This window comes from Stegostoma tigrinum, chromosome 34, assembly GCF_030684315.1.
Source record: "Stegostoma tigrinum isolate sSteTig4 chromosome 34, sSteTig4.hap1, whole genome shotgun sequence".
Lineage (NCBI taxonomy): Eukaryota > Metazoa > Chordata > Chondrichthyes > Orectolobiformes > Stegostomatidae > Stegostoma > Stegostoma tigrinum.
In genome coordinates, this window is record NC_081387.1 from 28,499,938 (window position 1) to 28,644,116 (window position 144,179).

Below are 144,179 nucleotides of genomic sequence, written 5' to 3' on the forward strand. Positions count from 1 at the left end.
AGCTGTTCACCTTATATATTAATGATCTGGATGAAGGGACTGGGGGCATTCTGGCGAAGTTTGCCGATGATACAAAGATAGGTGGACAGGCAGGTAGTACTGAGGAGGTGGGGAAGCTGCAGAAAGATTTAGACAGTTTAGGAGAGTGGTCCAGGAAATGGCTGATGAAATTCAATGTGAGTAAATGTGAGGTTTTGCACTTTGGAAAAAAGAATACAGGCATGGACTATTTTCTAAACGGTGAGAAAATTCGTAAAGCAGAAGTACAAAGGGATCTGGGAGTGTTGGTCCAGGATTCTCTAAAGGTTAACTTGCAGGTAGAGTCCGTAATTAAGAAAGCGAATGTAATGTTGTCGTTTATCTCAAGAGGGTTGGAATATAAAAGCAGCGATGTGTTTCTAAGGCTTTATAAAGCTCGAGTTAGGCCCCATTTAGAATACAGTGTCCAATTTTGGGCCCCACACCTCAGGAAGGACATACTGGCGCTGGAGCGTGTTCAGCGGAGATTCACATGGATGATCCCTGGAATGGTAGGTTTAACGTATGATGAATGGCTAAGGATCCTGAGATTGTACTCATTAGAGTTTAGAAGGTTGAGGGGAGATCTAATAGAAACTTACAAGATAATGTATGGCTTAGAAGGGGTGGACTCTGGGAGGTTGTTTCCATTAGGCGGGGAGACTAGGACCCGTCGGCACAGCCTTAAAATTAGAGGGGGTAAATTTAAAACTGAAATGAGACGACATTTCTTCAGCCAGAGAGTGGTGGGCTTGTGGAATTCATTGCCACGGGGTGCAGTGGAGGCCGGGACGTTAGATGTCTTCAAGGCAGAGATCGACAAATTCTTGATTTCACAAGGAATCAAGGGCTACGGGGAGAGTGCAGGGAAATGGAGTTGAAATGCCCATTAGCCATGATTTAAATGGCGGAGTGGACCCGATGGGCCGAATGGCCTTACTTCCACTCCTATGCCTTATGGACTGATAGAGGAGGCTGCTGAGTAAGATAAGGGCCCATGGTGTTAGAGACAAGGTGCCAGCATGGATAGATAATTGGCTGTCTGGCAGAAAGCAGAGAGTGGGGATAAAAGGGTCTTTCTCATGATGGAAGCCAGTGACCAGTGCTGTTCCACAAGGGTCTGTGTTGGGACCACAACTTTTCACTTTATACGTTAATGATCTAGATAAAGGAACTGAGAGTGTTCTTGCTAAGTTTGCAGATGATACAAAAATATTTGCAGGGACAAAGGGTATTGAGGAGGCAGAGAAACTGCAGAAAAATTTGGACAGGTTAGGAGACCAGGCAAAAATATGGCAGATGGAATACAACATGGGAAAGTGTGATGTCATGCATATTGGTAGGAAGAGCAGAAGCATGGACTATTTTCTAAATGGGAAGAAAATGCAGAAATCTGAAGTGAAAAGGGGCTTGCAAGTCCTATTCCAGGTTTCTCTTAAGGTAAACTTGCAGATTGAGTCAGCATTTAGGAAGGCAAATATAATGTTAGCATTTATTTTGCGAGGTCTATAATATAAAGACAGGGACGTACTTCTGAGGCTTTATAAAGCTTTGGTCAGACTACATTTAGAGTATTATGAGCAATTTCAGGAAGGATATTCTGGCCCTGGAGCAGGTCTAGAGGAGGTTCACAAGAATGATCCCAGTTATGAAAGACAGATGTTTGAGGACTCTGGGTCGAGACTTGGAGTTTAGAAGGATGGTGGGACCTAACTGAAACTTGCAGAATACTGAATGACCTGGACAGAGTGAATATTGTTTCCTTTGGTAGGAGAGACTAGGACCAGAGAGCATGGTCTTAAAGTAAATGGATGACCCTTTAGAATGGAGATAAGAAGAAACTTCTTCAACCAGAGAGTAGTGAATCTATGGAATTCATTGTTATAGGAAGCGGCGGAGGCCAGGTCACTGAGTATATTTAAGACAGAGATAGATAGATTCTTGATTGTCAAGAGGATCAAAGGTTAATGGAAGAAAGCGGGAGAATGGTATTGAAAAATGTATCAGCCATGATTGAATGGCAGAGCAGATTCAATGGGCTGAAAGGCCTGATTTCTCCTCCTATGTCTTATAGTCTTATGGTTTTGTGTTTCCCCCTAACCCTGCCCCCTATTTCTATCCAAATACCCATCCAATGTCTCTCTGGAATGCCTCCATTGAACCTGCCTCCCCCACATTTCCAGGCAGTACATCCCACACCATCACTACCCACTGGGTGAGAAAGTCTTCACCTTCACTTTGTTTGAACCTCACTTTAAATTTACGCCTCTCTTGTTCTTGTTCCTTTTCTGAGTGGAACAGCTTCTGCTTCTATACATTGTTCAGCCTCTGCTCAGGATTTTGAAAATGTCTATCAGATCTCCCTCTCAGCTTTCTTCTCACATTGGAGAGATCGCAGATGCGATTTACAAGAATGGTTCCAAAGATGAGAAATTTTAGAGATGGGGATAGATTGAAGAAGTTAGGATTGTTCTCTTAGGGATGACTTTACAGGGGAGCTGTGGAGATGTGGTTTCCCCTGTGCAGAAGAGACTAGGCACCATCTTAGAATAAGGGGTCACTCATTTAACCAGAGACGAGGAGGAATTTCTTCTGAGATAGCAAGAACTGCAGATACTGGATTCAGAGTCAATACATGTGGAGCTGGAGGAATACAGCAGGTAAGGCAGCATCAGAGGAGCTGGAAAGTTGATGTTTCGGGTTGGGATCCTTCTTCTCTCTGATGGGACTGAGTCTGTGGAATTCTTTATTGCAGAGGGCTATCGAGACTGGGTTATTAGGCACATTTAAGGCTGAGACAAACAGAATTTCAATCAGTCAGGGTTAATCAGTTGATGGTAAAGATTGTAGATGTTGGAAATCTGAAGCAAAAACAGAAATTGCTGGAGAAACTCAGCAGGTCTAGCAGCACCTGTGGGGAGAGAAACAGAATTTATGTTTTGAATCCAGTGGCCCTTCTTCAAACAGTCATACTGGACTTGAAAAATTAACTCTGCTTCTCTCCTCACAGACACTGCCAGACTTCCTGAGTTTCTCCAGCTTTTGTTTGGTACCAAAGTGTTACGGTGAAAAGGCAGGACAGTGACGGTTACAAAGGTCAGATCAGCCATGATCTCATTAAATAGCAGAGCAGAGTTGATGGGCTGAATAGTCTACTTCTGCTGTTACATCTCATTGTTTCATGGTTAAACACAGGCTGAACCAAAAACACAGCAAATCTAGTCCCTAATCTTTTTGACGACAACTGCTCCTACTGCTGAGAATGAGAAGAAGAACTTTTTACTGGAATCTTTCATGTTGGGATCTCATCAAATTGCCTCTAGGATACACTCTATTCCTAGTCTGGAGTTCATGGAATCACACAATGCCCCTCACTTTCTTTTGGGGTATGTCACTTTGATGGTAATGAAGATTTAATGTTTTCAGACAAGGTCCATGTGATTTGGTAAGTTGACTATGTGTTCTCTTCAGCTGAGGTCCATCACCTGTAACATTGCAGCAAGCTTCCTGGGTGACATTGTCATGCTTGTGTGTTTTGAACAAAACCTTAGAAAAGCCCCTGACACTGTCCATTGCATGAGTCTTGTGGAGGGTCCTGTCACACTCAGGATTTCCCGGTGATTCTTGGTTTTGTGTCTTGTGGAAGTCTCTGCAAGGATGGTATTGTTATGGATGTATCTGCAGCCAGCTGATTAGTGAGGATGAGGTCAACTATGTTTTCCCCCCATCACTTGCCACAGACTCAGTCTGGCAGGTATGTCCTTTAGGATCTGACCAGCTTGATCTGTGGTGCTGCTGCTGAGCCTCTCTTTCGGGTAGACATTGAAATTCCCCAGCCAGAGTATATTTTGAACCCTTGCCAACCTCACTGCTTCCTCAAAGTGTTGTGCAACATGGAGGAGTATTGATTCATTAGCTGAGGGAGGATGGTAATCAGGAGGAGGTATCCTTGCCCATGTTTAACCTGATGCCATGTGACTTCATGGGGTCTGGAGTCAATGTTTAGGATTCGCAAGACTCCTCACCCCCTGACTGGTAGCAGTGTCTAGGAGTTTTTGTGAAAGCTGTGATTCTGTGAATATGACTAGGGCAGAGTTGTGGCTTGACAGTCTGTGGAATAGCTCTACCAATTTTAACATAAACCCCAAATTATTATTCAGCAAGATTTTACAGGGTTGTACAGGGTTAACTGCTGTATTTGATGCAGGCTTTTCTGGTGCTTAGGCTGATGTCATGTGCCCATTTTGCTTTCATTCTGTTTCTGAGACTGTGTTGTGATTTCGTACAACTGAGTGGGTAGAAAAGTGAATGTCTCCATTTCTGGTTCACGAGACAGGAGATTACGAAAGAAAGAGAGGTGTCTCTAGCCCTGGTGACAATACAGTGTGGGCCTTGTAAACAGCTAGACATTTCTACTGGCAGTGCATGGCTGTCATGAGCCAGATTGCTCATGTATCCAGAATTTCCAGGTGTTCAAATATCCCACATTCATGCTCAATAACGTTGGAATCGGACATGAATATCCAAAATGGATTCAAGCACTTGTAGATGGGGACACTGCTGGCAGATGGTTTTAATACAGATAAATACATGGTTTTATAGATAACACTGGAACAACATGCTTCCTTTAATCATACTGACACCTGTGTCTTCACTATAACGGGAGAAACTCCCCAGTTTCGAAGGATTCTTCAGCTCCTCTTCATATTTCCACCTCGTAGCCAATGTGTGACTGCCACAGTCTAACAGAAGCTGCCCGACAATCCTCATTTTAGCAGTTCATCCACCCTATGAATTCCTCTGGCAGCTAATACAGGGCAGTGAGCCTCCTGATGTGGTGCTACATTCTCAGCAATACAGTTATATCATAATCAGCAGTTTGCATGATCGTGAGATCGGGGACAGACGGTAACAGCCTTGTTGGTTTAACTCCTGGTTCCTCACCTTGTTTAGTTCAATTAGCATCCTCCGTCAATGTTAATGTTGACTGCGAGAGATTGCGGGGGGCATACGACAGCGATACCTGTAGTAACAAGAACAAAAGCAGAATATATTACTGATAAATGGAGACACTCAGCTGGCTGGGATTATAGTGTAAATGGGATTGGCTGAGGACACCAGTATTAATTCCCAATAACTCCACACTCTCAAACACACACACACACACACACACACACACACAGACATATGTACACACTTACTGATACACACGCTGACACACACATACACACAGAGGCATATAAATGCAGACAGACACACAACTTACTGATACACACGCTGCTACAAACACATACACAGACACAGACATGTACACAGACACAGAAACAGGCACACTGACACATACACATGCACTCATGTACAGAAGCACACACATACATTCGCACACACATGTACATATAAAAAAATGGATGAACATGTACAGACACAGGTATAATCACTGTGATTATTTTTGTTTTTGAAACAGAATTTCAAATGTAGAGAAATGAAAATGTTTATTAACACTGAAGAAAGTGCAATTTAAACACACCTTGATAATTACTGTTTAAAGATTTCGAATTGTTGCTGGGATGGTGCTATAGAATTTAAATATAGGGATTTTTTTTTAAAACTAGACAAAACACGAGTCCCACCACGGTTGGGATACTGTGAACAGTTTTAGGTCCTCTATCTAAGGAAAGATAAACTGGCGTTGGAAGTACGACAGAAAAGTTTCACAAGACTGATCCTGGGGATGGAGGAACCATTGTACGAGGACAGATTGAGTAGGTTGGGCTTGCACTCATTGGAATTAAGAAACAAAAACAAAAATTGCTGGAAAAACTCAGCAAGTCTACCGGTAGCATCTGTGAAGAAAAATCAGAGTTAACAGTTTTGAGGAAATGTCACAGAACCTGGCACGTTAACTCTGATTTCTCTTCACAGATGCTGCCAGACCTGTTGAGCTTTTACTGCAATTTCTGTTTTTATTTCTGATTTACAACATCTGCAGGGTTGCAGTAAACCATTCTTTCAGTTTTTAAGAAGAATGAAAGGTGATCTTATTGAAACATACAAGATTCTTAGGGGTCTTGTAGGGGAGATGTGGAGAGCTTTTTGTCCTTGTGGGAGGGTCTCGGACCAGAGGGGTATCATCTCAAAATATAGGGTCAACCATTTAAGGCAGAGATGAGGAGGAATTTCTTCACTGTCTGGGGAGTGATTCTGTAGAATTCTTTACTGCAGAGGGCTGTCAATGCTAGGTCACTCAGGATATTCAAGGCTGAGACAGAGAGATGTTTAATCAGGAAGGGAATTGAGAGTTATGGGGAAAAGGCAGTAAAATGGAGTTCAGGATGATTCTATTAGCCATGATCACATTGAATGGCACAGCAAACTTGATGGGCTTAATGGCCATGTCTTGCTCGGACATTATTGTCTCATGGTAAAGACTATTCACTTCTAGGATTAAAATGGCTACTTAGTTTCTGTCAAGGAGTTTCCAGTTTGTCTCAAGACATTTCATAAATACTTCAAAGTTCAAGCATAAGCTGGGGAGATTTCAATTATTCATGTTTGTTTCCTAGGTCCAAATTGCTAAAGCATGTTGTAACAAGAACATAAATAAATCAGATCTGGGATAGTCCATCTGGCCTCTCGAGCCTGCTCCACCGGTCAATAAGATCATGGTTGATCTTTTCATGGATTCAGCTCCACTTACCCACCTACTCACCATAACCCTTAATTCCTTAATTGTTCAGAAATCTTTTTCTGTCTTTGCCTTAAAGAACATTCAACGAGGAAGCCTCAACTGCTTCCCTGGGCAGGGAATTCCCAGTGAAGCAGTTGAGGCTTCCTCGTTGAATGCTCTTTAAGATTCACATTCCTTTGGGTGAAGAAGTCCCTCCTCAACTCAAATCTGCTCCCCCTTATTCAAGGCTATGCTCCATTAGTTCTAGTTTCACCCATCAGTGGAAACAACCTCCTTGCTTCTATCTTATCCATTCCTTTCATAATTTTATATGTCTATTAGATCTTACCTCATTCTTCTCGATTCCAATGAGTACAGTCCCAGTCTACTCAATCTCTCCTCATAAGCCAATCTTCTCAATTCTAGAATCAACCTAGTGAACCTTCCTCTGCACTCCCTCCAGTGCCAGTACATCCCTTGTCAAGGAGACCACAACTGTACACAATACTCCAGGTGTGTCCTTACCCACACCCTATTCAGCTGCAGCATAACCTCCCTGTTTTTAAATTCCTTAATTGTTCAGAAATCTTTCTGTCTTTGCCTTAACGAACATTCAACGAGGATCCGTCTAGCAATGAAAGACAATATTCCATTTGTCTCTTAATTACGTGCTGCACCTGCAAACTAAAATTTTGTGAATCATGCAGAAGGACACCCCAGTTCCACCCACAATGCTGCAATTTTTCACTATTTAAATAATAGTTCATTTTGCCGTAATTCTTACGAAAATGGAATACCTCTCAAATACCAATATTCTACTTCATCTGTTAGACCCTTGCTCACTCACTTAACCTAACTACATCCTTCAGCAGATATAATGGGAACTGCAGATACTGGAGAATCCAAGTGTGGGGCTGGATGAACACAATAGGCCAAGCAGCATCTTAGGAGCACAAAAGCTGACATTTCAGGCCTAGACCATTTTCTGATGAAGGATCTAGGCCCGAAACGTCAGCTTTTGTGCTCCTAAGATGCTGCTTGGCCTGCTGTGTTCATCCAGCCCCACACTTTGTTATCTTAAATCCTTCAGCAGGCTTTCACTGACCTCTATACACTTTGCTCTACCACTCATCTTAGTGTCATCTGCCAACTTTGACACACAACAAATGGTCCACAATTCCAAATCGTCTCCGTAAGTTGCAAATAATTTTGATCCCCATGCTGATCCCTGGGCACTCCACTAGCCACTGATCGCGCCAACAAGAAAAACACCCATTTATCCTCAATCTTTGCTTTCTGTTGGCGAAGATATCTGTACTGGTGATGAAGACTTCCCCATGGTGCTATGAATTATGATAACTGAGGCTCACAATTTCTTTGCATTGCACAGCTGACCAGGAATCTCTCCATTTCTTACTGTCTGGCATCAGTGTACATTGGCAGGATAAAAGACTTGACATTAACTTGTTTCCCAATCTTTAGGTGGAGGGAATTGACATAAAAAGCTGGGAAACTTCAGGGAGACAGGTAGGAGAAGATTTTTGAGTGAAGTCAGAACAGAAATTTGGTAAGAAAATGGTGCTGTGACATTCAATTAAAGCTGGTGAGTATTTCCTATTTACTGAAGCAACTTGCAGATCAAATCAACAAAATAGGAAACCGTGATAATGAGTAACAAGTGAACAACTGTTGAGTATCATTTGTAACCTTTTATTTTAAGTTGGGCTTATTACTGACATGAAGGTGTTCTCAGTATAAGTGAGATTTACCAGTATTAGGAAGGTTTATACATAGAAGGAAGGTTTATCTCTAGTAGAAAGTTTAACTAATAAATAAAGAATTGGAAGGGCTACTCCAGCCTCGAGTGTGTACATCTTATATTTGGATGGAACTCCAGGTCTTTCCCTGTTTCCAGAATACGTTGCTGGTTACAGCTTCTGGACCTCTGGGTTTCAGAACGTGAATCCCTGCACATCGTGAGGCTGATGCCATTATGACAGCACCTTTACTGGTGTACTCATGGATTTCTGAAAGGCAAAACATGTTTGACAAACCTGCTGGAGATTTTTTTTGAGGGCTATAGTTTTGGTTTAGATAAAGGTGAAGCAATTGATGTGGTGTACTTGAATTTTCACAAAGCTTTCAATAAGGTCCTACAGACAAAGTTAAGAAACAAATTTAGAGCCCATGGGACTGGGTGTAATATATTAGCACATATTGAGGAATGGTTAACAGAGTTGGAATAAATGGATCATTCTCCGGAGGGCAGGCTTTCATTTGTGGTGTACTTGTGAGTCGTGACTAGGGTGCAAGCAAACTTCAAATGGCTGAGTAAGCACATGGCAGATGAACACACTGTGAATACGTGTACTATTATTCAAATTGCTTAACAAAATGGACGGTGGAATCTTTGTTAAATGGGAAGAGGTTGAGGTGCTGATGTCCAAAGGGACCTGGTGATCTTATCCATGAGCCAATAAAAGCTAGCATGCAGGGACAGCAAGCAGTAAGGAAGGTTAATGATATGCTGGCCGCCATCACAAGGAGATTTCAGTCCAAGAATAAAGGGGTGTTGCAGCAGTTACATAGAGTCTTGATGAGTCCTTACCTGGTGTATTGTATTTCATTTTGTCCTGTGTATTGGAGGAATTAGAGAATCACAGGAGTGTTACATAGAAACACAGAATTTAGGAGGTGGAGCAATATTTAGGCCTTCAAGCCTATTCCACCATTCAGCATGATCGCGGATCCCAATTTCTTTCAAAATGCTTTGATCCCTTTAGTTTTAAGAACAATATCTTTTTCTTGTAAGTCTTCAATGTTTGTCCTCAATAGTTTCCCGTGGTAGAGAATTCCACAGGCTCAGCATGGTCCTAAAAGGTCTACCCTGTAATGTTTAAACGATAATCCCTGGTTCTGGACTCTCCAATTATTGGGAACATGCCTCTACCTTATCAAAGTCTGTTGAAACTTTAAAGGTTTCTGTGAGGTCCCCTCCTTGTTCTTTTAATGCTAGTGAATATAGAACATAGAACATAGAACATAGAACAGTACAGCACAGAACAGGCCCTTCAGCCCACAATGTTGTGCCGACCATTGATCCTCATGAATGCACCCTCAAATTTCTGTGACCATATGCATGTCCAGCAGTCTCTTAAATGACCCCAATGACCTTGCTTCCACAACTGCTGCTGGCAACGCATTCCATGCTCTCACAACTCTCTGCGTAAAATATAGCCCTAACCAATCCAGTCTCTCTTCATACCTCAGTCCTGTCAACCCAGGAATCAGTCTGAGAAACCTTCACTGCACTCCTCCCAGAGCCAGAACATCCTTCCTCAGATAAAGGAACCAAAACTGCACACAATGCTCCATGGGTGGTCTCGCCAAGGCCCTGTACATTTGCAGCAAGGCATCCGTGCACCTGGACTCAAATCCTCTTGCTATGAAGAACAACATACCATTCGCGTTCTTCGCTGCCTGCTGCACCTGCATACCTATGGGATTCTGTCTCTATGAGAGGCTGAATGGCCTTGTCCTGTTCCACTGTCCAAAGAGACCTGGGTAACCTAGTCATTAAGTCACTGAAGGCTGAAATACAGGAGGAGCAGCTATTAGAAGAGGACTTAAGTACAGTAGTGAAGTCTTGCTTTAATCGTATACAAACATGGTTAGTCTGTAACTGAAATATTGTTTACAATTTTGGTCTCCTTATCTCTTGAAAGATATTATTGCCATACAGAGTGTGTAGAAAGACTTGCTCACCAGGATGGTGAGACTTTCCTCTGAAGACAGATTGGGTAAACAGGAGAGATGCCACTGAAGTCTAACATTAGAAGAAATAATCTTACTCAGAGGTTTGTGATTCTTAGAGGTCGATAAATTTCTGATTATCAATATGAAGGGTTATGGGGATAGTCTGGCTAAAAGGCACTGGATAGTTTGAGTAGGCATGATCATATTAAATGACAGAGCAGTTTGATAGGCTGAATGGCCTACTCCTGTTCTTATTTTCCTGTGTTCTATGTTCCTACGAAACTAGGTAGGAAATAAGGAAGCAGGGCACCAAAATCATAATCGCCATATTATCCGAGTGTCACACAGAAACAGGGTGTTAAAGCAGATGAATGTATGGTGACTTGGTAGGTGGTACAGGAGACAGGACGTCAGCTTCTCTGGTAATGATGGGACCTTACAGGCCAGAAAGATTGTACTAAATGCAGATAGCATTGAGTTCCTGTGGAGTGCTTTGCCAGTGTTACCGGGCATGGCTTAAACTAACTTGGCAGGAATGTGGCAACTCAGAGAGAATATAAGAGAGGAATGGGAATATGCACACAGCATTGGGAGGGAATAGGTGTCACTGGAGTAAGGAGCAGTAACTTAACAGGTCATTCAGAGTAAGGAAGGAGGAAGAAAGTAATAAAGTTTAAATCAGAGTACTGTGCATGTATGTGAATTCATGGTGTATGGTAAATAAGATTAGCAAGTTACAGGTACAGTTTGCTAGGTGGAAAAATAATCTTGTGGCTGTAACAAGGGACCATGCTCACAGGAGTGCAGTGTGAGGTGTTAAATAATGCTTGATGCAAGATGATCAGAAAAGGTAGGAAAAAGGAGAAATAAGGCGGTAATATTGATTAAGAGAATATTGCAGAGGTGGACAAAGAAGATTATTTTTTCTTTATTTGTTTACAGGATGAGCGTGTTGCTGGCTAGGCCAGCATTTATTGCCGATACCTAATTGCCCAGAGGGTAGTTAAGAGTTGTTAACACATTGTTGTGGGTTTGGAGTCACATGTAGGCCAGACCAGGGAAGGATGGCAGCTTCCCTCCCTAAAGGGCATTAGTGAACCAGATGGACTTTTCTGACAATTGACAATGGATTCACGGTCATCATTCGATTCTTAATTCCATATATTTTATTGAATCAAATTCCACCATCTGCCATGGTGGGATTCAAATTCAGGTCCCCAGAACATTACCTGGGTCTCTGGATTAACAGTCCAGCAATAATACCATGAGGCAAATACCTCCCCATGTGCCAGCAGGGTCAAGGACAGAGTGGATTCGGTGCAGGTTGAGGAACAAAAGAGATGCAATTCCATTGATTGGTGTAGACTATAGGCCACCAACTACTGGGCAGGTCAAAGAGGAACAGTTTGCAAGCAAAAATTACAGGGTGGTTCTATTGGGGGCTTTATTAATCTGAATTTAGACCAGGACAGTAGGAGCATTAAAGGGCAGAGAGGGGAAAGAATTCCCAGGAGAATTTTTGACAGCACTCCTGTTTAGTTCAACAAGGAAGGAAACATTGACAGACCCAGGGCTTGTAAGAGGTAGACTAAGTAGGCCAAGTGTTAAAAGGAGGATGTTCCACACAAGACTAGGTGATGGCCTAATGGTATTCTCACAAGACTATCAACCCAGAGGCCTGGGTATTGATGTGGGGATGTGCGTTCAAATTCCAAGCATGGCAGATAGAGGAATTTAAATCAGTAATAGTATGGAAATAAATAAATAATGACAACTGCAAAAGTATTGCAATTGGCAAGAAAAGCTGATATGTTTCACTAAAGTCCTTAAGAGAAGGAAACCTGCTGTTCTGTGTGGTTGACTTTTAATTGCCCGCTGGTCAGTTAGCCAGTGATGGCCTAATCTCATGAAAGAAATTTAAAAAGTAAGATTTAGATTGATTACAGAAAAGAACAAAGAACAGTGCAGAGTTATAATAATGCTTGATGAAGCTACCTTCACTGTGATAAGACATAATCAGTGTTAAGGAAATTCAAGGCTCAGGTTGACGAGAAAACAACAGTTGTGGAACAATAGGCTTCCTTCAGAGAGGAGGCAGTTCGGATCTGATATATTCCCTGAAAAGGGAAAGGCGGAAAATGGCAGTAAAGGTTGATCAGGTCAATGCTGTCGATATGATGTACATTATCTTTCAAATAGTGTAACATATCACAACAGGGTGGTGATAAAAATGCCTCATGTAGAAAAAGGACAGGAGCAACAACAGTATGGAATTGGCTGAGTGACAGGAAGTGATGAATGAAATGATGGACAGTTGCTGATAAGTTGGAAGGAAGGTTGTAGTGGACTGGACAAACTGGGGTTCCCCAGGTGTCAAGATTGGGACCTTTGCTCTTCCTGACACATATTCGTGACCTGGGTCTTGGTAGACAGGGGACAACTTCAAAATTTGCAAATAACACAGAACTGGAGACAATTATAAAATGTGAGTAGGAACAGTGCAGAACTCCAAAAAGATAAACACAAATTGGTGTGCCATACAGGAGGCAGACAAAGCTGTCTGCTCTTATAAAGGTCTGATAGAGGCTCTGATAAAAGGCTCTTTTTCAGAATGGCAACCGGTGACAAGTGGTGTCCCGCAGGGTTCAGTGTTGAAGGCCGCAGCTGTTCACTTTTATACATTAAGGATCTGGATGAAGGGACCGGGGGCATTCTGGCGAAGTTTGCCGATGATACAAAGATAGGTGGACAGGCAGGTAGTACTGAGGAGGTGGGGAGGCTGCAGAAAGATTTAGACAGTTTAGGAGAGTGGTCCAGGAAATGGCTGATGAAATTCAATGTGAGTAAATGTGAGGTTTTGCACTTTGGAAAAAAGAATACAGGCATGGACTATTTTCTAAACGGTGAGAAAATTCGTAAAGCAGAAGTACAAAGGGATCTGGGAGTGTTGGTCCAGGATTCTCTAAAGGCTAACTTGCAGGTAGAGTCCGTGATTAAGAAAGCGAATGTAATGTTGTCGTTTATCTCAAGAGGGTTGGAATATAAAAGCAGTGATGTGCTTCTGAGACTTTATAAAACTCTAGTTAGGCCCCATTTAGAATACAGTGTCCAATTTTGGGCCCCACACCTCAGGAAGGACATACTGCTGCTGGAGCGTGTCCAGCGGAGGTTCACATGGATGATCCCTGGAATTCTAGGTTTAACGTACGAAAAATGGCTAAGGATCCTGGGATTGTATTCATTGGAGTTTCGAAGGTTATGGGGAGATCTAATAGAAACTAACAAGATAATGTATGGCTTAGAAAGGGTGGACGCTAGGAAGTTGTTTCCGTTAGGTGGGAAGACTAGGACCCGCGGTCACAGCCTTAAAATTAGAGGGGGTAAATTTAAAACTGAAATGCGGAGACATTTCTTTAGCCAGAGAGTGATGGGTTTATGGAATTCATTGCCACGGAGTGCAGTGGAGGCCGGGACGTTTAATGCCTTCAAGGCTGAGATCGACAAATTCTTGATTTCACAAGGAATCAAGGGCTACGGGGAGAGTGCAGGGAAATGGAGTTGAAATGCCCATCAGCCATGATTTAAATGGCAGAGTGGACTTGATGGGCCGAATGGCCTTACTTCCACTCCTATGTCTTATGGTCTCATGGTAAAGCTTAATGCAGAGAAGTGTAAGTCATAGAGTCATAGAGCATGGAAACTGAGCACTTCAGTCCAACTTGACCATACCAACCAGATTTCCTAAACTGACCTGCTCCCATTTGTGGCCGGACCATATCCATATAAACATTTCCTCTCCATGTACCTGTCCAAAAGTCTTTTAACTGTTGTGGTTCTACCCTACTCTACCACTTCCTCAGGCAGCACATTCCTTCTGCACATCACCTTCTATGAGACTTGAATGTCCCTCTGTGCACTTTTGTATCTCTCACCTCTCACCTTAAACCTACGCCCTCTACTTTTAGACTCCCCTACCATGGGGAAAAGCAGTTCACTGTCTATCTTATCTATGCCTTTCATGATTTTACAGATCTCTATGACATCACCCTCAGTCTCCTACACTCCAGGGGAAAACATATCCGAAATGAACTCTCCTTAAAACTGAAATCTTCCAGTCCTGGTAGTATCCTAGCAAATATTTGCTACACTCTTTTTTACTGTGGGGCGTCCAGAAATACATGCAGTACTCCAAATGTGGCCTTAAAAACATCTTGCACAACTGCAACAAGATGTCCCAACTCCTATACTCAATGCTCTGACCAATGAAAGCAAGCATGCTGAAATCTTTCTTCATCACCCTATCTATGTGTGACTCCACTTTCAAGGAGCTGTGAACCCTGTATGCCTATATTTCTTTGTTCTCCCCAGGCCCCTACCATTAACTGTATGAGTCCTGCCATGGTTTGATCCACCAAAATGCAATACTTCATATTTATCTAAATTAAACTTCATCTGCCATTCCTCAGCCCACTGGCCAAATTGATTAAGATTTTGCTGTATTTCCAGATAATCTTCTTCACTGTCCACTCTGCCACCAATCACGGTGTCATCTGCAACTTTACTAACCATACCTTCTACATTCTCATCCAAATCATTTATATAAATGTTGAATAACGGTAGACCAACTACCTATCCCTGTGGTACAGGGCTCCAGTTTGAGAAACAATCCTCTATCACCACCATAATAATAAAATGTGAGGCTGGATGAACACAGCAGGCCAAGCAGCATCTCAGGAGCACAAAAGCTGACGTTTCGGGCCTAGACCCTTCATCAGAGAGGGGGATGGGGGGAGGGAACTGGAATAAATAGGGAGAGAGGGGGAGGCGGACCGAAGATGGAGAGCAAAGAAGATAGGTGGAGAGGGTGTAGGTGGGGAGGTAGGGAGGGGATAGGTCAGTCCAGGGAAGACGGACAGGTCAAGGAGGTGGGATGAGGTTAGTAGGTAGCTGGGGGTGCGGCTGGGGGTGGGAGGAAGGGATGGGTGAGAGGAAGAACCGGTTAGGGAGGCAGAGACAGGTTGGACTGGTTTTGGGATGCAGTGGGTGGGGGGGAAGAGCTGGGCTGGTTGTGTGGTGCAGTGGGGGGAGGGGATGAACTGGGCTGGTTTAGGGATGCAGTGGGGGAAGGGGAGATTTTGAAACTGGTGAAGTCCACATTGATACCATATGGCTGCAGGGTTCCCAGGCGGAATATGAGTTGCTGTTCCTGCAACCTTCGGGTGGCATCATTGTGGCAGTGCAGGAGGCCCATGATGGACATGTCATCAAGAGAATGGGAGGGGGAGTGGAAATGGTTTGCGACTGGGAGGTGCAGTTGTTTGTTGCGAACTGAGCGGAGGTGTTCTGCAAAGCGGTCCCCAAGCCTCCGCTTGGTTTCCCCAATGTAGAGAAAGCCGCACCGGGTACAGTGGATGCAGTATACCACATTGGCAGATGTGCAGGTGAACCTCTGCTTAATGTGGAATGTCATCTTGGGGCCTGGGATGGGGGTGAGGGAGGAGGTGTGGGGACAAGTGTAGCATTTCCTGCGGTTGCAGGGGAAGGTGCCGGGTGTGGTGGGGTTGGAGGGCAGTGTGGAGCGAACAAGGGAGTCACGGAGAGAGTGGTCTCTCCGGAAAGCAGACAGGGGTGGGGATGGAAAAATGTCTTGGGTGGTGGGGTCGGATTGTAAATGGCGGAAGTGTCGGAGGATAATGCGTTGTATCCGGAGGTTGGTAGGGTGGTGTGTGAGAACGAGGGGGATCCTCTTGGGGCGGTTGTGGCGGGGGCGGGGTGTGAGGGATGTGTCGCGGGAAATGCGGGAGACGCGGTCAAGGGCGTTCTCAATCACCGTGGGGGGGAAGTTGCGGTCCTTAAAGAACTTGGACATCTGGGATGTGCGGGAGTGGAATGTCTTATCGTGGGAGCAGATGCGGCGGAGGCGGAGGAATTGGGAATAGGGGATGGAGTTTTTGCAGGAGGGTGGGTGGGAGGAGGTGTATTCTAGGTAGCTGTGGGAGTCGGTGGGCTTGAAATGGACATCAGTTACAAGCTGGTTGCCTGAGATGGAGACTGAGAGGTCCAGGAAGGTGAGGGATGTGCTGGAGATGGCCCAGGTGAACTGAAGGTTGGGGTGGAAGGTGTTGGTGAAGTGGATGAACTGTTCGAGCTCCTCTGGGGAGCAAGAGGCGGCGCCGATACAGTCATCAATGTACCGGAGGAAGAGGTGGGGTTTGGGGCCTGTGTAGGTGCGGAAGATGGACTGTTCCACGTAACCTACAAAGAGGCAGGCATAGCTGGGGCCCATGCGGGTGCCCATGGCCACCCCCTTAGTCTGTAGGAAGTGGGAGGAGTCAAAAGAGAAGTTGTTGAGTGTGAGGACGAGTTCCGCTAGGCGGATGAGAGTGTCGGTGGAGGGGGCCTGGTCGGGCCTGCGGGACAGGAAGAAGCGGAGGGCCTTGAGGCCATCTCCATGCGGAATGCAGGTGTACAGGGACTGGACGTCCATGGTGAATATGAGGTGTTGGGGGCCAGGGAATTGGAAGTCCTGGAGGAGGTGGAGGGCGTGGGTGGTGTCACGGACATAGGTGGGGAGTTTTTTCCAAGATAATAAAATGTGAGGCTGGATGAACACAGCAGGCCAAGCAGCATCTCAGGAGCACAAAAGCTGACGTTTCGGGCCTAGACCCTTCATCAGAGAGGGGGTTTTTCCAAGATAATAAAATGTGAGGCTGGATGAACACAGCAGGCCAAGCAGCATCTCAGGAGCACAAAAGCTGACGTTTCGGGCCTAGACCCTTCATCAGAGAGGGGGTTTTTCCAAGATAATAAAATGTGAGGCTGGATGAACACAGCAGGCCAAGCAGCATCTCAGGAGCACAAAAGCTGACGTTTCGGGCCTAGACCCTTCATCAGAGAGGGGGTTTTTTCCAAGATAATAAAATGTGAGGCTGGATGAACACATCAGGGAATCTCTCTCCCATTGCAGGACCAACCTCTATCACCACCATCCGTGATCTACCTTCAAGCCAATTTTGTATTAACTAGCTAGCTCTCCCTGGATCCCATGAGATTTAACTTTAATCAACATCCACCCAGTTGTACCTTGTCAAAGACCTTGCTGAATTCCACGTGGACAACATCTAATGCATTGCCCTCATCTACTTTCTTCGCTGCTGCTTCAAAAGCTCAATCAAATTCATGAGACACTATTTCCCACACACAAAGTCACGCACACTATCTCAAATGAGTCCTCGCTTCTGCAAATTCCAGTCGACCCTGTTTTTCAGAAGCCCCTCTAACAACTTACCCACTATAGATGCTAGACTCACCAGTCTGTAGTTCCTGGGCATTTCCCTGCCTTTCTTAAATAATGGTACAACATTAACCACCCTCCAATCTTCAGACACTTCACCCTTCGCTGTCAATTGTACAGATATCTCCCTCAGGGGCCTCTCAATATTCTCCCTAGCCTCCCACAAATTCCTGGGAGACACTGAGAGCATAGAGCATAGAACTGTACAGCACAGGAATGGGCCTCTCGGCCCAGGATGTTGTGCCAAATACCAAATTAAACTAATCTCTTCTGCCTGCCCTTGGTACATATCCCTCTATTCCTTGCATTTTCATGTGCTTATCTAAAAGTCCCTTAAATGCCCCTATAGTATCAGCCTCCAACACCTCCCCGGCAGTGCGTTCCAGGCACCTACCACTCTGTGTAAAAAAATTGCCCCTCACATCTCCTTTGAACTTGTCCCCTCCCACCTTAAACCATATCCTCTAGTTTTAGACATTTCAGCTCTGTGGAAAGGATTTTGATTGTCATCTGACTTAATCAGATCTGGGATTTTTCTACCTTAATGTGTTTTAAGACTTATAGCACCTCTTCCACAATATGGACACTCTTCAAGACACCACAATTTATTTCCCCAAGTTCCCTAGCATCCATGCTTTTTTGACTGCAAATACTGATGAGAAGTATTCACTTAGGAATTCACCCACCTTGTGGCTATGCCGTAGATGACGTTATTGATCTTTAACAGGCCCCATTCTCTTCCTAGTTACTTCTTTGTCCTTCACTTACTTGTAGAATTTCTTTAGAGTCTCCTTTACCTTATCTGCCAAAGCCTTCTTGTGTTCCCTTTTAGCCTTCCTGATTTCTCTCTTAAGTATATATTCTGACATCCCCTATGCTCCTCAAGGAATTCACTTGATCCCAGCTGCCTATACATGCCGTATGCATCCTTCTTTTTCTTGACCAGAGTAACTTGAGCTATCCAAGGTTCCCTACTCCTGCCAGCCTTGCCCTTCACTCTAACACTGGTGCTGAACACTCTAACTCACTTTTGAAAGCCTCCTGCTTACCAGATGTCCCTTTGCCTACAAACAGCCACCCCCAATCAACTTTTGAAAGTTATTGTCCAATACTGTCAAAATTGACCTTACCCTAATTTAGAACTTTAATTTGTGGACCAGACCGATTCCTTTCCACAGCTATTCTAAAACACATGGATTTGTGGTAAATGGTACCAAAGTGCTCCCTAACCAACACTTTCATCACTTGCCCTGCCTTATTTCCCAAGAGGTCAGGTTAACAAATTTCTCTCCATCTAAACCCTTAGGGCAATGGTAGTCCCAGTTGATTTTAGGTAAGTTAAAATTCCTATTATAACCTTTTTATTCTTGCAGCTATCTGCGGTCTCCTTGTATATTTGCTCCTCAATCTCCACTCACTATCAGGGTCTGATTAAAGTAATCACCCCCTTCCTATCTCTCAGTTCCATCCACGTAGCCCCACTGAATGATCCTTCAGGAATATCCTCTCCAAGTACTGCCATAATGTTTTCCCTTATCAAAAATGCCACTTCCCCTTCTCTGTTTCCTCCCCTTCTATCCTTCCTATAGTACCTATACCCCATAACATTGAGCTGTCAGTCCTTTCCCTCTTTCAGCCAAGTTTCTGTAATAGATGTGATATCCCAGTCCCATATACCATCCATGCCCTGAGTTCTTTTTTCCTACCTGTCAGGCCTCGAGCATTGAAATAAATGCAGTTTAATTCATCAGTCATGCCCCATTCCCTGCCGTGCTCTTGCCTGCCTTGTCTATTTAACTTGCTTTCTTTAACTTCTATACTAGCCCCAATCTCCTCTCTTGTCTCACTACTGTTTGGATATCACCTCCTTCCAGACTAATTTAAACCCTCCTGAGTAGCTCCAGCAAATCTCTCTGCCAGGATACTGGGGGTCCCTATATTTGATTTTCTATGCCATTATCCAAATCGATAATAAATAATGGGAATAATTGAGGCCCTAACATAGATCCTTGTGGGACCCCACAGGATACACCCTGACAATTTGAGTGCCTACCCATTATATCTACTTTCTATTGCCTGGAGCTCAACCAATTTCCCAGACTTGAAAGTAATTTGCCCTCAATTCCATAGGCGTCTACTTTTAGATAATTGTATTTTATGTGAGACTTTATCAAAAGCCTTTTGGAAATCCATATAAGCAACATTCCCCTGTCAACTACCTGAATCACCTCTTCAAAAAAGTCAATACAGTTTGTCAGGCATGGCCTATCTATCATAGAAGATAGGAGGAGGTAGGTGCATCCTGGGCAGCTCAGGAGTTAGCACTGCTGTCTCACAGTACCAAGGGCGTGACGTAGGTGACTATATCAGGGATAGTAACTACAAATACATGACGTGACGTAGGTGACTATATCAGGGATAGTAACTACAAATACATGACGTGACGTAGGTGACTATATCAGGGATAGTAACTACAATTTGGTTAAATGTATTATTACAAAAAATGGCAAAGATATATCAGGAGGAAAAGTTTTAAACTAGAGAAGGCAAATTTTACAAAACTGAGGTGTACTGTACTGGACTGCTAAAGGATAAATTAGGGGTAAACCAGTGGGAGGTGCTAAAAAGTGAGATTCTCATGGCATAAAGCAGACATGTCCCCTCCAAAAATAAGAATGATTTACTTCCAAATCTGGACCCCCATGGTTGTCTAGAAAAATACAAGGCCAGATTAAACAGAAAAAGAAAGCTTATGATAGTCACAAAGATCTCAACATTGCAGATAGCGTACAGTATGGAAAGTATGGGGATCAAGTAAAAATAAATAAGGAAATCAAAGTGAGGCCATTCACAAGCCACAGAAAGGAAAATCCAGTGATGTTTAGAGTATATAAACAGCAAAAGGGTAGGTAAGAAAAATGTGGGACCTATCAGAAATGAAGAAGGTAAGTTGTGTGAAGATGCAAAGAATATGAGAAGAACTTTAAATGATTTTTTCATCTCCATATTCACAAAGGTAAGGAATGATGTGGATACAGTAATCCAAGAGAAGCAGCGTGAAATAGTGGACAAAATAATCATAATGAGAGAAGAAGTGTAATAGGAGTTGGAACCTTGAAAATGGATAAGTCGAGGTTGTTGACTGGCTCGCCGAGCTGGCTTGTTTATGTTCAGACATTTCATCACCATGCTAGGTGACATCATCAACAGAGACTCTGATGAAGCGATGCTAATCTACACCACTTGGAATTTATACTGTCCAGTCTGTTATGGCGAGTACTGTCATTTCCAGTTTTGATTTGTATGGGTTTGTATATGAGGTCCACTTCTATATGTTTGTTGATTGAAGTATGGGCGGAGAACCATGCCTCTAGGAATTCCCGTGCGTGTCTATGTTTGGCTTGGACGACTATGGTTACTTTATCCCAGTTAAATTGGAGGCCTTCATTGTGTGACAATACTGATATTAAGGAGATCAATCAACAAACATGCTGAATTGGACCCCATATACAAACCCATACAGATCAAAACTGGATATGACACTATAATGGACCACACAGTATAAATTCCAAGTGGAGGCTCCACTGACGATGTCACCTAGCATGGTGACAAAACATCTGAACAAAAACAAGCCAGCTCGGCAAGCAAGTCAATAGCCTCATCTACAACCCGAGCTACAGATCTTTGCCAAAACTTTAAGTGGATAAGTCACCAGGGCCAGATGGATTGTTCCCTGGTTTTTGAAGGAGGTCAGGAAGGAAACAGCTGATGCTCTGACAATTAATTTCCAATCTTCACCAGACACAGGTGAGCTGCTGGAGGACTGGAGATATACAAATGTGGTTCCATTGTTTAGAAAGTGTACAAAGGAAATGCCAAACAATTATAGGCCAGTTAGTCTTACTTTAGTGGTGGCTTTCCTAGAATCATGGAATACCTACAGCGACAAAGCAGCCCACTTGGCCCATCAAGTCTGCATCAACCCTCTAAAGAACATCCAGAACCCCACCCTATCCCCAAAACCATGCATTTAGCATGGCTGATCTACCCACCCTTCATATCCCTAGACACTCTGAGGAAATTTGGCATGGCCAATCCACCTAACCTACACATATTTTGACTAGCGGGCAAATTATTGGAATCATTCCTGAGAGACTAGGTAAACTGTTACTTATGTCATTTTGAAAGGTATGGACTAGTTCAGTACAGTCAGTATAGCTTTGATAAGGAATGGCCACGCCTTACAAATTTGATAGAATGTTTTGAGGATATGACAAGAAGGAGTGATGAGGATAGTTCAGTGGATGTTGCCTACATTGATTTTAGTAAGGCATCTGACAAGATCTCACATGGCAGACTGGTCAAAAATATAAAAGCCCAAGGGATACAGATTAATGTGTCAAATTGGATCCAAGGTTGGCTTAGTAACAGGAAACAAAAGATAATGGTCTATGACTGCCTTTGTGAATGGAAGGCTGTTTCAACTGATGTTCTGCAGGGCTTAGTGCTGTTTGTTTTATACATTAACAATTTGGACTTGAATGTGCGGGACGCAATTGTGAAATTTGAAAATGACAGAAAAATTGGCCACATAGTAGTTTGTGTCAAGGATAGTTGTAAGCTCCACAATGATATAAATGGGTTAGTGGAGCGGACAGGCAAGTGGCAAATGAAGATCAACCCTGATACATGTGAGGTAGTGCATTTGGGTGGGGGGGGTTCAAACCGTAAGAGAATACACAATAAACAGGAATATTCTGACAAAAGGAGATAACGTGAGATATCTTGTTGTACACTGTGAAGGTCCCTAAAGGTACAGGGAGATAAGGTTGTAAAGAAGGCATATGGGATGCATTCCTTCACTGGCAGAAGTACAGAGTACAGAAATAGGGATATAAGGATGTAACTATAACGGACACTGGTGAGGCTTAACCAAATTACTTTGTGCTGTTCTGGTCACCACATTACAGGAAGGCCATTATTACTCCAGACAGAGTGCAGAGGAGATTTACTAGAATGTTGCCAGGGATGGTGAATTGTTGCTACAAGGAGAGACTGGAGAGTTTGAGGCTGTTTTTCTTGAACAGAGAAGGCTGAGGAGGAGACATGATTGAGGTATACAGAAGTGTGAGGGGTAGAGAAAGAGAGACAGGAGGAACCTGTTTCCATTGGCAGAGAATTCAAAAGCCAGGGGTCATAGATTCAAGCTGAGCAGCAGAAGAATTAGAAGAGAAGCTTTTTATTCTGAAGGTAATTGATGTCTGGAATTCACTGCCTGAGTTGCAGGTGGAGGCAGAGACCCTAAACTCTTTTAATAAGAACCTGGATCTGCACCTTAACTACAGGACTATGGGTTGTGTGCGGATTAGAAAGGGCATCTGGGTGTCCCTGGGTCAGCATGGACAAGGTGGGCCAAATGGCCTCCTTCTGTGCTTTGTCATTTTTATATGTAACATTCCATTGGTAATGCTCTGTCAATCTCTTTTACACAGACCATTTTATCTATGATTTTAGACATAGAGATGTCATGTCAACAGCACTGCCTCATGTGCTCATCACCACTTTTTGTCTCCAATGTCAACAAGCAGCCTTTTCCATTTTCTCCCTTTAAAAGACATCAAACATCCTCCTGGAAAATCCATCACCAACATTTTCATGAGAAGCTTTTCGATACATGATTAATATTACATACTGGGATCATCCAAAGCTGAAAACTTCAGCATACACTTGTCAATTTTTTAAATGTTTTATTCACATTCCAGGTGTCCTCCACTATTGAAATTTTCATGGCAGACTAAGTTCTAGCACATCAGAAAGAAGTGAAGGCCTTGTGGCATTATCGCTGGGCTAGTAATCCAGAGACCTGGCCAATATTTTGGGGAGCTGAATTTGAAGGTGCTGGAATTTGAATTCAATAAAATCTGGGATTAAGAATCTAATGGTGATCATGAAATTTTTGTGAATTGTCAGAAAAGCCCACCTACTTCACTAATGTGTTTAGTGAAGGAAACTGCTACTCTCACCCAGTCTGTCCTACTTGTGACTCCTGACAAACTGAAATGTTGTTGACTCTTATCCATCCTCTGGGCTATTAGGGACAGGCAATAAATACTGGCCCAGGCATGATGCCCTTGTCCCATAAATGAAGTAAAAAAAATCTGCTATCCTCACCAAGACTGGCCTACATGTGACTCCAGACCAATAACAATGTGATGGACTCTCAACTGCCTTTGAAATAGCCTAACAATCAGTTGTATCATTTGGCACATTCTCAAGAAAGAAATTAAACTGGGTGGATCACCAGGCATCAACCTAGGCACCAGAAAAGACAAAAGCAGAAACAGCCCTGTTGACCCAACAAGGTCCTCCTTATTAACATCTGAGTGTTAGTGCCAAAATTGGAAAAGCTGTGTCTGAGACTAGTCAACATAATCATACTCACAGAATCATACTTTACAGACAATGTTGCAGACACCATCACCATCCCTGGATACATCCCGTCTCACCAGCATGGAAGGCCCAGCAGAGGTGGTGGCACAGTGTGATACAGCTGGGATGGAGTTGCTCTGGGAGTCCTCAACATTGACTCTGAACCCTGTGAAGTCTCATGGCTTCAGGTTAAACATGGGCAAGGAAACCTCCCGCTGGTTACCATTTACCATTTTTCCTTGGCTGATTTATCAGTACTCCTCCATGCTGGACAACACTTGGAGAAAGAACTGAGAGTGGCAAGGGTGCAAGATGTGCTCTTTTCTACTACCAAGAGGGCTTTTAGAGTTATAGAGTCATACAGCACAGAAACAGATCCTTTGGTCCAACTAGTCCATGCTGACCATTTTCTTAAACCAAACAAGTCCCACTTGCCTGCATTTGGCCCAGCAGGAACATCCTCCCTTCATCTACTTTGTCTAGTCCTGTTAGAATTTTATAAGTCTCTATGAGATCCAACCGCATCCCCCAACCCCACCCCATTTGTCTGAGCTCCAGCAAAAACAATACTAAACTAGTGAATCTCTCTCATATGAAAATGTGGATTGTTACGTGTTTGAGAGGTAACACTTAACACATAGAGGAAGATACAGCAGAGACACCTAGAGTTCTATAAAACCATAATTCAAAGACTATCGTTCTGCTCCCAGGGCAGAAATGGCTAGCACGAGGGGTCATAGTTTTAAGCTGGTTGGTGGAAAGTATAGAGGGGATGTCAGAGGCAGGTTCTTTACGCAGAGAGTTGTGAGAGCATGGAATGCGTTGCCAGCAGCAGTTGTGGAAGCAAGGTCATTGGGGTAATTTAAGACACTGCTGGACATGCATATGGTCACAGAAATTTGAGGGTGCATACATGAGGGTCAATGGTCGGCACAACATTGTGGGCTGAAGGGCCTGTTCTGTGCTGTACTGTTCTATGTTCTATATCTCAGCCCACAATCCCTGGAATCAGCCCGGTCAGCCTTCATTACGCTCCCCTGAGAACAACAGTATCTTTCCTAAGAAAAGAAGAACAACACTGTACACAATATTTCACATGTGGCCTCATCAAGGCCCCATATAATTGCAATAACACATCCCTGCTCCTGTACTCAAAACCTCTCACAATGAAGGCCGACATACCATTTGCCTTCTTTACCACCTGCTGCACCTGCATGTTTACCTTTAGCGACTGGTGCACAAGGACAACCAGGTCCCACTGCACACTCCCCCTCTTTCAATTTACAGCCATTCAGATAGTAATCTGCCTTCTTGTTTTTGCTTCCAAAGTGAATAACTTCTTGTTTATCCAAATTATGCTACATCTGCCACTGATTTGCCCACTTAACCAACCTGTCCTCGGACATATTTTATTCTTGGCCAATCTGTATGCTTCTTCCTTGGTTTGGATACTTTATTATTTCCTTCGTAAGCCATGGTTTGGCCCTCTTACACATTTAGTTTTTGTACCAGACAGGAATAAACAGTTGTTGCAATTCTCCATGTGTTCCTTGAATGTTTGCCATTATCTATCCACAGTCATCCCTTTACGTAACTCTCCCCAGTACTTACACAGTACCCAGTCTAAGATGGCCTGTTCTCTAGTTGGGTCCTCCACAAATTGGTTAAGAAAAACTTTCTGTATACATTCCAGGAATTCCTCCTCTATTGTATTTTGACTAACTGGATTTGCTCAATCTATGTACAGATTAAAATCACACATGATCACCAATATTCCCTCATCACATGCATCTCTAATTCCTGTTTAGTGCCATTCCCAACATCACTGTTTCAGTTTGGTGGCCCATATATGACACCCACTAATGTTTTTTGCACTTTGGTATTTCTCAACTTTACCCATACAGACTCCATATTGTCAGAGCTAATATCCTTTCTCACTATTGTGTTAATTTTGTCTTTAAGCAGCAATGCCACTCCATGACTTTTTCCTTTTTGCCGATCCTTCCTAAATACTGGATACGCTGGGACATTCAGTTCCCATTCTGGTCACACTGCAGCCATATCTCCATAATCCCAATTATATTGTACCCTGCAGAGTCCTATTGTAATCTGCATGATTAACTTTATTGTAAACGGCTCTCACGGTAAGGCACAAAGCCTTTAAGCTTGTCGTTTTAACATTGTTTGTTTGCTCTTATTGTTCTCAATAGACCTGTTTGAATTTTGTCCTTAATTTCTCTGCCAATCACTTTTCTTATTCCCTTTTCTACCTTATGTTTTTGACTTCGCTCCCTCCTTCCCTGACTCCTTACATAGGTTCCCATCCCCTGGCATCTACCTGGCAAAGGTGAAAAATGGCCCAGGAATGTCCTGTATATAAAAAGGACAAATCCCATCGGCTAATTACCAGCCCATCAATCTACTCACGATCATCACTGAAAAAGAGTAATTTAACCCATAAATGCTTTCATACACCTTGCAGAGTTTCCCCCTCTACCTGGTGCTTCCTTTGGGATCTGTAAGAGTAATTCCTTCTTGAGCAGATTATGTTCAAGAAACACTACATTGATGTCTATAGAGTTACACTTACAAGGAGTAGTTGTTAAAATGGCTGAATATTTTTCTTAAATGCCCTTCTCTGTTGTAGAACAGTTTACCTTAAACTCTCTTTCCCTCAAATATTCCTTAAACCCTGCAGTTACCAATCAAGTCTTGGCCTTGTAGATGCAACCGGCAGGATCCTGTCTGTCCAGATCCCCCTGTGTGATGAAGATGCTATCCTCTATCTTCAACTTTTGAATATACTCCCAATTCTTTCCAATTCTGTAAGTCTTTGGCTAGCCTTCTTTATCACCCTGTGCTCCATTCTATTGTAGTCACTAACATTGATGGAACTGCTACGTTTAAATGTTGTCTGAGAAGACTCTCCACTAATCCATATTTCCCAGGCGCCTTGTCCAGGTGTGGTCTCTTTTCTCATTGAAGTAAAACAAAGAACAATAGACAGTGGGAATCTGAAATGAAAACAGAAATTGCTGGAGAAACTCAGCAGGTCTGGTAGCATCTGTAGAGAGAGAAACAGAGTCCACTGGTTGGGAATTATAAAACTAAGAGTCAAGGTCTGAGAATTAAGGTCAGACTGTTCAGGAGATATGTTAGGAAGCACTTTTAGACATAAAATGTGATAGATGCTTGGAACTTTCTTCTACAAATGACAGTGGATGCTAGATCAGTTTCATTTTAAAACTAAGACAGATACATTTTTGTTAAATGGGGTAATAAGAGGTGTGGGCCAAAGGCAAGTGTTTGGAGTTATACCACAGATAGGCCAGGATCTCACTGAATGGCAGAATGGACTCAAGGGACTGAATGAGCTACTTGTGTTCCTATGTTCTTATGGATCCAGTGATCTGAATCGTTAACTCTGCTTTCTCTCTACAGATTCTACTACACTCTCAAGTTTCTCCAGCAATTTCTGTTCTTGCCTCTTTTTGCATGTTGAGCTCTCTCTGGACTACACCTATCAGGATACCTGCTAGGATCCTTCTTTACTGTATGGAAATTTTCCTCCTTATTGCATCATCTGCTTCTCCAAAAGCTCCAACATCTCCTCCCTGCTCTTATAATCTATGCTTCAATTGATAAAGGCAAGTGTCCCCTATGTCTCTATAACTATCCTATTAACCTGTCCTGCCACCTTAAGGGATCTGTGGACAAGCACCCCAAGATCCCTCTTCTTCTCTGAGTTTCCTTATGTCTTGCCATTCAGAGTATGCCCGTGTCTTCTTCATTCTCCCAAAGTGCAACACCTCACATTTATCAGGGTTAAATTCCATCTGTCACTGACCTGCCCATCTGATCAATCATTCTATATCCTCCTGTAACTTAACACGTTCTTCCTCACTGTAAACCACCTAGCCAATCTTCATGTCATCCACGAATGTACTTTACAACCCCCACATTCTCATCAATTTTGTTTATATATATATATATAAACAATAAGGGATACAGCATTGATCCTGTGGCCTGCCACTGCTCACTGGCCTTCAATCACACAAACAGACTTCTGACACTACCTTCTGTCTCCTAGCACTAAGCCAGAGATATCTGAGGAGCTGATGCCCCTGGATCACATATTTAAGGGCTGGTTATCCTCAGGAATGGAGTTGGTTAAGAAATGGAGAGGAATTTGTTTACAAATATGAAATGCAAACCAAAAGAAAATTGACTTCTGCTTCCTTATTTGATAGATAGATGCCCAGAAATATAACTCCAATGTTACCTTGACAAAGCTTCAGATTGCACAGGAATATCAGCTGTGCATTTCCTGTCTGAGTACTGCCATATGGCTTCAGACATCATTTCTGGTGAAGTTTTATTAGTCTGGAAAACACTGGTGAAGTAAGACTGCCTGGCAACATCTGAATACTATCTCACTAATCAGTTCACCAGAACAATGACTTCTAGTTTGTTTGGAACTCCAAGTTGTAAAGCTGTTGAACTATTTCCACCACATAGGATTTACTTAGTGAGTCTAGTCTAAAGACTAACTTCTAAGAAAGGACTTTAATGAGTGCGATAAACCTTCCCCATGTTGGCCTAGCAATGAACAGTCTTCACAAAAGCTTGTTGAGTAAAGCTCAGTGGCAAAAGGCTGCTTCTTCAATGTCAGCCAGGAGCATGGGATATCACGGGCCAAATTCAAATGATATATTTCGACAAACACCACCCTAGCTCCAAGCAAAGATTTCACAAGATTGATTGTCACAATGGGTCACTGAAATTAATATTTACTAACCTCACTAAAACATAGCCAATGACCAGTGTTAATGGAAACACACAGACTATTCCAAAGACAATAGTAATGATTATGCCAGGACGAGAGAAAGCTTTCTGAGCAGGAGCTAAGAAATAAAATAAAATCATTCAGTTAATTCATCACTGTTATCAGTCTTTAAACATTACTATTATACAGAATAACTCCAATATACAGAAATACAGCATTTGCATTTCACTGAAGGCACTACATTTTATCAAAATTAACTTGTCTTCATACAGTACCTTTGTACAGTTACCTGAGTCAAATGATCTGGGCATTTCCCAGGATTTTTAAGACATAAACTGTGACACCAAACCACTTGAAAAGGCATAGGTTAGTCAAAATGTTTCTTTTTAGAGGAAGAAAATGATGCCAAGAGGTGGAGTAGCGTGGAGGCAATTTCAATAGCTGGGGCCCAGGTAACTGAAGACACAGCTACCCAAGATACAACAATTTGCATTGGCGATGCATACAAACTGATAATGAGAGGAAGGTGAACATTCTTTTTGAACTGGAGACATGTGACCAATGGTGTGTCGCAAGGATTAGTGCTGGGTCCACATTTTTTAAAATCATTTATGTAAATGGTTTCGATGTAAATATAAGAATGTTTAGAGTTAGGGTTAGTTTGCAGACAACACCAAAGTTCATTATGTAGTAGACAGTGAAGAAGGTTATCTCAGAGTACAATGGGACCCTGATCATATGGGCTGTTGAGCCAAGGAATGGCAGATGGAGTTTAGTTGACATAAATGTGAGGTATTGCATTTTGGTAAGGCAAATCAGGGAAAGACTTGTATACTTAATGGCAGGGTCCTGCAGAGTGTTCCTGAGCAAAGAGACCTTGGGATGCAAGTTCATTGTTCCTTGAACATGGAGTTGCAGGTAGACACGATAGTGAAGACGGCATTTGGTACACTTGCTTTTATTAGTCAGTGCATTGAGTATAGGAGTTGGGATGTCATGTTGCAGCTGTGCAAGATGTTGTTTAGGCGACTTTTTGAACACTGCATTCAATTTTGGTCACCCTGTTTTAGGAAATATGTTGTGAAACTTGAGAGGATTCAGAAAAAAATTTACAAGGCTGTTGCCAAGGTTGGAGGGTTTGAGCAATAGGGAGAGGATGAATAGGCGGTGGCTATTTTCCCTGAAGCATTGGAGGCTGAGCAGTGACTTTATAGAGGTTTCTAAAATCACGAGGGGCATGGATAGGTCAAATAGGTAAGGTCATTTCCCTGGGGTGGGAGAATCCAAAACAAGACAATATAGATTTAAGGTGAGAGGGGAAAGATTTAAAGGGACCTAAAGAGTCAATTTTTTCACATGGAGGGTGGGGTGTGTGTATGGAATGAGCTGCCAGCGGAAGAGGTGGAGGCTGGAATGATTACAACATTTAAAAGGCATCTAAATGAGCGCACGAATAGGAAAGATTTAGAGGGATATGGGCTAAATGCTGACAAATGGGACTAGGTTAATTTAGGATATCTAGTGGGTATGGGCAAGTTGGAGCAGAGAATCTGTTTCCATGCTCTGCATCCCTATGACTCTATCACTAAGGGTAGTGCAAAGTGATGTGATCAGGAGCAGTGACAGCATGAACAGTTTGAAACCAAGAATGAGAATTTCAGAGTTAAGTAACTTGTGGATTGTAAATGAATGTAAACCAGTGAATGCATGGGCAATGGGGGAATGGGATTTGGGGCAAGTCAGGATATAGACAGAAGTGTATTAGAGGACCTTAGGTTTATGGAGGTTAGGAGGTGAGAATCCATTCAGGTAAGCATTGGAGTAGTTGAGTCTGGAAGAAAATAAGGCCATGCCTTGGCAATACAATTGGACAGTCAACAATGATCTGGTAAAAATTTGTACATTTGACAAATTATTAAAAGCTTTTTGTGGATATGAAGGGCAAACAGTGATGTAGAACATCTATACTTTCAAAAGCTTTTTGAGACTGCGCCACACAATTGGGGTTGCAGAAGAAGATAGCTCATTTGAATCGGGGGAGGGAGGTAGTAGATTTGTAAGACATGACTAATAGTTGGGAAAGAATAAACAATATGTCAGGATAAAGAAGTTAGTTTCAGGATGGCACAATGTACCTGGCAGAGTGTTGCAATGTTTGGGTTATCTTTTGGTATCAATGAGGTGACTAAATGTGATATGTCTAAACTTGCTGCTCTAACAAAGCAAGGTTTGAAAGTAAACCATGAGACAGAGACAGATACGAATGTGGTCTGTTTCTGTGATTAGATGTGAAGGTAGCAAAATATGAGGGAGGGTGAAATTTTCAACACTGCTGGGAAGAAACTAAAAGACAATATTTTTCAACAGAAGGACTCTGATGAGTGTTGTGAAAGGTGATCAAAGATTGGAGAGAAAATGCATTTAATGTACGGGTTTGCTTTACTTGGTTGCAATCTCCTATCACCACAGCAGCCCCACCACCATCTCACTCCCACTCCTCAGTGTATTTGAAATTATTGTATGATCCTCACTGCTGAAAGTGACAGATGAAAACTGAAGAATATTTGTGCAATTTACTGGAAAGTATGAAGTTGTAGACATGTTCACTGAGCCGGTGGGTTTAGTTGCAACTGCTTCGTCATTCTGTTAGGTAACATTGTCAGTGTGCCTCCGATGAAGCTTTGTTCTTATTTATATGCCTTGGTTTGCTGGGGGGATTGGTATTACTTCCAGATTTTTTTCTCAGTAGTTTGTACTCAGGGTCTAATTCAATGTGTATGTTTATAGGGTTCTGGTTGGAATACCAGGCCTCCAGGAATTCCCTGGCATATCTCCGTTTGGTTTGTGCAATTATCAATGTGTTGTCCCAGTCAAATTCGTGACCCTTGTTGTCTGTGTGTAGTGAGACAAGTGAGAATTGGTCATGTCTCTTGGTGGCTAGCGGGTGTTTACATTTAGTCAATTTTCTTCCAGTTTGGCCTATGTCGTGTTTCTCACAGTACTTGCATAGTATTTTGTATATTAACCCAGTTTTGCTGGTTTTAGACATGGGATCCTTTACGTATGTCAATAGCTGTCGTAGGGTGGTTGCTGGTTTGTGGGCTACTCTGATACCTGGGTGTTTGAGTAGCCTTGTGGTCATCTCTGAAGTACTGTTCTGCTTTCCAAAGCAGAACAGGTACACTTATACTGAGTCTTCAAAAGAAATCGATACCCAAAAAGCACAATCCATCGTTACTTCCGAGACAGACCACAACGGGAAGACACAATACAACCAGACTCCCTAATCACCCTACCATACTTCAAACACATTTCAGCAATGACCACAAGGTTACTTAGACCCCTAGGTATCAGAGTAGTCCACGAACCACAACCACCCTACAACAACTCCTGATGAGCCGAAAGGATTCCATACCCAAAACTGACAAACCGGGGTAAAATACAAAATACCATGCAAGGACTGTGAGAAACACTACAGAGGCCAAGCCGGAAGAAAACTGACTATACGGATACATGAACACCAACCAGACACTAAGAGATATAGCTAATTCTCACATCTCGCTACACACGGACAACGAGGGGCACGAATTTGACTGGGACAACATGTCAATAATCGCACAAGTCAAACAGAGACACACCAGGGAATTCCTGGAGGCCTGGTATCTAACTGGAACGTTATGAACAAATACATTGAATTACACTCTGTGTACAAACCACTGAGAAATAAAACAGGAAATAATACCAATTACCCCAGAAAACTTAAGCATACAAATAACAAGTGGGACAGAATACCGACACTTCACCAAACATGCACTGATGGTGTTACTGGAGGAGCAGGGTGATGAAACGTTTGCAACCAAACCACTGGCTCGGCGAGCATGTCTACAACCTCATCCACAACCCGAACTACAAATATTCTCAGAAACTTTGTACTGGAAAATATCCCCCACGTTCCACTTAACCTAAAGTGCATCCAGCAATCAATGTCTTCAATCATGTGAAATGCAGAGGGGGGGATCATGGTTAGTGAAGTTTACATGAAGAAGCACTGTTTCTGTCCTGAGCCCAGCCTAGAAAATCATCTGCCATAACCAGTGCTCCATGCTAACTGTTACAAATGCTTTTGAATGTGGATGACAGAACAAGTGAAGTAAGAGCAAGAAATATGTCTAGGGAAGGCATTATTCCCCCATCAGGAAAACACATTGTGGCTAAATAGATTCAACCATTTTCAGCTGCTTCATCCATGGCCTTCCCTTCATCATAAGGTCAGCTGATGTTTGCCAATGATTGAACAATGTTCAGCATCATTTGCAACTCCTCAGATTCTGAAGCAGCCCATATTCAGATGCAGCAAGGTCTGGACAACATCCAGGCTTGGGATGACAAGTTACAAGTAATATTTGGGCTACACAAATGCCAAACAATGATCATCTCCAATAAGAGACATTCTAACCATCGCTTCTTGATATCCAAATACGCTACCATCACTGAAATCCACCCTGTGACCCATTAACATCATGGAGGTTACTACTGACCAGAAACTTGACTGGACTAGCCAAATAAATAGAGGCCACAAGAGCAGGTCAAAGGCTAGGACTCTTGCAGTGGCTAATCCACCTACTGACTCCCTAAAACCTGTCTATCACCTACGAGGTAAGACAGGAGTGTGATGGAACACTCTCCTCTTGCCTGGATGGGTGCAGCTCCAACAAAATACAAAAACGTTGAAACCATCCAAGAGAAGACAATCTGCTTGACAGGTACTGCATCAACCACCCTCAACATCTACTTCTTTCACCACTGACACACAGTGGCCAGTGGACACCATGTCTAAATACACTGCACTAATTCAAATTGGCTCCTCTGACATGTTCCAAATTTGCAATCTCTACCTTGTGAAAGAACAAGCACCGCAGGCACATGGGAATATCATGACTTGTATTGTCGCTCTTAGTCACATGCATCCACTGCACCCCCCCAACCCCACACCCCCTCCCTCCACATCTTGGAAATATCATTGCTCTTTCACTATGTTGTCAAAATGTTCAATTTCAAGTTTAATAGGTAGATACCTTTTAGGTTTAGGGCAATTAAAATTAATTGAAACTCTGGAGTTTCTAAGGTATTTACAGAACAAAGATCCTCCCATGTGTAGTAGCAATGTTGGAGGTGAAGGATTAGAATAATAAAAAAAAATGACAGGCAGATCTGTTTAGCTGAAACTTGCAAACATTAAGCCTGAGGAGAATTTCTCAGGTTTTGTTAGATTTGAGAATCTAATTCACCTAATTCCAAATCCCAAAGAAAGATTGAAAATCTGTAAATAAAGGTAAGTCTTGAAATATCTAGATACTTTATAGATCATAAGGTTTGGCAAGATGATTGGTGGATAGATGTTTGGTTTGAATCTCAACCTGAGGCATCCCAGGTCATGTTACCTCGTAATTAGATTGCAGGGGAGATCGTCTTTTAGCAACTCTGAGGAAGGGTCATGCAATCTGAAATGTTAACTCTGATTTCTCTCCATAGATGCTGCCAGGCTTGCTGAGCTTTTCCAGCAATTTCTGTTTTTGTTTCTGATTTACAGCATCTGCAGTTCTTTTGAATTTTATACAGACTTTAATTTTGGGTTTATTTGTGTGTTTTCTTGTGGAACTGTTAATTTTCACAGCATACTGTGAGAAGGCAGTTGTGTATCTGCTGGCAGCCAGAACAAGAAGCATACAAGCCAGTAGTGCTCCTGAACTGGAGACATTAATGTAGTGAAGCCTTCATATTTAACTTTTGTTAGAGTTGAGCTTTGAAGGATTGTGGGGAAATTCTTTGTTTTTTGGTGATGCTGTATATTTTTAAAAGGAGATATTGAAAAGACATGTTGGCACATTTGTTTAAAACGATTTCTGGGAAATCATATGACTTTGACTCATTGTTTCTTAGAAATGCATTCAGCATGAAATTTCATTGTTCTCATGAGTAGCACCAGGAGACTGTGCTTCTGGAGCATGTTGCATTTTCCAAGAGTCCTGAGATACCTGCATGTGCTAAGTGACCTGTGTCTCACAGAACAGCTAATCAGTGACATTCCACATCTTATGCTTTTTGTTTTCCTTCAGGAATGACCAATTATTGGCTAAAAGTTTTTTTATTATCAAAGAGAAACTCTGCAGACGCAAATACTCCTTTCCCTTTGATTTGTACATGACAATTTGCTTGTCTGCATGTGTGTTCATTTGTGTGTGTGTTTTGTTTTATTTATGGGGTAACCATAATATTTTTCATATTCCAAACTATGTATGTTAACCGGGATGCATCTGCATTGAATAAGTTTTGATCTATAATAAAAGAATCATTTGTGTATCTTTGACAAACTTTTTGGATGGACTTTTTGGTTTTAAGTAATCACAAGAAAGCATATTAATGAAGATACTGGGGACTGGGTTAATTAGTGAATTGGTGTTGTGATTCATGCAATGGTGGGAGTTCAGAGACAGAGGGGCAGTGCATACCTCCCATGTTAATTGCCACATAAAACTGAGGACAGCAATAACAGGTGATTATTTGGAAACTGGATAGTAATATTTATAGAATGAGAAAAGGAGACAGACCAGATTTCATGTGAAACAAAAATAGCTTTGGCAGTCACAGGTGGAAGATTTATTTCAGAGATTAAAAAGAAAAACATCCCCAGCTAGGCCATTATAATGGCTGGAGATTTCAGAGTCAGAAAATAAAAGAAAATAGTTGGGTAAAGCCAAATAGAACTCAGTTGCAGATGAAGCACCATTAACGAGAAAAAGAACAATTGTGAGACCGAGCACAAACCCTGCATTCACTGCAGGGAAATGATCCAGATCCAAGAGATGTTCTAGAAAAGGAAAGGTTCTTTCCTTGTTCAGCTGAAACAGATGCAGTCCATGCTTGGAATGCCCATCGGGGTAATATACTGGTGTCCGTCAGGTAAATATACCAATGATTGACAGGTGAATACACTAGGGCCTGTCAGGGAAACAGATTAGTGTCCATCAGGCAAATAGATCAGTGCCCGTCAAATAATTATAATAATGCCTGTCAAACAAAATGTTAGTGCTCATCACATTAATAAAGTAGTATCCTTCAGGTAAACAGATCAGTGCCTGCTGTGTCAATGCATTCGTGCCTGTCAGATAAACACATTATTGTCTGTCAAACGTACATATTAATGCCTGTCAAGTGAACACAGTGGTATCTGTCAGGTGAATACATTAGGTCTTGTCAGGGAAACACATTTGTGCTCAGAGACGATCAGGTAAACACACTAATGCCTGTTTACCTGCCTGCTAAGTCAATACATCAGTGCCCAACAGGAAAACACAGCAGTGCCCTTCATGTGAATAAGCTAATGCCTGTTAAGTGAACACCATAGTGCCCATCAAACTAATTTAGTAGTGCCCATCAGGTGAATAGGTGAACACATTAGTGCCCATCAGGTAAACACATTAGTTCCTGTCAGGTGAACATATTAGTGCCCATCAGGTAAATACATGATTGCATGTCAGGTAACTATTAATATTACTAACTGATGTGAATGTAGTAGTGCCGGTCAGGTGAATATGCTAGTTTCTCATCAGGTATTTGTGTCATTTAAGAAAGTACATCAGTGCCTATCGGCTGAATGCACGAGTGCCCATCAAGTGAACATCTTAGTGCCTGTCAGGTAAACATAACAGTGCCCATAAGGTTAACTAATTGGTGCCCGTCAGGTGAATACATTATTGCCCGTTAGGTAAACAGATTAGTGCCCATCAAGTGAACATTTTGTACCTGTCAGGTAAACACGTCAGTGGTAATCAGGTGAACACTTTAGTGCCCGTAAGGTGAACACATTACAGTTCATCAAGTGAAAAAATAATTGTCTGTCTCATTTACAAAGTATTGTCCGTAAGATGAACAGGTTGATGCCTGTCAGGTAAACACATTACTGCCTACCAGGTGAATACATAAATGCCCATCAGGCGAACACATAAATGCCCGTCTGGTGAACATATTACTGGCTATCAGGTGAACACATTATTGCCCGTCATGTGAACACATACCTGCCCATCAGTTGAACACATTACTTCCTGTCAGGTGAACATATTAATGACCGTCAGGTGAACACATTACTGACATCAGGTGAACACATTCGTGTCTGTCGGGTGAACGAATTGATGCCCATCAGGTGGACAAATTACTGACTGTTCAGTGAACACATTAATGCCTGTCAGGTGAACACATTAATGTCCATCAGGTCAATGCATTATTGCCCATCAGGTGAACACGTTAATGCCTGTCAGGTTAACACAACGCTGCCCATCATGTGAAAACATTAATACCCATCAGGTGGCTGCATCAGTGCCCATCAGTTGAATACATTCATATCTCTCAGGTGAACACATTATCGCTCATCAGGTGAACATATTAATGCCCATCCGCAGAACACAATGCTGCCTGTCAGGTGAACTCATTAGTATTTGTTGGGTGGAAACTTTAATGCCGCTCAGTTGAACACATTATAGCGTGCCAGGTAGACACATTAATGCCGGTCAGGTGAACATGGCAGTGCCCATTAGGTGAACATATTACAGTCCATCAGGTGAAAAAGTTATTGTCTGCCAGATTAAGAAAGTATTGTCCATAAGATGAACAAGTTGATGCCTGTCAGGTAAACACACTAGTGCACGTCATGTAAATGCATTAGCTCAAGTCAAGCGAACATATCGGTGCCCATCATGTAAACACATTCCCGTAGTCAGGTGATACAGCAGTCCCAGTTAACTAAACACATTAATGTCCATTAGATAAACACATTAGTGTCTGTCAAATGAACACATCATTGCCCATCAAGTTCACACACGACTGCCCTTCAGGTAAATATGTTTGTGACCAATCGTGAATATACAAGTGCCAGTCAGGAAAACACATTAATGCGCAGTACAAGAACATCTTAGTGTCTGTCAGGTGAACATTTAGTGCCATCAGGTGAACACATTGCTACCCATCAGTTAAACACATTAGTACCTGTCAGGTAAACACATTGATACCCATCATATAAATACATTAATACCCATCAGGTGAACACATTGATACCCAACAGATAAACACGTTAATACCCATTAGGTAAACACATTAGTGCCCATCAGGTGAACACAATACTGCCCTTTCGGTGAATATGTTACCACCTGTTGGGTGAACACATTACAGTCCATCAAGTGAAAAAATAATTGTCTGTCTCATTAACAGAGTATTGTCCGTAAGATGAACAAGTTGATGCCCATCAGATAAACATATTATTTCCCGTCATGTAAATGCATTAGTGCACGTCAAGGGAACATGTCAGTGCCCATCAGGTAAACATATTCCTGTCTGTCAGGTGATATAATAGTGCCAGTTAACTAAACACAATAATGCCCATTAGATAAACACATTAGTGCCTGTCAAATGAACACATCATTGCCTATTAAATGCACACACGACTGCACATCAAGTAAATACATTTGTGACAAAAGGTGAACATACTAGTGCCAGTCAGGAAAATGCTCAGTACAAGAACATAATGTCTGTCCGGTGAACATTTAGTGCCATCAAGTAGATATGTTAGTGCCCATCAGGTAAACACGTTAATACCCATTAGGTAAATACATTAGTGCCTGTCAGGTGAACACAACACTGCCCAGCAGGTGAATACATTAGTGCCCATCAAGTGAACATATTGCTGCTCATTAGGTGACCACATTAATGCCCATCAGGTGAATATATTAATTTGTGTCACATAAACACATCAATGCCCGTTAGGGGAACACATTACTGCCTGTCAGGTGAACACACTACTGCCTATCAGGTGCAAACATAAATGCCCATCAGGTGAATGTATTAATCCCTGTCAGGTGAACACATTACTGCCTGTCATGTTAACCTATTATTGTCTGTCAGGTGATAAATATTAATGCCCATCAGCTGAACACATTACTGCCTGTCAGGTGAACATACTACTGCCTATCGGGTGAACATATTGATGCACATCAGGTGAACACATTTGTGTCTGTCAGGTGAACCCATTAATGCCCATCAGGTGGACAAATTACTGACTGTTCAGCAAACACATTAATGCCTGTCAGGTGAACACATTAATACCCATGAAGTCAATGCATTATTGCCCATCAGGTGCACACGTTAATGCCTGTCAGGTTAACACAACGCTGCCCATCATGTGAAAACATTAATACCCAACAGGTGGCTGCATCAGTGCCCATCAGGTGAATACATTCATATCTCTCAGGTGAACACATGTTGCTCATCAGTTGAACACATTACTGCCTGTCAGATGAACATATTAATGCCCATCAGTAGAACACAATGCTGGTGAACTCATTAGTATTTGTTTGGTGAAAACTTTAATGCCTCTCATTTGAACACATTGTAGCGTGTCAGGTAGAAACATTAGTGCTGGTCAGGTGAACATGGCATGCTCGTGAGGTGAACACATTACAGTCCATCAGGTGAAAAAGTTATTGTCTGCCAGATTAACAAAGTATTGTCTGTAACATGAACAAGTTGATGCCTGTCAAGTGAACACACTAGTGCACGTCATGTAAATGCATTAGTGTATGTCAAGTGAACATATCAGTGTCCATCAGTGATATAATAGTGCCAGTCAACTAAACGCATTAATGCCCATTAGATAAACACATTAGTGTCTGTCAAATGAACACATATTTGTCCATCAAGTTCACACACGATTGCCCATCAGGTAAATATGTTTGTGATAAAAGGTGAATATACAAGTGCCAGTCAGGAAAACACATTAATGCGCAGTACAAGAACATAGTATCAGTCAGGTAAACACATTGATACCGATCAGGTAAACACATTAGTGCCCATCTGGCGAACACATTACATCCCATCAAGTGAACACATTACAGCTCATCAGGTGAACATACTGCCGCCCGTCAGGTGGATGCATTAGTGCCCATCAGGTGAACACATTAATGCCCATCAGGTGAATATATTAATGCACTTCAGGTGAGCACAATACTGCCCATCAGGTAAGCACGTAAATGTCCATCAGGTGACATAGTAATATGTGTCAGGTGAACATATTTATGCCTGTCAGGTGAATACATTACTGCCTGTCAGTTGAACCTATTACGGCACAACAGGTGAACACATTGATGAGAGTCAGGTGAACACATTGTTATCCACCAGGTAAAGACATTAGTGTCTATCAAATGAACACTTTGGTCCCTGTCAGGTGAACATATCAGTGCCAATAGTTGAACATGTTAGTGCCGGTCAGGTGAACATGGCAGGGCCCATTAGGTGAACACATTATAGTCCGTCAGGTGAAAAAGTTATTGTAAATCAGATTAACAAAGTATTGTCTGTAAGTCGATCAAATTGATGACTGTCAGGTAAACTCATTAGTGCCCGTCATGTAAATGCATTAGTGCATGTCAAATAAACATATCAGTGCCCATCAGGAAAACACACTCTTGTCTGTCAGGTGATATAAGAGTGCCAGTCAATTAAACACATCAGTGTACATTATATAAACACATTAGTGCCTGTCTAATGAACATACCATTGCCCATCAAGTGCACACACGATTGCTTGTCAGGTAAATACATTTGTCATAAAACATGAACATACTAGTGCTAGTCAGGAAAGCACATTAATGGTCAGTACAAGAACATCTTAGTGTCTGTCAGGTGAACAATTTAGAGCTGTCACGTAAACACATTAATACACTTCAGGTGAACACATTACTGCCCATCAGGTGAATATATTACTGGCTGTCAGGTGAACATATTACTGCCCGTCAGGTGAATACATCACTGCCTGTTAGGAAAACACATTAATGCCCATCTAGTGGATAAATTACTGCCCGTTTGGTGAACACATTAATACCCATCAATTGCACACATTAATGCCCGACAGGTGAACACATTAAAGCGTGTCAAGTAAACACATTGATGCCTGTTAGGTGAACACATTACAGCCCATTAGGTGAACACATTACTGCCCATCAGGGGAACACATTAATGCATGTCTGGTGAACATATTAATGCCTGTCAGATGAACACATTAATGCCTGTCGGGGGAACACATTATTGTCCATCAGACGGACAAATTACTGCCCATTTGGTGAACACATTAATTCCTGTCAGGTGATACAGCAGTCCCAGTTAACTAAACACATTAATGCCCATTAGATAAACACATTAGTGCCTGCCAAATGAACACATCATTGCTCATCAAGTTCACACACGACTGCCTGTCAGGTAAATACATTTGTGACAAAAGGCAAGCATACTAGTGCCAGTCAGGAAAACACATTAATGCGCAGTACAAGAAGATGTCAGGTGAACGTTTAGTGTCATCGGGTAGATATGTTAGTGCCCATCGGGTAAATACATTAGTGCCCATCAGGTGAACACATTACTGCCCTTTTGGTGAAAACGTTACCACCTGTCGGGTGAACACGTTACAGTCCATCAAGTGAAAAAATTATTGCCTGCCAGATTAACAAAGTATTGTCCGTAAGATGAACAAGTTGATGCCCGACAGGTAAACACATTATTGCCAGTCATGTAAATGCTTTAGTGCACGTCAAGTGAACATGTCAGTGCCCATCAAGTAAACATATTCCTGTCTGTCAATAGTTTAATGGTGCCAGTTAACTAAACTCAATGATGCCCATTAGATTAACACATTTGTGCCTGTGAAATGAACATATCATTGTCCGTCAAGTGCACACATGATTGCCTGTTAGGTAGGTACATTTGTGATAAAACATGAATATACTAGTGCCAGACAGGAAAACACATTAATGCTCAGTACAAGAGCAGCTCAGTTTCTGTCAGGTGAACATTTAGTGCCGTCAGGTAAACACATTAATACACATTAAACACACTAGTGCCCATCAGGTGAACACATTAATGCCCATCAGGTGAACACATTAATGCCCATCAAGTGGACAAATTACTGCTGTTCGGTGAACACATTAACATCCATCAGGTGAACACATTAATGCCTGTTAGGTGAACACATTACTGCCCATCTGGTTGACACATTACAGCCCATCAGGTGAACACATTACTGCCTAATAGGTGAACGTATTAATGCATGTCAGGTGAACATATTAATGCCTGTCAGATGAATATGTTAATGCCTGTCAAGTGAACACATTAATGTCCATCAGGCGAACACATTACTGCCTGCCACGTGAAAACATTACTACCTGTCAGGTGAACATATTACTGCCCTTTCGTTGAACATGTTAACGCCTGTCAGTTGGACATATTACTGCCCAGCAAGTGAAAGCATCAGTGCCCATCAGGTGAACACATTAATGCCTGTTAGGTGAACACATTACTGCCCATCTGGTTGACACATTACAGCCCATCAGGTGAACACATTACTGCCTAATAGGTGAACGTATTAATGCATGTCAGGTGAACATATTAATGCCTGTCAGGTGAATATGTTAATGCCTGTCAAGTGAACACATTAATGTCCATCAGGTGAACACATTACTGCCTGCCACGTGAAAACATTACTACCTGTCAGGTGAACATATTACTGCCCTTTCGTTGAACATGTTAACACCTGTCAGTTGGACATATTACTGCCCAGCAAGTGAAAGCATCAGTGCCCATCAGGTGAACACATTAATGCCTGTCAGGTGAACAAATTCATTCTGTCAAGTGAACACAGTACTGCCAATCAGGTGAACACATTACTGCCTGTCAGGTGAGCACATTGTTACTTGGCAGGTAAACACATTAGTACCCATCAAATGAACACTTCGGTGCCTGCCAGGTGAACACATCAGTGCCAATCAGGTGAACATGTTACTGCCAGTCAGGTGAATATGGCAGTGCCGGTCAGGTAAACATGGCAGTGCCCGTAAGGTGAACACATTACAGTCTATCAGGTGAAAAAATAATTGTCTGTCAGATTTACAAAGTATTGTCCATAAGATGAACAAATTGATGCCTGTCAGGTGAACACACTAGTGCACGTCATGTAAATGCATTAGCGTATGTCAAGTGAACATATCATTGCCCATCAAGTGCACATACAGCTGTCCATGTTTTGTGACAGATCGTGAATATACAATTGCCAGACAAGAAAACACATTAATGCTCAGTACAAGAACATCTTAGTGTCTGTCAGGTGAACATTTAGTGCCGTCAGGTAAAGGTATTAGTGCCCATTAGGTAAATATATTCATATCTAACAGGTAAACACATTAGTGCCCATCAGTTGAACACATTACTGCCCATTACGTAAACACGTTAATATCCATTATGTAAGCACATTACTGCCTGTCAGGTGAACAATTACCGCCGGTCAAACTGACACATTAATGCCTGTCAAATGCACATATTAATGCCTTTCTGGTGAAAGCATTAGTGCCCATCAGTTGAATATGCTAGTGCCTGTCAGGTAAAGACATTAGTGCCTGGCAGCTGAAAATACTAGTGCCTGCCAGGTGAACACATTAAGTGTCCTTCTGTAAAATAGTTCAGTGCCCACCAGGTAAATATACTAATGTGTTAGTACCCATCACGTTAACACATTTCTACCTGTCAGGGGAACACATTAGTCATTGTCAGGTGAATATACGAGTGCCCCTCAGGGGAAACTCAGTTCTGCTCATCACACTAATATACTCCTACCTGTCAGGTGAACATATTGGTGCCCATCAGGTGAATATATAAGTGCCCATCACGTAAGCATCTCCATGTCCATCAGGTGAATGTTTTAGTGCCTGTCTATGTTGAAAATGCACACTTTGAAGTGGATAGGGTGGTCAAAAAGTCATATGGCATGCTTGCCTTCGTTGTTTGTATTGTTGTTTGTTATCTGTTCTATGAACCATCCTCTGCGTGAAAATGTTGCTCCTCAGGTCACTTTTAAATCTTTCCCCTTCCACCTTAAAATATGCCACCTTGTTCTGAACTCCCCCATTCTAGGGAAAAGACCCTCGCTATGAACCATATTTATTATCCTCATGATTTTATAAACGTCTGTAATATCACCCCTCAACTTCCTACACTCCAGTGAAGAAAATCCCATCGTATCCTTATCAGTCAAACCCTCTAATCCTGGCAATATCTTGATAAATATTTTCTGAACACTCTCCAACTGAATAACATCCTTCCTGGAGCAGGGCAACCAGAACTGTATAGAATACTCCAAAAGTGGCCTCATAACATCCTGTATAACCTCAAAAAGTCCTGTCCTTGTGTGTTTTACCCAAAATGCAGTACCTCACACTTATCCTAACTAAACTTCATCTGCCACTGCTCAGTCCAGTGGCCCAATAGTTCAAGATCCCTTTGTGATCTTAGATAACCTTCTTCACTGTCAACTATATCACTAATTTTGGTGTGATCTGTAAATTACTAATCATGCCTCCTAAATTCTGTTCCTGATTTCCAGCATCCACAGTACTTCGACTTTTTTCCTTTAAATATTTTGTAAGTTTTAATGAAATCACCTCTCATTCTCTGAACCTCTGGAGAATACAGGCAGAAATTGTTCAAAAGCTCTTCATTGGAAAGTCCCAACACCTCCAGAACAAATCTAGTAAACCTTTGTTTTGCTCCATCTGTGACTTTCCTAAGATAAAGAATATATTTCCTGAGATAAGAAGACTAAAACTATACACTGTACTCCATGTGTAGTCGAAACAAGCTCCTTCAAATTAAAAGTAAAACCACTATTCCTGGACTCAAACCCTCTTGTGTTAAAGGCTAACATTCCGTTCACCTTCCTAATAGCTTGCTGCTCCTGCATGTTAGCCTTCAGTTATTCACAAGTACATCCAGGCCCCTTTGTACATCTACTCTTTCCAACCTCTTACCATCTAAGAAATACTCTGCACATCTGAACTGTGGGAGTGGTTAGAATTTTTTTAGATCAGTATTTTGAGGAACCAACTTTGTTATCTTCATTGGGATAGAAAATACTCATAATTTAACTTTAAACTGATGTCACAAATCAAAATAAAGGAAACTACAAAAATGTAAACTACAAAAATGTAAGGGGTGAATTGCCTGCAGTAGAATGGGTAACTTCATTAAAAAGTCATGAAAGTGAATAGGCAATGGCTAATATTTAAGGAACAAATGAATCCATTTTGCTCATGAAGATAATTACAGTAATATCCAAACTGGAGTCACATAAAGTTGCAAGGAAAAATAGCAAGCTTGAGGGTTGGGAGCCCAATGATTGTATACTGCATTCAGATTGACATTTTGTCCAGATAAAATGTGCATTGTAATTTGCATCAAGTTGTCCAAATGATCTAATTCTAATCTGTTTCTGGATTTATATTTATTTGAATTCATGAGACTAAATCAACATGGCCAGCACTTGATGTCCAAAGTGTTGCACAATTGTCGAGAACAGTAGACAGCTTTTGAAACTGGATGTTGTTTATTTTTATTTTGGTTTTATTTATTGTGATCACATGTACCTAGATAAAGTGAAATGTTTGCACACAGCACAGGCAGGTCACACCACACAAAGATCATAGGGTGATAGAACAGAGTGAGGAATACAAAGTTTTGGCCATAAGGAAGGTGCACCAAAAGCAAGATCAACATTAGGTTTGAAATTTAAGGGGTCCATTCAAACATCTGATAACAGCAGGGAAGAAGCTGTTCTTGAACCTGTTGGTATCTCCTGCCTAATGACAGAACTCGGGGTGAGGAGTCTTTGATGATGTTGACTGCCTTTCCAAGGCAATGGAAAGTGTAGATGGAGTCAATGGATGAGAGGTTGGCTTGATTGATTGCCTGTGCCATTTAGACTGGTATTTAGACCTGTCCTCCAAATCACCATCATAAATTTGAACTTGGAGTATTGATCACATATCTGTGTGGCCACATTCTCCTCTGGGTTAGTATTCGAGTAGTTATTTTGATACCAATCACAAAAAACGTCTTTTATAAATTCATAATTGTTTATCTTAGTAATTACAGCCTGATCAAATGCATGCCACTCAAGTAATTCCCCTTCTGGTAATCTGCATTCCAGGTGGTCATATAGCAGGTTGAAGGATTACTGCAGCGTCCACATTGCTGCTGAGAGTAGTCAAAGCCTTCTGACCTCTATCACTGTACTAAACATGTCATCTATATACAGAGTCCTCGGTTTACTGATCTCAGCATTCACATGCTGCACAGCTTAAATTGTTGTCAATCAGCTTCTCTGTAAAAATTTGTACAGTGCTACCAGTTGACTAAGGACTGTCAATGCAATTATGCCTTTGTGAGTATTTTCAGTGAACATTTCTTTCTTGGATTGTTGTATGTATTCACTTGCTCCGTGTAGTGTGCAATCAAAACACTACAGTTTTAATTTGTGCACTCACTGCGAAGTTTCTTTCATATCATTTTCAGGTTGAAATGTTATAATAACACACCAACACTTTGGCTAATTCATTAAATTGTCCTTTCTTCAGTTAAGCTGCTAAACATTGCAAACACTGTTCTAAGAAACATTTCAATATCTTGAATAATTGAGACCTGCTTCCATGTGTCATTAATTCCCAGATCTTCTCTGATAGCAGTGCAATGCTGTTGCGACAAATAATTGACTTCACACTGTAACACTGCTACTGCTCCATTTTTCTTTCCCAGCATAAAGGAAATACCACTTTCTGTAAGTTAAGGTCACTGTTAGCATAAAATTGCTTGATTGCTGTAATGATCGAGACACTGCCGGAAGCAGAAAGTTTCACAGCTCCTGCAAAGACATTCTTGTAAACAAGTTTAGATTTTGGTCACAACTTGATGCACAAAGTCAATATATTTGATACCAAAATATCTATACATTTGTGCAGTATTTCTGTATGATGATGCATTTCATGAACTCAAAGGCACAGTTCTTACTGCACCAATTCTTAATAATTGCCACATGGTCATGAATCTCTTGCACAGAAAGCATGATGCATTCACCTTTACAACAAATACAACATTATCAATGAGAACTTTTATTATATCAGGATTGATCGTCTTGTGTTATTTATGCTCCACTCTCATCTCATGACCTCTTGCAGTTTCAGTAAGTAATCGTAAAATCCCACCTTTGGTTTTATTTCATAGACTAATAATGGCATCCATGCGCACTTTTTCATTCAAATGCTGCCTTATTAAGTCCCATTTACAATTTTATAGAGCTGAAGTCTGGGCATCAGTCTTATAAATCTACATTTTACTCTCTCCAAAGCCAATATTTCCTTCCTCAAGTGTGGTATCCAGATCTGGTCACAGTACTCCAAGTGGGTTCTAACTAGGGTTTTATATAACTGCAGCATAACTTCTGCATCTTTATACTCCAGTCCTCTAGATAGAAAGGCCAACATTCAATTGGCTTTTTTGATTGCTTTCTGCACATATTCATGGTATTTTACAGATCTATGCACCTGAACCCCAAGACTCTTTGAACATCCACTGCATTTAACTTTGTACTATCTAAAAACTACTTTGATCAATCAGCTTTTGGTTCAAAATGGATAAACTCACGTGTCCTTACATTGAATTCCGTTTGGCATAGTTTTACCCACTCACTCAGTCTACCACTATACCACTGTAATTTTATGCTTTCATCTATATTATCTACACAATTCTGTCTAACTCTGTGTCATCAACAAGTTTGGCTATGTGACTTTCTATGCCATTAACCAAATCATTAATAAATAATAGGAGTAACTGAGGCCCTAACACAGATCCTTAACAGACTCCTAAGGTTACATCCTGACAATTTGAGTGCCCCATTCTACCTATTTTCTACTGCCTGCCACTCAATCGATTTCCTAGCCTTGTGAGTAATTTGCCCTCAATTCTATAGACTCCCAGCTGAGTTAACAGTTTCTGATGTTGACTTTATCAGAGGCCTTCCAGAAGAGTATATAAACAATATCCATGGACATTCTTATGTCCACTACTTTAGTCACCTCTATAAAAAATTCAAAAAGACAGGAAATCACAGATATGCAAAGGCAGGCTAGGAGCTGGACTATCAGCAAAACAGAGCCATGCTTGGGTAAAATACAATGTCCCTGAGAACTGTGGGAAAATAGTAGATAATACAAACAAAATCAGCCAGTGCTGGGGGAGCTCAGAAGGTCTGGCAGCATCTGTGGACAGAAAGCAGTGTAAATTTTGAGGTCAGTGATCCTTTTTCAGAACTGATAGCAGTTTGGAGGATTGTGGCATTTATGCTGATTACGTAGAGGTGAGGTTGGTTTGAGGGAAGTGGAGTCCAGAGAGAAAGAACAAACAAGGGATGACAGACAGTGGGATGTTGATTGTAGGCCAGAAAAAAAGAACTGAGATTGGTGATAGGGCCTATGATTGGGTGAAAATGCTGAAAGCAACCTACGTCACAAGGTTTGGCATGGGTAAAAGACACAGAAGGAGGAGGATTGAACTCGATATTGAGTCCCGCAAGTCCACAAGCAGAAGATGAGATGCTGTTCTTCCTGATTGTGTTGAGCCTTACTGGAGCAACGTGAAACAGAGATGTTATCCGAGGAACATGGTAGTGTGTTGAAGTAGCAGGCAACTCAGGGTCATCTTTCGACACAGAATGTAGGTGTTTTAAAAAGTGGTCATCCAGTCTGTGTTTTGTCTCCCTTACGTAAAAGGGATCACACGGTGAGTTCAATACATTTTAGATACTGTAATATATATTTGGTAATGTTTTGTATAAAGCTTGGAGGTGTTTGCCACCCATCAGTGATAGTTTTACAGTGATAAAGCTGACCCTTCTTGCACATGCATGAAATAAATTATCATTAACCTGATTTCCTGAATCCACTGGCCAACTTGTCCATTTGTATGCTAATATTTATCAATAACATAGGGGTTATGAGGATACTGTGGGTTAGAGGCATTAACGTCTTGGATGAGTCATGATCATATTAAATGGTACAGCAGGCTCGGCAGGCTGGATGGCCCATTCATATGGCTATTGTCAATGGCAGTTACTTAGGTATTAGAAAAATACAGGTTAAAATATTAAAACATTTTTATTGGCCAAGATTACAAAACAGGTGGACAATTTTTGCAAGACATGTCATTTCTAGAATCATTAAATATACCTGTGTGCCTTCTAATTCAATGCCAGCTTTTGAAGAACCATTTGGCAAGGTGTTAATAGAATATACAGGACCCCAGCCTAAAACCCAGAAATGTTTGTATGTCATTTAAAAGTTTTAGATGTTTCCTCAAGATTTTCTGAAGCAAGACCTTTCGGAAAAATTACAGGAACATGGTAGTAAAAAGGTCAGTTTAATTTCTTTTATAAAGTATGGATTACCAAAGAAATACAATCGGATCAGGACTCAACCTGTATGTCGCAAATAAGCAAACAAAAAGACGACTTTGGACCAAAGAAATTTACGCATACCACTTAAGATCCACACTCTCACATTACATTGGAAAGATGGCATTAAACTTAAAGTATCCCAATTAGAGCTTATTGTTAGAAATTTTCTACTCATTGAGACAGAGGAATTTCCCTCTGTCACTGTTTGTTATTAGGGATGCTCCTAATGAGACCACAGGATTCAGTTCTGAAATATGGGCTTGTATCATGAGAATCACTTAAATTGATTAAAGCTAATTGACAAAACAATGATCAGAGATTGGATTTTCAGCCTATATTTCAACCTTTGGGGAAAAAACTAACCAAAATATGTGAGTGGCCAAAAACATTTGAAGAGTCCTCAATAGTCATTGTAAATTACAGCAGATAACACAGCCAATGTTCAAAATTTTGTTTATGGAGACAAGAGTACAATCTTACCAGCTTTTGATTAAGATGTACAATTGCAAGTGAGTTCAGAAAATACAGTGACATTGGAAAAATTGGTTTCTTGAATGCAAGAAAATATTACCTGATTTGCCCCCAAGGTGGGAATCTCGCTAGTGAGGGACAAGAGCCAAATTTTCACATTCTTTTTACTGAACCTCTCCTAATCTGTATGCAAATAAAAACCAGACTACAAGAATTCCCATAAAAGTCAGAATAGCCATCAGCTGGCTGCTTATTCTTCTGGGTCTCTACCTTGGCCAGTCATCCCCAACATTTTCGGGTACGCTCCATGTGCAATCATCCTCTGTCCATAGACTATGGCATTGATATGTACCAAACGCTCCCCATCTTCAGGTACATCTCCAATCCACTTTCAATATGGTACTACACTTATAAGCAGTCACTCATCTCATTCAATAGTACATCTCAGGGTTCTTACCTTACTCATTTAGTACTCAGGCCCATTGTTCCTATTTGGATGGTTACGGTATCTCTGTCTTTCCTTATCTTGCCCTTTATGTTTTACTGCCTCGTTCAGAATATAGAGGGTCACAATGAAGGTTTATTCTTGGCTAGCAGTGATTGATTTGCTGCACTGCTGGTCATTAAATATGATGCCAACACCAACAATCCCAGAAGCCCCGAGCAGTGCTCAGTACTTCTGCTGCCTTAGTCAGATATGGACGTACATGGAATAGTGTAGGTTAGGTGGACTTCAGATCGGTATGACAGGTCGGCACAACATCGAGGGCCGAAGGGCCTGTACTGTGCTGTAATGTTCTTTGTAGATAATGCGTATACAATGGGGTGAATAGCTCAGAATTCTGTGAAGTAGCTCACGAGAGCATGTGTGGAGAAACCCTCCATGAAACCCTCTGAAGTTGGCACCTGGCTAATTTTTAGTCTCAATTTTCAGATTTTCTTTTTTCCCACTGCAGGTGTGGTCACATACAGCTCCATTTCCGTTGTGCAATTGTTATTTACAGCACGATGGAAGGTACAGAGGCCACGCCTCTCACAATGAGTCTCATGCTCAGTCTCTTAGTCTTGCTCAAACCCCAAATGTACACAATCCCTTCATGATAACCCACGTCATCAACTTCAATGCCTTTGAACTTCTCTAAATCCCCACCCATTCTATCTATCTCACTCTGTATTGGCCTACTTTACCAGCCGCCCAAACTCCTGGGTGACTTGCTTGCAGCTCAAGCTATGCTCATACACACTGACATGTATTGCGGGTGTAACACTGACATAACATGGGGCTGTCCAGCGATGTGGAATTGCACCTCCTGAATGATGATTGCAGACGAGCTGTCTGCTTTTGTGTCTGCGCTCAATCATATTGTGAGCGTTTATTGTCTAGCTGAGGAGTTGAAGTGCACAAAGGCAAGGCAAGGCAGGGATGCTGTGAACATCCAGGTAGATACAAAGTGAGTGCATGCTAATGGAGTGAGCAAGCAGCCTGGTCCAGTCTGTGAACTGGGCATTTCTCTAATCACCCACAGTGCCCTTGTGTTTGCGCATGGTTTGCAAGCTGGATCCCACTCTCGTCGCCAGTTGTTATGTCAGTGTTTCCTTTGGAACCAAGAATTAGATATCAGGTAGATACATAATAAATCTGAACAGGAACACCTTACTGACCTGTCCACATCTCTACAGCTGTTTGAAATTGAATTCAAACTCTGCCCAACTGAGTTACCTGACCAGCTCTCTTAAAGGGGCAGCACTTCAACTTTATACATAACATCTCCCTCCATCATTAGGTCAGAAGTGAGGATATTCGCTGATGATTGGACAATGTTCAGAACCATTTGCAATTCCTCAGATATTGAAGCAGTTCATGTTCAAATGCAATGGACTAACATGTCGCAAGTGATATTGATGCCACACTAATGCCAGGCAGTGATCATCTCCAATTAGAGACAATCTTACAAAGAACAAAGAACAGTACCGCAATAGGAACAGGCCATTCGACGCAACAATACCACGTGACACATGATGCCTTTCTAAACCAAAAGCCTTTTTGCCTCTGCGCAGTCGATATACCTCTACTTCCTGTCTAGTCATGTATTGGTGAAGATGCCTCTCAAACATTGCTGTTGTCTCCTCCTCCACCACCTCTTCTGGCAGCATATTACAGGCACTATCTACCTTCTGTGTAAAAAAAGTTTCCTTTAAACTTATCCCCTTTTACCTTCAACTGATATCTCCGAATAAATGACATTTCTACCCAGGAGAAAAGACTCTGACTATTCATTCTTTCCTTGCCTCTCATAATTTTGAAAACTTCTATCAAATTGCCTGTCATTCTTGGGTGTTCAAATGAAAACTAACCAAGTTTGTCCAATCTCACCTCACAGCTAAACCCCTCCCAAACCAGGTAATATCCTGGTAAACCATTTCTGTACCATCTCCAAAGCTTCCACATCCTTCTCTTTGGGAATTCACTATATTTAACTTCATATCATCTAGGATATACCTTGATCTATCATTTTTAGGGTCCGAAATGGATAACCTTACATGCTTACATTGAATTCCATCTGCCACTGTTTTGTCCATTCACCTAGTCTTTGTAATTTTATGTTATTATCTACACTATCTAGTGTAGTGATTGTAACAAGGTCAGCCAGGTGGACATCAGTTCCCTAATTGAGCCTGTTAATCTGGCCCAATCAGGGAGCCCTGGCTGAGAGATAAAAACAGGAGTGTCAGACATCCTGAACAAAAATAGAAGTTGCTGGAAAAGCTCAGCAGGTCTGGCAGCAACTATGAAGAAAAAAAGAAACAGAGTTAACCGTTTTGGGACCAGTGACTCTTCCTCAGAACATTGTTGTTCTTCCAGGTTGCATTGAGCTTTACTGGAACACTGCAGCAAGCCAGAGACAGAGATGTTGGCTAGGGAACAGGGTGGTGTGTTAAAGTGATAGGCAGCAGGTAGCTCAGGGTCTTTTTTGTGAGCAGAACGTAGATATTCTGTGAAGCGACCACCCAGTCTATGCTTCATTTCCCCAATGTAGAGGATACTACATTGTGAGCAGCAAATGCAGTACACTAGGTCTGGGATGTGCGGGTGAACTGTTGCTTCATCTGAAAGGTATGTTTGGGCCCTTGGATAGTCGGGAGGGAGGACGTAAATGGGCAGGTGTTGCACCTGGTTGCAGGGGAAGGTGCTGTGAGGCTATGGGGGTGTTGGGGGTGAAGGAAGAGCGGACAAGGGTGTCCTGGAGGGAACAGTCCCTGTGGAAGATGGACAAGGGTGCAGAGTGGAATATGTGATATAACAAGGTGTAGAGCTGGATGAACACAGCAGGCCAAGCAGCATCAGAGGAACAGGAAAGCTGATGTTTCGGGCCTAGGCCCTTCTTCTGCTATACCTTGTTATCTCAGATTCTCCAGCATCTGCAGTTCCTACTGTCAGTGGAATATGTGTCTGGTGATGGCATCTCGCTGGAGATGACAGAAATGGCATCTGACCTCTTCTGGATGTAGGTGTTGGTGGGATGGTAGGTAAGGACAAGGAGTACCCTATTGGCATTGAGTGAGGGAAGATAGGGAGTGAGGGCAGAAGTGTGGGTCATGGGTCAGACCCGGTTGAGGGCCAGTGCTGAGGAATCCTTGTTTGAGGAAGAAAGTGGACATATCGGATGCTCCCTTGTCAAAACTGGCCTCATCTGAACATATGCGATGAAGGTGGAGGAACTGAGAAAGGGATGGAGTCTTTATAGGAAGCAGGGTATGATGATGTATAGTCCAGGTAGCTATGGGAGTCAGTGTGTTCAGAGAGGATATTTTTGGCCAGTTTATGACTAGAAATGGAAACAGATGTTGGGGAAGGGAAGGGAGGAGTCAAAGATTGACTAGGTGAAAATGATGGCAGGAGAGAAATTGGAAGCAAAATTGATTAACTTTTTTATTTCAGGATGAGAGAGGAAAGCAGCACCAGTGATATCATTGGTATATCGGAGAAAGAGTTATGGGTGGGTGCCAGAATAGGACTAGAACAAGGAATTTTCCATGTACCCCATGAAGCGACAGAGAAGAAACTGGACCCAAGAGGGTACTCATGGCCAATCCTCTGACCTGGAGAAAATGAGAGGAGTTAAAAGAGAAGTTGTTGAGGGTGAGGACGAGCTTGGCCTAGCAGAGGAGGATGGTGGTGAGTGGCTATGGTTCAGATCTTTGCTGCAGGAAGAAGGGGAGAGCCCTAAGACCCTGCTGGTGGGGAATGGACTTGTAAAGGGATTGCACGTCCATGGTAAAGAGGAGGCAGCTGGAACCTGCAAACTGGAAGTTCTGAAACCAGTGAATAGCATGAGACATATCATGGATGTACTTGGGCAGGGATTGGACCAGAGGAGAGAAGCCTGAGCCAAGGTAGGAAGGGGTGAGTTCTATGGGGCAGGAGCAGGCTAAAACAATGGGCCTACCCGACAGTTCTGTTTGTGGTTGTGTCAGACATCCAGTTCACTTTGAGAGCTAGCTTTGAGGGAGCTGGATTACTATCTAGTACTACACATGTGTAAATAAAAGTGACTTGGTGATGGGATACCAGCCTCTGTGGAGTTATTTCAGCCTCTTTTAGCCCTCCTAATTCCTTGTTTGAGTTCTTTCTTGCTGTCTTCATATTTTTCAAGGATGCTGTCTGTCTTCAGTTTCTTAAACCTTACGTAAGCTTCCTTTCTCTTTTTGACTAAGCTCTTGATTTCTTTTGTCGCCCAATGTTCTGAACTTTGCCATCCTCATCCTTCATTTTCACTGGAATGTGCTAGTCCTGAATTCGAATCAACGGGCCTTTAAAAGATTCCCACATACCAGTTATGGGTTTACCCTCAAGCAGCTGCCCCCAGTCTACATTCTCAGTTCCTGCCTAATATTGGGGTGGCTAGCCTTCCCCCAAATTTAGAACTTTCACCAACTTTCACCTGTCCTTATCCAAAAGTAACTTGAAACCTATAGAATTATGGTCACTGTTCCCACTTGGTCCCCGACTAAAACTTCAATCACCTGGCTGGACTTGCTTGCCAATACCTGGTCTTGTATGGCCCTTTTCCCTGATTGGGCTATTTACAGATATGTATTTCTGCTAAAATGTGTATTTCATCAACATAAATTGGCTTTAATGTGATTTATGAATAGTGGATGCTGTTTGGGCAGTGCAAACTTTCTACTGTACAATATAATGATTTTCTACAGTGATTTCCCTTTAATCTGATTTTCTGTGATGATTTTCCTTAGCGTGACATTGCACAAGAATGAAACTATGGTGTTCTCAGAGAAACACCTGTACTGCTTCAAAACAATATCTTGGTCACACCAGATGAATTCTCCTCCATCCAAGTCCCTGGTATTAAATGAGTCCCAGTCAGTTTCAAGAAGTTAAAATCATCAACTATAAACAACCCTGTTATTTAACATTTTTCCAGAATTTGTCCACATATCTATTCCTCTGTCATCCACTGGCTGTTGGGAGGCCTCAAGTACAATCCCATCAAAGTGACTCCACTCTTCCTAATCCTGAGCTCTACCCATATGGTCTGGCTGGATGAGTCTTCCAAACTGTCTTCCCCCAGAACAGCTGCGATATTCTTCAATAACACAACTCCCTCACCTCTCTTACATCCCTCTCTATCTCATCTAAAGCATCTAGATCCCAGAAAGGTGTGCTGCCAGTGTTGTCTCTCTTTCAAAAAAGTCTCTGGAATAGTCACATGGTTGTATGCATTATAGTTATCTATAATAATCCAAGCTCTAAGTTCATCTGCCTGTCACACTCCTCGCATTAAAACAAATATAGCTCAGACCGCCAGTCCTACCATGTTCACTAACTTGCCCCGTTTGTTCTTCTTCTTAATCTTACTGGCCTTAGTCTCAGACTTCTTTGGCCATTTAACTTGCTGCCCTGCTGCGCTAGTTTCTGTCACATTAGTTTAAACCCTTCTGAGTAGCACTAACAAATCTACCTGCCAGGACATTGGTGCCCTCCAATTTAGGTGAAACTCATTCTTCTTTGCACAGGTCCTACCTGTCCCAGTAGAGATCTCAATGATTCACATAACTGAAGTCCTCCCTCCCACACAAGCTTTTTAGCCATGCATTTAACTGCACTATCTATTCCTAGCATTGCTGGCATGTGGCACAGAAAGTAATCCAGTGATTACAACCCTAGAAGTCTTACTTTTTGACTTCTGACCTAATTCTCTTTGCAGGGCCGCATCTCTCTTTCTGCCTGTGGTATTAGTACCAATTTGGACAACAATCTCTAGTTGTTTACTTTCCCAGTTCAGAACTCCCTGTACCTGCTCAGAGACATCCTTGACCCTGGCACCAGGGGAGCAACATACCAACTTGAATCTTACTCGTAGCTGCTGAAATGTTTATCTGTGCCCCTACCTATAGAGTCCCTTATCACTTCTGCTTGCCTACACTTTGACCTTTCTGCTATCATGGTGCCATTGACCTGGCTGCTGCTGGTTTCCTGAGAGGCCATCCCACCCTAAACAGTATACACACTATATCTGTTTGAGAAGGACAGCCACAGGGGTCTCCAGTTCTGCTTGCTCACACTTTCTCATCTTCCTGGTGGTCACCCAACTGTTCCCTGTTTGTGTAACCCTTACTGATGGCATGGCTACCTTGCTAAATATGCTATCCACAACATTCTCAGCCTCACAAATGCTCCACAGTGAGTCCATCCACAGCTTCAAGCACTCCATGTGGCAAATCAGGAGCTGCAGATAAACACACCTCCTGCATACATAGTCACTATGGAGACTGGAAGCATCTCTGATTCCCCACATATTGCAGGAGAAGTATTCCTAGGGGTTAAAATTTCTGGAACTCCCTCCCAAAGGGCATTGTGGGTCAACCCACAGCATGTGGACTGTAGAGGTTCAAGAAAGGAGTTCACCACTATTTAATCAAAGGCAACGAGGGACGGGCAACAAATGCTGACTGGTCAGTGATGTCTACATCCAACAAATTAATAGTAAACTTGGAAGTAACACTGAGACAGATTGCAAAATACTTTATAGTAGTGGAGAAACATGAAATGGCAGAGGAATTGAAGAAATACCTCGCATCAATCTACACTGCAGAAGACACTAACAACATCCAAAACTGTTAAACGATCAAGGGGTTAAAGGAGAGGAAATAAATATAACCACTGTTACAGAAAAAAGAAACAAATGGAACTAAAGACCAATAAGTCCCCAGACCTGATGTGATGCATCCTAGAATATTAGTGTTCTTTATACAAATGCACAGAGCGAGAGGAACAAATTAAATGAACTGTAGGCACAGATTCAAATTGGAAGCTACTATATAGTAGCCATTGCAGAGATATGGCTGTAGGATGGCCAGGGCTGGGAACTAAACAATACCAGGTTCTAAGGTTGACAGGATGCATAGAGAAAATAGCAGAGGAGGTGGGGTGTCACTACTGTTCGGAAACAGAATCACTTCTGTGATGGAGGAGGGTGGGTTGAGGGGAAACCACCCAGTGGAGATCATATAGGTGGAACTGAGGAACCATAAAGGAACTAAAACCATGTACAATCCTGCTCAGAAGGGCAGAATTGCATAAATGCTGAAATTAGGCAGCTATTTAAAAAAAGGCAGAGAAGTGTCAATGGGGAAATTTTAATCTTAACATAGATTAAGAGAGACAGGCAAGTGGCTGCCAGAAAGGTTGCAAATTTCTTGAGTATGTCCAGGATAGCTTCCTACAGCAATAATTCTTGGATGTGACAAGGGGACAAGCAAGTTTGGATCTAGAAATGAGCAATGAGCCTGATTTAATTAGTGATCTAGTTGTTCATGAATGTTTGTCAAATGGTGATCATAACATGATTGAGTTTTATGTAGTACTTGTAAGAAGCAAGCAAAGACCAGATGCTAGAAATTAGGATTCAAGTAAAGCAGACTTTAATGAGATGAGGCAGAGACTGTCCACTGTAAACTGGGAGGTCTGCTTACGTGTAAAACATCTGCAGAACAGTGGCGGTATTCATGGTGGTGGTATTAATGCTATTCAGAAACAGCTTGTACCCAGGAGAAGGAAAATCTCCACCTGACAAAAAAAAAGCTATGGACATGTCAGGAGATAAGGAACAGCATAAAATTTAAAAAAAAGGCTTATTAAAACACAAAGAACAGTACAGATCCCTCAGAATAGGACAAATACAAAGACCAACAAAGGGCCATAAAGTAGCTTATAAAAGAGGCTAAAAAGAATTAAGACAGGAAACTTGTATTGGATATAGAAGTCAATAAGAAGAGATTTAATGGTTATACAAAGGGAATGTGGCTGGTTAAGAGAATTATTAGCCCACTGAAAGCTGAGAGTGGGCATATTGTCAATGACCTTAGGGAAATGGCAGGCACACCGAAAGATTATTCTGTTTCACTATTCAAAGTAGAAAAAGAGGCTGTTGGAAGTCCCAAAGAAATTTACAGAGGATCAGGGACAGGATATAAATAAAATTAACAAAGTAAATCATCAATATGGGGAAATGAATGAAACTGGAGTGACAAATCTCCAGGATTTTTTTCTGATGAAGGGTCTAGGCCCGAAACATCAGCTTTCCTGCTCCTGAGATGCTGCCTGGCCTGCTGTGTTCACCCAGCTCCACACTTTGTTATCTCGGATCCTCCAGCATCTGTAGTTCCCATTAACTCTAATCCCCAGGACCTGATAGCTTCCATCCATAGGTATTGAAGGACGTAGGAGAGCACATTGCCGATGTCCAAACCATAATCTTTTTGAGTTACGTGGATTCAGGAGTTGTAACACTGGCTAGGAAATGTGGTCATGTCATTCCACTCTTTAGAAAGGGTGACAGAGGGAAACCTGGAATTTCAGACCAGTTAGCCTGACATCTGTGGTGGGGAAATTGTTGCAGTCTGTAATCAAGGATAGGATAACTGGTGACCTCAAAAAATATCAGTTTATCAGGAAGAGTCGGCATGGATTCATTCACTTTTTTCCTGGTATATCAATGATATCATTGGCTCTGCTTCCCTCTCTCATCCAGAATTGGAAAAGTTTATTAATTTTGTCTTCAATTTCTACCCTGCTCTCTACTTCACCTGGTCCATCTCTGACTATTCCCATCCTTTCCTCAACATCTTTGTTTCCATCTATGGGGAAAGGCTGACCACCAATATCCACTACAAACCAAATGACTCCCAGTTACTCTGACTGTACATCCTCACATCCTGCTTCCTGGAAAGACTCTATTCCATTCTCCCAGTTCCTCCGTTTCCACTGCATCTGTTCTGATGATACCAGCTTCGACAAGGGGGTCTTCAAAATATCTACCTTCATCCTCAACTGAGGATTGCCCAGCACCGTCAACTGGGTCTGAGCGATCTCCCACATTGCGGCGCTCACACCCTTTCTACCCTCCCATAACAGTGAATAGGGTCCCCATGATCCTCACTTACCATCCCACCAGTATCCACATCCAGAGGATCATTAGCTGCCATTTCTGCCACTTCCTGCTGGACATCACCACCAGACCCAAATTCCCGTCCCCTCCCTTGTCAGCCTTCCTTAGGGACCATTCCTTCCAAAGACACCCTGGTCTACTGCTTCTTCACTCCAAACAAACCCGCACTGCGCATGGCACCCTCGCCTACAACCGCAGAAGGTTTAACTCCTGCCCATTTACTTCCTCCTTCCTCAGTATCCACGAGGCCAAATACAATTTCCAGGTGAAGCAGCACTTTGCCTGCGCTCCAATCAAGCTAGTCTACTGCATTTGCTGCTCGCAATCTGGTCTCCTCCACAAAGGGGAAACGAAGCACAGACTGGGTGATTGTTTTGCAGAACACCTATGTTCAGTTCACAAAAAAAGAACCTGAGCTTTCAGTTGCCTGCTGCATCAAACACACCTCCTTGTTCCATGGCCATCATCTCTGTCTCAGGTTTGCTGTAGTGCTCCATTGACGCTCAGTGCAAGCTGGAAGAACAGCACCTCATTTCCTGTTTGGGAATTCTTCAGCCTTCTGCACTCAATATCAAGTTCAACAGCTTTAGGCCTTGAGCTTCCCTCCTGTCCGTAACCCAAGCCCACACTGCAGGACTTGTTATCACACAGTCTGCTATTACACATAACCAGTTGTCGGCCACTAACAGTCCCTATTAATAGATATTCACCCTCCCAGTGTGATCACTATCCACTCCTTTGTCTATCCAACCGTTCTCCTGTCTGTTTGGGCTCTACCTTCACCTATCGTTTACTGTTTAGGCCTTCCTCCCACCCTAACTTCTGCATAAAAATCAACACTTTCCTAGCTACCATCAGTTCTGGGAAGGGTCACTGGACCTGAAACATTAACCCTATTCATCTCTACAAATGTTGCCAGACTTGCTGAGATTTTCCAGAAATTTCTATTTTTGTTTCTGAATTCCAGCATCCACCATTCTTTCAGTTTTTGTATGGATTAATGAAGGGTGAATTATGCTTGATAAACCTCACCATATTTTTGAAGAGGTGGCAAAGATAGTGGACAGAGTTAAGTCAATAGATGTTGTCAATTTGGACTTCCAGAAGGTTCTGATGAAATTCCACACAACAGGCTGTTAGCTGAGGTGGGACTTATGGCTTGTGCAGTCAATGACACTTGCTGTATGTAGGATTGTTTAGGTCACAAGATCTATCCATGCTTCCTTACCTGTCTCAAAATGTGCATTACACTTGATTGACCACCCTGCCATATCTAAGCTTACATTTCTAATTTACTTTACTTCCTGAAATTATAAAACCTAGAAATTAGTTGTTAGTCTTTGTTCTTACTTACCAATTAGCTCCCTCTTCTGTGACTGTAAATTTGTTCTTTCCTGTGATATTTTAGATATTTGTGCCTTTCCAAATTCCTTGTGCTGAAACAAAGTCTTCAACAGCAGCCACTCAATAACCAATCAAATCAAGGATTTGCTGTTATGTTAGGGTTAGACTGTTTTAAGTGGTGTCTGCTCCTTCTCTTTCCCACTCAGATTGTATCTGGGTCCTCCTTTCTCTCCCTCAGTTAGATGTTGGTGTGCGTCTGAATCCTCCTTTCTCCCACTCAGTTAGGTGTTGAGAGACTGTTTCTGGGTCCTCATGTCTCCCCCTCGATTAGATGCTGGTGACTGTTCTGGCTTCAGCATAGCGGTTGGATGATCTGGCAAACGATACAACGTCTGAACTTATGTGGTTATGGAAAATCCAAATTGTTGTTTTATACTTTTCGGGATTTTTTGGTCCAGGGAATGTAACATTGCTTCCTGCAGCAACAGTTAGGATGTATTGATCTGAAACAGAGAGAAAGCATGGTCTATAGAATCACTGATGAAACAACAGCACAGGCTGGACTGATCTTAGGAGCTGCTGTTGGAACGGTGTGGATCCTGACCGTGTCCCCATCATTACTGAAACTAGATAAACACTTGCTCTGACAGAATCAGATTTAAATTGAACAATGTAAAGTGTCTGATTAATACAAATTTTGATATCATTTATCTTTAAGTTTGGATTTTTGAATTTTGAATGAGTGACATTGGGATTTTTCTGTGAGTTTGAAAGGGGTTTAAGACTAACTTTTAAGTATTTCTGTCTCCTTGATTTCTGAGAGAATGGGTTTTTGTTTACATTATGAGAGTTAATGACAGAGCAAGGTAAATAGTTGTGCCTCTGAATTTCTGATAGAAATATCTGGACATTTTTAACCTAGGGGAAACATCCGTAACTTAAAAATAATGTTTTATTTAGTTTCAGTTTTGGGCAGTTCTGCAGAAATTCTAGAATGTACAAAGCAGTACTCCTGAGAAAGGGAGCAGATAGTTCAGGTAGACCACTTGAGACCAAGAAGTTTAGCGACAGTCCCAGATGAGAAGTATTTAAATAAAACCCTGAAGAGATTATATAAAGCTGAATTTATGTAAACTCAGGTGCATGAAAACTCCAGGAAAAGTCAATCACATTTTCGAGATGCATTTTTGATTGTGGAATAAATCCATAAAGAACTATTATAAAACCAAGGGCTGCTGTAGGATTACTGCACTTTTCTCAAAACATGTTCTGAATGCCCATAACCACATTGATTCCGGCTGTATTCGTTTCAAATCCATCAGTGCAGCCCTAACAGTGTTTGGTACAAACTTGTGATTTTATTTCTTCCATCACGGGGTGTGGCCATCGCTGGCTGAACCCAACAATTATTGCCTGCCCCTAACTGTCCCCTGAGAAGGCAATGGTGAACTTGATTCTTGAACTGCTGCAGTCAATCTGCTGATAGCAGGTAGTTCGCCCCCTTTTATCACTTTACTGATGATCAAGATTACACTGAAGGTGTAGTAATTGACTGGATTGCATTTGTCCTGCATTTTGTGCACAGGGCATAGCTGGACAATTTTCCACATTATTGGGTAGACACTAGTTATAGCTGTACTGGAAGAGCTTAACTAGGGGACCAGCAAGGTCTGGTGCACAAGTTTTCAATTCCACTGCCGGAATGTGGTCAGGATCTGTAGCCTTTGCAGTATCCACTGTCTCCAACCATTTCTTGATATCACGTGGAGTGAATCAAATTGCTGGATACTGGAATCTGTAATGGTGGGGGCCCACTGGAGGAAGCCAAGGTGGATCATCCACTCGGCATTTCTGGCTGAAGACTGCTGTAAATGCTTTGGCCTTATCTTTTGCACTGAAGTGCTGGGCTCTTCAGTTTTTACAGCCTCCTCCTCCTCCTCCAGTGAGTTGTTCAGTTGTCCACTACCATTCAAGAACTTAGATCTGATCAATCAGTTGAGAGATCATTTAGCTCTTTCTGTTACTCGCTGCTTATGCTGTTAGTCATGCAAGTAGTCCTGTTTGGTAGCTTCACCAGTTTGGCATCTCAGTTTCAGATATGCCTGGTGCTACTGTTGACATGCCCTCCTGTACTCTCCATTAAACAGGACTGATCCCCTATCTTGATAGTAATGGTTGAGTGGGGGATAGGCCGGGCCATGAGGTAAAAGATTATGCTGGAGTACAATTCTGCTGCTGTTGATGGCCTACTGCTCCTCATGGATACCCAGTCTTGAGTTGCTAGTCTTGTTCAACATCTGTCTCATTTAGCACAGTGATAGTGGCACACAGCACGATGAAGAGTATTCTCAATGTGAAGGCGGGACACCGTCTCCATAGGGACTATGCAGTGGTCACTCTTACCAATACTGTCAGAGACAAATGCATCTGCAGCCAGCAGATTTGTAAGGTTAAGGTCAAGTATGTTTCTTCCTTTCTGTCAGTTCCCTCATCATCTGCTGTTGAACCAGTCTAGCAGCTGTGTCCTGCAGGACCTGACCATCTCGACCAGTAGAACTGCTGCTAAGCCACTCTAGGTCATGGACATTGAAATCCTCCTCACAACACAGCTCTTGTGCCCTTACCACGCTCAGTACTTCCTCTAAGTAGTGTTGAACATGAAAGAATAACGATTCATCAGCTGAAGGAGGATAGTACATTGTAATCAGCTGTATTTTTCGTCACCCATGTTTGATCTGAAGTAGAGCAATTTCATGGGTCAGGCGTCAATGTTGAGGACTCCAAGGTCAACTTTTTAACCGACTGTATACCATTGTGCAGCCACCTCAGCAGGGTCTGTCCTGCAGGTGAGACAGGTCATAATCAAGGACAGTGATTGTAGTGAACAAAAACAAAGTTGCTGGAAAAGCTCAGCAAGTCTGGCAGCATTCATGAAGTAAAAAACAGAGTTAACATTCCAGGTCCTATAACCCTCCCTCAGAACTGATGGTGGCTGGGAAAATGTCAGTTTATATGCAGAAAATAGGGAGATAGGTGGGATAGGGAGTAAACGATAGGATAGGGCCCAAAGAGAGAGAAAGACAGTTAGACAGACAAAGGAGTTGCTAACGATCAGGCTGGGAGACACCTTCCCTGTCTGATCGTTAGCAAATTCTTTGTCCAACTGTCTTTCTTTCTCTTTAGGCTTTATCCTATCGTTTACTCCCTACCCCACCTATCTCCCTATTTTCTGCATATAAACTGACATTTTCCCAGCCACCATCAGTTCTGAGGAAGGGTCACCAGACCTGAAACGTTAACTCTGTTTTCTCCTTCACGGATGCTGCCAGACCTGCTGAGCTTTACCAGCAACTTTTGTTTTTGTTCCTGATTTACAGCATCTGCAGTTCTTTTGGTTTTTATATGGTGACTGTAGTGTCTGGGACATCGTCTGTCAGGTACAATTCCGTCAATCTGACTATGTCAGACTATTGCTTGACAAGTCTATGAGACAGCTCTCTCAATTGTAGTATCAGCACCTGCCCCCACCACACAATGTTAGTAAGGAGGACTTTGCAGGGTCAACAGGCCGGCTTTTGCTTTTGGCATTTCTGGCGCCTATGTCAACGAGAGTAAACTGTCTAAAAAAACTGAAGAAAGCCAGTTTATTTTCTCTCCCCAGTTGCTGTAAGTTGTTGCTTATAACCACAAAGTCAGAGACTTTGTAACTTGTGAGCCGTCACTCTGTGTCTCCTGTGAAGTGAAAGAACCTGAGGGAAAAGATCAGAGAACTAAAGGAAGTGGAAAATCAAAAGGAAGGTGTAATTGAGGACAGGTGTTGTTGGCCTGTTTTTTTTAACCCTCCACCCATAACATCAATTTTATTTTTTCGTTTGTCTGTGGCTGTAAATATGTGCTTTTTGTTTTTGAAGTTAGATTAGAGTTTTCATTGGGATTTTTGCAGTTCTACATGATGTATGACACGATTATCAGTGCACACACCTCTCATTAAGTCATGATGTGCAGGCACTTAAAACAGAAGTCATTCACAAAAACCTCCCCTCCGATGAAACAACCATCCTTGCGAAGTTTAAAAACTCTGAAATCTTCACAGTAAGAACACACTGAGAGGACCAGAGGGTTAACAGATGCCAGGCAGGCAACTGCACTAGCTGATGAGAAACATAGAATATAGGATCAGGGTGAGGTGATTCGACACTTCATGCCTGCTCTGCCATTCAATATGATCATGGATGATCATCCAACTCAGTACACACTGTTCCTGCTTTCTCCCCATATTCTTTGAACCCATTAGCCCCAAGAACCATGCCTACATCTTTCTTGAAAGTCTTCAATATTTTGACCTCAACAGTTCCCTATTGCAGCAAGTTCCACAGACTCACCATTCTTCGGGTGAAGAAATTCTTCCTCATCTCTGTCCTAAATGGTCTGTTAGAGTTATATGTAAACAGTTCACAGTCATTTAACTGTAGTTCTATTTAGTATCTGTTTAGTAGTAGGACATTTAGCTTAGTGATACGTAATTATTAGGCTTCGTAATAAATTTAGACCAAACTAAATTCAGTAAATCAAGAGTCACTTACTCAGGGCATGTTGCAGGACAAGGACAGCGAAAGTGAAGACTACAATAGAATCCTGTGTTCCCAAAACTAAATGAGAAATGATGTGATTTTTAGGAACTTGTGGTTTCACCAGAAATTTGTGTGTAATTTCAGGGCAATAGCTGGACCTTAACTAATTTGCTTAAGAAATAAGTAATTTGTGTCAGAATGTCAGGAAAACTTTGAGATGCTGAAGGCAAGCTGAATAAATGAACAAAATGGCCTCCCTTGATTCTTCGAGACATTTCAAAATGGTAACTGATGCTTGTGATTTGAAAGTATGTGCAGTTTTATTGCAGGATAATGAATCAAGAACAGACAATTTATTGGATCTCCTCAAAGTGCAGGAGCTGTTCCTTTTTTTTCGCAGTAAAATCTATTTTAAGATTATTTCCCCTCAGTAGTTGCTGTAAGCTGTGGGTTTTTTAACCAGTAAGTTACAAACTTTGTAAATGTGAACCAGCATCATATGCCTCCTAAAAACAGTCCCTGGAGAAGAAATATTGAGGAACAGTAACTCCTGACAAGATCATCTCAGTGAAACAACTGAACTGCCTTCCAAGGCTTTCCCTCCACCCGCAACATCGTGTTTTTTTTTGCTGTCTGTATGTATGTAGAGGATTTTATAAGGGTGGTTAGAAATTTAATTAATAGAAGCCATTTGTCAACGGTTCATAATCGTTTATTTATTTATCTATTATAAATAGTATTTCTTCTTAAGTACAGAAAACCAATCCAAGGAAGCTCTCTTGGGCTTAAGAAAATGGAGGAAACCCCTGGCCCAGATGAATTGCATCCCAGGCCGCTGTAGGAGGTCAGACAGGAAATTGCAGGGGCTCTGGCACAAATTTACAATTTCTCTCTGGTTGCAGGGTTGTGCCAGAGAACTGGAGGACGCTAATGTGGTTTCACTTTCCAAGAATGGTGGTAGAGATAAACCAAGAAATTATAGACCAGTGAGCCTCAAGTCAGTGGCACGGAGTCTATTGGAAAAAATTCTGAAGGAGCAAATTAATACCTACTTTGAAAGGCAAAAGTTAATTTGGGATAGTCAGCATGGCTTTGTCAGAGGGAGGTCAGGCCTAACAAATTTGTTAGAATTTTTTGAAAATTAGATCAAATGTGTGGATGAGGCAAGTTTAGTTGATGTAGTTAACATGAGTTTTAGCAATAGCTTTTGACAAGATCTCACATGGGAGACTGATTGAGAAGGTTACAGCATGTGGAATAAGAACATAGAGCACAGAATAGTACAGCACAGGAACAGGCCCTTCAGCCCACAATGTTGTGCTAAATGTTACGCCAACAAGGGCTTTTAAAAGACGATTAAAATAAAACCTTGGACTCAGCTGTCTGGAAAATCTCTGTGTGAATTAACACTAGTCTTGAGAGGAATCCTAAAATGCCACACCTAAAGGTACAAGGAAATATCAAACAGCAACCTTTAAAGTCAAAAATGCGATTCAAAACATATTGGATTGTGATCGCCTGTAACTACAGAGATAGTCAGGATTTAATTCTCCACTTTCAGCAGAAAGCACCTCCTGTGGGTTGTGTCCCAAACTGCAGTATGTTTGTGTTTTACCCTTTCGGCACACACGAGCAAGAAAGTTACAAACCAACAGCAACCCATGATCTCTTGTGCTAAAACCACTATGTTACAGTGCGCCATGAAAGGGCCTGACTAGGAACTTCCTCTGGACACTGTGCATGTGAAGATAAAAGAGAAGTAAAGTCCCTGTTATTGCCGCAAACAAGCCAAGTCATCAATGCTACAGTTTAAGGAAACTGGGTGAACTCTTATCAGCTAACTGTAGAACCAACAATTTCCAAGAAATGGCTGAAGTCACCACAACACCCCAAATAAAGGCCCCAACATTCACCATCCACTTTATCCTGAAAAAAACAAAGATCAGTTTGCATATCGTTTAACATTATTCTCATTTCTTTTCTGTGTGTATGTGTGTCACACTTTATTACTTTATTCCCCCTATTCAGTAGTTCATAAACTCGTCCTTTCTTAAACTCCAAAAAGCTTGGCGAGATCGGCTCTATTGCAACCACAAAGACATCTGGATTTTAAACGGATCCTTTCTAAATTAACCTTGTTGCACAGAACCAAGAGAGGGATTGAATTAAGTAAGGGAGCCAGCTCATCTTGTCTGACCCAGGAGCATAACAATTTTGGAGTATCATGTTGAGAATTGGAAAGTCTGCCCTGGGGACCAGTTCTAACCATGCGAATACACCAGTGCCATCAGTTTATCAGATTAATATCAGTAAAGTGAGTATATTGACATCAGTGAAACAAAATACATAGAAGCCCAAAGTTGAACACATTCAGCGTTTAAGGGGACTGCTTTAGTCACCAAAAGATGAACTTATTTAAGCCCCTCAGGTGAGGTCAGACGAGCCTGTCAGGAGAAAGTGTCACTGAGGATGAGAGGGAAGCAGTGGCCGATTGGCATTATCAGTGGACTGCAAATGTCTCAGGAATCGGGTTCATAATCTCATCATGGCACATGCTGGAATTTAAATTCTATAAATATCTGAAATTAAGAATCTACTGATGACCATGAAACTATTCCCGATTGTCAGAAAAACTCACCTGATTTAGAAATGTCCTTTAGGGCAAGAAATCTACCATCCTTACTTAGCCTGGTTACATGTGGCTCCAGACACATAGTAAAGTGGTTGACTCTCAACTGGCATCTGAAAGGGCCTAACAAGTCACACAGTTGTATCGATCACCAAGAAGTCTCAACAAAGAAATGAAACCAGACTTGGCATCAACCAAGGCACTGCAGACGACAAAGGCAAAATCAGCCGAGTCGACACTGCAAAGACCTTCTCACTAACATGTGGGGGCTAGTGAAAAAAATGGGAGAGCTGTCTAGTAAAGCAACAGTCTGGCACAGCCATACTCACACAATTATACCTTACAATGTCCGAGACACCACCATCACCATTCTTGGATATGTCCTTTCTTATACATCAGGGTTGATGGCACAGTGGTTTACAGTCAGGAGGGAGATGTCCTTGGGAGCCCACAACATTGACTCCAGAATCCATGAAGTCACATGGCTTCTGGTCAATCATAGGCAAGGAAACCGGATGATTACCATTTACCATTCTCCCTTGGCTGATGAGTGTTGAACAACACTCGGAAGAAGCGCCTATGATGGCAAGCGCATAGAATCAATGATAATGGGAACTGCAGATGCTGGAGAATCCAAGATAATAAAGTGTGAAGCTGGATGAACACAGCAGGCCAAGCAGCATCTCAGGAGCACAAAAGCTGACGTTTCGGGCCAAGACCCTTCACACTTTATTATCTTAGCATAGAATCAATGTCCATCACTAAGACCAGCTCAGCTGTTACGACAGCGCCACCTTTGGCAGGGGGAGCCTCAGAAATCGTGAACTTTTTCATCAACTGAGCATTTCCCACTCTCACGGTTAACAGAGCTTCAGATGCATCCAATCCATTTCCTGCATTTCTGCCCTCACACCCTCTTTTCCCTCCCACAACAGCGATAGGTCCTCCCAGTGTTCACCATCCATCCAACCAGCATCCACATCCAAAGGATCATTAGCTGCCATTTCCAGCACCTCCAGTGGGATGCCACCACCAGAGACACATAGTCTCCTCCTTTGCCTTGTCAGCATTTCACAGGGACTGTTCCCTCCAGGACACCCTGGTTCACTCCTCCTCCACTCCCAAAACCAGCCCACACTACCATAGCACCTTCCCACACAACTGCAGGTGTAACACCTGTCCATTTATTTCCTCCCTCCTCACTATCCGAGACCCCAGGCACACCTTCCAGGTAGAGCAACAATTTGCCTGCATTTCATTCATTCTGGCCTGGTATTCACTGATCACAATGTGCTCTCCTCTACACTGGGGACACGAAATGCAGTCTGGGTGACTGCTTTTCGAAACATCTACATTTTGCCCACAAAAATGAGTTTTCAATCACTTACCACTTCAACACAACGCTAGGTTCACTGGTCAACGTCTCTGTCTCAGGCTTGCTGCAGAGCTGCAGTGAGGGTTAATACAAGCTAGAAGAATAGCTTCAAGAGCGAACTAGATGGTAAATGGAAAAGGCTGAGTAGATTAGAATTATTTTCATTAGGAAGATGGAGGTTGAGGGGGGACCTGATTGATGTCTACAAAATCATGAGCGGTATAGACAGGGTGGATAGCAAGAAGCTTTTTCCCAGAGTGGGGGATTCAATTACTAGGAGTCATGATTTTACGGTGAGAGGGGAAACGTTTAAGGGAGATATGCATGGAAAGTTTTTTGTGCAGAGAGTGGTGGGTGCCTGGAACGCGTTGCCAGCAGAGTGGTACAGGCGGGCACGATAGCGTCATTTAAGACGTGTCCAGACAGATACATGAATGGGCAGGGCGCAGAGGGATACAGATCCTTGGAAAATAGGTGACAGGTTTAGATAGAGGATCTGGATCGGCGCAGGCTTGGAGGGCCAAAAGGCCTGTTCCCGTGCTGCAATTTCCTTTGTTTTCTTTGTTGTAATTGCAGCTTTTTCTGCTGAGGGATTCTGCAGCCTTCAGACTTCAATATTGAGTTAAATAATTTTAGAATCTGAACATATCTTTCATATACATTACCCAGTCCCATACCACCGGCCCCAATGCTTTCAGCACAACCAAGGGAAGCAAGAGAGGAAATAACCTGGGCCTGAACTTATATTTTTGCAGCATCCTTAAACACGGATGAGGTCCCGGAGGAGTGGAGACTTGCTAATGTTGTCCCCTTGTTTAAGAAGGGTTGCAGCGATAATCCATGTAATTATAAACTGGTCAGCTTGACATCAGTGGTAGAGAAGCTGCTGGAGAAGATACTGAGGGATGGGACCTATTCCCATTTGGAGGAAAATGGGCTTATCAGTGATAGACAATATGGTTTGTTTGCAGGGAAGATCAAGTCTTACCAACTTAATAGAATTCTTTGAGGACGTGACAAAGTTGATTGATGAGGGGAAGGCTGTAGATGTCATAATAATGGACTTCAGTAAGGCATTTGGTAAGGTTCCCCATGGCAGGCTGATGGAGAAAGTGAAGTCACATGGGGTCCAGGGTGTGCTAGCTAGATGGATAAAAAACTGGCTGGGCAACAGGAGACAGAGGGTAGTAGTAGAAGGGAGTTTCTCAAATTGGAGACCTGTGACCAGTAGTGTTCCACAGGGATCTGTGCTGGGACCACTGTTGTTTGTGATATACGTAAACGATCTGGAGAAAGGTGGAGGTGGTCTGATCAGCAAGATTGCAGATGACACTAAGATTGGTGGAGTAGCAGATAGTGAAGGGAACTGTCAGAGATTACAGCAGAATATAGATAGACTAGAGATAGCGAGTTTTGAGAAGATTTGTAGCTCAGGTTGAAGTTCTGGATGTGAGTTTGCTCGCTGAGCTGGAAGGTTAGTTTTCAGACGTTTCGTCACCATTCTAGGTAACATCATCAGTGAGCCTCCGACGAAGCGCTGGTGTTATGTCCTGCTTTCTATTTATCTGGTTAGGTTTCCTTGGGTTGGTGATGTCATTTCCTACGTTGGTGACATCACCAACGCAGGAAATGACATCACCAACCCAAGGAAACCTAACCAGATAAATAGAAAACGGGACATAACACCAGCGCTTTGTCGCAGGCTCACTGATGATGTTACCTAGAATGGTGACGAAACGTCTGAAAACTAACCTTCCAGCTCAGCGAGCAAACTCACATCCATAGACTGGAGAGTTGGGCAGATAAATGGCAGATGGAGTTCAATCCGGGAAAACGCAAGGTGATGTATTTGGGAAGATCTAATTCAAGGGCGAGCTATACAGTAAATGGAAAAGTCCTCGGGAAAATTGATGAACAGAGAGATCTGGGTGTTCAGGTCCACTGTTCCCTGAAGGTGGCAATGCAAGTCAATAGGGTGGTCAGGAAGGCATACGGCATGCTTTCCTTCATCGGACGGGGTATTGAGTACAACAGTTGGCAGGTCATGTTACAGTTGTATAAGACTTTGGTTTGGCCACATTTAGTGTACTGTGTACAGTTCTGGTCGCCACATTACCAAAAGGATGTGGATGCTTTGGAGAGGGTGCAGAGGAGGTTCACCAGGACGCTGCCTGGTATGGAGAGTGCTAGCTATGAAGATTAGGGTTATTTTCATTAGAAAGATGGAAATTGAGGGGGGACCTGACTGAGGTCTACAAAATCATGTGGCGTATAGCCAGGGTGGATAGCAAGAAGCTTTTTCCCAGAGTCGCTGATTCATTTACTAGGGGTCATGAGTTCAAAGTGAGAGGAGGAAAGTTTAAGGGAGATATGCATGGAAAGTTCTTTACGCAGAGGGTGGTGCGTGCCTGGAACACGTTGCCAGTGGAGGTGGTAGTCGCAAACACGTTAGTGTCTTTTAAGATATATCTGGACAGGTACATAGATGGGTGGGGAGCAAATGGACACAGCCCATTAGAAAATAGATGACAAGTTAGACAGAGGACCTCGATCAGCATATGCTTGGAGGGCCGAAGGGCCTGTTTCTGTGCTGTAATTTTCTTTGTTCTTTGTTATTACTAATGCCTATGAGGTGAACACATCAGTGCCCATTAGGTAAATATAATAGTGCAATTCCAGTGAATATATCAATGCCTGTGAGGTGAATACATTAACGTCAGTCAGGTGTACATGTCAGTGTCAACCAGGTAAACATAAGACCATTAGATATAGGTGCAGAAATTAGGCCATTCAGCCACTGAGTCTGCTCTGCCATTCAACCATGGCTGATAAGTTCTCAATTCCTTTCTCTCAATTTCTCCTCATAATCTTTGATCCTTTTAACAATCAAGAACATATCCATCTCTGCCTTAAATATACTCAATGACCCGGCCTCCACAGCCATCTGTGGCAGTGTATTCCATAGATTCACTACTCTCTGATTTCAGAAGTTTCTCCTCTTCTCCATTGTAAAGGGTCTTCCTTTTACGCTAAGGCTGTGCTCTCGGTCCTTATGTCTCCTGCTAATGGAATCATCTTCACAATGTCCACTCGGTCCAGGCTGTTCAGTATTCTGCAAGTTTTAATTCAGTCCCAGTCATCCTTCAAAACTCCATCAAATGTACATAGAATATAGAAAAGTACAGTACAGTACAGGCCCTTCGGCCCACGATGTTGTGTCATGGAACAATCCTAATCCAAAAAGCAGATAACCTAACCTACATTCCCCTCAATTCACTGCTGTCCATGTGCATGTCCAGCAGTCGCTTAAATGTCACTAATGACTCTGCTTCCACGACTACCACTGGTAAACTATTCCATGCGCTCATAACTCTCTGGGTGAAGAACCTCCCTCTGACGTCTCCTCTGTATCTTCCTCCTAACACCTTAAAACTATGACCCCTCGTGGCAGTCAATCCTGCTCTGGGAAAAAGTCTCTGGCTATCGACTCTATCCATGCCTCTCATTACCTTGTACACCTCGATCAGGACACCTCTCTTCCTCCTTCTCTCCAGAGAGAAAAGTCCGAGCTCAGTCAATCTCTCCTCGTAAGACAGGCCCTCCAGTCCAGGCAGTATCCTGGTAAACCTCCTTTGAACCCTCTCCAAAGCCTCCACATCTTTCCTATAATAGGGCGGCCAGAACTGGACACAATATTCCAAGTGTGGTCTCACCAGGGTTTTGTAGAGCTGCAGCATAATCTCACGGCTCTTAAACTCGATCCCCTTGTTAATGAAAGCCAAAACACCATATGCTTTCTTAACAACCTTATCCACCTGGGTGGCAACTTTGAGGGTGTTATGCACTTGAACACCAAGATCCTGCTGTTCCTCCACACTGCCAAGAATCCTGCCTTTAATCCTAAATTCAGCGTTTAAGTTCAACCTTCCAAAATGCATCACTTCGCATTTATCCAGGTTGAACTTCATCTGCCATTTCTCAGCCCAGCTCTGCATTCTGTCAATGTCTCGCTGAAGCTGCAATAGCCCTCAATACTATCAACGGCACCTCCAACCTTTGTGTCATCAGCAAACATACTAACCCACCCCTCAACCTCTTCATCCAAGTCATTTATAAAAACTACAAAGAGCAGAGGCCCAAGAACAGAGCCCAGCGGGACACCAATCAGCACTGACCTCCAGGCAGAATACTTACCATCTACAAACACTCTCTGCCTCCTGTCAGCCAACCAATTCTGAATCCAGACAGCCAAATCACCATGTATCACATGCCTCCTGACTTTATGAATGAGCCTGCCATGGGGAACCTTATCAAGTGCCTTGCTGAAGTCCATGTACACCACATCCACTGCTTGACCCTCGTCAACCTGTCTCGTGACTTCCTCAAAGAACTCAATAAGATTTGTAAGGCATGACCTGGCCCTCACAAAGCCATACTGACTCCCTTTAATCACGCTATGCTTTTCCAAATAGTCATAAATCCTATCCCTCAGAATTCTTTCCAAAACCTTGCTGACCACAGACGTAAGACTGACTGGTCTGTAATTTCCAGGGATTTCCCTATTCCCTTTCTTGAAAAGAGGAACAACATTTGCTTCCCTCCAATCTTCCGGTATGACTCCCATGGAGAGTGAGGAAGCAAAGATCTTCGCCAGCAGCTTAGCAACCTCCTTTCTCGCTTCCCGGAGCAACCTAGGATAAATCTAGTCTGGCCCTGGGGACTTATCAATCTTAATGTTTGCTAAAAGACCCAGAGTCTTGAAACATTCCCCACATGTTAAGCCTTTCATTCCTGGGATCATTCTCATGAACCTCCTCTGGACTCAATCCAGGGTCAGAACATCCTTCCTGTGATATGGGGCCCAAAATTGTTCATAATATTCTAAATCTGGTCTGACCACAGCCTTATAAAGCTTCAGAGGTACATCTCTGCTTTCATATTCTCATCCTCAAAATAAATGCTAGCATTGCATTTGCCTTCCCAACTACCAACTCAATCTGCAAGTTTACCTTAAAAGAATCCTGGACAAGGACTCCCAATTCCCTTTTCACTTCAGATTTATTAATTTTCTTCCCATTTAAAAAATAGTCTGTGCCTTTATTCTTCCAACCAAAGTGCGTGACATCACACTTTCCCATGTTGTATTCCATCTGCTACAACTTTGCCTGGTCTCCTAACCTGTCCAAATCCATTTGCAGTTTCACTGCCTCCTCAATACCATCTGTCCCTCCACCTATGTTTGTAACATCTGCAAATTTAGCCAGAATACCCTCAGTTCCTTCATCTAGATCATTAACGTATAAAGTGAAAAGTTATGGTCCCAACACTGACCCTTGTGGAACAGCACTAGTCACTGGCTTCCATCATGAGAAGGACCTTTTTAGCCCCACTCTCTGCTTTCTGCCAGACGGCCAATCTTCTTTCCATGCTTGCACCTTGTCTCTGACAACTTGGGCCCTTATCTTACTCAGCAGCCTTCTGTATGACACCTTGTCAAAGGCCTTCTGGAAGTCCAAGTAGATTTTTTTTTCGTCATTCATGGGATGAGAGTATTGCTGGTTGGGCCATCATTTATTGCCCATCCCTAACTGCCCACAGGGCAGTTATGAGTCAACCACATTGCTGTGGGTCTGCAGTCACATGTAGGCCAGACCATATAGGGATGGCAGTTTCCTTCCCTAAAGGACATTAGTGAATGAGATGGGTTTTTCCTGACAGTTGGCAATGGATTCGTGGTCATTATTAGACTCTTAATTACAGATATTTGCTGAATTCAAATTCCACCATCTGCCATGGTGAGATTTGAACCCAGGTTCCCAGAACATTACCTGATTCTCTAGAGTACTAGTCCAATGATAATACCACTAGATGTGAGTTTGCTCGCTGAGCTGGAAGGTTAGTTTTCAGACATTTTGTCACCATTCTAGGTAACCCATCAGTGAGCCTCCGATGAAGCGCTGGTGTTATGTCCCGCTTTCTATTTATCTGTTTAGGTTTCATTAGGTTTCATTGAACATCAACTAGCCACAAAACGACATGACCCACTATCACTCGTATCCTTACATACAGATGAGGAAGGACACCACTTTGATTGGGACAACACATCCATCCTGGGACAAGACAAACAGAGACACGCACGAGAATTCCTAGAAGCATGGCATTCCAACCGGAATTCCATCAACAAACACATTGATTTGGAGCCAATCTACCATCCCCTGAGAAAAAGAATAGGAAATGACATCACCAACGCAGGAAATGACATCACCAACCCAAGGAAACCTAACCAGATAAATAGAAAGCGGGACATAACACCAGCGCTTCGTCGGAGGCTCACTGATGATGTTACCTAGAATGGTGAAGAAACGTCTGAAAACTAACCTTCCAACTCAGCGAGCAATCTCACATCCATAAAAGCACCCATCCAGTAAATTCATAACTGCCCATCATGTGTCTACGTTAATGCCCGTCAGATAAATATATCAGTCCCAGTCTAATGAACACATTACTGCCCATCAGTAAATACATTAAAGTCATACAGATGTACAGCACAGAAAAAGGTCCTTTAGGTCATTTGTGCTAGTCAAAATTAACCACCTAACTACTCCAATCCCATTTTCCAGCACTTGGTCATCGCCTCGTTAGCTTTGGCATCACAAGTGCACATCTAAATATTTCTTCATTGTGATGAGAGTTTCTGCCTCTCCCACTCTAACAGGCAGTCAGTTCTGATCACCCTCTGGGTGAAAATGTTGTCCCTCATATCCCTCTAAAACTTCTGTCCCTTACTGTTAATCTACGTCCCCTGCTCACTGATCCTCCAATAAAGAGCAGGTTTCTTCCTGTCTACCTTCTTACCTAAACCATCCTTACAGGCAGTGAGTGCAATGTTCAGATCAACAACTGAACATAGAACAATACAGCGCAGATCAGGCCCTTCGGCCCTCGATGCTGCGCCAACCTGTGAACTAATCTAAGCCCCTCCCCCTACACTATCCCATCATTATCCATATGCTTATCCAAGGACTTTTTTTTATTGCCCCTAATATGGCTGAGTTCACTACTTTGGCAGTCAGGGCGTTCCATGCCCTTACCACTCTCTGAGTAAAGAGTGAAAAAGCTTTTCCTCACATCATGTCTAAACCTTCACTGATCCCTCCATCAAGGGGAATGCTTTTTCCCTGTCCATCCTATCTATGGCCCTGATATTTTATATGTCTCACTCATGGCTCTATCTCAATCTCCTCTGCTCTAAGAAAAATAACCCCAGTCTAATCCAATCTCTCTTCATAAGTGAAACCCTCCAGCCCAGGAAACATTCTTGTCAACCTCCTCTGCTCTTCTCTTGTTCAATCACATCCATCCTATCATGTGGATTCTCGAACTGCACACAATACCAGTGTTTGTCAAATAATACATCAGTGTCAGTAAGGTGAACATATCAGTGCTTGTCAGTGGAACTTGTTGGTGAAACTCAAGTAAACAAATCAGTGCCAGTCAGGTGAACACATTCGTGTCCACCACATGAACAATACAGTGCTCATCAGGCAAACAAACTAATTACCATCAGGTGATTACAATCTGTCAGCTGAGCACACTGGTGCTCATCTGGTGAACACATTGGTGCCTGTCAGTTATATGAATGTCTGTCAAATGTAGGCATTGGTCATAGGGGTATAGAGATATACAGCTTGGAAACAGACCTTTCAGTCCAACTCATTCATGCTGACCAGCTATCCAATATAAATCTAACCCCATTTGCCAGAATTTAGTCCGTATCTGTCTAAACCCTTTCTATTCATTTACCTATCTAGATGCCTTTTCAATGTTGTAATCTAACCAGCCTCCACCACTTCTTCTGGCTGCTTATTTCATATACGCACCATTGTCTGCATGAAAACCTTGCACTCTAGGCCCCTTTAACATCTTTCTCCTTGCACCTTAAACCTATGTCCTCTAGTTTTGGACTAACCCACCCCAGGGAAAAGACCATACCTATTTACCCTATCCATGCCCTTCATGATTTTATAAACCTCTATAAAGTCACCCCTCAGTCTCTGACTCTCCAGGGAAAATAGCCCCAGTCTATTCAGCCTCTCCCTGTAGCTCAAACTCTCCAACCCTGGAAATATCCTCATAAATCTTTTCTGAACCCTCTCTAGTTTCACAGCATCCTTCCGATGGCAGGGAGACCAGAATTGCACACAATACTCCAAAAGTGGCAGAACCAACACGGCAGATGATTGGAGGGTAGCAAATGTTCAAGAAAGGGAATAGGGATAACCCTGGGAACTACAGGCCAGTGAGTTTTACTTCTGTAGTGGGTAAATTATCAGAGAAGATTCTGAGAGACAGTATTTATGATTATTTGGAAAAACACAGAGTGAAAGATAGTTACTGTGGCTTAGTGAGGGGCAGGTCATGCCTCACAAGCCTTATTGAAGTCTTTGAAGATGTGACAAAACACATTGATGAAGGTAGAGCAGTGGGAAATGGTGCATATGGATATTAGAAAGGCGTTTGATAAGGTTCTCCATGGTAGGCTCATTTAGAAAGTAAGGAGCTTGGGATTCAGAGAAATTTGGATGTCTGGATACAGATTTGGCTGTCCAATAGAAGACAGAGGGTGGTAACAGAGTTGATAGCCAGAGACTTTTCCCCAGGGCAGGATTGACTGCTACAAGGGGACATAGTTTTAAGGTGTTAGGAGGAAGGTATAGAGGAGATGTCAGAGGAAGGTTCTTCATTCAGAGAGTTGTGAGCGCATGGAATAGTTTACCAGTGGTAGTTGTGGAAGCGGAGCCGTTAGTGACATTTAAGCGGCTGCTGGACACGCACATTGACAGCAGTGAATTGAGGGGAATGTAGCTTAGGCTATTTTATTTTTGGATTCGGAATATTCCACGGCACAACATCGTGGGCCGAAGGGCCTGTACTGTGCCGTAACTTTCTATGTTCTATGTAACTGATGGAAAGCATTCAGTCTGGAGCTTGGTGACCAATGGTGTTCCACAGGGATCTGTTCTGGGACCTCTGCTCTTTGTGATCTTTATAAATGACTTGGATGAGGAATTGGAATGGTGGGTTACTAAGTTTATTAATGGCATGAAGAGTTGGTGGAGTTGTGAATAGCATGGATGGCTGTTGTAGGTTGCAACGAAGCATTGACAGAATGCAGAGCTGGGCAAAGAGCTGGCATTCAACCCGGAAAAGTGTGAAGTGATTCATTTTGGAAAGTCAAATTTGAATGCAGAATACAGGGTTAATGGCAAGATTCTTGGCAATTTGGAGGAACAGAGGGATCTTGGGGTCCACATCCTCAAAATTGTCACCCAAGTTGGTAGGGTTGTTAATAAGGTACATGTTGTGTTGGCTTCCATTGGCAGGGGGATTGAGTTTAAGAGCCATGAGGTTATACTGCAGCTCAGTAAAACCATGGTTAGACCACACTTGGAATATTGTGTTTGGTTCTGGTTGCCTCATTATAGGAAGGATGTGGAAGCTTTAGAGATGGTGCACAGGAGATTTACAGGATGCTACCAGGACTGGAGGACAGGTATTATGAGGGAAGGTTGAGGGAGCTAGGGCTTTCGTCATTGGAGCAAAAAAGGATGACAGGTGACTTGATAGAGGTGTACAACATAATGAGAAGCATAGATAGAGTGGATAGCCAGAGACGTTTTCCCCACGGCAGAGATGGCTATCATGGTGGGGGGAATAATTTCAGGCTGATTGGAGAAAGGTATAGGGGAGATGTCAGAGGTAGGTTCTTTACACAGCGAGTGGTGGATGCGTGGAATGTACTGCCAGCGATGGTAGTACAGTCAGACACATTTGGGACATTTAAGCAACTCTTGGATAGGCACATGGATGATAGTAAAATGAAGGGTATGCACGTTAGTTTGATCTTAGAGTTGGGTAGTAGGTCGGCACAACATCATGGGCTGAAGGGCCTGTATTGTGCTGTACTGTTCTATGTTCTTTTTTCAATGTCTTGTACAGCCACAGCATGGCCTCCCAACTCCTGTACTTAATGCACAGACCAATAAAAGCAAGAACACCAAATGTCTTCTTCACTGTCCTATCTACCTGCGACTCCACTTTCAAGGAACTGTAAACGTGCACTCTCTCTTGTTCAGCAACACTCCCCAGGACCTTACCATTAAGTGTACAAGTCCTGCCCTGATTCACCTTTCCAAAATGCATTTATCTCATTTATCTAAATTAAACTGCATCTGCCACTCATTGGCCCATCTGATCAAGGTCTCGTTCCACTCTGAGGTAACCTTCTTCGTTGTCCACCACAACTCCAATTTGAGAGTCATCTGTAAACTTATTACCTCCTATATTTACATACAAATCACATATATAAATGACAAAAAGCAGTCGACCCAGTGGTGCCAATCAACTGATCACATTGGTGCCAATCCAATCAGGATATCAGTGCCTGGCAGGTGAATACTTGAGTGCTCATCGGGTAAACATAATATTGTCAGTGTCTTCATTTCGGCCCATCATGTGAACACATTGAGCTCATCAGATGAACTCAGTCTCAGTCTCATAGTGAATAAAGCAGTACCATCAGATAAACTTTTTCCTTCCAATCATGGGAACACAGTCGTGCCCATCAAGTGAACACATCAGTGCCAACCCACTGAACACCTCTGCCCCTGCTAAGTAAACATATTAATGATGATCAGGTGAACATAATAGTGCTCATCAGGTAAACTTATTACTGCCCATTCGGTGTTTATATTAGCGCCCATCATATGATCTCATTGGTGCTCATCGTCTGTTTACATTAATGCCTGTCAATGGTCATATTAGTGCCCAAACAGGTTAACACATCAGTACCCATCAGATGACTATATCACAACCCGTCATAACTATGCACCCCAGGGAACACATAGAGTACCTGTTATATGAACAATCAGTTCTCAACAGTTCTCTATATGAATGCCAGGCAGGTAAATGTTCAGTGCCTGTCAGGTGACCACATTAGTGCCTATCAGGCGAAGAAATTACCGCCAATCAAGTGAATATATCACTGGTAAATGCATTAGTCCCTGTCAGATGAATACTTTACTGCCAGTCCTGTGGACCTATCAGTGCCTGTCATCAGAGGAATACATTTGTGCCAGTCATCAGAGGAATACATTTGTGCCAGTCAAGTGAACACAACAGTAGTATTCACATATCTATGTCTGATTGTTAAAGGCATTAGTGCCTGTCATGTGGCCATGGAAGTGCCCATCAGGCAAATTCATAACTGCCCATTAGGTGCCTACATTAATGCCTATCAGGTAAATATATTAGTGCCAATCTAGTGTTCACATTCGTGCCAGTCAGGTGAGCACATTGGCGCTAGTCAGATGAACACACTGGTGCCAGTCAGATGTGCTGGATACACAAAGCGACAGCAGTTTTCACCTCTATGTGATGGGATCTTTGTGGTGAATTGCCTGCTGACAATCCTTGTTGGCTCATTTACTCATGTGCTACTGTAACAGAACTCTGCAGCAATGGAAGTTCTAGAGGGTGATATTTAGTGAAGGTCAGAGCAGGGCTGAACTTCAATGTCTGGTGAGTGTGAGTGGGGTTAGAGGCCAGAGAAATGACTTGACATTCCAGTTTCCACACTCACATGCTGAAAGGATACACAGGGAAAAGACCCTGTGGTGGGAATTCTGTCCCCTGCTTCCTACATCCAATTCCATGGGTAAAGTGCAATTACAATCCACATCACTGCTGTTGTTCACCCAATCCCACATGAAAGAATCTCAACGCCAAATTTGGTAATCTACCGATTGCCAAACAGGATTCGTGCTGAATTACATACACTTTTGGGGAAACCCTTCCATTTTCAGATCCTGATTTATAAACAGTGCGTTACAAGAAAGTGACACCTTTCCACATGAGGGAGAAAACTTGACACACTCACACTTGACTGTCAGCTCGTAGCTGCTGCTGGCTTCGCTGACTGGGTTTCGTACAAAACATGTGTACGTGCCAGAGTCTGATTTCTGTGCATTTTTGATGACCAATGTCGTGTTATCATCAATCAATGTGTATCGGTAATTATGAGCAGCAAATCCTGAGATGAGCCATGTGACAGACAGAATACTCTTTGATGTTGAACAAGTCAATGCAATAATACTGTTCTCCAGGGTGGAATTACTGCTTAGTTGAGGCTCTGCAAGGTGATCTGGAACGAGGTGAAACAGAAATTTTTAGTACGAAGGAGAATATGAGGACCTTTTGCATGTATATCCTGTATCTATGCTGGACAATAAAGACAAACATAGCATGGCTTCTATTACAGTAGGAGATGCCCACCACTGCAGGTGAATGATGGTACTTTTGGGAAGAAAAGCTCAGTGACAGTAATGACTGAATAAGGCTTGGGCTGATTTCTGAAACACGTAAAACACAGATTCTGGGGGATGAAGGAGAGGCAGAGCAGGGTGAAGGAGGTAGAGAAAGGGGTGAAGGAGGGGAGAGTGGAGTGAGGGAGGGGCAGAGAGGGTGAAGGAGGGGGAAAGGGGGTGAAGGAGAGGAAGAGCGGGGTGAATAAGGGGGAGAGCCGGGTGAACGTGAGGGAGACGGGAGTGAAGGTGAGAGTGGGGTGAAGCAGGGGTAGAAAGGGGAGAAGGAAGGGGAGATGGGGTGAGGGGGGAGAAGGAGGATGGGGGGTATGAAGGAGGTGACGAGAGGGTGAAGGAGGGGGAAGCCGAGTGTGAAACACAGGGAGACGGGTATGAAGGAGGGGAAGAGCAGGGTGAAGGATGGGGAGAGCAAGGTGAACGTGGGGGTGATGGGGGTGAAGGTGGGGGAGAGGGAGTGAAGCAGGGGTAGAAATGGGTGAAAATGGGAGAAAGAGGGAGAAATGGGGTGAAGGAGGGTGAGGGGGGTGAAGGAGGTGGAGAGGGGATGAAGGAGGGGAGAGCAGGATTAAGGGGGAAGAGCAGGGCGGAGGGGGGGAGAAGTGGGTGAAGGAGGGGAAGAATGAAGTGAAGGAGGGGGAGAAGAGGTTGAAGGAGTGGATTCATAGAAGCCTTCAGCACAGGAAAAGACTCATTGTCCCACCACATCCATTACAGTCAAAACAATCCCAACGGTCAGCCTTGTATGCTATGGCATCGCACGTGCACATCTAAATACAAGCTAAATACGTTCTGCCTCTACCACGCTCCCAGATTCCCATACGCTCTGGTTAAAAAATTTACCTCACATCTCTTCTAAATCTCTACCCCTTACATTAAATCAATGCCCCTGGTCATGATCTCTCTATCTAGGGGAAGTTTCTTCCTGTCCAATCTATCTATACCCTTCATAATTTTTTACGTATCTCAATCATGGCTCATACAATCAATCCCTACAGTATGGAAGCAGGTCATTCAGCCCATTGAGTCCACCAGGATGTTTCCTGGTCTTGAGAGCATTGGCCATAAGGAAAGGTTAAAAAGACTAGGATTTTCACTGGAAAGACAGCAGCGGAGATGAGAACTGATAGACGTCTGCAAAACTATGAGGGTCATAACTGCAACTCATATTCCGCCTGGGAACCCTGCAGCCTAATGGTATCAATGTGGACTTCACCAGTTTCAAAATCTCCCCTTCCCCTACTGCATCCCTCAACCAGCCCAGTTCGTCCCCTCCCCCCACTGCACCACACAACCAGCCCAGCTCTTCCCCCCCACCCACTGCATCCCAAAACCAGTCCAACCTGTCTCTGCCTCCCTAACCGGTTCTTCCTCTCACCCATCCCTTCCTCACACCCCAAGCCGCACCCCCCGCTACCTACTAACCTCATCCCACCTCCTTGACCTGTCCGTCTTCCCTGGACTGACCTATCCCCTCCCTACCTCCCCACCTACACTCTCTCCACCTATCTTCTTTACTCTCCATCTTCGGTCCGTCTCCCCCTCTCTCCCTATTTATTCCAGTTCCCTCCCCCCATCCCCCTCTCTGATGAAGGGTCTAGGCCCGAAACGTCAGCTTTTGTGCTCCTGAGATGCTGCTTGGCCTGCTGTGTTCATCCAGCCTCACATTTTATTATCCAGGGTCATAGATAGGGTGGGTAGTCAGCGGTGGAAGTTTCAATTACAACGAAGCACAGGTTCAAGGTCAGAGGGGGAAAGTTTAAGGGAGATGTGCGAGGCAAGTATTTCATGCAGAGAATAGTAGGAGCGTGGAATACACTGCCAGAACAGGTAGTGGAAACAGGCATGTTGGTGACATTTAAGAGACATCTGAATGGTTGCATGAATAGGGAGAGAAGAGAGGGATACAGACCAAATAAAGTAGAAGTTTTGTTTTAGTTTATTTACAGCATGATGATCGGCACAGGCTTGGAAGGCTGAAGGGCGTCTTCCTGTACTGTGCTTTTCTCTCTTTTTGAATGTTACTTGCCACTTGTCAGCTTTAACCTGGATATTGCCCAGATCTTGTTGCAATTGGACATAGGCTGCTTCAGTGTCTATGGGGTCGCAAATTGTACAATTATCGGTGAACATCCCCGTTTCTGCCCTTATGATGGAGGGAGGGTCATAGATAAAGCAGCTGCTGATGGTTGGGCCTAGGACACTACCCTGAGGAACTCCTGCAGAGATGTCCTGGAGCTGAGATGAGACTGACCTCTAACAGCATTGACCACCTTTCTCTGACTCCAACCATTGAGAGTTTGCCCCCAATTCCAGTTTCGCCAGGTCTTCTTGATGCCGTACTCAGTCAAATGTAGCCATGATGTCAAGGGTTGTCACTCACCTCATCTCACTTCTGAAATTCAGCTCTTTTGTCCATGTTTGAACAAAGACTTAATGAGGTCAGGAGCTGAGTGGCCCTGGCAGAACCAAAACTGGGTGTCACTGAGCAGGTTATTGCTGAGCGGGTGCTGCTTGATAGCACTGCTGGTAACATCTTATATCACTTTACTGGTGATTGAGAGTAGACTGTTGGGGCAGTAATTGGCTGAGTTGGATTTGTCCTGCTTTTTATGTGCAGGTCATACCTAGGTGACTTTCTATATGTTATTTGTATATTATCAGTGTTGTAACTATACTGGAACAGATTGGCTTGGGGAGTAGCAATACTGGAGCACAAATCTTCAGTACAATTGCCGGAATGTTGTCAGGCCCCACAGCCTTTGCAGTATCATGTGCCTCCAACCATTTCTTGATTAAACGTGAAGTGAATCAAATTGGCTGGAGACCCCACCTGTGATGCTGGGGATCACTGGATGAGGCCAACATAGATCATCCACTCGGTACTTCTAGCTGAAGATTGCTGTGAAAGCTTCAGTTTTATCTTTTGCAACAATATGCTGGGCTCTTCCATCATTGGCAATGGGGATATTTGTGGAACCTCCTCCTCCATTGAGGTGTTGTCCACCACCACTCACAACTAGAATTCACAGGACTGCAGAACCCATATCTGATTTGTTGGTTGTGAGATTGCTTAGCTCTGTTTATCACTTGCTACTTTTTGATATGTTTGATATGTTTGGGTAACTGTTCTCCAAGAAAGACTTCAAGATGCATAACAATGAAGAATCACTGAGCAAAACTGATTGCCAAGTTCTGTACCCATGAAGATGGCCTCAACTGTGATCTTGGGCTCGTGTCACACCACATGGGACCCCATACTTTTCTTTATCTGTAAAATCTTCCTTACTATCCTGTTTTGACTCCATCACCTTGAAAATTTGTTGTGACCTCTCCACCTGAATTAGGTTGTACAGTTTTGGATTATTAGTTATTTTGGTTAACCCCTCAGCATATGAATTTTATACCTATCATGTAATTCCAGTCATTTGTCTCCAGCAACACGTTACATTTAATTTTTTGTAATTATCTCTCTGCCTCAGTTAATCAGATTATAAGTCATTCCTTGACTTGATATTCAGCTGTTGACACTCTTGATCACCTGCAGAGACCTATTATTCAGCTTGTCGACACTGTGCTCATACCATTCGTATGATCTTTTGATCTCTGTAATTACAAATTCTGCACCCGAGTGCTTCCCTTCATTTTACTTGACAATGAGGCAGTGCTTTGAGAGCTTGTAATTTCACATATACCTGTTGGACTATAACCTGGTGACATCTGACTTCTGACCTTGTCCACTCCAGTCCAACACCAACACCTCCACATCATGACATGGAATACAATTCTATTGCTGTTAATGGCCCACAGTGCCTCATGGATGCCCAGTCTTGAGTTGCTAGATCTGTGTGAATTCTATCTCATTTAGCCTGGTGGTAGTGCCACGAAACACAATGGAGGCTATTCTCAATATGAACGCAGGACTTGGTCTCCACACAGACTGTGCAGTGGTCACTCTTACTAATACTGCCGTGGGTAGATGCATCTGCAGCTGGCAGATTGGTAAGGATGAGGTGAAGTATGTTTTTCCCTCTTTTCAGTCCCCTCACCACCTGCCGCAGATCCAGTCTAGCAGCTATATCCTTTAGGACCCAACCACCTCCATCAGTAGTAGTGCTATTCTTGTTGTTGAGCCATCCTTGGCAGTCAATATTGAAATCCCTTACCCAGTGTGCATTTTGTGCACTTGGTATCCTCAGTACTTCCTCTACCTTTTGTACAACATGAAGGAATGCTGATTCATCAGCTGAGGGAGGATGTTCATGGTAATCAGAGGGAGGTTTCCTTGCTAATGAATAACCTGAAGCCATGAGACTTCATGTAATCTGGAGCCAATGTGGAGGACTCCCAAACCAACTCCCTCTCAACTGTATACCGCTGTGCTTCCACCTCTGCTGGGACTGTCCTGCTAGTGGAACAGGACAAATCCAGGATAGTGAGGTTAGCATCTGGGACATTGTCTGTAATGTACGATTTCATGAGAATGACTATATCAGCCCATTGTTTGACTAGTCTGTGAGTTAGCACTCCCAATTTTGGCACTAGCACCCAGATGTTAGTCAGGAGGACCTTGCAGGGTTGACAGGACCGTTTCTGCTGTTGCCTTTTCCAGTGCCTAGCTCGATGCCACACGATGTGTCCTGTTTCGTTTCTTTGAGACTTTGTAGCCATTCGTATAACTGATTGGCTTGTTCGTCCATTGCAGAGGGCAAATGAGAGTCACTTGTATTTCTGTGGGTCTAGAGTCAAGTGCAGACCAGGGCGGGTGAGGGTGGCAAATTTCCTTCCCTGAACAGCATTTGTGAACCTGATGGTTTTTTTTCTGAAGATCAACAATGATTTCAAGGTTATCAGCAGATTCTCAATTCCAGAATTTTTATTGAATTCAAATTCCACCATCTGCTGTGGCAGGGTTCGAACCGGGGTCCCCAGAACATTAGCTGAGTTTCTTTTTTTTTTCTATTCATTTGTAGGATGTGGGTGTCTCTGACAGCGCCCAGCATTTATTGCCGATCACTAGTTGCCCTTGAGAAGGCGGTGGTGAGCTGTCTTCTTGAATGACAGGGCTGTTAAGAAGGCATACAGCGCTTTAGCTTTTATTAATAGAGGGATCAAGTTCCGGAACCAAGAGGTTATGCTGCAGCTGTACAAAACTCTGGTGCAGCTGCACTTGGAGTATTGTGTACAGTTCTGGTCACCACATTATAAGAAGGATGTGGAAGCTTTGAAAAGGGTGCAGAGGAGATTTACTAGGATGTTGCCTGATATGGAGGGAAGGTCTTACGAGGAAAGGCTGAGGGACTTGAGGCTGTTTTCATTAGAGAGAAGAAGGTTGAGAGGTGACTTAATTGAAACATAAAATAATCAGAGGGTTAGATAGGGAGAGCCTTTTTCCTAGGATGGTGATGGCGAGCACGAGGGGGCATAGCTTTAAATTGAGGGATGAAAGATATAGGACAGATGTCAGAGGTAGTTTCTTTACTCAGAGAGAGGTAAGGGAATGGAACACTTTGCCTGCAACGGTAGTAGACTCACCAACTTTAGGTACATTTAAGTCGTCATTGGGCAAGCATATGGACGTACATGGAATAGTGTAGGTTAGATGGGCTTGAGATCGGTATGACAGGTCGGCACAACATCGAGGGCCGAAGGGCCTGTACTGTGCTGTAATGTTCTATTGCTGCAGTCCACATGATGTGGGTTGACCCACAATGCCATTAGCGAGGGGATTCAGGATTTTGACCCAGTGACTGTGAGGGAATGGCAATATATTTCTAAGTCAGGATGTTAAGTGGCTTGGAGTAGAACTTGAAGGTGGTGGTGTGTCCATTTATCTGCTGCCCTTGTTCTTCCAGATGGAAGTGGTCGTGAGTTTGGAAGGTGCTATCTGAGGATTTCTGGTGTTTGACCAGTCTGTGAGGCAGCTCTTCCAATTTTGGCATGAGCCCCCAGATGTTAGTGAGGAGGACTTTAGGTTCTCTGCCATAGTCTTTTCTGGTGCACAAGTCCATGCCAGGTGATCTGTCCAGTTTCATTTCTCTGAGACTTTGTGGCAATTGGTACAACTGAATGGCTTGCTGGCCATTTCAGAGGGCAACTGGGAGTCAACCACATTGCTGTGGGTCTGGAGTCACATGTAGGCCAGACCAGGTGAGGATGACAGATTTCTTTCGCTAAAGGGCATTAATGAGCCAGGTGAGTTTTCCCCGACAATCAACAATGATTTCATGGTGATCAGTAGATTCTTAATTCCAGATGTTTTTAATTTTCTGAATTAATAGTTCACCAATAATACCTCTAGTCCATCTTACCCCTCCTCCCCATTTCCCTACCATTACCCCTAACTTCCTTCTTCACCCCGTACTGCCCCTCTTTCACATCCATTTCCTCTTCTTTCACTTCCATCTTCACCTCCTTCACTCCTGTCTACCCTTCCTTCGCTCCCATTTCTCCCCTCTATCAACCCTTTCAGATCCCCCACTCTTATCTCCCCTCCTTCAACCCCTATTTCCCCCCTCCTTTGCCTCATCTCCCCTTCTTTTGACCCAAAGCTTTCTCTCCCTCACCTGCATTTCTTCTTCTTTCATCCCTGTCCCATAGTCTGGAACGCTTAAAAGTAAATATATCTCCAGGACCTGGTGAAATGTATCCCCAGTTGTTGAGTGAAGCATGGGAGGAAATAGCAAGGTCACTGGCAGCTGCTTTCAACTCCTTGCTGGCCACAGGAGAGATGTTGGAGGACTGGAGGGCAGTCAATGTGGATTTGTTATTCATGGAGGGATCAAGGGATAAACCAGGAAACTACAGGTTGGTCGATCTAACCTCAGTGGTGGGGGTTTAATTGGAAACAATGTGAGGGGCAGATTTAATCTGTATTTGGAGAGGCAGAGATTTTAACCAGTGCAGACTAGTTGCCCTTTCTGAGCTGTAGACGTCTCTAATCTTATGATGGTAAGGTAAGTGGGGCAAATCTTCCTTATTGCTTTTTTCTCCTATTCATTTGTGGGATGTGGGTGTCACTTGCTGTTCAGCATTTATTGCCCATCCCTAGTTGCCCTTGAGAAGGTAGTGGTGAGTTGCCTTCTTAAACCGCTGCAGTCCACCTGCTGTGGGTTGACCCACAATGCTATTAGGAGGGAATTCTAGGATTTCAACAGTGAAGGAACAGTGATATATTTCCAAGTCAGGATGGTGAGTGAGTTGGAGGGAAACTTGGGGGTGGTGGTGTTCCCATATGTCTGATGCCCTTGTCCTTCTAGATGGAAGTGGTCGTGGGTTTTGAAGGTGCTGTCTGAGGATCTTTGGTGAATTTCTGCAGTGCATCTTGTAGATAGTACACACTGCTGCTACTGAGCATCAGTGGTGGAGAGAGCATATGCTTGTGGTTGTGCTGCAAATCAAGTGGGGGCTGCTTTCTCTTGGATGGTGTCAAGCTTCTTGGGTGTTGTTGGGGCTGCACTCATCCCAGGGCAAGTGGAGAGTACTCCATCTCACTCCTGACTTGTGCCTTCTGGATGGCAGACGGGCTTTGAGGAGTCAGGAGGTGAGTTACTCGCCGCAGTATTCCTATCTTCTGGCCTACTCTTGTAGACACTGTATTAATATGGTGAGTTTAGTTGAGCTTCTGGTCAATGGTAACCCGAGGATGTTGATAGTTGGGGATTCAGTGATGGTAACATCATTGAATGTCAAGGTGGTTAGATTAACTCTTATTGGTGATGGTCATAGCCTGGCATTTGTGTGGCGGTCAAATATAACTATATACAGTAAATATAATTAAAATAAGCGTTTTTAATGTGCTTACCGTAGACTTGGAGATGCACTATGCTTATAGTTTTTTTCTGAGAATTGTCAATGTAATGGTAGATCCCACTGTCATCTTCCTGCACATACATTAGCACAAAGGTCCGGAGGCCTGTATAGAACAAGATTCGCTTTTTATACGCAGGAGCAGGTCTAGTTATGGTAGTTGCAGCTACTTCAAATTTTATTATCTCCGTACAGTTACCGGTAACGAAAATCCAGGCTGCATGTGAGGATGATAGCTTGTTTCCTGGTGATGGGAAAAAAACAGAGTCCCCTGCAACAGCAACCAGTTTGATTGGATCTGAAATAGAAAGCACATTACATAGAATCATTGAAGAAACATCAGCAGATGAGATGACTGGACCTTGAGTCAGCGCTAAACACCAACACAGACTGTATTGGTCTCAAGAATTGCTGTTGGGAGAGAGCATGGACCCTGACCTTGTCCTCATCATTACTGAAACAAGATGAACACTTGTTGTAACAGGATCAAATATGGATTGGTGACATGGAAAATGATAATTGCTCCAGAAGATCCGGCATGAATTTCTCAACAGGTAAACACATTTAACTAATTTCCTGTAGTTTTGAAGGGGGTCATTGTACATAATGCAATTGATCTGGTGTCTATGAACTTTCAAAAAGCATTCAATGCAGTGCCACACAACAGAGTTATGAAACATTTCCAATTCATGGAAGAAATGGGATATTGACAACCTGGACACAAAACTGGATGAGCTATAGAGAACAGCGAGTGGTAGTCAATTATGAGATAACAAGTTGTAGAGCCTATGAAATGTCAGCTTTCCATGCTGCCTGGCCTGCTTGTTCATCCAGCTCTACACCTTGTTATCTCAGACTCCAGCATCCTACTATCTCTGGCAGTCAATTGATGGCTTTCAGGTTGATTGAAGGATTGTAAAGGAGTGCCTCAGGGATTAATTTTGAAACCTTAATTTCTCCTGATTTCTTCCAGATATTTGAGTGTAGGGGACAACTTCAAACTTTGTGAATGATACAAAACTTGGAAACATTGTAAACTGTGAGAAGAACAGGACAGAATTCCAAAAGGAGATGGACAAGTTGGTGGAGCAACAAAGAGGTGGAAAATGAGGTTTAATATGTAGAAGTGTGAGGTGACTAATTTTGGTTGTAAGAACGTGGAAACACAATATAAAATAGGGATTACAGTAATTAAACAATTATAGATCCCTGAAAGGTTCAACAACTCATAACAGATCAGTCAATCATGGTTAACAAAGGTAGTTCAGGATGGTATACTATTAAAAGAAAAGCTCTATAAAGTTGCAAGAAAAAAAAGGTAATCCTGGGGATTACAAGATAACAAAGTGTGAAGCTGGATGAACACAGCAGGCCAAACAGCATCTCAGGAGCACAAAAGCTGACATTTCGGGCCTAGACCCTTCATCAGAGAGGCCCTCTCTGATGAAGGGTCTAGACCTGAAACGTCAGCTTTTGTGCTGCTGAGACGCTGCTTGGCCTGCTGTGTTCATCCAGCTTCACACTTTGTTATCTTGGATTCTCCAGCATCTGCAGTTCCCATTATCTTTAATCCTGGAGATTAGGAGGTTTATAGAATACAGTAAAAAAGAGTCAAGAAATGGATAAAGAAATAGAGAATTTGCCATGAAACGATCTACCAAAATCACAAAAATAGACTGCAAAAGCTTCTAAACATATGTAAAAAGAAAATATTTGGTAAAAACAAATGGAGCTCTATTATAAGAAAATCCAGCAGAATTTATATTGAAAAATAAAGAAACGGCAGAAAAACTAAATTACTTCTTTGTCTATGTTTCACAGAGGATGATACGGGAATTCTCCTCCGATTAGAGATCCAAATGACCATAGGGAGTGAAGGGTTAAGGAAAATTAGCATTGGTAACAGGCATTTGGTGAGGGATCACTGAGAAGCAATGTTCACATGAATTAGAAGAAATCATTTCATCTCCTTGTGAGCAGGACTATTGAATTTTTTTCCAAAACCTTGATTTATTTTTCTCTGTCTGTGACTGTGTTTGCAAAGGGGAGTTGAGAACAGAGAACAGTATAGCACAGTACAGGCCCTTCAGCCCACAATGTTGTGCTGATCTATCATCCTAATCCAAGATCAAACTACCCTACATTTTACTATCATCCACGTGCCTATCCAAGAATTGCTTAAATGTCCCTAATGTATCTGACTCCACCACTACTGCCGGCAGAACATTCCACACATAAAGGAATTAAAGTTTTAATTAATAGTTATATTGTTTACTTGCATCTAAAGTCTAGTTTCTTCTAATAAACAGTAGTTTTAGAACATAGAACATCACAGCACAGTACAGGCCCTTCAGCCCTCGATGTTGTGCCAACCTGTCATACCAATCTGAAGCCCATCTCACCTACACTATTCCATGTATGTCCATATGCTTGTCCAATGACGACTTAAATGTACCTAAAGTTGGCGAATCTACTACCGTTGCAGGCAAAGCGTTCCATTCCCTTACTACTCTCTGAGTAAAGAAACTACCTCTGATATCTGTCCTATATCTTTCACCCATCAATTTAAAGCTATGCCCCCTTGTGCTCGCCATCACCATCCTAGGAAAAAGGCTCTCCCTATCCACCCTATCTAACCCTCTGATTATTTTTTATGTCTCAATTAAGTCACCTCTCAACCTTCTTCTCTCTAACGAATACAGTCTCAAATCCCTCAGCCTTTCCTCGTAAGACCTTCCCTCCATAGTAGGCAACATCCTAGTAAATCTCCTCTGCACCCTTTCCAAAGCTTCCACATCCTTCTTATAATGTGGTGACCAGAACTGTACACAATACTCCAAGTGCAGCCGCACCAGAGTTTTGTACAGCTGCAGCATAACCTCTTGGTTCCGGAATTCGATCCCTCTATTAATAAAAGCTAAAACACTGTATGCCTTCTTAACAGCCCTGTCAACCTGGGTGGCAACTTTCAAGGATCTGTGTACATGGACACCGAGATCTCTCTGCTCATCTACACTACCAAGAATCTTACCATTAGCCCAGTACTCTGCATTCTGGTTACTCCTACCAAAGTGCATCACCTCACACTTGTCTGCATTAAACTCCATTTGCCACCTCTCAGCCCAGCTCTGCAGCTTATCTGTCTCTCTGTAACCTACAACATCCTTCATCACTATTCACAACTCCACCGACCTTAGTATTGTCTGAAAATTTACTAACCCATCCTTCTACGCCCTCATCCAGGTCATTTATAAAAATGACGAACAGCAGTGGACCCAACACCGACCCTTGCGGCACACCACTAGTAACTGGTCTCCAGGATGAACATTTCCCATCAACTACCACCCTCTGTCTTCTTTCAGCAAGCCAATTTCCAATCCAAACTGCTATATCTCCCACAATCCCATTCCTCCGCATCTTGTACAATAGCCTACTGTGGGGAACATTATCAAACGCCTTGCTGAAATCCATGTACACCACATCAACCGGTTTACTCTCATCTACCTGTTTGGTCACCCTCTCAAAGAACTCAATAAGGTTTGTGAGGTACAACCTACCCTTGACAAAACCGTGCTGACTATCCCTAATCAAATTATTCTTTTCTAGATGATTATAAATCCTATCTCTTATAACCTTTTCCAACACTTTACCAACAACTGAAGTAAGGCTCACTGGTCTATAATTACCAGGGTTGTCTCTACTCCCCTTCTTGAACAGGGGAACCACATTTGCTATTCTCCAGTCATCTGGCACTATTCCTGTAGACAATGACAAGTCAAAGATCAATGCCAAAGGTTCGGCAATCTCCCTGGCTTCCCAGATGATCCTGGGATAAATCCCATCCGGCCTAGGGGACTTTTCTATCTTCACACTCCATAGGATTTCTAATACCTCTTCCTTGTGAACTTCAATCCCACCTAGTCTAGTAGCCTGTATCTCAGTATTCTCCTCGACAACATTGTCATTTTCTGGAGTGAATACTGTCGAAAAATATTCATTTAGTGATTCCCCTATTTCCTCTGACTCCACACACAATTTCCCACTCTTATCCTTGACTGGGCCTAATCTTACTCTCGTCATTCTTTTATTCCTTAAATACCTATAGAAAGCCTTAGGGTTTACCCTGATCCTATCTGCCAACAACTTCTCATATCTCCTCCTGGCTCTTCTGAGCTCTCTCTTTAGGTCTTTCCTGGCTACCTTGTGACCCTCAAGCGCCCTAACTGAGTGAATTGATAATTCACATCTCATCCTTACATAAGCCTTCTTCTTCCTGTTGACCAGAGATTCCATTCCCTTTGTAAACCACGGCTCCCGCGCTCTACAGCGTCCTCCCAGCCTGACAGGTACATACTTATCTAAGTTGTTCCAGAAGAGGAAATACCTTCTTTACATATAATTTGTGAACTCCCTTAAGCATTTTTTCGATCTCCTTTACATCTCTTCATGTTCTCCTAAAATCTAGAGAGTACAGGGCTAAACTGCTCCATCTCTTTGTAAAGACTGTAGTGATTGGAACCAGGTACACCTCATTGACTAAGTGGTTCTTGATTGGGGTTGTTAATATGTGCCAATCAAGAAAGCCTTGGCTGACCAAGATAACCAGGAGATTAGAATCTCCTTGGTTTACAGAATGACTCCAAGTGAGCTGGTCACAGCCAGTGTACTGTGCACTAGTAAATAAACGGTGACTTGGTGATGTGATACCGGCCTCCGTGCAGTTATTCCAGTGACAATGGGAGAAAACAGTGTCTGCCTGAACAATTTTCGCTTGGAACAGTCATCTTACAGTTGGGGTAAGCATTTCTGGCAGCCTGTCTTTGTTTGGGAAGCTTGATCCTGATGTCAAAGACTGGGCCTGGTATATAGAAAGAATACGGTATTTTTTTGGGCAAATGACATTGGGGCAGATGAAAAGCATGAGTGATCCTTCTGACTGCTCGTGGAACTGCAGCATTTTCAGTTAAAAAGAGGCTTAACGTTCCCAGAGGTACCAGACACAAAAAATCTTCCAAGAGTTGACAGAGTTGGTTAAGGAATATTATGACCCCAAACCTCCTCTAATTCTGAGATGCTATTGTTTTATTCGCTGTTAGAGAACAAGGGGAAATCGATATCAGGATTTTTGACAAGGTTAAGACGACTGGCAACCAATTGTAGTTGCTGCTGGTATACAGCCTTGAGATAACAAAGGAGTCTTACAAGGCTTTATTTGAGTAAGAAAACTTATAGGCTGGTACCAAGGAGAGTGCGCACCCTGAAAAGTCACCCTACATGTGGGTTGGAGCAATTAAATTGCTTAGCGAAACCCAAATCAGAACTATTAAAGTTAATGCTTGGTTAAATGGTCACCCAGTTCTCATGGAGGTTGACACTGGCACAGCTATATCTGTGGTTGCAGAATCTGTCTTTAACAACATTCACTTGGGAATCCAGCCCTTAAATTTGCACAAGATCTCAGCCTGACTAAGAACACACACTGGGGAACTGCTGCAGATTAAGGGTATGACTTCAGTTCCAGTCTCCTATGAGAAGCAGGTGGTGCAGTTAACACTCAGGGCCAAGACTACTGGGGCAGAATTGCTTGAGGAAGATTCACTTAGAGTGGCTCAGTACTTTGAGTAGAAAATGGCTGCCTTGGTGAAATCCTAGTGAAATACTCAAGAGTTTTTCAGGAAGGGCTTGGGACAATCAAAGGGGACAAAACCACTTTAAATGCTGACTAGGAAGCAATTCCAAGGTTTTGCAAGGCCAGCCCAGTGCCATTTCCTTTGCTGGCTAAAGTGGAGGCAGAAATCATGAGGCTGGAGAGTGAAGGAGTCATCAAACCAGTGCAGTTTGCAGAATGGGCAGCACCTGTCATACCAATTGTGAAGCCTGACGGCTCCGCGTGCGGATTTTAAACAAACAGTAAACAGCTTCTCGCAGTTGGATAAATACCCAATCCCTTGCACAGAGGACTTGTACACAAAGTTAGCAGAGGGAGGACACTATCCCTTACGAAGCCTACAATGAGCCATGCTTCACTGCAATTGTGATGAGTAGCCCCAGAGGTATGCTACCATTAACACCTGTAAGGATTCATGCCAATATACAAGATTGCCATTTGGATGTCATCAGCCTGCACCCTTTTCCAGTGGACCATGGAGAACACTTTAGAAGGGCTACCCCAGGTCGCCGTGTATCTGGACGATGCACTAATAACAGGGAAGACCAATAAAATGCACTTGGAGAACTTAGCTTTAGTACTTACATGTTTCTCCCAGGCTGGCAAAATCCTTAGACAGGAAAAATGTGTGTTCCAAGTGCCCCAAGTGACCTACTTGGGTTACAGAGGCGACAAAACCAGGTTACATCCTGTTGGAATATAAGTGGGGGTAATCAAAGGAGCCTTGGCTCCAATATTTGTACCGGAGCTTTCCTTAGTTTAGTGAATTATTACAGAAAATTCATACGTAATCTGGGCACCCTTACACCTGCTTTTGAGAAAGAGACTTGGAAATGGTCGTGTACCCAAGATGTAGCCTTAGGGAAGGTAAAAAGCAGCTATCTTCATCTAAAGTGTTGGCCCAGTACAATTCAAAGCTAGAGGTAGTGCTGACATGGCATGCCTCCCCGTATGGTATCAGGATAGCGTTGGATCACCGATGGCCCAATGGAGAGTAATGTCCGATAGCGTATGCTTCATGGACTTGCCTTTTGCCGAACGCAAATATGCTCCAATAGAGAAGGAAGTTTAAAGTCTTAGAAAAGGCCTGTCACTCGGGTTGTGGATGAGGTGTTGACTGGCTCGCCAAGCTGGCTTCTTTTTGTTCAGGCATTTCATCACCAAGCTAGGTGACATTATCCGTGCAGCCTCTGATGAAGCGATGCTATTCTACTCCACTTGGAATGTGTACTGTCCGGTCCATTATGACGAGTACTATCATTTCTGGTTTAGATCTGTGTGGGTTTGTATATGAGGTCCACTTCTATATGTTCGCTGATTGAAGTATGGGTGGAGAACCATGCCTCTAGGAATTCCCGCGCATGTCTATGTTTGGCTTGGGCTACTGTGGTTGCTTGTCCCAGTTAAATTGATGGCCTTCATCGTGTGAATGTACTGATATTAAGGACAGTTTGTCGTGCTGATTTGCTGCTCGCTGATGTTCATAGAGAAGGAAGGTTTGGCGGTTATCTCTGTGAGGAAGTTACACTAGTATGTAACTTGAAGGATGGGTCAGCAAGTTTGCAGACGACACAAAGGTTGGAGGTGTCGTTGACAGTATAGAGGGCTGTTGTAGGCTGCAGCGGGACATTGACAGGATGCAGAGATGGGCTGAGAGGTGGCAGATGGATTTCAACCTGGATAAATGCGAGGTGATGCATTTTGGAAGGTCGAATTTGAAAGCTGAGTACAGGATTAAGGATAGGATTCTTGGCAGTGTGGAGGAACAGAGGGATCTTGGTGTGCAGATACATAGATCCCTTAAAATGGCCATCCAAGTGGACAGGGTTGTTAAGAAAGCAGATGGTGTTTTGGCTTTCATTAGCAGGGGGATTGAGTTTAAGAGTCGTGAGATCTTGTTGCAGCTCTATAAAACTTTGGTTAGACCGCACTTGGAATACTGCGTCCAGTTCTGGTCGCCCTGTTATAGGAAAGATGTGGATGCTTTGGAGAGGGTTCAGAGGAGGTTTACCAGGATGCTGCCTGGACTGGAGGGCTTATCTTATGAAGAGAGGTTGACTGAGCTCGGTCTCTTTTCATTGGAGAAAAGGAGGAGGAGAGGGGACCTAATTGAGGTATACAAGATAATGAGAGGCATAGATAGAGTTGATAGCCAGAGACTATTTCCCAGGGCAGATGTTCTATGTTCTAATATAATGTGGATAAGTGTGAGGTTATCCACTTTGGTCACAAAAGCAGGAAGGAAGATTATTATCTAAATGGTGGCAGTTTAGGAAAAGGTGAGGTACCACGAGACCTGGATGCCATGGTGGAACAGTAACCGATTAGTTCACAGGTCGGCGCAACATTGAGGGCCGAAGGGCCTGTTCTGCGCTGTATTTTTCTATGTTCTATGTTCTAGTATCTTTACGGATAGAATTTGTCATAGTAACAGAACACAAACACTGCTAGGGCTAATGAAGGAAGACAAGGTAGCATCGCCCATAACTTCTGGCAGAATTCAGCACTGGGCTCCTAACCTCAGTGCTTACAAGTACAAGTTAGAACACCATCCAGGAAGCCAAGTGACTAATGCAGATGCTTTCAACTGTCTCCCACTAACAGACGCTCCACCGGTGGTGCCTACCCTGGAGAGTCCAGTTTGGCTTTAAACTTCCTGGGCATCCTTCCAGTCACTGCTGTCAATATCCGACTGTGGGCACAAAAAAGTCCTGTCCTAGCAAAACTGAAACTGCTGCTGGTAATAGGAGATAGTAGTAGAATCATCACAACCTGGACCTAGACAGACAAGATCACCAGTGGACTAAAGCATATTACTATGAGGAGCAAGAGTGATTGTCCTGAGTAAAGGTCATTGCCAGATACTGGCTAAACTCCCCCAGGGTCACTGTGACAGCATCATCTTGACCAATTGATATGTTCTCTCTACCTTAATTAGTTCGTACAGCTTGGAAATACTTATTACTTTGGTTAAACCTTCAGCATTCAACTCTAATACATATCATGTTATTCCAATCATTTAGTTTGTTGCTAGCACCACCTTATTTTTAATATTTTGAAATTATCTCTTACTTCATGTGATTATAGGTTACATACTGTCTAACGCTCTTGGTCATCTGCACAGACTTATTATCTGACATTCCACTCACACCAGTTACATAATCTTTTGAATTCTCTGCCTTTGATCTGTCTATAAACTCTGTGTGTGTGTGTGTGCTCTTCTCTCTCACTGCACCAAATGAAGGGGCTGTACTCTGAAAGCTTGTGATTTCAGATAAACCTGTTGGACCGTAACCTGGTGTCATGCGACTTCTTACTTTGTCCGCCCCAGTCCAAAACTGGCACCTCCATATCATGTCCACCAAGGTCATCCAGGTTTCCAAAATTAAGATGCTGGCAGGAAGCTAGGTCTGGTGGTCAGGATTGGGTGCCGACATAGCTGCATTTGATGGGGCAGTGCCTAGTGTACCAGCATGGACAAAAACTGCCATCAGCAGCGATCCCACTTTCATGGGAATGGCTGGGTAAACCCTGGACTTAGTTGCATGTCGGCTATACCAGTCCTTTCATGGGCTCAATATTCAATATTGTGGAATGCTCATACAAAGTAGTTTGATGCACACAAAAGTTCTTTCAGCAAACTCAGGGATGATGACTGAGATGCTGTGAGCATCAATCTTAATGTATGGACTCACAGAAGTACTGGTCATGGACAATGGAATGTCATTTACCAGCAAGTAATTTGAATATTTCTTAAAGTCAAATGGCAATCAGCACATAAGGTCAGTTCCAAACCATCGATTAGGAAAGCTCTGACTAACCTATAGAAACAGGAGATTCAGAATATCCTCAGTTCAGGGGATCGATTCAAAACTGACTGGCTTCGGCCAGCGTACTGTCCACAAGTAAATAAAGGGTGACTTGGTGACAGGATACCAGTCTATGTGCAGTCATTTCAAAGACAAGCCTCTCTCATCTGAAATCAATCTCATGAACCTCCCCTTATTTGCTTCTAATGCAATTACATCCCTCCTCAGGTAAGGGGACCAAAATTGTATGCCATATTGCAGGTGGGGTATCACTTGTGCCTTGCACAGTTGAAGTAACATTTTCTGACTTTTATATTTTTTTGCTGCTCAAGTTACTGAGTTTCTCCAGCACTTTTTAAAAATTTCTGGATTTTATACAGTTCAATTAAGTCAGCCATCACTCTTCTAAACTCCAGCAGGCACACGCTCAAGTATCTAACTGTTCCTCAGGAGACAACTCATTCATTCTAGTTATCAGTTGAATAAGCCTCCTCTGAATTGCCTCCAATGCATCTACATCCTTCCTTACATAAGGAAACTAAAACTGTACACAGTATTCGAGCTGTGGTTTCACCAATGCTCTCTACAACTGAAGAATAACATCTTTGTTTTTATGTTCAATTCCTCTCTTAAAGGGCACGTTCCTTTAGCCATCTTGATGACATGTATAGCAACCATTTCTGACTGTCTATAGGACTAAAAGACATAGGAACAGAAATAGGCCATTTGATTCATCAAGTCTGCTCCACCATTCAATCATGATTATAGAACATAGAATATAGAACATAACAGCACAGTACAGGCCCTTCAGCCTTCGATGTTGTGGCGACCTGTCATACCAATCTGAAGCCCATCTAACCTACACTATTCCATTTACATCCATATGTTTGTCGTGTTTCTGAACTCCATTCTCTATCTTTCTCCCCATAAACCATGACGCCCCTACTAATCAAGAACCTATCCATCTATGTCTTAAATATATTCAATGACTAAGCCTCCACAGCTCTCTGTGAAATGAGTTTCATAGATTAACCAACCTTGGACTAAAGAAATTCCTCATCATCTCAGTTCTAAAGGGTCGTCCCTCCCTCTGGGGCTGTTGCATCAGAAAAGCCAAATCCCTCTACGTCTCGGAGTTCCGCAGTCATTCTCTGTTTAAGTAATACTCTGTTGTTTCATTCTTTCCACCAAAGTGAACAACTTCACACTTTCCACGACCCCATCAGCCAGAATTTAGTTCCACTCGTTCAACTTATCTATATCTATCATCAATGTCCTTATGATTTCTCCATCATACACTTTCTGATTTATCCTGGTGATACGTAAGAATATAAGAAATAGGGATTGGAGTAGGCCATCTGGCGTCTCGAGCCTGCTCCTCCATTCAATGAGATCATGGGTGATTCTTTCATGGATTCATCTCGACAGATTCACAACCCTTTGGGTGAAGGAGTTCCTCCTCAGCGTAGTCCTAAGTCCTACAGTTACCCACCTTTTGGCTACCTCCTTTTTTAAACAGTGGTTTTACATTTGCAGTTTTCCAATCTGCCAGAACTGATCCAGAGTCCAGCGTATTTTGGTAAATTACCACAAGCGCATTTGCTATTTCGTTCACCATCTCTTTTAGTACCCTGGGATGGATTTCATCAGGGCTAGGAGACTTGTCTACAGTTACCTCCATTAGTTTGCCCAGCACCATCTCTTTCGTGATAATGATCATTTTTAGGTCCTCACGTGCCAAAGCTTCCTTGTCATCAATTATTGTCATGGTATCTGTGTCTTCCACTGTGAAGACCAACACAAAATACCTGTTCAATACCTCAGACATTTCCTCATTTCCCATTATTAAATGCCCCTTCTCATCATCCAAGGGACAAATGTTTACCTTAGCCACTCTCCCATTTTATATATTTGCAGAAACTTTTCAAGATCATAGAATCCCTACATTGTGGAAGCTGGCCTTTGGGCCCATCGAGTCCACACTGGCCCTCCAATGAACATCCCACCCACACACAGGCCCATCATACAATCCTGTATTTCCCATGGCAATCCACCTAATCTGCACATCTTTAGACTGTGGGACGAAACTGGAACACCTGGAGAAAACCTACACATATACAGGGAGAACATGCAAATTCCATACAGACAGTCGCCTGAGGCTGGAATCGAACCCAGGTCCCTGGTACTGTCAGATACCAGCACTAACCACTGAATCACCCTGCTGCCCCATGCCATCTGTTGTTTTTTACATTCTGGGCTAGTTCACTCTCATAATCTATCTTAATTTTCTTTATAGCTTTTTTGTGGCTTTCTGTTGACTTTTAAAGATTTCCCAATCCTGTAGTTTCCCACTAGTCTTTGCCACATTGTATAGATTAGCTTTCAATTTGACAGCCTCCTTTAGTTCCTTAGTTATCCATAGCTGATCATCTATTTTCCTGCGGTCCCTCCTTCTCACTGGTATATACTTTTGCTGAGAACTGTGAAAGTCCTCCACTGTCCCTTAATTGCCTCACAATATAATCTTTGACCTCAGTCTACCTTCACCAACTCCCCCTTCATCCCACTGTAGTCTCCTTTGTTTAAGCACAAGACACTGGTATTGGATTTTACCTTTTCACCCTCCACCTCTATTTTAAAGTCAACCGTACTGTGATCGCTCCTTCCAAAAGGATCCCAACTATGAGATCAATAACTATTCTTGTATCACTACACAGGACCAGATCTAGGATACCTTGCTCCATCACACTACATACTGTGTCTCTGAATTTACTGGCCATGCTTTTTGCTCTCTTCATCTAAATTATTAATGCAAAGTGGAAGATGTTGAGGCCCCAGCACGAAACCATGTGGTATTCTACCTGCTGGCTCTGAAGGTTTTGGGGTGAGAGAATGACCTCAGTAGCACTTATATCTGGATGGACCAGACATGCCAAGAGTTTTCTTGCCAGAGGCAAGTTGACCCTTCATCGCTTCAACTTCCACAAGTCACAGGGAGCAGGCAGGGTGGGATAGAGGGCCTAACCACCTTTGGAGTGTCTGATACCCTGAGGAGCCTGTGTGTAGTTTCTCCTCCACCTGGGATGCTGACCATGTTCCCCATCTCTTTGACTTTGGTCATGGAGACCAGTGTCTGGGCTGATGGAGTTTTTTTTTCCTTTATTCATTCACGGAATGAGAGCATCATTGGCTAGGCACTTACTGCCTATCCCTAACTGCCCAGTGGGTAGTTAAGAGTCAACCACATTGCTGTGGGTCTGGAGTTACATGTAGGCCAGACCAGGTAGCTTCCTTCCCTAAAGGGCATTAGTGAACCAGATGGGTTTTTCCAACAATTGACAATGGATTCGCAGTCATTGTTAGATTCTTAATTCCAGATATTTATTCAATTCAAATTCCACCACCTTGTTCCACACCTGCGGCAGGTCATGAGAGTTCTGGGCCTGGCTCTCCATGGCAGCTGCCACCTTTCCACGGAGGTAGAGAAATAGTGATATTATTCACAGCATTGCTACAACCTCTGGACAATGAGGGCTATTGTATCCACAATGTCAGCCTACTCCTATCCCTCCTTGTGCTTGTGGATGAAGTCCTGATTGTCAACACTAACATTGCCAGGGTCCTCTGCTGCCTGGCAATGAGTGGGTGCCTGAATTACAGCCATACTCTAAGTGCCAGCAGCTTGGGAAATTTCTTCCTAAGGCAACTATAGACATGTTGCAATGAGAGATCACCATAGTACGCTTCTACACTTGCTAAGCATGACATCCCCACTGAAGTGTCAGTATCTGGGATGGTAGTGGCTGCAGTAGGCAAACACTGAGACCCAAGTACTGTCAGCCTCAGAGATCATAAGGTTACTTCTGAGAAAAATTGAATATTTCGCTCTGGTGGTGGTAGGCGTGTTGGCTACACCTGGAGAACAGGATAGGGTTGTTTCTTTGTTTGGGATGAGGGACCTTACGTCTGGCAACTCTGCACCTGACTGAGCTCACCCTCACCTCTTATGGGCTTTCTTCTCCTGCAATGAGGAAATGAAGAAATTAAGTGATTTGAGAGCGGGTAGCTTGGCTATTAGTTTGAATGTAGGTGGGTGAAAGGTGGTAAGGTGTTCTAAGGTAGTGCATGTGAGGCCCTGAGGCCATGCAGTGTTATTGATATGGGAGTTTGGGGAGGTGTGAGAATGAACATAGAACAAAGAACATAGAACTGTACAGGTCAAGAATGCCCTTCAGTCCTTGATGTTGTGCCAAACATGACGTCAAATTAAACTGATCTATTCTGCCTGCCTTTGGTCTATATTCCACAATCTGTTGCATATTCATGTGCTTATCTAGAAGTCCCTTAAATGCCCTGATCGGATCTACCTCCACCACCACCCCTGGCAGTGCATTCCAGACGCCTACCACTCTCTGTGAAAAACAAGCCTCACACATCTCCTTTGAATTTTCCCCTCTCACTTTAAATGTATGACCGCTAGTATTAGATATTTCAGATCTGGGAAAGATTCTGACCGTCTACCCTAACTATGCATTTCATAATTTTATAGACTTCTACCTAAGTCTCCCCTCAGCCTCCGCCACTCAAGAGTAAACAGCACGAGTTTTTCTAGCCTCTCCTTATAGCTCATAACTCCTAATCTAGGCAGCATCCTGGTAAATCTTTTCTGCACCCCCTCCAAAGCCTCCACATCCTTCCTGTAATGCAGCCACCAGAACTGAATGCAATACTCTAAAGTGTGGCCTAACCAATGTCTTATAAAGCTGCAAAATTATTCTACTCAATTCCCAAACCAATAAAGGTAAGCATGCCATATGCCTTCTTTACCATGTGTTCTACTTATGTGGCCATTTTCAGGGAGCAATGGGGTTGAACCCCAAGATACTTTTGCATATCAATGCTGTTCAGGGTCCTGCCATGAAGAACAGTACAGCACAGTACAGGCCCGTCGGCCCACGATGACTGCATATTTTTCCTTTGAACTCCCAAAGTGCTGCACCTCACTCTCTAACCCGGATTAAACTTCTATCTGTCGTTTCTCTGCATATACCTATGATTGATCTACATCCTTTGACATCCTCCTACACGATCCATAACTCCACCAATCTATGTATTGTCTGCAAACTTACTAACTCATCCATCTACATTTTCATCGAAGTTATTTATATAATATATATCTTACATACATAATCACAAACAGCTGAGGTCCCAGCACGGATCCCTGTGGAACATCACTAGTCACAGACCTCCAGCTAAAAAAAGCCTTTCCACCACTCTCCTCTGCCTTGGGTAAGATAAGATGTTGCAGATAAAGAATCGGAGAAATATAGAAAGTACAAGCAGCTATAGGTTATTTAACACTTCAAGACTGCTCCACTGTTCAATGTGATTATGGTTCATTATCCAACTCAGTCACCGTTTCCACTTTTTATCTATATCCTTTATTCCTTTTAATTGCAAATGCTGCATCCAATACCTTCTCAAACTTTCAATGCTATGGCCTCGACTGTTTTCTGTGGTAGAGATTTCCATAGGCTCACTACTCTCTGGTGAAGAAATTTCTCTTCATCTCAGTTGCAAGTGGCCTACTCAATATCTTTAGTCTGTGACCTCTGGTCCTGGACTCTTTGGTCATTGGGTAATCCTTCCTGTGTAGTGAGAGTGGAAGGGCATGACCGTTGGTGGGAGGTGGGTGCAGTAGCAGATAGAGTGAGTGTTAGGTGGCAGAGGGAAGACAATGACACTTAGTGTGTCACTATGGAAAAGATCATTGACCCTTTTAACAGCACCAACCTCAGACTAGGCTACCAGGGTCTGGTAGCACAGCATTCTCTACTGGTTCTCCAAGAAGAGGACTCTTCTCCTTTGCACATCCCCCTCTACCATGGTCTCCAGGCCCCTGTCAGAGAACTGAAGTACCATTTTCCCCATATCCAAAATGTTCACAATCTGTCCTTGAGCAAGCAGTGTACCTGTAGATTGCCAGTGCTCATTTAGGTACATAGCAGCCTTCTGAAGATGCAATGGCTACAATAGTTGCCACTCTTTTGGTGAATATAAAATACAGATGGAGCATGAGAAGGTTAAATCCAGTACCTATGTCCTGTGCTCAAACAAAGGCAACTATGAAGGAATGAGGAGAGAGTTAGCTAAGGGAGAATGGGAGCAAAAACTTTATGGTGGGTCAATTGAGGAACAATGGAGGACTTTCAAAACGATTTTTCACAGTGCTCAGCACAAGTATATTCTAGTGGTATGGAAGAACTATAGAAATAGAGAGAGCCAGCCATGGATGTCCAAGGAAATAAAGGAAAATGTCAGACTGAAATAAAAACACATACAGAAAAGCAAATAGTGGGAAACTAGTAGATTGGAAAATCTTTAAAGGCCAACGGAAAGCCACAAAAAATGTTATAAAGTAAAGTAAGATAGATTATGAGAGTAAACTAGCTCAGAATATAAAAACAGGCAGCAAAAATTTCTATAAATATGTAAATCATAAAAGAGTGGTGAAGGTAAACATTGGTCCTTTCGAGGATGAGAAGGCCAATTTAATAACTGAGAATGAGGAAATAGCCGAGACATTAAACTGATATTTCGTGTCGGTCTTCACGTGGAAGACACAAATAATATAAAGAAAACCAATGGCAAAAAGATTATAGCAGATGAGGACCTAGAAACTATCATTACTAAGGAGGCAGTGCTGGGCAAGCTAATGGGGCTAAAGGGAGACAAGTCTCTTGGTCTTGATGAAATGCATCCCAGGTTACTAAAAGAGGTGATGAGGGAAACAGTAAATGCACCAGTAATTGTTTACCAAAATTCACTGGACTCTGGGGTGATTCCTGCAGATTGGAAAACAGCCAATGTGACGCCACTGTTTAAAAAAGTAGACAAAAAGCAGGTAACAATAAGCCAGTTAGCGTAACTTTGGTAGTGGGGAAAATGCTTGAATCTATCATTAAGGAAGAAATAGCAAGACATCCGGATATAAATTGTCCCATTGGGAATACCCAGCCTGGGTTCATGAAGGGTAAGTCATGTTTAACTAATTTGGTGGAATTCTTTGAGGACATTACTTGCATGGTGGGCAATGGGGAGCCTGTGGATGTGGTGTATCTAGATTTCCAGAAGGCATTTGACGAGGCGCCACACCAAAGGCTGCTACATAAGATGAAGTTGCATGGTATTACAGGTAATGTAATGGCATGGATAGAGGATTGGTTGACCAGTAAAAAGCAAAGAGTAGGGGTAAATGGGTGTTTTTCTGGTTGGCAGTCAGTGGTTAGTGGTGTGCCTCAGGGATTAGTGTTGGGGCTGCAATTGTTTACAATTTACATGATTAGATGATTTGGAGTTGGGGACTAAGTGTGGTGTGTCAAAATTTGCAGATGACACTAAGGTGAGTGGTAGAGCAAAGCGTGCAGAAGACACTGAAAATCTGCAGAGGGATATATATATAGTCTAAGTGAGTGGGCAAAGGTCTGGCAGATGGAGTACAATGTTGATAAGTGTGAGGTCATCCATGTTGGGAGGAATAACAGCAAAATGGACTACGTTCTAAATGGTAAAAAATTGCAGGACGCTGCTGTGCAGAGAGACTTCGGTGTCCGTGTGTATGAATTGCTAAAAGTAGGATTGAAAGTGCAATAGGTAATTAAAAAGGCAAATGGAATTTTGTCTGCCATTACTAGAGGGATGGAGTTTAAAAACAGGGAGGCTATGCTGCAGCTGCATAGGGTCCTGGTGAGGCCACACCTGGAGTACTGTGTGCAGTTTTGGTCTCCTTACTTGAGAAGAGATATGCTAGCAACGGAGGGGGTGCAGAGAAGATTCACTTGGTTGATTCCAGAGTTGAGAGGGTTGGATTATGAGGATGGACGGAGTAAACTGGGATTACACTCATTGGAATTGGAATTCAGAAGAATGAGGAGAGATCTTATAGAAATATATAAGATTATGAAGGGAATAGATAAGGTGGAGGCAGGGAGGTTGTTTCCATTAGCAGGTGAAACTAGGACTAGAGGGCAATGCCTCAAAATAAAGGGAAGCAGACGTAGCGCTGAGTTCAGGAGGAACTTCTTCACCCAATGGGTTGTGAATCTGTGGAATTCCCTGCCCAATGAAGCGGTTGAAGCTACCTCACTGAATGTTTTCAAGGCAAGGCTAGATAAATTTTTGAACAGTAAAGGAATTAAGGGTTATGGTGAGTGGGTGGGTAAGTGGAGCTGAGTCTCAAAAAGATCAGCCAAGATCTTATTAAATGGTGGGACAGGTTCAAGGGGCCAGATGGCCTACTCTTGCTCCTGGTTCTTATATCCACTGAGTGGTGAATTGGTTTACTCACTTTTCCGGTTTAGATACTGACAGAACTGGTTTCTATCCATTTTTACAATCCTAATAGCATCCTTTTAGATTCTGATTTCTTCCTTCTGATTAATGTTTTTGGTTATTCTCTACTGATGCTTTCCGAACTTCTTTTGGAAATCACAAATGGGGGATCCTCCCCTTAGATATTTTAAAAATTGGAAATAGATATTTTGAGTGCTTTGAAATATCACTCAAATATCTACAATTATGTCTCTATTGATCTGTCTCATAGGCTAGTAAGTCAATTTGCTTCTGCTAGTCTGCTCAACTCTTGAACTAAGGTCATCTCTAACTATTGCACAAATGCCACCCTTAATTGGGAATGAATGCCCAACTAGCCAGCGATGCCCATATTCCCACGAATGAATAAAAGCACCCTATCCTGTCTTCAACCTTGTAAATGGGAGACAGGAGGAAAACTATGCCCTGCAGAATTCCTAGTCTTTAACCATGCAGTTCATTTCTAAGAGCCTTTTACAGCCAAAGGAACAGGTGAGTTACATCCATCACCTTGAAGTGAACTCAAAGACTGTTCCCAGTGATAGTCAGTATATTAACCAAATGTATTCCTGCCCCTACGGCAAAACACAAGTTAAGTCATTCTCTGCAGCCTGTGGTGATCTCATGTGCATAGATCCTAATTTAACTAAAAGAGACAATGTCTGGAGATCTACAGTTACTTACATTCCCTATAGATACAGTCCACTGAAAAGTGTTAACCAAACCTTATGGCTTGCCTTTTATTTCCCGAAACCTTTTAGAACCGACATCCTTCTAGTAGAAATGCTGTATTAGTGATTTAAATACACAGAAGTAAATCAGTTTTACCTTTGGACTCACTCAGGTGACGTTGTGTAAAGAGAAATGCAAGGACAAAATAAATCTTCATGTCACTGTGGACACCCAGTGGATTCAATGTAAGATCAAAAATCACATCAACTTTAATCTCGAGGAACAGGCACAGACTGCAGAGGTTGTATCCTGTCAGAGACGACTCATCACAATCCCAATCACTTCTTTCAACAAATCTGTTGGAGCTGACAATGAACACTCTGTAACTCAGAGGGAGAGTCTGCAGACAGCACCAGAACCTGAAGAGAGAAGCAAGTGGATTATTCACAGATAGTACCAAGTCAGAGAATAAGAGCATATCTAACATTCACATAGCACAGAAAGAAAAAGAATTAGAGATTTTATGTCCGCTCTTGTCCCATAGCTTTGATTATTATGATATTTCAAGTGGTCACATTTTTTAATGGTTGTCAGATTTCCAGCCTCCAAGATGTTCCCAGGTAATTCATTCCACATTCCCATCACCCTGAGTGAAAAAGGTTTTTCTCAATCCCCTCTGAATTTCCTGTCCTTTACCCTAAAACTATGCCCCCTTGTGAGTGACCCCTCAACCCTACTTACCCTGTCTATACCTCTCATAATCTATACTTCTCAATCATGTGAGCCCCCCTTAGCCTTCTTTGCCTTAAACAATCCAAGCCTATCTAGTCTCACTTCATTACTCAATTTCTCCATCCCACGCAACATCCTGGTGAAATTCCTCTGTGCCTCCTCTAGTGCTAACACATTCTTCCTGTAGTGTGGTGACCAGAACTGCACATAATATTCCAGCTGTGGCTGGACCAACACGTTGTACAACCTCAGTATTATCTCCTAGTTCTTACACGCTGTGCCATGACTGATGAAAGCAAGCGTCTCATATGCCTACTTAACTATCCTATTCAAATGCTCAACTGACTTCAGGGATTTATGAATAATTACCCCAAGATCTCTCTGCTCCTCTGAGCTAGCCAGCATCCTGCCATTTATTAAATTGTCTGTCATCTTGTTTCTTCTTCCAAAGTGCATCTCCTCAAACTTCTCAGGGTTAAGTACCATCTGCCATTGGTCTGCCCATCTGACCAATGTATCTATGTAGTCTTGTAACCTGCAACGATCTTCTCCACTATTAACCTCTCTATCAGTCTTGGTGTCATCTGGAAATTTGCTTAACATTACCCCCATTTTCATCTATATTATTTATGATCATAATAAATGATCGACTTCGTGATCCTAGTGATGTATTGCTAGACACTGCCCTCCAGTCACTCAAACAGCCTTATACCACTACCCTTTATATCCTATTACTAAGCCAGTTTCTGATCCATCTTACCAAGTTTCCCTCAATTCCATGTGCTTTAATCTTCTCAATCAGTCTCCCATGTGGACCTTGTCAAAAACTTTGCTAAATCCACGTAAACCACGTCAACTGAACTTTCCTCATCTGCAGCCTTTATCACATTTTCGAAACACTCTGACAAATTTGTTAGGCAATGACCTCCCTCTGAAAGTGTCATACTGATTATCCCTAATTTTCCATGCTTTTCCAAGTGGATATTAATTCTCTCCTTCAGAATTTTCTCCAATAGTTTCGATACCTCTGAGACTCACTGTCTGTAATTTCCTGGTTAATCTCTACCACCTCTCTTGAAAAGTGGAAACACATCAGCCATCCTCCAGTCCTCTGGCACTTGTCCTGTGGCCAGAGAGGAATTTAAAATTTGTCAGAGCGTCTGCAATTTCTTGCCTAGTCTCCTACACAGGCTGGAATGCAACTGGATAATTGGGGCTCTTTCTGGGGTAGGTGGGGGCTCTACAAGCAGGATGGTCTTCACCTGAACCACAGCAGTACCAATATCCTGGGGGGGATATTCGCTCAGGCTATTCGGGTGGGTTTAAACTAATTCAGCAGGGGGATCGCAACCAAAATTGTAGTTCGAGTATAGAAAAGGTTGAGAGTAGGGAGGTCCGAAATAATGTTTCAGGGAAGCAAGATGGCACCGGCAAGCAAGAAGTTGGTTTGAAGTGTGTCTACTTCAACGCCGGGAGCATCTGAAATAAGGTGGGTGAACTTGCAGCATGGGTTAGTACCTGGGACTTCGATGTTGTGGCCATTTCGGAGACATGGATACAGCAGGGACAGGAATGGTTGTTGCAAGTTCCGGGATTTAGATGTTTCAGTAAGAACAGAGAAGATGGCAAAAGGCGGGGGAGGTGTGGCATTGTTGGTCAAGGACAGTATTACAGTTGCAGAAAGGATGTTTGGGGACTCGTCAACTGAGGTATGGGCTGAGGTTAGAAACAGGAAACGAGAGGTCACCCTGTTGTGAGTTTTCTATAGGCCTCCGAATAGTTCCAGATATGTAGAGGAAAGGATAGCAAAGATGATTCGCGATAGGAGTGAGAGAGACAGGGTAGTTGTCATGGGGGACTTCAACTTTCCAAATATTGACTGGGAGCACTATAGTTTGAGTACTATAGATGGGTCGGTTTTTGTCCAGTGCGTGCAGGAGGGCTTCCTGACACAGTATGTAGATAGGCCAAGAAGGGGCAAAGCCACATTAGATGTGGTACTGGGTAATGAGCCCGGCCAGGTCTTAGATTTGGAAGTAGGTGAGCACTTTGGTGATAGCGATCACAATTCTGTTATGTTTACTTTAGTGATGGAAAGGGATAAGTCTATACCACTGGGCAAGAGTTATAGCTGGGGGAAAGGCAATTACGATGAGATTAGGCAAGATTTCGGGAGGATAGGATAGGGAGGGAAACTGCAGGGGATGGGCACATTAGAAATGTGGAGCTTATTCAAGGAAAAGCTTCTGTGTGTCAGAGGTAAGTATGTACCTGTCGGGCAGGGAGGAAGCTGTAGAGAGTGGGAGCCTTGGTTTACGAAGGAAGTGGAATCTCTGGTCAAGAGGAAGAAGAAGGCTTATGTTAGGAAGAGATGTGAAGGCTCAGTTAGGGCGCTTGTGGATTACAAGGTAGCCAGGAAAGACCTAAAGAGAGAGCTCAGAAGAGCCAGGGGGAGACATGAGAAGTTGTTGGCGGATAGGATCAGGGTAAATCCTAAGGTTTTCAATAGGTATTTAAGGAATAAAAGAATGACGATAGTAAGATTAGGGCCGATCAAGGATAGTAGTGGGAAGTTGTGTGTGGAGTCAGAGGAGATAGGGGAGAACTAAATGAATATTTTTCAACAGTATTCACTCTAGAAAACGACAATGTTGTCGAGGAGAATACTGAGATACAGGCTACTAGACGAGGTGGGTTTGAGGTTCACAAGGAAGAGGTATTAGAAATCCTACGGAGTGTGAAGACAGATAAGTCCCCTATGCCGGATGGATTTATCCCAGAATCCTCTGGGAAGCCAGGGAGGAGATGGCCGAGCCTTTGGCATTGATCTTTAACTCGTCATTGTCTACAGGAATAGTGCCAGATGACTGGAGAATAGCAAATGTGGTTCCCCTGTTCAAGAAGGGGAGTACAGACAACCCTGGTAATTATAGGCCAGTGAACCTTACCTCAGTTGTTGGTAAAGTGTTGGAGAAGGTTATAAGAGATAGGAGTTATAATCATCTAGAAAAAAATAATTTGATTAGGGATAGTCAGCATGGTTTTGTGAAGGGTAGGTCGTACCTCACAAACCTTATTGAGTTCTTTGAGAAGGTGACCAAACAGGTAGATGAGAGTAAACCGGTTGATGTGGTGTATATGGATTTCAGCAAGGCGTTTGATAAGGTTCCCCACAGTAGGCTATTGTGCAAGATGCGGAGGAATGGAATTATGGCAGATATAGCAGTTTGGATCAGAAATCGGCTTGCTGAAAGAAGACAGAGGATGGTGGTTGATGGGAAATGTTATTCCTAGAGTCCAGTTACGAGTGGTGTACCGCAAGGGTTGGTGTTGGGTCCACTGCTGTTCGTCATTTTTACAAACGACCTGGATGAGGGCGTAGAAGGATGGGTTAGTAAATTTGCAGACGACACTAAGATTGGTGGAGTTGTGGATAGTGATGAAGGATGTTGTAGGTTACAGAGAGACATAGATAAGCTGCAGAGCTGGGCTGAGAGTTGGCAATTGGAGTTTAATGCGGACAAGTGTGAGGTGATGCACTTTGGTCGGAGTAACCGGAATGCAAAGTTCTGGGCTAATGGTCAGATTCTTGGTAGTGTAGATGAGCAGAGAGATCTCAGTGTCCATGTACACAGATCCTTGAAAGTTGCCACCCAGGTTGACAGGGCTGTTAAGAAGGCATACAGTGTTTTAGCTTTTATTAATAGAGGGATCGAGTTCCGGAACCAAGAAGTTATGGTGAAGCTGTACAAAACTCTGGTGCGGCCGCACTTGGAGTATTGCGTACAGTTCTGGTCACCGCATTATAAGAAGGATGTGGAAGCTTTGGAAAGGGTGCAGAGGAGATTTACTCGGATATTGCCTGGTATGGAGGGAAAGTCTCACGAGGAAAGGCTGAGGGACTTGAGGCTGTTTTCACTAGAGAGAAGAAGGTTGACAGGTGACATAATTGAGACAAAAAAGATAATCACAGAGTTAGATAGGGTGGATAGGGAGAGCCGTTTTCCTAGGATGGTGATGGCGAGCACGAGAGAGCATAGCTTTAAATTGAGGGATGAAAGATATAGGACAGATGTCAGAGGTAGTTTCTTTACTCAGAGAGTAGTAAGAGTATGGAACGCTTTGCCTGCAACGGTAGTAGATTTGCCAACTTTAAGTACATTTAAGTCGTCATTGGACAAGCATATGGACGTACCTGGAACAGTGTAGGTTAGGTGGGCTTCAGATTGGTATGGCAGGTCGGCACAACATCGAGGGCCGAAGGGCCTGTACTGTGCTGTTATGTTCTATGTTCTATGTCGTAGTCCAGAACAAATTCTGTTAAAGGCTGGTTCTGCAATCACTGATACAGCTGCACACGTATCAACCTGCACTAGAACTCGATGACCACTTAACCAGATGCTTACTTTAATTAGTTCTGATTTGGATGTTGCTAAGCAATTTAACTGTTCCAAGCCAAATGTAGGTGGGCTTTCCAAGGTGTGCACTCTTCTGGAAATTGGCCTATGAGTTCTCTTACCGAATTCAGGCCTAGTAGGCCTCTTTTGCTGTCTTGAGTCTTCATACTGGCAGCAATCACAGTGATTTGCTGGCCCGGAACCTGAAAAATGTTGGTCCTTTGGGCAGAAGCTAGGCTTTGTTTTGTGGTTTTGCTGTGGGCTGACCTTGAGTCCCTTTGTTTAGGATATGTCTTGAATGAAGGAATGCAACTGCCCTTACTCAAGGGGTGTCCCTCAAGCTCAGTCAGCCTTTCACTGGCATACCATGTAACTCTTATCCTCCACTTTCGCAATTTCTAATTACAAAGCCAGTTGTAGTGCCTTTGTGAAATCCAGTTGGACTCCAACTACAAGCTGTGCATTTGCATGGTTATATCATTAATCCCATATATCAAACAGTTTCTCAGCATCTCATCAATGGTTAAAACAAGGTTAAATCAACCTCTTCCAGTTATCTGTACCTTGTCAAAAATCCTGACGGGGATTCCCCTGGTTATAGAGACGTACAGCACACAATTGGACTCTTCAGTCCAACTTGCCCATGCTGACCAGATATCCTGAATTAATCTAGTCTCATTTGCCGGCATTTGGCCTATAATCCTCTAAACCCTTCCTATTCATGTACCCTTCCAGATGCCTTTTAAATGTTGTTATTGTACCCGCCTCCATTTTCTCGAACTGCCAAGTAAAACCATTAGCCCTCAGAATTACAGGAGGCCCGGGGTTGTAATATTCCATCAGCTCTTGATAGGTTTTAGTATCTGGTGCATCAGGAAATGTTAGGCTCCTAATAACTGAAAAGCTTGTGAGTCCGCAAGCTGTCAAGAGAATTACTCATTGCTTTTCATCTGCCCCTATATCATTTGCAGGAGAAAAGATACATTCTTCCCACACACTAGTCCTAGCGTTTGGTGGCAAGATTGAAGGAGTCAAGCTTCCAAAATAGCAGCAGGATGCCAGAGATGACCACCTCAAGTCAAAGATGACTGTTGCTAGCGAACCTCTTCAGGAGCGCGTTTATTTCTTTTGTTGCCACTGGAATACCTCCACAAAGGCTAGTATCCTGTCACCAAGTCACAATTTATTGGCAGATACATTGTATGTGACACTGGTCCATCCTCCTCAGAGCCACCTCTCAGACTCAGTTGAACTTCTGACACTCCTGTTTATATCTGTCAGCCAGGGCTCCCTGATTGGATCACGTTAACAGCCCCAATTATGGAACTCATATTCTGTGAAGTCCACTTGGCTGTCCTTGTTACAATCACTACAGACTTTTTCATCACTGCTAACACTTCCTTACTGTCCCATGACACTTCCCTTACAAGCTCAGATGGTGCACATTTGCTCTTTCACTTCCTCCCTCTTCACTGTCCAAGGACCCCTTTCAGGTGAAACAGCATTTTACTTGTACATGTTTTTACACTAGTCTACTGCGCCTTTACTTTTGTAAATCTAAATGCAGACTAGGTGGCCACTCTGTTTGTAACAATAACCCCAATCTTTCAGTTGCTTGCCATTTCCATACCCCATCTTGATTCCATGGTGGTATTTCCATCCTAAGCATGCCAAGTGTTCCCCTGAAATTCCATGTAAACTAAAGGGGCATCACTGTTTCTTGTGGGCTTTCTTCTCAGCAGAAAAGACACATTTTCTCATTTTTGAACCTACAATCAATACTTATTTTAAATCTTAATCTGTCTATTACCACTATTCACACTCTTTTTGACTTTTGTTCTTGGCACCCTCAACATCTGCTCCACTGCTGTCCCTGCTTCTCTGTCAACAGCTTAAAAAAATATATATTCCAAGCTCCGTGAGTGTTGAAGAATCACATCAGACTCGAAATGTAGACTGTCTTTGTCTCTCTACAGATACAGCCAGAACTGATGATTTATGGTGCATTTTCTTTTTTTTATTTCAGATTGGTAATATCCACAATGTTTTGCTTTTATTATGTTTTCATATTTTGATTTCATGAAAGTAAGCCATGTTTCCCTGTTGTGCTAATACGACCAATAACTAACAAAGCCACATCTCCACTATCTCCTGGTTTCCTGACATTCTTAACGTTGAAAATTCATCTCCCAATCCAGAATATCTGGCAACTATATTTCCATAATGGCTACCAGATTTTCTTTTTCATTTCTACTTTCTCCCTCAGTTCATCTGTTTTGTCTCAAATGCAAACACATTCAGGCACAAAGCCATAGTTTTCAATGTCTATACATGTAAATGATGATGCTTATCCATGGGCTAACTCGGAAAGTTATACTCTATGATCCTTCTTGTCACTGGAAGGAATGATCTTGCTTTTGTACAACCTCTGTGCAGCCGTAACTTGTTACTCCGCTCTCCCTTTAATCACCTTTTGATCTGTGTGCCTTCGTTTGCAATGATCTGCCTGGACTGCGCGCAAAGCAAAACATTTCACTGTACTTAGATACATGTGATAATAATAATCCAAGTCAAATCAAACAATCTGCTTTTCAGTTTCAAGATCTCCTTTCTCTCTGGCCTTCACTTGATTTATCACATCTTCCCACCGTCCAGGTTCCCGCTCTTAATTTGACCTGGTCCCGGTTGATCCCGCCCCCCCCGGTGATCCGGTCCCGGAATATCCTTCGGGCTGATCACGCCCCCGGGTGATCCCACCCGCCCCCGGAGTGATCCCGCCCCCGGGTGATCCCCCCCCCCCGGGTGATCCCCCTCTCTCTTACCGCCGGCCCCGGGCCCAGCTTTTCCGTCTCTTCACCGAGCGACAGCGACCGTTATCCTTGGGGATTCCACACCTCAACCGCACGGAGCGGGAGGGGGCGGGGCTTGGGTGAGGGGGCGGGCCCTCCGGTGAGAGCTTTCTGAGGGACAGAGCGGACTCTCCGTCGAGAGATAACGGGAATTGCAGATGCTGGAGAATTTGAGATAACAAAGTGTGTAACTGGATGAACACAGCAGCATCTTAGGAGCACAAAAGCCAACGTTTCGAGCCTAGACCCTTCATCAGAAAAAGGTAAAGGGCGGAACCTGAGGGACGGGGTGGGGCCCAGCGATGGGGGCGGAGCCTGAGTGGCGGGTTGTGGGCAAGGCGGGGTATAAAGGATGGGGCGGTGCCTAAAGGAGTGTTTCTGAGTGGTGGAGCGGACTCCCCGGAGGGGAGAGAGGGAAGGAGGCGGGGCCACTGTGGGGCGGGGCGTCAGAGGGGGTGCGCCCTGAGGGACGGGGTGGGGCCGAAATGTGGGGGCGGGGTCTGAGGGAAGGGGGAGTGGTCTGAGGTGAGGGTTTTTGGGGTGGGGGTGGGGTGAATGTAGTTGTCACTCTCAGGGAGGGGCAGGGACTATGGCAGGGAGGTGTTCTGATGAAGAGGAGAGAGGCTTGGGGATTAACGAGAGATTTGTTGGAGGGGCATGGTCCTTAGGGTGGAATGGCTGTACTGGGGGCAGGAGCCTTCAGTCAGGGGCAATTCCTGGGGGTAGTATGGAGCTGATGGGAAGTTGGTGAGGTTTTGGGTTAGGGTGTATCTGAACAAATGAGTGTGGTTGAGGGTGTACATTGTGGAATAGCTAAAGGCTGTCTTGTGTGCATTGACCGTGTCCCTACCCTTTAGGATTTAAATCCCACCAGCTCCGAAGTGTGTAATAATGTCTCCAAACAGGTTAATTATAAAAAGAGGCTATATTAAAAACTAAAATTGGAAAAGGAGAACCAGTAAATGGGGTATACTTGGAAATGCCAAAAAGTTTTGATGAATTTGCTCTTCAGAGGTTTGTGGACAAAGTTAAAGCACAAGGGACAGGATAGCACCTTGGCATGAATCAATAATTGGCTAGCAGACAGAAGACTGAGAGTGGGAATTAATTATCATTTTCATTAGTGATAGGCAATGACAAGTGGAGTAGTGCCAGGATCAGTGCTTGGGCCCCAGCTGTTTATGATATCTATAAATGATCTAGAGGCGGGAACCAAATGCAACATTTTCAACATTTCTAGACTTGAAACATTAACTCTACTTTCCCTCCACAGGTGTTGCCAGATATGCTGAGTTCCTCCAGCAATTTCTGTTGTTGAAACTTATGCAAGTTTATTGACAACACAAAAAAGGGTGGCATTGTGAGTTGTGAATAAATGCAAGAAGGCTTCAAGGGACAAACACATAGTAGACGCAGTATCCCATGGCAAAATGTGAAGTTGTACCGAGGTAGTAGGAACTGCTGATGCTGGAGAATCTGAGATAACACAGTGTGAATCTGGATGAACACAGCAGGCCCAGCAGCATCAGAGGAGCAGTCAAACGAAATGTCAAACTTCCCTGCTCCACTGATGCTGCTTGGCCTGCTGTGAAGTTGAACACTTTGATGTAAAAAAGAAAGGAAGAGTATTATTTCAATATATTGTCCGAAGAGATCTGGGTGTCATTGTACACCAGTCAGTGAAAGTGACTGAACGACAGGCATATGTGAAAGGCAATTGGGAAGGAAAATGGTATAATGACCTTCATTGCAGGCAGATTGGAATTCAGAAGTAGTGTCAGAAATACTGTGTGCAGCTTTGTGACATATGCAATGGCTGGTTTATAAAGAACCATTGCATGTCATACAGCAACTATGCAAACCTCCAAAGTGCAAACTCAAAAGCTTCACTGCTTCGTAGCAGTCAAAGGCAGTTCAGAATTGCAGAAGAACCCACAAAATTGCCAGAAAACCACCCTCCTCCCTCCTAGTAATTATGAAGATTGGGAGGTGTAGAGAACACAATAGAGGAGAACCAAGAAATGGAAAATGAAAGGGAAAATATGCTATAAATGCAATCAAGCAAAAAAAAGGACTGTAAAAGATTCTAAATGTATTAGCGAGTTTTGAGACGTTTTGTAGCTCAGGTTGATGTACGTTTGTTCGCTGAGCTGGAAGGTTCGTTTTCAGACGTTTTGTCACCTTTTTATATATTTGAAAAAAATATACTTTATTCGTAAGATGCACAAAAATAAAACATATTTACACACTACCCAGTTATGCAAGCCGCTCCGGGTTACCCAGGGGGTACATACACCAACTAAACGGAAAAAAAAAACACAGAAGAAAAAAACAAAGCAAAGAAAACACCCGGCAGTCGTCTCCCCGCACAGTCCCCGTTGGCCCCCTGACCAGTTGGGGAAGGCGCCAGCTGGGCCCAGTTACCAGATAGGGTTCTTTTTTCCATTCTGGATGAGGGGTTTCATACTGTTGTCTTTCCTCACCGCGCCTTGGCGGCGGCTGCCCCAAGCTTTAGCGCGTCCCTCAGCACGTAGTCCTGGACCTTGGAGTGCTCCAGTCTGCAACACTCGGTCGGGGTCAGTTCTTTCAGCTGGCAGACCAGCACGTTGCGGGCAGACCAAAGAGCATCTTTCACCGCATTGATGGTCCTCCAGGCGCAGTTGATGTTGGTCTCGGTGTGCGTCCCGGGAAACAGCCCGTAGAGCACGGAGTCCCGCGTCAGGAGCTGCTCGGGATGAACCTCGACAAATACCACTGCATCCCCTTCCAGACCTCCTGCGCATAGGCACACTCCAGAAGGAGGTGATCGACAGTCTCGTCCCCCGCAGCCGCCTCGAGGGCAGCATGCGGTGGTGCAGAGATTCCAGGCATGCATAATGGATCTCACTGGCAGAGCCCCTCTCACCGCCAGCCAAGCAATGTCCTTGTGCTTGTTTGAAAGTTCTGGCGATGAGGCATTCTGCCAAACGACTTTGGCAGTCTGTGTGGGGAACCACACGACGGGATCCACCCTCTCCTTTTCCCGAAGGGTCCCGAGGATACTACGTGCTGACCACTGCCTGACGGCCTTGTGGTCAAAGGTGTTTCCTTTCAAAAATTTCTCCACGAAGGACAGGTGGTACGGGACGGTCCAACTACTCGGAGCATTCCACGGCAACGAGGCCAGGCCCATCCTTCGCAACACCGGGGACAGGTAGAACCTCAGTAAGTAGTGACACTTGGTGTTTGCATACTGAGGATCTACGCACAGCTTGATGCAGCCGCACACGAAGGTAGCCGTCAGGGCGAGGGTGGCGTTCGGTACGCCCTTTCCCCCATTTTCCAGGTCTTTGTACATGGTGTCCCTGCGGACCCGGTCCATCCTCGACCCCCAAATGAAGTGGAAGATGGCCCGGGTGATCGCAGCGGCGCAGGTCAAGGGAATAGGCCAGGCCTGCGCCACATACAACAGTACCGATAGCCCCTCGCACCTGACAACCAGGTTCTTACCCGCGATGGAGAGGGACCGGAGCGTCCACCTGCCCAGCTTCTGCTTCAATTTGGTGATATGCTCCTCCCAAGTCTTAGTGCACGCCCCAGCTCCACCAAACCAAACACCCAGCACCTTCAGGTAGTCTGTCCTGACGGTGAAGGGGATGAAGGAGCGGTTGTCCCAGTTCCCGAAGAACATGACCTCGCTCTTACCCTATTGACTTTGGCACCCGAGGCCAGTTCAAACTGGCTGCAGATGTCCAATAGTCTACTCACCGACCGACGATCGGCGACATCGTCCATGTACAGGGAGGTCTTGACCTGAAGGCCTCCACTGCCTGGGATAGTCACGCCCTTCAGGCTCACGTCCTTCCTGATGAATGCGGCGAAGGGCTCCACACAGCACACGAACAAGGCAGGAGAGAGCGGGCAGCCCTGCCTGACTCCAGATCTAACAGGAAAACTGTCCGATGCCCACCTGTTGATCGAGACTGCGCTAACGATGTTGGTGTAGAGCAGCCGGATCCAATTGCGGATGCCCTCCCCGAACCCCAATTTGGAGAGGACGTCCCTCATGTAAGCATGAGAGACCCTGTCGAAGGCCTTCTCCTGGTCCAGGCTGACGAGGCAGGTGTCCACCCGCCTGTCCTGCACGTAGGCGATCGTATCCCTGATGAGCGCGAGGCTCTCAGCGATCTTCCTGCCCGGCACAGCACAGGTTTGGTCAGGGTGAATCACCGACTCCAGGACAGACCTGACCCGGTTGGCTATGACCTCGGCCAGGATTTTGTAGTCCACGTTCAATAGTGAAATGGGACACCAATTCTTAATTTCTTCCCTCTCCCCCTTCCTCTTGTAAATGAGGGTGATGATGCCCTTCCTCATGGACTTGCACATTTCCCCTGCCCGAAGCGCACTATCGTACACCTCCAGCAGGTCCTGGCCGACCAGGTTCCACAGAATACAGAATATGGCTCGACCGGTAAGCCGTCGCTTCCGGGAGTCCTATTCCTCTCTAAGGACTTGAGGGCTCTGGTCAGCTCGTCCAGGGATATCGGCCGGTCCCGCCACTCCCTCATGCCGTCGTCTAAGACCTCCGTGATAGATGACAGGAACGACGGGGAGGCCTTGCTGTCCGTGGGCTTCATGTCGTACAGTCCGGCATAGAAGGATCTGCTGATCTTCAAAATGTCGGGCCGCGACGACGTCACCGAGCCGTTGTACTCCTTCAGCCGGCTAAGCACAGAGCTCTCATTGTGCACCTTCTGAAAGAAGAAACGTGAGCACATCTCATCCTGCTCCACGGAGCGGACCCTGGACTGGAAGATTATCCTGGAGGCCTCCGCGGCGAAGAGGGGCTTGCTGGCCCCTCACCTCGCGGAGGACCTCCGTGACATCGACCCCCATCAACTGCAGAAGGAGCAGGTTCGCACCCTTTTCTGGAGTCGCGACAGCTTTCCCTGCCTCTCTCTCGCCATCCGAACACCCTTGAGGACAAAGAACCTCTCGATGTTCTCCTTCACCGTCTCCCACCAGTCGCCCTGAGACTCAAAGAGGGGTTTCATGGTTCTCCAACCGGCGTACTCCCTCTTAAGCTCCTCGACGTTCTCTGGGGTCAACAGAGTCGTGTTGAGCTTCCACGTCCCCTTGCCGGCCGGCTGGTTGTCCTGCAAGTGACAGTCGGCCAGCAGGAGGCAGTGGTCAGAGAAGAACACCGGCTCGACGCCGGTGGACCTGACTGAGAACGCCTGTGACACAAACAGGAAGTCTATCCTTGAGCGGATAGACCAGTCTGGCCGTGACCAGGTGTACCTCCGCTGCGCTCCATCTGCAGGGGTGCTGAAGACGTCGAGCAGCTTGGCGTCCTTCACCATGCCCATCAGGAGTTTAGATGTGACGTCCAGTTGACTCCCCCCCACCCGCTGTCCCCACACCGGATCTTCCATCTGCATCGATGATGCAGTTGAAGTCTCCGCCTAGGATGACCGGCCTGGACGTAGCCAGCAGGGGTGGAAGCCGCTGCAGGATGGCCAACCGCTCGTTCCGTACCGCTGGGGCGTACACGTTGATCAGCCTCAGGGGAGCGTTCCTGTAGGTGACGTCAGCCATTAGGAGGCGCCCCCCCCACCACCTCCTGAACTTGAGAGACGGTGAAGTTACGCCCCCACAGCAGAAAAGCCAGGCCTGAGGAGCGACAGTCGTTACCCCCCGACCAGATCAAAGGCCCACAGGTCCAGGCGCCGGACCATTTCCCGTACCTGCCGAGGTGCGGTATCCCGCACTCCTGCAGAAACAGGAGGTCCGCCTTGAGGGTGGTCAGGTAGGCCAACGTGGACACACATCTTGCGGTGGACTTGACGCTGCGCACATTAATACTCGCAACCCGTACCCCCATTGCAGGCAGTGACCACAGTACCCTCCCCAAGTCCAAGATCCAGCCCCTCCATCTGTCCCTTCATGCCCATTGCCCGGGCTAACTGCTGGACGCTCTCCAGGCTCAGGAAACCGTCCGTGCTGCTTTCTGGGTGGCATCCCCCCGTCAGGGGTGCGGAGGCAGGAGCGTCCGCCTTGGGTCAGGCTGGGGACGCGCTGTTTCCTCCTTCCCGCCTGGAAGTTCCGGGGGGCCCTCCAGTGCCCCAGCGGCACTTGACTGGGTGTCGGAGGGAGCCTCAGGACGCCTCCCGTCACCTGGAAGTGGGGTGCTGCTTTCCTTCTCCCTGGAGATCTTTAACTTCTGCTTTGGGCGGGCCCTCTCCGAATCCCCCTCGTCAGAGGAGCTCTTATAGCCCCCCTGTAGCTGCCTCTTCCTGCCTGATGGTTGCGGTTCCTGGGCCCGTCGACGCACCTTCCTCCTCGCATTCCGGACCGTCGTCCACTCCCCTGGGTCGCCTGTCGCCGCCTCCATCGACTCCGGGATGTCGGGGGGGAGCAGAGCCTGCAGGGGCGCTTTGCTGGTCTCGGGCCCATCCTGTGGGGCTGGGCCCTCCTGCACGACCTGGCCCTCCTGCACATTAGTGGGGTCCTTGCTGGGTCCTGGTGCCTTCCTCTCCTCCGGGGGGGCTGGCCCCGCATTGCTCCTTCCGGCAACGTGGGCATAGGTGGTCCCCCACTGCGGGCATGCCCGATAGAGGTGGCCCGCTTCCCCACAAAGGTTGCAGCTTTTCTCTTGTGGGCAATCCTTTGCAAGGTGTCCCTCCTCCCTGCAGTTCCTGCAGATGGTGGCTTTGCAGTCGGCCGCCATGTGACCTGACCTACCACAGGCATGGCAGACTTTAGATTGCCTTGCACAGGTCAGGTAGTCCTTGCTGCCGCCGATCGTGAAGCTGGACGGTGGGTGTACGATGTTCCCGTCCGCGCCCATCCTCAGCGTCACCTTGACCTGCCTCTTACTGGTCCAGATGCCAAAGGGGTCCATGATGTCAGTTAGGTCCCCTTCCACCTTCACGTACCTTCCAAGGAAGGTCAGGACATCGACTGCTGGCACATGCGGGTTGTACATGTGTACAGTCACCATACGGCTCCTCTGCGCTGGCATCACGAACAGCGGGACAGCGGGCAATACAGAGAGGGGGCCCTCACCTCCTTTCTCCTTGAAAACCTCCAGGAAGTGCTCGCAAAGCTTGGCACTCCTGAAGGTCACATCGTAAAAACCTCCTCCGGGGAAATCCTGCAGGCAGTAAATGTCTGCAGCAGCGAACCCACAACAGTCCAACAGGACCCTCTTCACGAAGAAGGTGCGGTCCACAGGTGCACCTTCATCCACCTTCTTTACGGAAACATGGATGGTGTTCTGGACCCCCTGACCTGGGGCACGAGCACTTGCCGCAACCATCGTTGCAGGTTGGCTGCTCCCCGAACCAGCGTTAGGCCGAAGCCAGCATTAAGATCCACCGGTTGCAAGGGTGCACAGCCAACCCGACATCTTCCTTTCACCTCCAACACAGCGCTCTCCTCCTCTCGGTCCACAAGAGAGTGGGTCTTTATTTTGTTCCAGATGTAAGCTGGTTCACTGAGCTGGAAGGTTTGTTCCTAGATATTTTGTCACCATTCCAGGTAACATCATCAGTGAGCCTCCGACGAAGCACTGGTGTTATGTCCCGCTTTCTATTTATCTGTTTAGGTTTCCTTGTGTTGGCGATGTCATTTCCTGCATTGGTGATGTCATTTCCTATTCTTTTTCTCAGGGGATGGTAGATGGGCTCCAAATCAATGTGTTTGTTGATGGAGTTCCAGTGGGAATGCCATGCTTCTAGGAATTCTCGTGCGTGTCTCTGTTTGGCTTCTCCTAGGATGGATGTGTTGTCCCAATCAAAGTGGTGTCCTTCCTCATCTTCCCCATTTCACTTTCAATAACAAAACCTACAGACAAACCAATGGAACACCCATGGGATCTCCGATATCAGGTTTCTTAGCAGAGGCAGTAATGCAGAGACTCGAACAAACGCCATTTGCCAGAATTTAGTCCGTATCTGTCTAAACCCTTCCTATTCATTTACCTATCTAGATGTTGTAATCTAACCAGCCTCCACCACTTCTTCTGGCTGCTTATTTCATATACGCACCATTGTCTGCATGAAAACCTTGCACTCTAGGCCCCTTTAACATCTTTCTCTTCTCACCTTAAACCTATGCCCCTCTAGTTTTGGACTCCCCTTCCCTGGGAAAATACATTGTTTATTTATCCTATCCATGCCCCTCATGATTTTATAAACCTCCATAAAGTCACCCCTCAGCCTCTGATGCTCCAAGGAAAATCGATCCAGCCTATTCAGCCTCTCACCATAGCTCAAACCTTGCAACATTCTTGCAAATCTTCTCTGAACCCTTTCAAGTTCTACAACGTCTTTCCTATGGAAGGGAGACCAGAATTGAACGCAGTATTCCAGAAGTGGTCTCACCAACGTGCTGTACAGCCACAAACCTCAACTTCTACACTCAATGCACTGATCAATAAAGGCAGACCAAACACTCACTTCGCTCTTCTATCTACCTGTGACTCCACTTTCATGGAACTATCAACCTGCACTCCACGGTCTCTTTGTTCAGCAACACTCCTGAGGACCTCACCATTAAGTGTATTGGCCCTGCTCTGCTTTGCCTTTCCAAAATGCAGCACCTCACATTTATCTAAATTAATTTCCATCTGCCACTTCTCAGCCCATCAAGGTCCTGTTGTACTCTGAGTTACTTCTTCAATTTATTCTCTTCACTGACGTTTATCATCCCTGGAGCCAGTTTTGTAAATCACTTCTGGTGGATTCTCATAACGTCGTTTCCAGAAACGTACACTGTGCTCCAGCCAGCATCGAACATGTGATAATGGGAACTGTAGATGCTGGATGAACACAGCAGACCAAGCAGCATCTCAGGAGCACAAAAGCTGACGTTTCGGGCCTAGACCCTTCATCAGAGAGGGGGATGGGGTGAGGGTTCTGGAATAAATAGGGAGAGAGGGGGAGGCGGACCGAAGATGGAGAGTAAAGAAGATAGGTGGAGAGAAGAGTATAGGTGGGGAGGTAGGGAGGGGATAGGTCAGTCCAGAGAAGATGGACAGGTCAAGGAGGCTTGATGAGGTTAGTAAGTAGGAGATGGAGGTGCGGCTTGGGATGGGAGGAAGGGATGGGTGAGAGGAAGAACAGGTTAGGGAGGCAGAGACATGCTGGACTGTTTTTGGGATGCAGTGGGGGGAGGGGAAGAGCTGGGCTGGTTGTGTGGTGCAGTGGGGGGAGGGGATGAACTGGGCTGGTTTAGGGATGCGGTGGGAGAAGGGGAGATTTTGAAGCTGGTGAAGTCCACATTGATTCCATTGGGCTGCAGGATTCCCAAGCGGAATATGAGTTGCTGTTCCTGCAACCTTCTGGTGGCATCATTGTGGCACTGCAGGAGGCCCATGATGGACATGTCGTCTAAAGAATGGGAGGGGGAGTTGAAATGGTTTGCGACTGGGAGGTGCAGTTGTTTATTGCGAACCGAGTGGAGGTGTTCGGCAAAGCGGTCCGCAAGCCTCCGCTTGGTTTCCCCAATGTAGAGGAAGCCACAACGGGTACAATGGATGCAGTATACCACATTGGCAGATGTGCAGGTGAACCTCTGCTTAATATGGAAAGTCATCTTGGGGCCTGGGATAGGGGTGAGGGAGGAGGTGTGGGGGCAAGTGTAGCATTTCCTGTGGTTGCAGGGGCAGGTGCCGGTGTGGTGGGGATGGAGGGCAGTGTGGAGCGAACGGAGGGCAGTGTGGAGCGAACAAGGGAGTCACGGAGAGAGTGGTCTCTCCGGAAAGCAGACAAGGGTGGGGATGGAAAAATGTCTTGGGTGGTGGGGTCGGATTGTAGATGGCGGAAGTATCGGAGGATGATGTGTTGTATCCGGAGGTTGGTGGGGTGGTGTGTGAGAACGAAGGGGATCCTCTTTGGGCGGTTGTGGCGGGGGCGGGGTGTGAGGGATGTGTTGCGGGAAATGCGGGAGACGCGGTCAAGGGCGTTCTCGACCACTGTGGGGGGAAATTTGTGGTCCTTGAAGAACTTGGACATCTGGGATGTGCGGGAGTGGAATGCCTCATCGTGGGAGCAGATGCGGCGGAGGCGGCGGAATTGGGAATAGAGGATGGAATTTTTGCAGGAGGGTGGGTGGGAGGAGGTGTATTTTAGGTAGCTGTGGGAGTCGGTGGGCTTGAAATGGACATCAGTTACAAGCTGGTTGCCTGAGATGGAGACTGAGAGATCCAGGAAGGTGAGGGATGTGCTGGAGATGGCCCAGGTGAACTGAAGGTTGGAGTGGAAGGTGTTGGTGAAGTGAATGAACTGTTCGAGCTCCTCTGGGGAGCAAGAGGCGGCGCCGATACAGTCATCAATGTACCGGAGGAAGAGGTGGGGTTTGAGACCTGTGTAGTTGCGAAAGAGGGACTGTTCCACGTAACCTACAAAGAGGCAGGCATAGCTGGGGCCCATGCGGGTGCCCATGGCCACCTCCTTTGTCTGTCGGACGTGGGAGGAATTGAAAGAGAAGTTGTTGAGTGTGAGGACGAGTTCGGCTAGGCGGATGAGGGTGTCGGTGGAGGCGAACTGTCGGGCCTGCGGGACAGGAAGAAGCGGAGGGCCTTGAGGCCATCTGCATGCGGAATACAGGTGTATAAGGACTGGGCATCCATGGTGAAAATGAGGTGTTGGGGGCCAGGGAGTTGGAAGTTCTGGAGGAGGTGGAGGGCGTGGGTGGTGTCACGGATGTAGGTAAGGAGTTCCTGGACAAAAGGGGAGAAAATGGAGTCCAGATAGATGGAGATGAGTTCGGTGGGGCAGGAGCAGGCTGAGACAATGGGTTGACCAGGGCAGGCAGGTTTGTGGATTTTGGGAAGGAGATAGAAACGGGCCGTGCGGGGTTGGGGAACAATGAGGTTGGAGGCTGTGGGTGGGAGGTCCCCTGAGGTGATGAGGTCGTGAATGGTGTTGGAGATGATGGTTTGGTGCTCGGGTGTGGGGTCATGATCGAGGAGGCGGTAGGAGGAGGTGTCAGAGAGTTGGCGTTTGGCCTCGGTGATGTAGAGGTCAGTGCGCCATACTACTGCTGCGCCACCCTTGTCTGCGGGTTTGCTGGTGAGGTTGGGGTTGGAGCGGAGGGAGCGGAGGGCTGCCCGTTCTGCGGGGGAGAGGTTGGAGTGGATGAGAGGGGTGGAGACGTTGAGGCGGTCAATGTCTCGGCGGCAGTTGGAGATGAAGAGGTCGAGGGAGGGTAGGAGGCCTGGGGTTGGTGTCCAGGAGGAGGACTTGTGTTAGAAGCTCCAGGAGGGGAACTTGTGTTGGAAGCTCAATCCGACCCCACCACCTAAGACATTTTTCCGCTTGGGAACCCTGCAGCCCAATGGAATCAATGTGGACTTCACCAGCTTCAAAATCTCCCTTTCCCCCCACCGCATCCCAAAACCAGCCCAGTTCGTCCCCTCCCCCCACTGCACCACACAACCAGCCCAGCTCTTTCCCTCCCCCCACTGCATCCCAAAACCAGTCCAGCTCGTCCCCGCCTCCCTAACCTGTTCTTCCTCTCACCCATCCCTTCCTCTCACCCCAAGCCGCACCTCCATCTTCTACCTACTAACCTCATCCCACCTCCTTGACCTGTCCGTCTTCCCTGGACTGACCTTTCCCCTCCCTACCTCCCCACCTATACTCTCCTCTCCACCTGTCTTCTTTTCTCTCCATCTTTGGTCCACCTCCTCCTCTCTCCCTATTTATTCCAGAACCCTCACCCCATCCCCCTCTCTGATGAAGGGTCTAGGCCCGAAACGTCAGCTTTTGTGCTCCTGAGATGCCGCTTGGCCTGTTGTGTTCATCCAGCTTCACACTTTAGCTTCTAACATGTGTCTTGTACAATTTTAGCATTACCTTCTTGCTCTTGTATGCTGTGATCCTGTTAATAAAGCCAAGGACACTGTGTGCTTTATTCACTGATCTCTCTACCTGTCCAGCCACCTTCAATGATCTGTGCACATATACCTCCAGCTCCCCCTGCACTCCCTTTAAAATTATATTCCCTATTTAATGTTATCTTTCAACGTCCTTCCCACCACACTGTATCACTTCACATTTCTTTGCATCAAATCTTGGTACCTATCTGTCTCCTCCATTAACTTTTTAATTTTCTCTTCATTCATTCGCAGGATGACAGCATCACTGACTGGGCAGCATTTATTAAGAGTCAACTACATTACTGTGGGTCTGGAGTCACACGTAGGCCTGACCAGGCAAGGATGAAAGTTTCTTTCCCTAAGTGGCATTAGTGAACCAGATGGGCTTTTCCAACAATCAGCAATGGATTCATAGCAATCATTAGGTTTTTAATTCCAGATAATTATTGAATTCAAATTCCACTGTCTGCCATGGCAGGGTTTAAACCAAGGTACACAGCGCATTATCTAGGTCTCTGGATTAATAGTCTGGCAGTAATACCTCAAGGGCATCGACTCACCTATATATCAGCCAGCACGGGGATTGAACTAGTGACCTTGGTGTTATTAGCACTGCATTCTAACCACGTGAGCTAATCAGCCAACCTGTCATTGTCTTATTGCAGTTCTACACTGAACTCCACCCACTTTACAAATATTCCTGGTTTTGAGTCATCTGCAAACATGGATGTTGAGGTTGGTTGGCTCGCTGAGCTGGTTCATTGTTGTTCCGCAAAAACTTAGCAAACATGGAGATTATCCCCTGCACACCAAGATCTGGATTATTAACATATATCAGGAAAAGCAAGGCTCCCAATTTTGAACCTTGGGGAACTCTACTGCAAACTTGATGAAGAATTGGACTCCAAGCATTAACTCTGCTTGCTTCCCACAGATGCTATCAGAGCTGTTGAGTTTCAATAGCAACTTCTGTTTTTGTACCATTAGAAACCTTCCTCCAGCCTGAAAAAATATGCACTAATCATTCTGGCTGTTTCCAATCACCCAGCTAATTTTTTATCTATGTTGTTACTGCTTCTTTTAGACCCTGCTGTACAAATTCCCTCACACTTCTGTTGTGTGGCACTGGAAATCCAAGTGTACCATGTCAATAGAGCTTGATGCTTTCTGTTAGCTCTTAAAGAAAAATTCCAACAAGTCAGCTATGCATTATTGATTGTATCAGAGATAATGGGAACTGCAGATGCTGGAGAATCCAAGATAATAAAGTGTGAAGCTGGATGAACACAGCAGGCCAAGCAGCATCTCAGTGCTCCTGAGATGCTGCTTGGCCTGCTGTGTACATCCAGCTTCACACTTTATTAGCTATGCATTATTTCTGCTTTAGCAATCCATGCCAACTCTTCCCAATCAACCAACTTTTTTTTAACATGATAACTAATTCTATCCAGAATTTCCTCCTATTCAGGAAAGACCAAAAGAATATGTCTAGTGACCCTGCAATTCTCTCCCACTTCCTTGAAAATTCTTGGACCCATCTCAAACAGTTCTGATGCCTTGTTAGCTTCAGGTGGCAACAATCGATCCGAGACTTCTTATCATTGATCTTGAACACTTCTAATCACAGAATTTCCTCCTCAATCACCATGATTTTGACAGCACCTTCGTCTTTTGTACAAATGATCTATTTAATGCCTTCACCATCCTCCCTACCTCCATCCCTTTCTGGTCTCTAATTGGCCCTACACCTATGTTAACCACTTTCTTACTGTTGATATGTCTGCAGAAGACTTTGGGCTGTCCATTTTATATTAGCTGTCAGTATTTACTCATAACTCTGCTTCTCTTTTTCACCTCTCTAATTCTACTGTATTTGCCTTGGTTTTCAATTGTACTTTTTGCCTTACACTTGTCATAACAACACTTTTCCTTCTTCATCTTAATTTTTATGAAATTTAGATGGAACTATTATACTTAGATTTCCCCCCACAAGAATTCCCACACAAGAGGCTGGTTAAAAAGATAAAATGTGACAAAAGATAAAATGGGGTTATCCAGCTTGGTCACAGAAACAAGTGTGCAGAGCATTTCTTCATCTGTAAGAGCCTGGAAAGTGTGGATGTACAAAGTGAGCTGGGCGTCCTTGTTAATATGTCGCTAACATGCAGGAGCAGCAAACTGTTAGGAAGGCGAATGGAAGGTTGGCCTTTATCACAAGAGGATTTGAGTCCAGGAATAGTGAAGAATATAGGAGCTTGTTTGGACCATACATGGAGTACAGTGTATAGTTTTAGTATCCTTACCTCATGAGGGTGTTAGGAAGGGGCGGTTGAAACCCTCTGACAATTAAAATTGAAACACAAGTCCCAGTCTGTTACAGCCGAAGTAGAGGTCCCTTTCTAATAATCAAACCCGGGGCACCCAGAGAAGCGAGCCTCACATTGGCTAATCTGTTAAACTGTTATGGAAGATGAGAAGTTAAATGAAAGCAAATCCCTGAGATTCACTTTATAAGTCAAAAGTAACAATTTATTTATTTAACCTTAACAGTGAACAAATTAACAGGATTATGATCAATTCCCTCTTAACACCAACTATTCCATAACTGAACTAAATTTGACTGGTATGCTGTTCCAATAAACACAAGCTTCCAAGTAATATGAAAAAAAATTAAAACGTAGTCTCTCAAAATACACACAGAATGTATTTTGGAATGCTCTGCCTTCTGTGCTGTTTCTTCAGTCATAAACGCCTTTCCTCTGCTGATCCTGCTGTCAGGGATGTTTTCTCTGAATTATTCTGTGAGGATACTTAACTAGAAGTGCTGTGGTACCTTTGATGGATAGGTGATGCTTTTTTAGAGACAGCATAGAGATTTCTGTGACAGCTATCTGTTTATTTCTCAGATGGTGCTTTTCTCCCCCCACCCCCCCCCCCCCACATGATTTTCAAAACCCTTCTTATATACTTCGGATGACATATCAGTTTTCTTAAAATAGCATTGGTCCAATGTTGTCAAAACCATCAGATTTAAACTCTGCTGGTTTCAATTGCTAAGTGTTTGGTTTAAATTGATTGGCCGATTTTCAAACTAGGGACCAAAACATCAAAACAAGCCTCAGGTTCCAATCACACTGCCATCTGATACATGTTTCTATTTCAGAACTGGCTGTACATCCTCAGCTACTTACAGGTACATTTTTTCTGTGTAAATCTGCAAGTATAGAAAACCACTTTACATCTTAAAGGGACCGCACAATCTTTCCTCTATCATTTTTACAAACATTTCTAGTGTCCTGCCTTCCAATTCATCAATACTCTACCCAATTTCATAACAAGGATCACATATGAAGTGCAACAAAGGTTCATCAGCTTGGATGGCTCAGTGGCTCAGTGGTTAGCAGAGCTGCCCCACAGCATCAGGGACCAGGTTTCGATCCTAGCTTCAGGTGACTGTGCTGACTTTGCACAGTCATCCGATGTCTGCATGGGTTTCCTCCTATGGTCCAAAGATGTACAGTTTAGGTAGACTAGCCATGCTAAATGCAGTCTTATGAGGATAGGGTGGGGTTCTCAGTGGACTGCTGTTTGGAGGGTTGGTGCAGACGTGATGAGCTCAATGTTTTTTTTTTGCACAGTAAGGATTCGATGGTTATCTCAGGAAAGATATTCCTTATTTCAGGAAAGGTCTAGATGGAATGCAACTGGACATGGTGGGATTGCTCTCTGAAGAGAGATTTGGCAAACTAGGCCTACACTTCCAAAATTTCAATGAATGAGAGGTGATCCCATTGAAACCTACAAAGGAATTGAAAGGGATGGACAGGGTTGATGTACATAGGAGTTTCCCCTAGTTGGGAGTCCAGAGCCAGGAGTTATAACTCAAAATCTAAAAAGAAAAGGAGATGACAGTTAGGCCCAAGATGAGGAAATTCTTTAATTTACTCAGGAATTGGAATTTACTTGGAATTTTCTACCATAGTCTTTGAGTATTTGTAAGTCAGAGTTTGATAGATTTCTGATTATCCACGGTAAAAGAAAATGGACTAGAGGGATGGGGTGTGTGAAACTGTTTGATCAGCCATGAATATATTAAATGATAGGCAGGCTTGATGGGCTGTGTTCCCAAAAATAAATCTAGACTTAAACACAAAACATGCAGCCAACTTTCATTTTGAAGATTGGAAATACTGATGAAACTATCCATCTACTGCTTCTCGTGTGCGCATTACTTGTTTTTTTTCATTCATGGGATGTGTGCATCACTAGTTGGTCCTAGGATTTATTGCTCATTCCTAGTTACCTTTGAGAAGGTGGTAGTGAGCTGCCTTCTTTAACCATTGCAGTCCATGCGCTGTAGGTAGACCCACAGTGCTGTTAGGGAGGGAATCCAGGATCTTGATTCAGTGACACTAAGGAAATGGTGATATATTTCCAAGTTAGGATGAATGGGTTGGAGGGAAACTTGCCTGGTTGTGTTCCTATGTATCTGCTGGCCTTATCCTTCCAGATGGAAGTGTTTGTGAGTTTGGAAGGTGCTGTCAGAGGAGCCTTGATGAATTTCTGCAGTAGATCTTGTAGATAGTACACCCTGCTGCTACTGATTGTGAGTGGTGGAGCGATAAGATGTTTGTGGATGTGGTCCCAAAGTGGGCAGCCTTGTCCTGGATGGTGTTAAGCTTCTTGAATGTTACTGTCGCTGCACCAATTCAGGCAAGTGGAGAGTATTCCATCACATCCCTGACTTGTGCCTTGTATGCAAGCTCATTTACTCCTTAACTCGTGTTCTTGAAACCTATGGAGTTAAAGGCCTTGTAGGATGTTTATCTGTCTGACACTTTGTAGCTTATTGTTTGATAGACAGGCTTTGGGGAGTCAGGAGGTGAGTTATTTGCCTCAGTATTCCTAGCCTTCGATCTGCTCTTGTTGTCACTGTGTTTATGTGGTGAGTCCAGTTCAGCTTCTGATCAATGGTAGCCCCAAGGATATTGATAGGTGGGGATTCAGTGATGGTAACACCATTCAATGTAAAGCAGTGGTAATTAGATTATATCTTATTGGAGATAGTCATTGCCTGGCATTTATCTGGCACAAATATTACTTGTCACTTGCCAGCCAAAGCCTGGATATTGTCCAGATGTTGTTGCATTTGAACATTGATTGCTTCAGTATCTGTAAAGCCATAAAGTGTGCTAAACATTGTGCAATAATTGGTGAATATCCCCACTTCTGATCTTAAGATGGAGGGGAGGTTATTGATGAAACAGCTGAAGATGGTTGGGCCGAGGACACTATGCTGAGGAACTTCTGCAGAGATGTCCTGGAACTGAGATGACTATTCTCAAATATTCACAGCCATCTTCCCATGTGTCAGGTCTGACTCCAACCAGCAGAGAGCTGGCCCCCTGATACCCATTGCTTCCAGTTTCTCTTGGGTTCCTTGATGCCACATTGTGTCGAATATAACTTTGATGTCAAAGATTGTCACTTTTACCTCACAGCTCCATTTCTTTCAGTGCAAATAGGCCTCACAATATGCAGTATATCTCCTCTCTTATTCAACCCTCACTCTGAAAATTTTTTTTTAGCCTAACTGAAACAGCTCTTCCTATCGTTTCCCCAAATTCCCAGCTATTCACTCTGTCTAGGGCTCAGTGCAGAAATATCTCCCTTGTGCTGACCATGCAGAATACTTTCTTCACAGGACAAATGGACTCCTTCTGTGCTGCGACTATTCTTTGATGAAATGCAAGTTTCAGTCATGTCCCTGTGCCACAGGGTAACTTGTCACAAATCACTCTAATTGACACATGCTCATCAGCATTGGCACCGCCTGCCATGTGCAGGACAGCACAACCAACAGGAAACATGAGGTCTGAATTGCACAGAAGCAACCATTTACTGTACAAAAACCACAGCACCATCTCAATGACTACAGCAATGTTTATGCTATTAATATGGATTAATGTGAGGTCATTCACTTTGGTTACATGAAAAGGAAGGCTGATTATTATCTGAATGGTCGCAATTTAGGAAAAGGTGAGTTGCAACGAGAACTGGGGGTCATGGTGGATCAGCTGCTGAAGGTTGGTATGAAGGTGCAGCAGACAGCGAGGTAAGCTAATGGTATGCTGGCCTTCATAGTGACAGGATTTAAATATTGGAGTAAGAAGGTCTTGTTGCAGTACCACAGGGCCTTGGTGAGGCCACACCTTGAGTATTGTGTGCAGTTTCAGTGGCCTAGTCTGAGGAAGGACATTCGTGCTGTTGAGGGAGTCCAGCAAAGGTTCAGCAGACTGATCCCCAGGATGGAAGGACTGACATGAGGAAAGACTGGATCAACTGGGCTTTTACTCACTGAAATCTAGAAGAATGAACGGGGAATTTTGTAGAAACATATAAACCCTGATGGGACTGGGCAGGCTAGATGCAGGAAGAATGTTCCCAATGTTGGGGAGGTCCAGAACTAGGATTACAGTCTAAGAATAAGGGGTAAGCCATTCAGGACCGAGATAAGGAAGAATTTCTTCACCCAGAGTTGTGAACCTGGGGAATTCTCTCCCACAGGAATCTAATCGGGCCACTTCATTAGATCTATTCAAGAGGGAGCTGGAAATGGCCCTTGCATCCAAAGTGATCATGGGGTACAGGGAGAAAGTGGGAATGGGATACTGAGATTGCATGGTCAACCCTGATCATATAGAATGGTGGTGCAGGTTTGAAGGGCCAAATGGCCTACTCCCGCACCTATTTTCTATGTATCTTGTGTTTCTATTATTACTGCTATGTTGATGTTTGGGTTTTAATGTGTAGAAATGATGTTTAGCTTTCATTTCAAGTTTCATTTGCATTGCTATATTAAATGTGTAAATACATAACTTTAATTTTATAATTTTATTTTTTGACTCCTCAGAGTGGAGTAGAATTGTTAGAAGGGTTGTTAGCATTCTTTTAAATGAGATTTTTAAATGGTAGCCATGATGTGGAAGTGCTGGTGTTGAACTGCGGTGGGGAAGTTCAGGAGTCAAAGGACACCATGTTACAGACCAGCAAGTTTATTTGAAGTCAAAAACTTTTGTAGTGCTGCTCCTTAGTCAGGTTAAATAAAGAAAAGCACTTGTTACTTTGGTTAGACTCAGCATGCAACTCTTATACCTATCATGTTATTCAAGCCATTTGGTTTGTCTCCAGCACCACCTTATTTTTAATTATTTATAATTATCTCATTGCATTCATTATTTGGATTACAGGTCCTCCCTTCACTGGCTATTCAGCTGTTAACACTTTACTCACACTCTATGAAACTTTTGATCACCTGCAGAAACTTTAATTCAGCCTGTCCACTCACACCATTTGTATGATCTTTTGATCTGTCTGCTAATTGATGTCTCTGCCATGAATTCTGTGTGCTTTTTTTCACTTCACATGGCGAAGAAACATTGCTCTGAAAGCTTACGATTTCTAATAACCTGTTGGACTATATCCTGGTATCATGTAACTTCTGAGACTTTTAAAAGCCTTGGGGTGAATAATTCAGTGCATTATAAACAAGAATAGAAGAGAGGGAAAAAAATTTGAGCTATTGCTGAGCTAGAGGGATCCAATTACAGACCGAATCAAAAATAGAATCAAACTCATTTTAGAAAGGCAGCATACAGTTTTCCTTTCAAACAGAGGCAGGTCTTTTGAACTGTGACAGTAGCAGAGCTGTTTTGCAGTCTCCAGAAGAGTGAGGCTAGAACTGCAGAGTGTTTCAAACTTCAGAAAGGGAAACTCAGGAAACAACAGGCTACAAAGGTGTCAGAGAGGAAAACATTCCACAAGGCTTAAGACTGTGAAGCTTTCAGGAACATGTGTTAAGGTGTAAGTGAACTTAGATAGCATCTGGTTTGGAGTCACAGGAAGATGTATTAATTAAAAAGAGATTGTTATGGACCAGATCAAACCCCCTCAAAAGATTTCAATAAAATGACCGAGACTCAAACTTTTATGTATTTTTAAAGGCAAATGTAGGGCATTGTGTTCTAGATGAAATTCGATTGGTCAGACTACCTGACTTAGAACATAGAACATAGAACGTTACATCACAGTACAGGCCCTTCGGCCCTCGATGTTGTGCCGACCTGTCATACCGATCTCAAGCCCATCTAACCTACACTATTCCATGTACGTCCATATGCTCATCCACTGACGACTTAAATGTACCTAAAGTTGGCGAATCTACAACCGTTCCATTCCCTTACTACTCTGAGTAAAGAAACTACCTCTGACATCTGTCCTATATCTTTCACCCCTCAATTTAAAGCTATGCCCCCTTGTGCTCGCCGTCACCATCCGAGGAAAAAGGCTCTCCCTATCCACCCTATCTAACCCTCTGATTATCTTGTATGTTTCAATTAAGTCACCTGTCAACCTTCTTCTCGCTAATGAAAACAGCCTCTAGTCCCTCAGCCTTTCCTTGTAAGACCTTCCCTCCATACCAGGCAACATCCTAGTAAATCTCCTCTGCACCCTTTCCAAAGCTTCCACATCCTTCTTATAATGCGGTGACCAGAACTGTACACAATACTCCAAGTGCAGCCGCACCAGAGTTTTGTACAGCTGCAGCATAACCTCTTGGTTCCGGAACTCGATCCCTCTATTAATCGCCCCTTGTTGGCCGATCTACATACTGTGTCAAGAAGCCCTCCTGCACACTCTGGACAAAAACTGACCCATCTATAGTACTCAAACTATAATGTTCCCAGTCAATATTTGGAAAGTTGAAGTCGCCCATGACAATTACCCTGTCTCTCTCACTCCTATCGAGTATCATCTTTGCTATCCTTTCCTCTACATCTCTGGAACTATTCAGAGGCCTATAGAAAACTCACAACAGGGTGACCTCTCCTTTCCTGTTTCTAACCTCAGCCCATACTATCTCAGTTGACGAGTCCCCAGACATCCTTTCTGCAACTGTAATACTGTCCTTGACCAACAATGCCACACCTCCCCCGCCTTTTGCCATCTTCTCTGTTCTTACTGAAACATCTAAATCCCGGAACTTGCAACAACCATTCCTGTCCCTGCTCTATCCATGTCTCCGAAATGGCCACAACATCGAAGTCCCAGGTACTAACCCATGCTGCAAGTTCACCCACCTTATTTCAGATGCTCCCGGCGTTGAAGTAGACACACTTCAAACCAACTTCTTGCTTGCCGGTGCCATCTTGCTTCCCTGAAACATTATTTCGGACCTCCCTACTCTCAACCTTTTCTATACTCGAACTACAATTTTGGTTGCCATCCCCCTGCTGAATTAGTTTAAACCCACCCGAATAGTCTTAGCGAATTTCCCCCCAGGTACCGCTGTGGTTCAGGTGAAGACCATCCTGCTTGTAGTGGTCCTACCTACCCCAGAAAGAGCCCCAATTATCGAAGAATCCAAAACCCTCCCTCCTGCACCATCCCTGTAGCAACGTGTCCAACTCATCTCTCTCCCTATTCCTCGCCTCACTAGCACGTGGCATGGGCAACAAACCAGAGACAACAACTCTGTTCGTCCTAGCTCTCAGCCTCCATCCTAGCTCCCTGAATTTCTTCCTTAAATCCCCATCTCTCTTCCTACTTATGTCGTTGGTGCCAATGTGGACCACGACTTGGGGCTGCTCCCCCTCCCCCTTAAGGATCCCAAAAACACAATCTGAGACATCACGCACCCTGGCACCTGGGAGGCAACACACCAAGAACCTCCTATCTGTCCCCCTAACTATGGTGTCCCCAATGACTACTGCTCTGCTCCTCTTCCCCCTTCCCTTCTGAGCAGCAGGGACAGACTCTGTGCCAGAGACCTGTGCCCCACTGCTTTCCCCTGATAAGTCGTCCCCCCCTACAGTATCCAAAACGGTACACTTATTGTTGAGGGGAATGACCACAGGGGATCCCTGCACTGCCTGCCAGTTCCCTTTCCGGCCCCTGACTGTAACCCATCTGCCTTTTTCTTGTACCTGCGGAGTGACTACCTCCCTGTAACTCCTCTCAATAACCCCCTCTGCCTCCCGAATGATTCGAAGTTCATCCAGCTCCAGCTCCAGTTCCCTAACCCGGTTTGCGAGGAGCTGGAGTTGGGTGCACTTCCCACAGATGTAGTCAGCAGGGACACTAGTGGTGACCCTTACCTCCCACATTCTGGAGGAGGAACATTCAACTGCCCTGACCTCCATTCCCCTTATTCTAAATTCCCAAAGAGACTGTTGAAAAATATAGAATAAAAAATAAACTAGTTACCTTATCAATCTGGCGCACAGAACCTTTTCATTTGGTTAGAGGAGGAGGATGGGTGGGAGACACTACCCGAGTAGTGTTTCGGGCAACGCAACCACACAAATATATTACCTCACTTACTCACCAGTCCCAGGTCCGCTCCTGCTCAGCGTACGCTCTGCCTATTCACGAGGTAAGCTTTTTTATAGATTCCAAAAACAGTGACTCACCGGCCTCCCGACCGGCGCCTGCTCAACCAGAAATGGAAGGCACCGACCCTCGAGGTTAGCTTTTTATAGATTCAAAAACAGTAACATTGAAGCAAAACGCACTTTATTCTTATACTATAGTTAAAATACATGCAAAAGCAAGAAGAAATGGAACAAGAGATAGTAGGAACTGCCGATGCTGGAGAATCTAAGATAACACGGTGTGAAGGTGGACTCTTAACTACCCGATGTGCAATAAATGCCAACCTGGTCAGCGACGCCCACATCCCGTGAATAAATAACAGAAAAAGCCTGACTGCTCCACAATTTCTCTCTGGTCACGCCCTGTCCATCAAACCCTGCCCCCATCCTTCTGGCCAAGCTACCACCCCAAGCTCAAGATAGTAAGAACTGCAGATGCTGGAGTCAAAGATAACACAGCAGGCCAGGCAGCATCACAGGAACAGGAAAGTTGATGTTTTGGGTCGGGACCCTTCTTCAGAAATGGGGAGAGGGAAGATAGCTCGGGGGTGGGGTGAGGCCAGGGAAGGTAGCTGGGATGGTGATGGGTGATTACAGGTAGGGAGTCATGAGGATTGGTCGGTGAGTTGGGAGGGGTAGAAAGGTGGGAGAGAACGTGGGCAGGTTGTGTCTGGTCAAGGAGGCAGGAATGACGTGAGTGGTGGGGACATTTTGAAACTGGTAAAATCCACGTTAAGCCCATTGGGCTGTGGGCTCCTAAGGCAGAATTTGAGGTGCTGCTCCTCCAGGTGCTCCAAAAAACGGTCTCCGAGCCTCAACTTGGTCTCCGAGCCTCAACTTGAGCTGCACATGTAGTAGATCATGATGAAGACTGTGCAGGTGAACTCTGTGCTCTGTTCACAGCAAACAACACCTTCTGGTTGCAGAGATAGTAGGAACTGAAGAAGGGTCTAGACCCAAAACCTCAGCTTTCCTAATCCTGTGATACTGCTTGGCCTGCTGTGTTCATCCAGCTCTACACCTTGTCATCTCACCTTCCGCATGCAAACCATTTCAACAGCCCCTCCTATTCCCTGGGTGACATGTCCACCCTGGGCCACCACCAGCATCACAATGACACCACCCACATACTGGAGGTGCAGCACCTCATATTCCACCTCAAGAGCCTACAGAGCAATGGCCTAAATGTGGATTTCACCAATTTCAAAATCCCTTCCCTCTCGCACATGACCAACCCTCGCTCTCATCCCCGCCTCCTTGACCTGACACACCCTGTCCACGTTCTCTCCCACCTTTAACAAGAGGAATTGAGTATACGAGCAAAGAGGTCCTTCTGCAGCTGTACAGGGCCCTGGTGAGACCGCACCTGGAGTATTGTGTGCAGTTTTGGTCTCCAGATTTGAGGAAGGACATTCTGGCTATTGAGGGAGTGCAGCGTAGGTTCACGAGGTCAATTCCCAGAATGGCGGCACTATCAAATGTTGAAAGATTGGAGCGACTGGGCTTGTATACGCTTGATGTGAGTTTGCTCGCTGAGCTGGAAGGTTAGTTTTCAGACGTTTCATCACCTTTTCTTTATCTGAAAAAATATACTTTATACATAAGATGTACAAAAAATAAAACATAATTATACAACTACCCAGTCATGCAAGCCGCTCTGGGTTACCCGGGGGTACGTACACCAACTAAATGAAAAGAAACAAAGAAGCAAAAAACAAAGCAAAGAAAATACCCCGACAGTCGTCACCCCGCACAGTCCCCGTTGGCCCCCTGACCAGTTGGGGAAGGCGCCAGCTGGGCCCAGTTACCAGATAGGGCCCTTTTTTCCATTCTGGATGAGGGGTTTCATACCGTGGTCTTTCCCCACCGCGCCTTGGCGGCGGCTGCCCCAAGCTTCAGCGCGTCCCTCAGCATGTAGTCCTGGACCTTGGAGTGCGCCAGTCTGCAACACTCGGTCGGGGTCAGTTCTTTCAGCTGGCAGACCAGCACGTTGCGGGCAGACCAAAGAGCATCTTTCACCGCATTGATGGTCCTCCAGGTGCAGTTGATATTGGTCTTGGTGTGCGTCCCAGGAAACAGCCCGTCGAGCACGGAGTCCAGGGTCACGGAGCTGCTCGGGATGAACCTCAACAAATACCACTGCATCCCCCTCCAGACCTCCTGCGCATAGGCACACTCCAGAAGGAGGTGATTCACAGTCTCCTCGCCCCCCACAGCGACCTCGAGGGCAGCATGCGGTGGCGCAGAGATTCCGGGCATGCATAAAGGATCTCACTGGCAGATCCCCTCTCACCGACAGCCAAGCAATGTCCTTGTGCTTGTTTGAAAGTTCTGGCGATGAGGCATTCTGCCAAACGACTTTGGCAGTCTGTGTGGGGAACCACACGACGGGATCCACCCTCTCCTTTTACCGAAGGGTCTCGAGGATACTACGTGCTGACCACTGCCTGACGGCCTTGTGGTCAAAGGTGTTTCCCTTCAAAAATTTCTCCACGAAGGACAGGTGGTACAGGACGGTCCAACTACTCGGAGCGTTCCACGGCAACGAGGCCAAGCCCATCCTTTGCAACACCGTGGACAGGTAGAACCTCAGTAAGTAGTGACACTTGGTGTTTGCGTACTGAGGATCTACGCACAGCTTGATGCAGCTGCACACAAACGTAGCCGTCAGGGCGAGGGTGGCGTTCGGTACGCCCTTTCCCCCATTTTCCAGGTCTTTGTACATGGTGTCCCTGCGGATCTGGTCCATCCTTGACCCCAAATGAAGTGGAAGATGGCCCGGGTGACCGCAGCGGCGCAGGTCCAGGGAATAGGCCAGGCCTGCGCCACATACAACAGTACCGATAGCCCCTCGCACCTGACAACCAGGTTCTTACCCGCGATGGAGAGGGACCGCAGCATCCACCTGCGCAGCTTCTGCTTCAGTTTGGTGATCCGCTCCTCCCAAGTCTTAGTGCACGCCCCAGCTCCACCAAACCAAACACCCAGCACCTTCAGGTAGTCTGTCCTGACGGTGAAGGGGATGAAGGAGCGGTCGTCCCAGTTCCCGAAGAACATGACCTCGCTCTTACCCTATTGACTTTGGCACCCGAGGCCGGTTCAAACTGGCTGCAGATGTCCAACAGCCTACTCACCGACCGACGATCGGTGCAGAAGACGGCGACGTCGTCCATGTACAGGGAGGTCTTGACTTGAAGGCCTCCGCTGCCTGGGATAGTTATGCCCTTCAGGCTCACGTCCTTCCTGATGGAGGCGGTGAAGGGCTCCACACAGCACACGAACAAGGCAGGAGAGAGCGGGCAGCCCTGCCTGACTCCAGATCTAACAGGAAAACTGTCCGATTCCCACCCGTTGATCGAGACTGCGCTAACGATGTTGGCGTAGAGCAGCCAGATCCAATTGCGGATGCCCTCCCCGAACCCCAATTTGGAGAGGACGTCCCTCATGTAAGCATGAGAGACCCTGTCAAAGGCCTTCTCCTGGTCCAGGCTGACGAGGCAGGTGTCCACCTGCCTGTCCTGTACGTAGGCGATCGTATCCCTGATGAGCGCGAGGCTCTCAGCGATTTTCCTGCCCGGCACAGCACAGGTTTGGTCAGGGTGAATCACCGACTCCAGGACAGACCTGACCCAGTTGGCTATGACCTTGGCCAGAATTTTGTAATCCACGTTCAATAGTGAAATGGGACGCCAATTCTTAATTTCTTCCCTCTCCCCCTTCCTCTTGTAAATGAGGGTGATGATGCCCTTCCTCATGGACTTGCACGTTTCCCCTGCCTGAAGCGCACTATCGTACTCCTCCAGCAGGTCCTGGCCGATCAAGTCCCACAGAGCAGAATACAGCTCGACTTGAGGGCTCTGGTCAGCTCGTCCAGGGATATCGGCCAGTCCCGCCACTCCCTCGTGCCGTCATCTAAGACCTCCGTGATAGATGACAGGAATGACTCGGAGGCCGTACTGTCCGTGGGCTTCGTGTCGTACAGTCCGGCACAGAAGGATCTGCTGATCCTCAAAATGTCGGGCCGAGATGACGTCACCAAGCTGTCGTCCTCCTTCAGCCGGCTAAGCACAGAGCTCTCTTTGTGCACCTTCTGAAAGAAGAAACGCGAGCACGTCTCGTCCTGCTCCACGGAGCGGTCCCTGGACCGGAAGATTATCCTGGAGGCCTCTGCGGCAAAGAGTGAGGCTTGCTGGCCCCTCACCTCGCGGAGGTCCTCCGTGACATCGACCCCCATCAACTGCAGAAGGAGCAGGTTCTGCACCCTTTTCTGGAGTCACGACAGCTTTCCCCGCCTCTCTCTCGCCTTCTGAACACCCTTGAGGACAAAGAACCTCTTGTTGTGCTCCTTCACAGTTTCCCACCAGTCGCCTCCGGTGCGGGATACCAGGTGTACCTCCGCTGCGCTCCGTCTACAGGGGTGCTGAAGACGTCGAGCAGTTTGGCATCCTTCACCATGCCCATCAGGAATCTGGACATGATGTCCAGTTGACTCCCCCCCACCCGCTGTCCCCACGCCGGATCTTCCATCTGCATCAATGATGCAGTTGAATTCTCCGCCTAGGATGACCGGCCTGGACGTAGCCAGCAGGGGTGGAAGCGCTGCAGGTCGGCCAACCGCTCACTCTGTACCGCTGGGGCGTACACGTTGATCAGCCTCAGAGGGGCGTTCCTGTGGGTGATGTCAGCCATTAGGAGGCGCCCCCGCCCACCACCTCCTGAACTTGAGAGATGGTGAAGTTGCGCCCCAGCAGCAGAATAGCCAGGCCGGAGGAGCAACAGTCGTTACCCCCCGACCAGATTGAAGGCCCACAGGTCCAGGCGCTGGACCATTTCCTGTACCTGCTGAGGTGCGGTCTCCCGCACTCCTGCAGAAACTGGAGGTCTGCGTTGATGGTGGTCAGGTAGGCCAACGTGGACACACATCTTGCGGTGGACTTGACACTGCGCACATTAATGCTTGCAACTCATACCCCCATTGTGGGCAGTGACCACAGTATCCTCCCCAAGTCCAAGGTCCAGCCCCTCCATCTGTCCCTTCATGCCCATTGCCCGGGCTAACTGCTGGACGCTCTCCGGGCTCAGGAAACCATCCGTGCTGCCTTCCAGGTGGCATCCCCCCATCGGGGGTACAGAGGCAGGAGAGTGCGGTTCTGGGTCAGGCTAGGGACGCACTGTTTCCTCCTTCCCGCCTGGAAGTTCCGGGGGGCCCTCCAGTGCCCCAGCGGCACGTGACTGGGTGTCGGAGGGAGCCTCAGAACGCCTCCCGTCACCTGGAAGTGGGGTGATGCTTTCCTTCTCCCGTGAGATCTTTAGCTTCTGCTTTGTGCGGGCCCCCTCCGAATCCCCCTCGTCAGAGGACCTCTTACAGCCCCCCGGTAGCTGCCTCTTCCTGCCTGATGGTTGCGGTTCCTGGGCCAGCCGACGCGCCTTCCTCCTCGCTTTCCGGACCGTCGTCCACTCCCCTGGGTCGCCTGTCGCCGCCTCCATCAACTCTGGGTTGTCGGGGGTTGGGGGGAGCGGAGCCTGCGGGGGCGCTTTGCTGGCCTCGGGCCCATCCTGTGGGGCTGGGCCCTCCTGCACGACCTGGCCCTCCTGCACATTAGTGGGGTCCTTGCAGGACCCTGGTGCCTTCCTTTCCTCCGGGGGGGCTGGCCCTGCATTGCCCCTTCCGGCGACCTGGGCGTAGGTGGTCCATCCATGGGCATGCCCTATAGAGGTGGCCCGCTTCCCCGCAAAGGTTGCAGCTTTTCTCTTGTGGGCAATCCTTTGCAAGGTGTCCCTCCTCCCTGCAGTTCCTGCAGATGGTGGCTTTGCAGTCGGCCGCCATGTGACCTGACCTACCACAGGCATGGCAGACTTTAGGTTGCCCTGCATAGGTCAGGTAGCCCTTGCTGCCGCCGATCGCGAAGCTGGACGGTTGCTGTACAATGTTCCCATCCACGCCCATCCTCAGCGTCACCTTGACCTGCCTCTTACTGGTCCGGATGCCAAAGGGGTCCATGATGTTAGTTAGG

The 144,179-nt window shown here is 44.4% G+C and overlaps 1 protein-coding gene across 3 annotated transcripts; it reads right to left on the reverse strand.

Annotated features, from left to right (window-relative positions):
- Window positions 1–4,605: 4,605 nt before the first annotated feature.
- On the reverse strand, window positions 4,606–116,155 carry LOC125446636 (carcinoembryonic antigen-related cell adhesion molecule 20-like). Of its 3 annotated transcripts, none has more exons than XM_059639773.1 (7): window positions 115,837–116,155; window positions 108,042–108,304; window positions 89,362–89,664; window positions 81,116–81,379; window positions 60,613–61,105; window positions 28,963–29,068; window positions 4,606–5,041 (listed from the first exon to the last, which is right to left on the reverse strand). In XM_059639773.1, the coding sequence occupies exons 2-5, from the start codon at window positions 108,100–108,102 to the stop codon at window positions 60,930–60,932; spliced, it is 804 nt and encodes a 267-aa protein (XP_059495756.1). In that variant the 5' UTR covers window positions 108,103–108,304; window positions 115,837–116,155; the 3' UTR covers window positions 4,606–5,041; window positions 28,963–29,068; window positions 60,613–60,929. The 3 variants fall into 3 exon arrangements, with proteins under 3 accessions (XP_059495756.1, XP_048376318.1, XP_048376317.1); XM_048520361.2 differs by lacking the exons at window positions 4,606–5,041; window positions 28,963–29,068 and adding an exon at window positions 45,399–46,744 and having other exon boundaries at window positions 89,362–89,472; window positions 89,566–89,664; XM_048520360.2 differs by lacking the exons at window positions 4,606–5,041; window positions 28,963–29,068 and adding an exon at window positions 45,399–46,744.
- Between the last annotated feature and the right edge of the window lie 28,024 nt (window positions 116,156–144,179).

What these genes read in the sequence shown, in the direction of transcription:
- LOC125446636 (XM_059639773.1), bottom strand. Translation starts at nt 108,102, where the DNA reads ATGAAGATTTATTTTGTCCTTGCATTTCTCTTTACACAACGTCACCTG. An exon ending in TCACCTGAGTGAGTCCAAAG is followed by an intron (nt 89,665 to 108,041) that starts GTAAAACTGATT and finishes TTTCTATTTCAG; the next exon opens with ATCCAATCAAACTGGTTGCT. An exon ending in CTACGAGCTGACAGTCAAGT is followed by an intron (nt 61,106 to 81,115) that starts GTGAGTGTGTCA and finishes TCTCTGTTTCAG; the next exon opens with ATCAATACATCCTAACTGTT.